At 35.9% G+C, this 144,179-nt stretch overlaps 4 protein-coding genes, 3 long non-coding RNA genes and 1 pseudogene across 22 annotated transcripts; 3 read left to right on the top strand and 5 right to left on the bottom strand.

The window, feature by feature from the left end:
- Window positions 1-38,593: 38,593 nt before the first annotated feature.
- On the bottom strand, window positions 38,594-44,377 carry LOC122198311 (uncharacterized). Of its 3 annotated transcripts, XR_006192824.2 has the most exons (3): window positions 42,969-44,350; window positions 39,977-40,151; window positions 38,594-38,982 (listed from the first exon to the last, which is right to left on the bottom strand). It is a non-coding gene; the product is annotated as an uncharacterized LOC122198311 (long non-coding RNA). The 3 variants fall into 3 exon arrangements; XR_008232495.1 differs by having other exon boundaries at window positions 38,594-40,151; window positions 42,969-44,377; XR_008232496.1 differs by having other exon boundaries at window positions 38,594-40,145; window positions 42,969-44,377.
- Window positions 44,378-46,067: 1,690 nt separating this feature from the next.
- LOC111878395 (uncharacterized) lies at window positions 46,068-47,536 on the top strand. The gene is made up of 2 exons (XR_002845720.3): window positions 46,068-46,315; window positions 46,899-47,536. It is a non-coding gene; the product is annotated as an uncharacterized LOC111878395 (long non-coding RNA).
- Window positions 47,537-60,440: 12,904 nt separating this feature from the next.
- On the top strand, window positions 60,441-64,534 carry LOC111877090 (TIP41-like protein). Its single transcript, XM_023873631.3, has 7 exons — window positions 60,441-60,706; window positions 61,508-61,693; window positions 62,525-62,600; window positions 62,720-62,893; window positions 62,983-63,024; window positions 63,122-63,250; window positions 64,240-64,534. The coding sequence occupies exons 1-7, from the start codon at window positions 60,567-60,569 to the stop codon at window positions 64,342-64,344; spliced, it is 852 nt and encodes a 283-aa protein (XP_023729399.1). The 5' UTR covers window positions 60,441-60,566; the 3' UTR covers window positions 64,345-64,534.
- A 60-nt stretch (window positions 64,535-64,594) lies between these two features.
- LOC111877108 (zinc finger protein 7) lies at window positions 64,595-65,235 on the bottom strand. The gene has a single exon (XM_023873651.3). It carries the CDS (start codon window positions 65,105-65,107, stop codon window positions 64,670-64,672), a length of 438 nt encoding a protein of 145 aa, XP_023729419.1. The 5' UTR covers window positions 65,108-65,235; the 3' UTR covers window positions 64,595-64,669.
- A 13,948-nt stretch (window positions 65,236-79,183) lies between these two features.
- On the bottom strand, window positions 79,184-80,603 carry LOC111878616 (uncharacterized). The gene is made up of 5 exons (XM_023875130.1): window positions 80,586-80,603; window positions 80,240-80,509; window positions 80,041-80,132; window positions 79,548-79,974; window positions 79,184-79,459 (listed from the first exon to the last, which is right to left on the bottom strand). Exons 1-5 carry the CDS (start codon window positions 80,601-80,603, stop codon window positions 79,184-79,186), a joined length of 1,083 nt encoding a protein of 360 aa, XP_023730898.1.
- Window positions 80,604-81,931: 1,328 nt separating this feature from the next.
- Window positions 81,932-88,033, top strand: LOC111877053 (uncharacterized). Of its 14 annotated transcripts, none has more exons than XR_006192822.2 (6): window positions 81,932-82,258; window positions 82,326-82,833; window positions 82,909-83,302; window positions 83,400-84,200; window positions 84,319-84,409; window positions 88,018-88,033. It is a non-coding gene; the product is annotated as an uncharacterized LOC111877053 (long non-coding RNA). The 14 variants fall into 14 exon arrangements; XR_002845273.3 differs by lacking the exon at window positions 88,018-88,033 and adding an exon at window positions 86,389-86,404; XR_002845267.3 differs by lacking the exon at window positions 88,018-88,033 and adding an exon at window positions 84,845-85,146.
- Window positions 88,034-89,508: 1,475 nt separating this feature from the next.
- Window positions 89,509-96,423, bottom strand: LOC111877044 (alpha-L-fucosidase 2). The gene is made up of 9 exons (XM_023873590.3): window positions 96,034-96,423; window positions 92,733-92,878; window positions 91,823-92,631; window positions 91,606-91,738; window positions 91,365-91,523; window positions 91,035-91,259; window positions 90,722-90,959; window positions 90,079-90,274; window positions 89,509-89,960 (listed from the first exon to the last, which is right to left on the bottom strand). Exons 1-9 carry the CDS (start codon window positions 96,197-96,199, stop codon window positions 89,636-89,638), a joined length of 2,397 nt encoding a protein of 798 aa, XP_023729358.1. The 5' UTR covers window positions 96,200-96,423; the 3' UTR covers window positions 89,509-89,635.
- An 18,691-nt stretch (window positions 96,424-115,114) lies between these two features.
- On the bottom strand, window positions 115,115-122,684 carry LOC111878603 (uncharacterized; annotated as a pseudogene).
- Window positions 122,685-144,179: the final 21,495 nt, after the last annotated feature.

Genomic DNA, 144,179 nt, shown 5'->3' with positions numbered 1-144,179 from the left:
GTCTGAAATTCAGCGATCTCATCAGGAGTAGCAGACGACTCATCATGTTCCTTAAGCTCCTTGTCGAGGACATATTCCTTGTCCTCGTAACGAGTGACCATCTTGATGTTCCGGATCCAATCCATAAAGTTGGAACCATCGAAGATGACTCTCCCACAAAGTTTCATGAGAGAGAAGGAGCCAGTAGGGTTTGAGCCAAAAGCAACATTGTTGGAAGACATATGAAAAGAAGGAAGGACAAGTTTAGATTAGATATAAAGATAGTCCTTAATAAGACACCCAAATGTAATATTAAGGCTAGGACCCAACACAATATTTTATAACTTAGAAGGGGGATGCCGTAATCCAAGCTATAAAATATTTGAAGGTAGGTGAATGACGATTCACTAATTTCCACCATGAAAAAAGAAATGTATTATTAGGTTTTAATTGGTTTTGAAACTCCTGGATTCTTTGAGATTCATTGAACTTTTCAATGGCATATTTTAATCTCGAATGTGCTCTTCAGGTTTTGTGACTGGGATGTCGAGGATCACAGAACAAGGTGTGAATTAACCATGCAAATTACTTGGTACTCTTAATGTTTATCACCTAACCGATGTGCCGGTTAACCACACGCGCTCCACCGATCTATGATAAACCTTAAGCCACCATTTGCCTACCTTGTTAAGTCCAGGTTAGTGTGCCGATTAACCACACACGCTCCACTAACGACTTAAGCAAAGTGCAAGTGTAATTTCATGGGTTAGCACCATATTCACATTTTCCTAAAGTAACTAAGATTCGGAGTTTATAAAACATTTTGTTGCTTTATAACCATCATACTTTTAATGAGGATTTAACTCATTGTCATACCCGTTCGGCTAACGACCCTCCACCAGTCAAGGAAGCGGTGGGTGAGAGTGGACACCCATTAAGCTGCCATTTTATAGGCAGCAACCTTATACCCCCCTTATAGACCGACTTCGTGAATGAGGCCTACTAATGGTAAAACGACTTGATCTTACACACACACACATACACATATATATATATATATATATATATATATATTATTAACTTATAATATTATAAAGTATAAGGGTTGAATTTTAACTTTTAAAATTCTAGGGGATGGAACTAAAGTTTTTAAGGTGACTTTACATGTTCCAAAACTTGAGGGCAAGTTTTGTATCTTTTAAAACTTTTCATCTTTCATAACTTATGAGTTAATGGTTTATTAAATTGAAAGACTCTTGATTTTATGTAACCTATGTGTTCATTAATGGACTTTAAAAGGAAGAGTTTTGGTAATCCATAACTTGAGGACAAATTATGGATTCCATTAAAACACATCAATATCAAGAATTAAACTACCAAGCAATTTTGCAAATAATTCCTATGATCTACTAAACTCATAAGTGTATGAATATTCATATCAACAATTTCAAGAATCATAAAAAACACATATAAAACTTGAAATTTTGATAATTACAATTGTAAATGGATTATCATAATCATTACCACATCAAAAAACAGTTTTATAAGTCCAAAACAATTAAGGGTAATGATCCTAGTCCATTTCCAACAGCAAAACTCGAAAAACTGCATTTTGGGCCTCCTACTCGTCGGGTGCAAGAACCTACTCGACGAGTAGGATGAATTTGTGCTTGGACTCATCGATTCCCCCCTTGGACTCGGCGAGTTCACTCAACAGAATGCAGGAAAAATGAGTTTTTCAGCAATTTGCATCAAGTATCAAGAAAACAAGCCTAGGCTCTGATACCACTGAAGGGTTTTGAGCATTCTAACACTCCTAAGGTATACATGCAACCCTAGAAACTTTGGATCTATGTTTAACTAAGATACATGAAAATTTGATTTTTCCAAGGTTCTTAACCTAACTAGCATGGCAGGGGGGACTTTGAAACATAAAAGCTAGTAGAAGAACATACCTTTCTTGTTACTTGGATTCCTTGAGAACCTTGTGAGCCTAGCACCTCAAATGTGATGCCTGAAATGTTTCACACAACACCACAACTCTTGGGATAACTTTGAGAGAAGTACACTATCACTCAAAATCGGTTAGCCCTCTTGTTCTACACATAGTGTCGATTTTGGTAGCCCATGGGGTCCTTTTATAGTTGTGTCACAAGTAGGGTTACATCATGTAAACCCTAATTGACATGACTTTTTATATTCCATGATCCATGGGTTTATAACCTCCATGGACTGTCCATGGAGCACCTTATGGGTTTTAGCCCAATTCAATAAACCATGGATCATTAGCCCACTATCAAAGAATGGCAGATTTACACAATCAACCCCATATATTTAATTAGTCTCCTTTTGATCACCAAATTAATTCTTGATCAATACTAATTAAATAATATTATTAATATATTAGAACTTATAATATATTAATAAACCTTAAGTATCCTTTCTCTCATTTAGTCTATCCAAGTGTTGCAATGCCATGCAACCCAAAATGGATCATGCCAATCGGGTCAAGTACATCCGAGAAATAGGTATGAACTTAGACATCTAATCCAACAAAAACATGATTTTTGGTCCTTAACCCAACTTTGTGACCTTCAAAAACTTGCATGGTTGTGGCTTAACCATCAAGGTCCGATTTTTGTTACTCTAAGTGCTTCTAAAAGCCCAAAAGGAAAGCTCTTATGTTCTGAAACTATCAAGACTCAAGAAACCTCAACAATGGAGTCCAAAAGTGACCTAAAACACCCCAAAATCAAATATAAACTTGCAATGATCAAGTTTGAAGCTTGATACCTCAAATGAGTTAGAAATGGTGCTAATCTCCTAGATTCACAAGCTCCCTTTGAATCCTTGCTCCTTCTTCAAACTCTTTACTCTTCTAAACACCAAAACAACACTAAAAGTCTCTCAAATGCCTTCCAAATCACAAGAACACATAAATACGAATTAGGGTTTTTGTGGTAGCTGTTTAAGGGTGTGAGGGAAGCTGGACCAAAGGAATAAGGTCCTTTATATAGGGATCAAACCCGAAAACTTAGGGTTTTAGAGCCTGTATATGCACATTGCGCATACTCTTGGTATGTTGGGCGTACTTGCATGGCTTTCGCGTTCCAGTCTCTTGAGTACTCTGAGCGTACATGGCAAGGTACGCTTCGCGTACGGTGCTTCCTCGGCCTAATTACAAGGGCCCAAAGGTCTAAGCCCAAACCTTACAAAACTATTAAACTTATATAAATCGAAAAATTAGTAGCTTAAAAATCCTGAATGTTACAAATCTCCCCCACTTGAATTAGACTTCGTCCTTGAAGTCTGCTGCTGCTGCTAGGAATAACTCGAGGTAATGCTCCCTCATCTCGTCTTCTGGCTCCCACATCCATTCTGATCCCTTGCGGTGCTTCCATTGCACCTTCACCAACTCAACATTCTTGTTCCTCAGATCCTTCGTCTTCCTGTCGAGGATGGCTACTGGTTGCTCGATGAAGTTCAAGCTGTCATCAACCTGGATATCCTCTAGAGGCACCCCGAAGAGTCGTCTACCAGGCACTTTCGCAGCTAGGAGACATGAAAGGTATTGTGGATCTGACTAAGCTCGGCTGGCAGATCCAGCCTATACGCCACCTTGCCCACCCGGGCTGCAACCCTGAAAGGACCAATGTATCGGGGCCCAACTTTCCCTGCTTCCTGAACCGGATGACACCTTTCTAAGGTGACACCTTCAGGAGAACCTTATCACCGACCTGAAACTCCAGGTTTCATCGACGTCTGTCGATGTAGCTCTTCTACCGACTCTGAGCAGTATGAAGCCTGCTCCTGACCGGCTGTATCCTCTCCTTCGTCTTGAGCACGGTGCTCCCCATGAACCTCTCCCCAGCATATCGGGGTCCTGCACTTCCTCCCATACAACATCTCGAAGGGAGGACGATCGATACTCACGTGGTAGCTATTATTGTCGGGAAACTTTTCCAAGGGAAGGTATGTATCCCAGCTACCACCGAAGTCTAGGTCATACGCCCACATCATATCCTCCAGAGTCTGGATGGTCCGCTTGCTCTGACCATCCGTCTGCGGGTGAAAAGTAGTGCTAAAGTGCAGACGAGTACCCAACTCATCGTGAAACTTCTTCCATAATCTGGAAGTGAATCATACATCTCTATTTGAAATCACGGATACTGGCACTCCGTGTCGAGCTACTACCTCTATGATGTAGATGTCGGCCAACTTCTCGATTGAGATGCTCTCTTAGATCGAAATGAAGTGGGCAGTCTTGGTCAATCGATCCACGATGACCTAAATCGAATCCAATCCCCGTACGGTCCTGGGAAGCTTCGTGATGAAATCCATAGTAATGTCCTCCCACTTCCACATATGGACATCCAACGAATGCATCTTGATGTGAGGTCTCTGGTGCTCCACTTTGACCTTCCTGCAGGTCAGGCATCTCTCGACGTACCAGGCTACATCCCGGTTCATGCAGGGCCACCAGTAGTTAGGACAAAGATCGTTGCCTCGGGATGAATAGAAAACCTGGATTTATGCGCCTCCTCCATCAAAACCTGGTGCACACCTCCATGAGATGGGTCCCACACTCTACGGTGTAGTGTTAACAACCCATGGCTATCATAGTCGAAGGAGGAAGCCTGACCCACAATACGCTCACTCTTCCGATGTTCCACCTTCATAGCCTCCTGTTGGGCCTCTCGGATCTGCTCTAGAAGCAGAGTCACTATTGTCATTCCTAAGAAAATATCTCTGATTGGGGCTGCCTTGCGGCTAAGAGCATCGGCCACAACATTGTCCTTCCCCGGGTGGTAGAGGATCTCACAGTCGTAATCGTTCACCACATTTAGCCACCGGCGCTGCCTCATGTTCAGGTTCAGTTGATCCATGAGGTACCTCAGACTCTTGTGATCCGTGTAAATGGTACAACGAATCCCATAGAGGTAATGTCACCAAATATTGATAGCGAAGACAACCGCCCCCAACTCCAGATCGTACGTCGGGTAGTTCGCCTCGTGAGGCTTCAGCTGCCTCGAGGTGTAGGTGATGACGTGCCCTCTCTGCATCAATACTACGCCCAATCCTGAAATGGACGCATTGCAATATACTACAAAATCCTCCATGCCCTCATACAGGGCTAAGATCGGCGCCTCGCACTACCTCTGCCTCAAAGTCTCAAACGCTGCCTGCTGCTCAGGCCCACAGCGAAATACGACGACCTTCTTCGTCAGTTGAGTCAAGCGTACTGCTATGTTGGAGAAATCCTGAATCAATCTCCAGTAATAGCCTACTAACCCTAGGATACTTTGAATCTCATATGGAGACTTCGGAACCTCTCATCTTATCACGACCTCCACATTGGCCGGGTCAACTGATATGGGCATATTTAGTTATAAAATTCATGAATTATCTTAATACTTTATGTTTATTTTATCTCATTTAATGAACAAAAGATGCTTAATTATTTTTAAATTTCATTTTAAGCAATAAAGACATGCTCAGAAGGAAAAGGAAGCGGAATTGGCGATTGGAAGCTTGGATCTTAGATTTTGAATAAAGAATGATGTTGCTGGACAGCTTGACCCCTCGTCGGTGTTTTGGACATATCTCATGAACCGTAACTCCGATTGACGTTCTTAGTATGTTCTGAAAACTAGACACAATTTTGGACGACTTTCGTGTTTTGAGAAAATGTTGATTCCAAACGAGTTCGACGAGTGGGCCATCAATTCGACGAGTTGATCAGAAAATTCGCTACACGAGATTTTAATGACCAACTCGATGAGTTGGGTCAAAAAACTCGTCGAGTTGGATCTGTTTTCAGAATCTATATATAGGATCACTTTCATTTGAAACCCTAACTAATTCTAGAAGCTTTGGACGATTTTTGGAGGCCAAAAGGATTCTTAGAGTTGTGTTTTCAAGAATTCAACCTAGAAGTCAATTTTGAAGAGATCCAAGGCAAAGAAACATTACTTTTATCTTAATCTTTGTTGTGAACCATGTTTAAATCATTAGATTTTGTTTTTAGTTAGTTTTTTTTTTGTAGATATGAGCTAAAAACTCATTACTTCTGTTTAGACAAGATAAACTTATGAATATGGTTTGATTTTATGGCTTGGATTAATTTGATTTGGTGAATTGTCTTGTTAAGCTTGTTAAAGACCCTTATGTGTTGACAATAATTATTTTCTGTTAATAATCAAGTTTATTAAGTTGCATGAACATATTTTAATTGCTTGTATCATATGGTTTTTTTGAAAACAATATTGTATGCCTAGTATTAGTGAATATGAACCTAGGATTAACTAGAAAATAAGTAAGTTACTGTGTAAGCTTGTGTGATGAACAACCACACAAGATTTGATTGAATTGATAAATTTAGTTAACTAATATTACAAGTCTTACTTGATCCAAACTGAACACTAGGAAACCTATTAGTTTAATCAACTAATCATTGTTTAAATTAACTTGTTTGCTAAAGGATTAGTAATAGTGAACATGAACCTAATCATATTAGAAATCGGTAACCATTGATATATTAATCCATTGCACTTGCCACGAAATCCACCATAGGAATAAGTGAATCGAATCTAAACAGAAGTCTCTTTAATTTGATTGAATCTAGTTGTCTTTTGTTCCTCTTTTAGTTGTTAATTGATGTTGGGTCAAAAATATGGTTTATACTTTGCTTTTCTAAGAATTTATTATTTTTAGTCTTGGGCCGAAAATATTATTTTGTGTAATTGTAGTTTGAACCGAAAACTCATGGGTTTTCGGTTTGGGCCTTGGGTTTTAGTCCATTAGTATAAATATAGATGTAAAAGTGAGGAGCAGAAGTTGGCTATATCATTAGTAAGGGAGGGGCATTTTCGGTTAGGAGAGTGGAGGAGGGAAGCCTTTGTTTAGTGGAGCATATTCTAGAGAGAGAAAGTGAGAGAACTTGTATATGTGTGTGTGAATCTTGTGTTGGAACATCATTCTAATCATATAAACATTGAAGATTCATCAAGTTCATCATCTTCTTCTTCTCCTTCTTCTTCATTTTGATCTTGCATCATCCAATTGATTGGGATTACGCACCATCAATTGGATCTGATTGATACATCAAACAAAATTAGGGACTTATAGTTGGTATCAGAGCTTGGATTGTATCAATCATTTTTGCAAGATCTGGAGCGTTTTTGCACTTTTTCCTGAAGGATTTTATGTTTTTGGATAGTTTTTGAAGAAATATTGGGGGTTTGTTCTTCGAGTTTTTCATAAAATGAGTTTTTGATCAAGTTTTGGAGCTAAAAAGGTGAGAAAACATTGTTTTTGTTCGTAATCTGCGAAGGGTTTGCGGCCGAAAATGATTAGCGGTTCCGCAGTTTACAGCCGAAATCACGTTTGCGGTCAGGAGGAGCGTTTGAGTTTTCGGCCCGAAGTGTTTACAGCCGATATCCGTTTTCGTCTTCGAAGGTTTTCGGTTCGGATAGTTCTCGGCTGCGCACGTGTTCGGACCTCGTCATTTTCAGCCTCAACTCTTTTCGGTCTCACATACGTTCTCGCCCAGCAGGTTTTCGGCCCAGCTCGAGTTCGGATTCAGCCTTCGCATTCGCGGCCAATATTCAAAAATTTCAGGGAGTGTAAGGTTTCGAACCCGGGTCCCATGCATACTCAGCCAACGCTCTTACCAATCCATCTACCATGCCTGATGCTTAATGCCTTCCCAATTTTGATCAAATAGCCTCACTATTTTGATCCTAGTTTTGCAATTTTGACATTTTTGGCCCAAAATTCAATTTTTTGAATTTTAAAATTCCATTTTCTACCAAAAACTTGGACTTTTAATTTTTTACCTCCTAAATTGACTTTTGACCTTAAAATTTTGACTTTGACTTTAAATTTTGACTTTCTCTTTAACCTTCAAATTTTCACTTTTAGCTTTTCGGTTTGACTTTTAAGTTTGACTTTTCAAATTTGACTTTTAAGTTTGACTTTTAAGCTTGACTTTTAAGGTTGACTTTTGAGGTTGTAAGTCAAAGGGCAATTTTTTTTAAAATCCCGGTCAATGAAGTTTCATGTTCTAAATCTTGTGAAGCTATAATTAAATTTCTTCGTGAACAAAATGATTTACTAAAAAGGGAAAATGAGGACCTTAAATATGAAGGATATACTCTTAGGAAGGCCCAAAAACCCTTAAAAACACAACTAAAGGCCAAAATTAAGGATTTTTGAAAACTTCAAGAGGAATATAGCAACAAATGTGAAAACTATGACTATGTTAAGAGACAACTTGCTGAATTAACTGCCGAACTTGATGCATTGAAAGTTAAATATAATGATGCAGGATTCATGTTTTAAGAAATTTGATGTGTCAAGTGAGGTAGTTGCATCCATGACTGAAAAACAAATAAAGTTCAAAGATAATCAAAGTAAGGGTCTAAGGTATAATAGTGTTCCACCTCCCTTTAATGACAACTATAACCCACCCTTTGAGACCAGTAAGGAAAAACTCCTGCTCAGTATGGCCAAATCCATGTGTCAGCTTCAGTTAAGACTGAAAACTTCAAGAGGAATATAGCAAAAAATGTGGGGGTAGGGGAAGTACAATCCTTGCCAAAGTGCCCAGTCTTATTGCACTTATAGCAACCCGATGACCCTAATTTACAAACGCCCTCATTTGGCTTGCCGCACCTCCCACAGCTGCTCCGGCCCTAATGGCCATTCGACTTAGAGTCAAACCCTTTGGGTTTCTTCCCTGAAACCCCAGTAACCCTCACAGCCTCCGCCTTCCTCTTCCTGATATGCTCTATGTCAATCTCCGTCTCCCTCTCCCTTGCAATCATGTCATCTAATGCTGGGCATGCCGGGTAGCTGACATGTTTCCGAATGTCAGCTCTCAACATGTCATGATAGCGGGTCTTCCGCATCTCCTCATCCCCTGCGTACTGAGGCACCAGTAAGGCCCTCTCCCTAAACTTGGCGGTAATCTCCGCCACCGACTCAGTCGTCTGCCTCATATCCATAAACTCCCTAGCTAGCTGCTGAAGCTCCACAGCCGGTGCAAACTCAACCCTAAACCTAGTCACAAATTCCGACCAATTCATAGCCTTAATGGCTGGGGCTCCCAAGGAATCACTGATCGCCTCCCACCAATCTTGAGCTCGGTCTCTCAAACAACCTGCAGCATACCGGACCTTCGACCCCTCAGGGCAGAAGCTCGTCAGCTTAGCAGACTCCATGTCTGCAATCCACCTCCTGGCCATGATGGGGTCCTTCACCCCGTGGAAGTCTGGTGCACCACATCCGTTGAAGTCCTTGAAAGAGAGTGTGCATGTCCCTGACTGGCTTGACGTCATGTCACTCCTGACGGGTTTTTGTATACTACAACATCCTATGGTGCACATACAACCCTAAATGATTTGGATCTATGTTTTCTCTAATTATACATACAATATTGTTTCCAAAGCATTAAGCCTACAACTAGTATACAAAATGATATAAACAACATGGAATTGAGTTATAGAATTACCTCTTTGTTGCAGCTTGTAGAACTTCTTGAGTTTGGCCTGTAAGAACTTAGTGTCCCAAGTGTTGCACCTCAAATGGAATCACACAGCACCACCAACAATGGATGACTTGAGAGAGAATACTTGTACTCTAAAATCGGCTATAGCTATTCCAAGAGCACTAGGGTGCCAATTTTTGGAGCTAATGGGTTTCTTATATAGTGTGGAAAAACTAGGGTTACAACATGTAAACCTTAACGTGCATGACCTTCCATATTCCTTAGGCTCCATGGGTTTAAACCTCCATGGATCATCCATGGGTTGTCACATGGGTTTAGCCCAACCTAAGGAATCAAAGATCATTGGCCCACACCATAAGAATGAATGATTTTACCAGATCAACCCCATATATTTAATTAGTCGCTTTTGATCACAAAATTAGTTCCAAATTAATTCTTGATCAATACTAATTAAATATGATTTTATATTAATATATTAGAACTTATAATATATTAATAAATCATGAATATCCTCTTCTCAAAAGTTCATCCTTACAAATTGTTCCGGTGTTATGCAACCCAAATGGACCATGCTACTCTCGGGTTAAGTACATACCAATTGTAGTTATGGGCTTAGACACCTAATCCAACAACTTCGAATGGCCTTAAGGCAATCCTCCATCAGCTTAATAATCCCTTCCTTGATCGACCCGAAAATCACCGGGGTCGCCTCAAGGATGCCCCTCGTGATCTCAAACGTGATGAACTCGCGTAGTCTGTTATCAACTGGCTTGGAACCTGCACACGAACCTGAACCTGATCCTGACCCAAACCCCGAACCTCCTGCTCCGTGACGTGTCACCACCATTCTGAAACAAAACACATAATCATCAGGGTCATACATAACCTCGAGAGGTCTCACACATTCTACAAGTTTCCTGGTTCTATCTCGACCCTCCTTGACTCGAGTACAGATCCTCTTCTTTCTATAGTACAGGCCCATACTACCTTCTACATCTATCTGTACTTTCCTCAAGGTTTGCCTCGACCTCACCAAGTCTTTTCTACTACTTCTGCTCACTGCTCTAATCTCATCCTAGGCTTACCATAGGGAAACTCTCCGACCTACTCTCCGCTATCATCTGCATAAGAATTTCATGTTACCTTTACCTAACTAGCTCGCGAATACCATTACATATCACTCAGACCAGATTATTCTTCGAATGAGAAGTCCTAGCCTACAACGGTTGGACTCAAACAAGAGCTGCGAAATAGGGCTACACCTAACCTTCTGAAATTATTTAGTCCTCGCAATATGTAACTCAACGTATTCGTTTAGTGGTTAGTTAAAGATAACTAGAGCTCCTAAAAGCACAAAAAAGCAACATTTGAGCATTGAGTAAAAAAAACCAAGCATTTCCTATTCAGGCCATCTTATCACTGACTAATTAGTTCTAGCATGAAATTCAATAAGCACATATAGCAGGCACATAAGGCATCATCCTTGATCCTTAGCCTAATCTAGCATGCAGTTCTCATACACATATAATAGGCGTATAAGGCATCCTTCCTAGACCCTCAACCCTAATCTAGTATACAGTTCTCATAATCATAACATAACTTGTATGGGCATCTTAAGGAAACTTACTTGAGCTCGGACGATCGCACGCACCACACATACCTTGTTCTTTCTCAAAAATCTTTATTTTAATTTTTAGAAAAACTATTTTCTTTGTAAAAATATTTCAAACTCTTGATTTGAGTCCAGACACCCCCGAAGGTGTGTCTGAATCCCTCAAACCAAGGCTCTAATACCAACTTGTAACATCCCAAAAATACAAACCAAAAATTTCATTTTAATGTAACTATTCGTAAAACAGTTTATAGAAAACATCATCAAGTTACTTCATTTTATAAAATCCATAGGTCACATGTCTCAAACCATCTCAGCAAATAGAAATAGTGTCAGAGTACAGATCCCAAGAATCTCTGGTACGGAGAATCATATGTGTGATGCGCTGCTACCGTGTCGACTCCTTTCCCTTCGAAGAAGAAGGACCTGAAACAGAAACTGAAAACCGTAAGCACAAAGCTTAGTGAGTTCCCCGATCATACCACATACCATACTATAGCATACTGCCAAGCATATTTGGGTGCCCGACCTACCCTGCTGAGCATACTGGGGTGCTCAACCAACCCCTGCTAGGCATACCAGGGTGCCTAACCTATCCCTGTCATACATATCGAGGTGTCCGACCTACCGCTCCAGTTTATCTTAACCAGTTATGGGGACTATTCCGCCCCTACTACTACCACATAACAACATAACATAACCATACTATCAGGCATACTTGATTGATGAGAAGCCTTCCTTATTTGGTAAATTATTGCATTTCCACAAGAATCAACTTCATTTCCAATATTGCTAATAATATATAAACACCAATTTTCACCAATGTCATTGCAAGGATGATATAAAATAAGACAAAATCAAGATTTTTCTTTATCTATAAAAATGCAAAAAACTTGTCCTTACAATGCAGATACATATGAAAACTATGTTTTTAAATATTCATAAGCAATCTATCATAGCTCCTAAGTAGCAGTTCAAAATTTTGATCATCGAACCATGCGATCGAAATCCATCTCTTCGCGACCAGACATAACTCACTCTTCCTTTTAAGCTTCCTTTCTTTTCTTCAATCCTACAAAACATCAAAATGCAATCTTATCACATCATGTATTAAGAATCTATAAATAGGAACTTAATAGAGTTAGATAATAGACTTACCTGGAGTAGAACCATACAATTTGATTTTACCCTCTCTTATATCTTTCAGGTAGTCAGGGCAGCTTCGCTTCCATTGTCCCTTTAAATAGCAGTAGAAACAAGTGGACTATTTGGCATTCGCACATGAAACTATCTCAGAACTGGGTTTTCTCTTATGGTCAAATCTTTTGACCATGACCAATTCGGTTCCCTTAGGAGAAGAAATCATTTATGGGATGTCTATGCCATTGCCTATGTCCATGGCAATTTGGGATGTAGATCTTCCAAACAAATTCACTTGACTAGTGCGCCAAATCATTGTTGATTCAGCAACAATTAGCAAATATGCAAGATCAATTAGGGTCACGTTGTGATCTGTTATATAGTAGTCTTTAACAAACTGACCATACGACTTGGGAAGTGACTAAAGAACGAATTCAACAGCCAACTTCCTCGGGAAAGTGACACCCAACATTCCCAGCCTGTCAATATGCAACTTCATCTCCAAGATGTGAGCACATACAGACTTTCCATCTTCATGTTTACTGGTCAATAGGGCTTGAGTGACCTTGAACTTTTCAAGTCGACGAACATGTGGGTCATGGAGAATTATTTGAGGATGTGGAGGAAGTGAAGAATGATTTCTAGTTCCTCGATTGAAATGTGGAACATCATCTTCATGAGGAAAGCTTTTTCCTAAAGGATAAGGAAGACTATAGTTGTACAAACTAGACATCTACAAGGGGAGAAATTCAAGTAAGTTGATTTAATCCTTAATATAACACCCACATAAAATATTAAGTCTATGACCCAACACAATAATTCATAATTTAGAAGAAGGATGTCGTAATCTAATTGTAAACTATTTGTCGGTTGATAAATGACGATTTACCAATTCCACCACAAAAACGAAATTTTACACGAATTAGGTTTTAAATGAAACTCCTAGATCTTTTGAGATTCATTGAACTTTTCAATGGCATGTTTAATCTTGATTATGCCCTCTCAAGTTTGTGACTGGGATACCGAGGATCACAAACTCTCGAAGTCATTTATCACACATGCTCCATTGATCTATGATAACCTACGAGCTACCCATTGTCATCCTTCATTAGTCTCTTATTAGTGTGCCGGTTAACCACACACGCTCCACTAACGACTAATAAGGTGCAATGTGCAATTTCATGGGTTAACATCAAATTCACATTTTTCCTAAAGTAACTAAAAATGGGAATTTATAAAAGATTTAGTTACTTTATATTCCATTATACTTTTAATGAGGATTTAAATGTCCTATCAAACCCGTTCGGCTAACGATCCTCCACTGGTCAAGGGTGCGGTGGGTAAGAGTGTATACCCAATGGCGGTCATTTATAGGCCACTTCCTTAAACACCCCTTATATACCAGCTTCGTGAATGAGTCATAGTAAAGGTAAGACTGACTTTTAACTTATACATATATAATATATTAGACTTTTAATTTTATATGGTATAAGGGTGTATTTTAAATATTTAAAATACTAAGTGATTAAATTTGTTAATAAATTAGAGTTTTAATTTAATTGAACTTAAACCATATCATTATGGATTTATAAATTGTCTCTTATAATTTAACACTTAATTAATTTAATAAAACCATAAGGTTGTAATTTGAACTATTCAAAATATCAAGGTTCTAAATTTAAGATTTCAAAATTAAGGCCTTTTAATTAAATTTTAAGTTACAAAACCAAGAGGTGCAATTGTTTGAACATTTTCAAATTACTATGGATTTTGGATTTAATGTTTCATAAATGAGACTTTTCAAGTTCCAAAACTTGAGGGCAAGTTTTGAAACTCTTCAAAACATTTTGAAATCCATAACTTAGAATATAAAGTTCCATAAAAGAGACTTATCAAATTCCAAAACTTGAGGGCAAGTTTTGAAACCTTTAAAATCTTTTGAATTCCAAAACTTGAAGGCAAGTTTTAAAACTATTTAAAACCATTTAGATCAAATTTTAAACTAATAAAATAATCATATAATTTTACCTTTTATCAATTTCACCTCTTTCGATTCATATAGCAAGATAATTTCAAATCAAATAATACAAATAATGAGTTTATCATATCAACTAGCAATTATCTTAAAATTTTGACAATTATCTTTGAATTTGGATGAAGATAGTCAGTACTTTATCATAAAAAAAACGATTTTTTTATCAGTCAAAATAGTTTGTGGTAAAGATTCTAATCCAAAACTTGAGAATATGTCCATTGAACCGTCACCACGTCGTGGTCATCAGGCAGATTCCAAAAAAAACGATTTCCTTGCTTTGAACAATTACCAATGCATCAATATAACAGAAAACACCCTAGGCTCTGATACTACTGACGGGTTTTGAGCACTATAACAATCCTATCGTGCACATATAACCCTAATGCTTTGGATCTACGTTTTCTCACGTTATACATGCAATAAAATTATCCAAAGCATGAAACCCACAACTAGCATACAATTTTGATATTTGAAACATAAAAACTAGTTAGATGATTACCTCTTTCTTGTAGCTTGTAGAACTTGGTCTTACAAGAGCTTAGCACCTCAAATGTGATGCCTTTAATGTATCACAAACACCATAAGCAAATAGAGGATAATGAGAAAGAGGCTAGGAGGCACCAAAACGGCTAGGGTTCATCTTGGAACTCTTAGGGGCCCTTTTGGTGATGTTAGTGGTTAGATTTATAGTGTGGAATTCCTAAGGTTTCACTTGTAAACCCTAATTCACTTCCTTGGGCCTTTAGTGCAACAATCCATCTGATAAGCCCTTTGGACTAACTCTTCATGGACTCCCACATAAAATTAATCAATCCTAATCAACATGGATCATTAGCCCAAACTATATGTATTACTGATTTACTTATGCAGTTCCGACTAATTTAATCAGTCTCTTTTGTTCACTAAATTAATTCCAAATTAATTTTTGACCAATACCAATTAAATAATATGATTTCTCAATTAATATATTATTCTTATAATATATTAATAAATCACAAATAACCTCTTTCTCAAATATCCATCCTATCAAATTGCTCCGGTGAAGGCAACCCAAAAGGACCATGCTACTATCGGGTCAAGTACATACCAATTATAGTTATGGGCTTAGACACCTTATCCAACAGATTGGACTCATAGTATGTGGGCATCCCAACTCGATGGTTGTGGACAGAGAGTATTCCATCCTGAGGATGATTGGACTCATAGTATGTGGGCATTCTAACCCGATGGTTGTGGGCCAAGAGTATTCCATCCTGAGGATGATTAGACTAAGAGTATGTGGGCATTCCAACCTAATGGTTGTGGGATAAGGGTATACCATCCCGAGGATGATTAGACCCGTAGTATGTTGGCAGTCCAACCCGATGGTTGAGGGTGTGGGGCATCCCAACCCTATGGTTGATTGGGCCCATAGTATGTTGTTATTATATGTGTGTTATTATTGTGCGAGTATTTTGGGGGACCTCACTAAGCTTTCGTCTTACAGTTGTGGATTTAGTTTTAGGTACATTGGATGATCGCAGGAAGGCAAAGGCTTGATCGTGCACCTCCTCATATTTTATGTTATGATTTCTAGGATTTCTATGATGTTAAACTATTTTGAAAACAATTTATAAACAATGGATGGTTTTGGAATGTTAAAAAATTTAAAACTTTTCATGAATTGTATGGATATTACAAGTTGGTATCAGATCCTTTGTTTTAGTGAATTGGAGGAACACTTGTGTGAATCCAGTCTCAAACTAAGGAAAAGATTTTCAAAATACTAAAGGAGGTTGTAATGTGTACGATCAGCCGGAGCCAGTAAGTAGACCCCAAAATACCATATTGTTATTTGATATTGTGATATGTCAAAATAGTATGCTAGTGATAGTCTAGGGATCTTCAGAAATTGCATGATAGAATTTCCTGATTATATGATGCATGTTAGCTTAGGGTTTTCCTTATATGAAATTGACATCATTACTGTAGTTGCTTAGTGTGTGCATCACGGTTGTATATAACTAAGATCTTATAGCCCGTGAATGTTTGGTTTTTCCTTATTTCATGTTCTTGTTTGATGAAGGGCTTAGGGTAGGATCGGATATTCGAATGTCTATAAAGTCCAATGTTATGTATGGCTAGCATACACTGCAGGGTTGGTGGAAGTTTCATGGATGATTTGTGCGAGGTCAGTCGGCCAGTTGTGAGATGTTTAGCGTTCCTCTAGGAGTGAGGATTGAGCGCTCGCCTATGCTTATGTATATTGCTAGGGGGTGTGATGATCCTTGAGACAAATATGGGTAGGTGTGGAAGGTAGTATAGGCCCGTATTACTAAAAGCACAGGACCCATATGCATAGCAAGGAAGTCACAACCCCTAGGGTTTTATTAGGAGTTGGTTCCCCATTATTACCATGGAATGTCTGATATATTCCTGTTATATTTTCAGTATGGTGACTACGAGGCGATTTGAGACCAGATCCCGGCCAGGATCGGGAGTTGTCACCCAGGATAGGCCAGCATTGACAGAGGATCGCGTCAGAGAGATCATCCGTAAGGAGGTGGTTGAGATTGTTCGGGGACAGATTACAGAGATGTTTGGGTCTATCAAGACCGCAATGATGGAGTACTTTGATGACAGATATGCAGCCATAGCTGAGAATGCTGTTGTTGCAACCTCTACAACTATGGCGGCTGTGATTGTTAGGCCAGGACGGGTGTTTCAGTATCGGGACTTCGATAACATGAAGCCCCCAACTTTCGATGGATTTTAGGACCCGATTGTAGCCATGAGGTGGTTATCTGATGTGGAGGGATGTTTCTTCACTTGTTCCTGCCTTACTGACCAGAAGGTCAGGTGCACTCTGAAACTGCTGAGGTTCGGAGCGAAGGATTGGTGGAGATTGATTACGGGGTCGTATTCTAACGAGTAGAGAGCTGTAGTGTCATGGGATCAGTTTAGGGAGATGTTCCGCACTCGCTATATTCCTAAGGTTGAGCGTGAGAGGATGGCTCAGGAGTTTTTGGATCTGAGACAAGGTACGGAGTCGGTGATGGAGATCGCCTGGATGTTTACTGAGAGGGCGATGTTTTGCCCTGAGTTTGCTTCTGAACATGATCAATTGACCCAATATCTGAGATTGCTCAAGACGGACATCAGACATTTCGTGTCCAATCACAGATGTGATACTTTGATGGAGTTACAGGAGGCCTCCAGGTGGCGTGAGTTATAGATTGAGCTTCAGTTGAGGGAGCGGTGGCAGGCTCCAACGCAGTCTCAGCCTGCGCCGAAACGGTTTACGTCCGTTGACTCCAGGAAGGGGAGTCAGAGGGATCACACTTGTGGGAAGTGCGCCAAGGTGCATGATTGGGTTTTTTTGATCTTCTTTAGGGTGCCACAAGTATGGCAAGCATGGCCACATTGCTAGGGATTGTAGGCAGCAGACTCCAACTTCTAGCGTCAGGATTTGTTACCATTGTAAGCAGGTGGGCCATATGAAGGCCCAATGTCCCCTACTAGCTGCCAAACCGATCCAAGTTCTAACGCCGTCTACTCTGCGGATCACTAACGGGGGTCAGGGTAGAGCGGATCCCCCGAAGGCTAGGGGTCATGTTTTCCAGCTTACTGCCGAGGAGGCCTGGACTACACCAGATGTTGTGGCTGGTACATTTTTAGTGAATTCATTGCCTACTCTTGTATTGTATGAATCGAGGGTGAGTCGGTCATTTGCCTCTTGATCGTTTAGTAGGGAGTTCAGTTTGCCTTTAGGTGAGCTAGAGTGTCCGTTGCGAGTCTCCATTGCCAACGAACATGGAATTTATGCTTGATCAGTTTATCGGGGTCGCGTTCTAGAGATATTCAGGGTGTCTTTTCCAATTGACTTGATTCCGATTCCCATGGGGGATGTTTGCGTTATAGTGGGTATGGACTGGCTGAGTCGTTTCGGTGCTATGATCGACTACGAAGGTCAGCGTGTGGTAGTTTGAACCCCAAGTGGGGGAGAACTGGTAATCTATGGTGAGGGCACCAGGTTGGGTTCAGGGTTTTGCTCAGCCACTACGGCTCGACAATATATTCAGCACGGGTGTGCAGGTTATTTGGCGTATGTGGTGGATACGCGGGTTGGGGATCAAGTCTTGGTTTCATAGGTTCCAGTCATCAAAGAGTTCACCAATGTATTCCTGGAGGAATTACTCGGAATACCTCCTGAGAGGCAGGTCAAGTTCAGGATCGACCTTTTGCCAGATGCGGCCCCTATTGCCAAGGTGTCGTATCGATTGACACCGCCTGAGATGGAGGAGTTCTAGGTAAGTAGTTCATATGTCCGAGCAGTTTTCCATGGGGAGCGCTGATCCTTTTCATCAAGAAGAAGGATGGTTCACACCGGATGTGGATTGACTACCGGAACTGAATAAGTTGATAGTGAAGAACCGTTATCCCCTTCCACGGATAGATGACCTTTTTGATCAATTACATGGAGCATCTTGGTTTTCCAAGATAGATCTGAGGTCCGAGTACCACCAGATCAGGGTAACAGAGGAGGACGTGGAGAAGATTGCGTTCCGGACTTGCTATGGAAATTACGAGTTCGAGGTGATGCCATTTAGGCTCACCAACGTGCTGACAGTATTCATGGACTAGATGAATCAGGTATGCAGGCCGATGCTCGATCACTCAGTTATTGTGTTCATTGACGATATCTTGGTGTATTCCAAGACCAGAGAGCAGCATGAGGAGCATCCCCGCGAGCTTTTGGGAATGTTGAGGTGAGAACGACTTTATGCCGAGTTCTCGAAATATGAGTTTTGGTTGTGAGAGGTTCATTTCCTTGGACATCTCGTTAACCAGGAGGGGATTTTGGTCGATCCGGCCAAGATCGAGGCAGTGATGCTGTGGGAGGTTCCGAAATCTTCCACGTATATCAGGAGTTTTCTGGGATTGGCAGGGTACTACCAGAGAGTTATACAAGATTTCTCCAAGATTGCAGTATACCTCACTCGTCTGACGAGGAAGGGGTGGATTTCCAATATGGACCTGAGCAGCAGACAACATTTGAGACCCTCCGACAACGACTTTGCGAGGATCCATTTTTGACACTCCCTAAGGGAGTTGAGGATTTTGTAGTTTTCTGTTATGCGTCCATCACCGAATTAGGAGCGGTCCTCATGTAGAGAGGACAAGAGATAGCCTATGTGTCACGACAGTTGAAGCCGCATGAGACGAGATATCCTACACATGATCTTGAGTTGGGAGTGTTTGTGTTCTCCCTCGAGATCTGGAGGCATTACCTCTACGGGGTCCGTTGTACCATCTACATGGACCACAAGAGATTGAGACACATTATGGATCATCCAAACCTCAACATGAGGCAGCGCAGATGGCTGGATATAGTTAAGGATTATGACTGCGAGATCCTTTACTATCCGGGTAAAGCGAATGCTGTGGCGAACGCCCTGAGCCGCAAGTCAGCTGGACTTGCTGTTCCGACGACATGTATGAGGATTTCCATGGACTCCACACTAGTGGGATTGACTAGAGAGGCTTAGGACGAGGGAGTACGAGAGGAAAATTGGAAGATTGAGAGGTTCATGAGTGAGATCATCGAATTTTTTCAGGACAGTCGTGGGTTGTTGACCCGTTGCGGTCAGGTGTGGGTTCTGGTGTCTAGCAGGGTTAGACAGATTGTGCTGGAGAAGGCTCACAAGTCTCGCTTCTCTATTCACCCGGGAGCCACCAAGATGTATTGGGATCTAAGGTTGAGTTACTGGTGGATATGCATGAAGAGAGAGATCGCTTGGTACGTCGAGAGGTGCTTGACGTGCAGGATGGTCTAGGTCGAGCATTAGAGGCCGCATAGCAAGATGTAGCCTTTGGAGGTTCCCATATGGAAATGGGAGCAGATCACGATAGACTTTATCACCAAGTTGTCGAGGACGCCGAAGGGATATGATGCTATATGGGTCATCGTTGATAGAATGACCAAGAGCACCATATTTCTGGAAATTCGGGAGAGTTCTTCAGTCGAAGTTGGCTGATGTGTATATCCGCGATATCGTTGCTTTACACGGGGTGTCGGTCTCTATTGTCTCATACCGTGATGTTCGATTCACCTCCTTTTTCTGCCAAAAGTTTCATGAGGAATTGGGCACGAGACTGCATTTTGGCACTGCTTATCATCCGCGGACATACGACCAGAGCGAGCGGACCATCCAGACCCTCAAGGATATGTTGAGGGTCTGCATCATTAATTTTGACGGGACATGGGACTCCTACCTACCCCTTGCATAGTTATCCTACAACAACAACTTTCATTCCAGCATTGGTGGTCCACCTTTCGAGTTGTTGTATGGGCGGGGATGTCGTTCCCCAGTCTGTTGGGGTGAGGTTGGTCACCGGGTCACAGGACAGACCGAGGTGGTTCTGTAGACTACCAAGAAGATTCAGCAGATCAGGCAGAGATTGCAAACTGCTCAGAGTTAGCAGAAAATTTATGCCGATCCGAGTTGGATTTTTAGGTCGGCGATATGGTGTTGCTGAAGGTATCACCCTGGAAGGGTGTGACCCGCTTCAGGAAGAGGGGAAAGTTGGGTCTCCGGTATATTGGACCGTTTCGGATTATTGCCAAGGTTGTCAAGGTGACGTATAGACTGGACATTCCGAAGGAGCTCCGTTAGATTCATAACACTTTCCATGTTTCAATAACATCCCAAAAATCGAGACCAAACATTTTTGTTTCAATTATATTGCTTATAAAAGTTGTTGGAGGAAAACATTACTGATATCATATTAATTCATAAACCATAGTTACATGTCCCGAAAACCATATCGTCAAATAGTAATAATGTCATAGTATAATCCCAGAAATCTCAAATGCGGAATCATGTGTATGCGAAGCGCTGCTACCCTGCCGGATCCTTACCCTTAGACGAAGAGGTACCTGAAACCAAAACTGAAAACCGTAAGCACAAAGCTTATTGATTTCCCTCATCATACCACATACCATACAATCATACATACTGTCGGTCAATTCTGGGGTGCCCGACCTACCTGTGTCAAGCCATTCTGGGGTGTTGTCCAACCCGTGTCAAGCCATTATAGGGTGCTGACCTACCCGTGTCAGGCCATTCTGGGGTGCCTGCCTACCCTCCGATCTATCCCAACCGGCCATGGGGATTGTTTCACCCCTACCACTATCACATAATATCATATCATAATCATGCTGTCAGACATATCTGGGGTGTCCGACCTACCCTTCGGCCTAACGACCGAATTAGGGGACTATTCCCCTCCTACTACCACTATCGCATATAACATATCATACTGGCACATAGAACACATCAGGTAGCAGCAAACCTAGACAACTATCACAAAGACAATCATCTAAATACATTCCCTGCTGGTGGGTCGGCATTGTGGCCGTAGACCCACCTCTACTGGAAGGTAACTCACCTCAATGTCGTGTAGTGTCTGCATTGTCCTTGGTATGGAAATCAACTCTTCTCGACTCCTTAATCCCTACACAACATCCTTTCTACATTACCATTTCATACTCATAACCCCTACAAGGGTCAAGTCAAGTCCAATGCAAATTCAAGGTCGAAACCTTGGTCAGAGTCAACATCTGGTTGACTAGACTCGCCGAGTTGGTCCACCAACTCATCGAGTCCCCACTTCCACAAAATGCTACAACCCCGTCCCTACCCGTCGATTCTAGCAAGAGCTCGACGAGTTCGCCTTCAACAAAACATCGTGACCTTCTTCAACTGACTCGCCGAGTTCATCCTTGAACTCGTTGAGTTCATCTTCATTTCTATGAAGGTGTTTAGTCTATGACTCGCCGAGTTCTCCTTGAACTCATCGAGTCTATCTTCATGTGGTTGGGACATTGCCTTGAACACGCCGAGTTCCTCCTTGAAGTCGTCGAGTCCTTCGATCTTCAAGTCCATAACAAACCCCAACAGACTAAGTTTTCCTTCAACTCAACTAAAGACCATTTCCAGAAGACGTTTGGGGGGAAACTGCGACCCGAATCGCCGAGTTACCTAAGTGACTCGTCGAGTCCCTCTTTGTCCAAAACTATATAGTCAATTTTAATCGGTCTTAATGCATCCAAATCATAGATCTAACCTCCTAGGGTTCATATTATACATAAAGTTCCAATCTTGACGTCCATGCATGAGTTATTTGGCCCAAATGTCTCTAGAATGAAGCCTACAAGATGCATGGGGTGCTTATGGCAATAAAGTTGGCACCTTTATGCCATAAGAACCCCTCATGGTTCTAGATCTGAAGCTATACCCTCAATGAACCAAAAAAATCCGAGTATGGCACCTCTAAGGCTTAGAAAAGGTAGAAATGAACCTTAATTAGAGATCTAAGAGATAGATGGTCAAGGTTTCAGCTTTATACCTCATGTAAGCTGGAAATAGGGCACAACCTCTAGATCTACTAGCTTCCACTCGAACTTCCAAGCTCCTTCTTCCTTCTCAAGCTTCACAATCACCACAAGCACACAAAAATGGCTCAAGAACACTAAAAAAAGGTTAGGGTTTCGATTTAGGGTTTCTATGAGTTGGGAGGGACGATAGAGGCTGGGTTGAGACAAGATAAGTTGTTTAAATACGGTGCAAAACCCTAAATATTAGGGTTTCATCCAGACAACCCTACTCGTCGATTCGGTCTCCTAACTCGTTGAGTAGGTCACTAAACCTCCAAGTCAAGATCGAGTCTACTCGACGAGTTGGGCCTCCAACTCGTCGAGTCCCAGAGCAAAACATGAAATTACTTGAAATTAAATACGTACCAGGAACCGGGTGCTACAAATCTCCCCTACTTATTTTAGACTTCGTCCTTGAAGTCTGCTGCTGAATTCGGAAAAAGCTATGGGTAGTGCTCCCTCATCTCTTCCTCCGACTCCCAAGTCAATTCCGAGCCCTTGTGGTGCTGCCGTTGCACCCTTACCAACTCCACCCTCTTGTTCCTCAGATCCCTCGACTTCCTGACGAGGATAGCTACTGGCCGCTTGATGTAGTTCAGGCTGTCATCCACCTGAATATCCTCGAAAGGCACCATTGTTGAATCGTCTACCAGAAACTTCCGCAACTAGGAGACATGAAAAGTGCTATGAATCTGGCTGAATTCGGATGGCAGGTCTAACCTATAAGCCGCCTTGCCCACTCGGGCTACAACCCTGAAAGGTCCAATGTACCTGGGGCCCAACTTTCCCCAATTCCTGAAGCAAATGACACCTTTCCAAGGTGACACCTTCAGGAGCACCATATCTCCAACCTAGAACTCCAGGTCTGAATGACACTTGTCGGCATAACTCTTCTGCCGACTCTGAGCAGTCTGAAGCCTGCTCTGAACCAGTTGGATCCTCTCTGTAGTCTTGAGTACCACTTCGGTACTCCCCATGACCCTCTGTCTAACCTCACCCCAGCATATCGGGGTCATGCACTTCCTCCTATACAACATCTCAAAGGGAGGACGGTCGATACTCGTGTGATAGTTGTTATTGTAGGAAAACTCTATCAATGGAAGGTAAGTATCCCAACTACCTATGAAGTCTAAAAAGCATGCCCACAGCATATCCTCCAAAGTCTGGATGGTGCGCTCGCTCTGACCATCCGTATGCAGGTGAAAAGCAGTGCTAAAGTGCAGACGAGTACCCAGGGAGTCATGAAACTTCTTCCAGAATCTGGAAGTGAACTACACATATCTGTCAGAAACCACCGAGACTAGTACCCCATGCCGATCCTCTACCTCTCTGATGTAGATGTCGGCCAACCTTTCGGCCGAAATGCTCTTGGTCAATCGATCCACGATGACCCAAATCGAATCCACTCCCCACGCGGTCGTGGGAAGATTTGTGATGAAATCCATAGTGATATCTTCCCATTTCCACATCGGGATATCCAACGAATGGATCTTGCTGTGGGGCCTCTGGTGCTCGGCCTTGAACTTCCTGTAGGTCAGGCATCTCTCAACATACCAAGCTACATCCCGCTTCATGTAGGGCCACCAATAATCAGGACGAAGATCTCTGTACATCTTCGTCGCCCTGGGATGGATGGAAAACCTGGATTTGTGCACCTCCTCCATCAGTACCTGACGCACACCTCCATGATATGCAACCCACACCCTATGGTGTAGTGTCAACAATCCATGGCTATCATAATCGAATGAGGAAACCTGACCCACAATACGCTCACTCTTGCGATGTTCCTCCTTCATAGCCTCCTGATGGGCCTCTCAAATCCGCTCCAACAACGGAGTCACCACGGTCATCCTCAAGCAAATATCTCTGATCGGCGCTACCTTGCGGCTAAGCACATCGGCCACGACATTGGCCTTCCCCGGGTGGTAGAGGATCTCACAATCGTAATCCTTCACCACATCTAGCCATCGACGCTATCTTATTCAGATTTGGCTGATCCATGAGGTCCTTCAAACTTTTATGGTCCGTGTAAATGGTACACCAGACCCCATAGAGGTAATAACGCCAAATCTTGAGGGCGAAAAGAACTGCTCCCAACTCCAAATCATGCGTCGGATAGTTCGCCTCATGAGGCTTCAGCTGGATCGAAGCGTAGGCGATAACATGCCCCTTTTGCATCCATATCGTGCCTAAACCTGAGATGGACACATCTCAATACACTACAAAATCATCCACACCCTCTGGCAGGGATAAGATTGGCGCCTCACATAATCTCTGTCTCAGTGTCTCAAATACGGCCTACTGCTCAGGCCCCCAGCGAAAGACCACGACTTTCCTTGTCAACCGGGTCAAGGGCACTGCTATCTTGGAGAAGTCCTGAATGAATCTCCGATAATAACCTTCCAGTCTCAAGAAGCTCCAAATCTCAGATGGAGACCTCGGAACCTCCCACCTCATCACGGCCTCCACTTTGGCCGGGTCGACCGAAATCCCGTTCTGGTTGACAAGGTGTCCAACAAACTGCACCTCGTGCAACCAGAACTCCCACTTAGAGAACTTGGCATACAAGCTCTCCCTCCTTAGAGTATCCAACACCTCTCGCAAGTGCTCCTCATGTTGCTCCTGCGTCTTAGAATAAACCAAGATGTCATCGATGAAAATTATCACAGACCGATCCAACATCGGTCCGCACACACGGTTCACGAGATCCATGAACACGGCAGGAGCATTGGTGAGCCCGAAAGGCATCACCACGAACTCATAGTGACCATATCGTGTCCGAAAAGCAGTCTTCTGCACATCCTCCTCTCTGGCCTTCATCTAATGATAACCCGAAAGCAGATCAATCTTGGAGAACCAAGATGTTCCCTGAAGTTGGTCAAAGAGAACATCAATCCCCGGGATTGGGTAACGGTTCTTCACCGTTACCTTATTCAGCTCTCGGTAATCTATACACATCCGATGCGACCCGTCCTTCTTCTTCACAAATAGAATCGGGGCTCCCCAGGGTGAACTACTCGTTCTGATGAATCCCTTGTCTAACAGCTCCCGCAGCTGTGTAGACAACTCCTACATCTCAAGAGGAGCTAACCGGTACGGTGCCTTGGCTATCAGGGTCGCACATGGGACTAGGTTAATCCTGAACTCTACATGCCTCTCCGGAGGTATACCAGGTAGCTCCTTTGGGAATACATTTGTGTACTCTCATACCACCGCTACGTCACTCACCATCGCCTTAACTGCCTCCTGGGTATCCAAGACATAGGCGACATAGCCTGCGCACTCCTGCTGGAGATAGTGCCTAGCTCTCGCTGTTGAACATAAAGCTGGTCCATGCTGTGGCCTCTCGCCCTGAATCACCAACTCTCCCCCACTTAGGGTCCTGACCCGGACCAACTATTGCGCGCAGTCGATCACAGCCCCCATTGGGGCTCAACCAATCCATGCCTATAATAGCCTTGTTCCCTTGCAATGGTATGGGAACCAATTCTACCAAGTAGCGCTCCTCAAACAACCTTAAAACACAATCCCTAAAAACCTCTTATGCTCGCACTGATCGGTCGTCCGCAATCTTGACCTCTAAAGGGCAATCTAACATGCCTGAAGACTCAAGGAACCTCTTGCTAAGCGCAAGAGAGATAAATGATCGGGTAGCACCCGAATCAAACAACACATGAATTCACATGGAACGATCCTAAACAAAACATATAACAATGCACATCAATATCACAAGCAACATATAATAAAATTTAGAGAGAGGAAACCATACACGTCACCACATTGGGTGAGGCACGTGCCTCATCGACTTTCAACTAGAAACTTTGGATCCTCACCACTGGAGCCTCTGACTTGACCTTCCGGCCATCCGTAACCTGAGTAGTCACTGGAGTTGGCACCACCATTGGCGCTGCTGCTGCTGCTGTCAACCTAGGGCAGTTGGCCTTTTTTATGGCCCCTCTAAATCCAATGAAAGAAAATCAGGTCTGATGTCTGAATAGTGGGGGCAGAGGGCAGTACAATCCCTGCCAAAGTGCCCCGTCTTGCTATATTTGTAGCAGCCTGATGATCCCGCTCTACGAGCTCCTTCATGCAGCCTGCCGCATTTCATGCAGTGGATCTGGCCCAGCTGGCCCTTCGACCTAGTGTCGGATCCCTTGGGTTTCTTCCCCGAAACCCCAGTAACCTGCTCTGTCTATTCCTTCCTCTTCCTGATGTGCTCTAAATCAATCTCCCTCTCCCTCGCCCTGGCAATCATGGACTCCAGGGTCGGGCAGGCTGAGTAGCTGACATGCTCTCGAATATCAGCCCTCAACATGTAATTATAGCGGGTCTTCTGCATTTCTTCATCCCCTGCATACTGAGGTACCAACAAGGCCCTCTCTCAGAACTTGGCGGTGATCTCCGCCACTGTCTCAGTAGTCTGTCTCATGTCAAGAAACTCCCTAGCCAGTTGTTAAAGCTCCATAGCTGGAGCAAACTCAGACCTAAACTTGGTCACAAAGTCCGACCAAGTCATAGCCTCGATGACTGGGGCTCCCAGTGATTCACCAACTGACTCCCACCAATCCCTAGCTCCGTCTCTCAAATTACCCGCTGCAAAGCGAACCGTCGACCCCTCCGAGCAGAAGCTTGTCAACAGCGCAGACTCGATGTATGTGATCCGTCTCCTGGAAGAAATAAGGTCCTTTCACCACGTAAAAGTCTAGCGCACCACTCCCCCTGAAGTCCTTGAAGGATAGTATGCGCGTCCCTGACTGACTGGATGCCAAGTCACTCCTGAATGTCCAGAGGCTATCCTCAATCAGCTCAATAATCCCCTCCTTGATCGACCCGAAAATGACCAGGGTCACCTCAAGGATATCTCTCATGATCTCAGACGCGACGAATCTGCATATCCCGTCATCAACCTACTTGGATCCCGCACCCGAGCCTGATCCTTATCTTGATCCTGATCCAAACCCGAAATCTCCTGTTCCATGACGCGTAATCACCATTATGAAATAAAACACATAAACATCAGGGTCATCCATACTCTCGAGAGGTCTCACACACTCTCCGAGTTCTTTGGTTCTATCTCGGACCCTCATGACTCGAGTATGGATCCTATGCTTCCAGTAGTACAGGCCAATACTACCATCCACATCTATCCGTACTTTCCTCAAGGATTGCTTTGACTTCACCAAGTCCCTTACACTAATATTGCTTTCCAAGCTAATCTCATCCTAGGCTTGTCCTAGGGTACTCTCTGACTTACTCTCCGCCATCAGCTGCACAAGGAGTCCCTACTACCCTTCCCTAACTAGCTTGCAAATACTATTACATATTCACTTACTAGTTTGTTAAAGCTAACTAGAACCCCTATAAGCACAAAGCAGGCAGCATTCGTGCATCGAGTAACCATAACTAAGCATAACCTAATCAGGCTATCGTACTGCTGACTAACCAGCCCTAGCATATAGCTCAATAAGCTCATACAACAGGCATATAAGGCATTCTTCCTATGTCTTTAGCCCTAATCTACCATTTAGTTCTCATAATCACATAAAAGACATACAAGGCATCCTCCCTAGATCTTTAGCCTTAATCTAACTTGTAGTTCTCATAATCATATCATATAACATATCATTCATGGGTATCTTGGGGAAAACTTACTTGAGATCGGGCGGTCGCACGCATCACACACCTTGTTCTTTCTCAAAAATCCTTATTTTTAAATTTTAGAAAACTATTTTCTTGTAAAATCTTTCAAGCCCTCGATTTGAGTCCAGGCACCCCCGAAGGTGTGCCCGAATCCCTCAAACCAAGGCTCTGATACCAACTTGTAACATCCCAAAAATCGAGACCAAAAATTTTTGTTTCAATTATACTGCTTATAACAATTTGTTGGAGGAAAACATTACTGATATCATATTAATTCATAAACCACAGTTACATGTCCCGAAAACCATATCGTCAAATAGTAATAATATCATAGTACAATCCTAGAAATCTCAAATGTGTAATCATGTGTGTGCGATGCGCTGCTACCCTGCCGGCTTCTTCCCCTTAGACAAAGAGGTACCTAAAACAAAAACTGAAAAATTGTAAGCACAAAGCTTAGTAAGTTCCCCCATCATACCACATACCATACAATCATACATACTGTCGGGCAATTCTGGCGTGCCCGACCTACCCGTGTCAAGCCATTATGGGGTGCTGACCAACCCGTGTCAAACCATTCTAGTGTGCTGACCTACCCGTGTCAGACCATTATGGGGTGCCTGCCTACCCTCTGGTCTATCCCAACCGGCCACGAGGACTGTTTCACCCCTACCACTATCACATAATATCATATCATAATCATGTTGTCATACATATATGGGGTGTCCGACCTACCCTTCGGCCCTAATGACCGAATCGGGGGACTATTCCCCTCCTACCACCACTATCGCATATAACATATCATACTGCCACATAGAAGACATCAGGTAGCAGTAAACCTAGACAACTATCACAAAGACAATCATCTAAAGACATTCCCTGCTAGTGGGCCGACATTGTGGTTGTAGACCCACCACTACTAGAAGGTAACTCACCTCAATGTCATGTAGTGTCTGCACTGTCCTTGGTATGGAAATCAACTCTTCTCGACTCCTTAATCCCTACACAACAACCTTTCTACATTACCATTTCATACTCATAACCCCTACAAGGTTCAACTCAAGTCAAAGGCAAAGTCAAGGTCGAAACCTTGGTCAAAGTCAACATCTGGTTGACTAGACTCGCCGAGTTGGTCCACCAACTCGTCGAGTCCCCACGTCCACAAAATGCTACAACCCCGTCCTTACTTGTCGAGTCTAGCAAGAGCTCGATGAGTTCACCTTCACCAAAACATCAGGACCTTCTTCAACTGACTCGCCGAGTTCATCCTTGAACTCGTCGAGTTCATCTTCATCCGTTTGAAGGTGTTTAGTCTATGAATCGCCGAGTTCTCCTTGACCTCGTCGAGTCCGTCTTCATGTGGTTGGGACATTGCCTTGAACTCATCGAGTTCCTCCTTGAACTCGTCGAGTCCTTCGATCTTCAAGTCCATAACAAACCCCAAAAGACTGAGTTTTCCTCCAACTCAACTAAAGACCATTTCCAGAAGACGTTTGGGGGGAAACTACGACCCGACTCGCCGAGTCACCTAAGTGACTCGTCGAGTCCCTCTTTGTCCAAAACTATATTGTCAATTTTAATCGGTCTTAATGCATCCAAATCATAGATCTAGCCTCCTAAGGTCCATATTATACGTAAAGTTCCAATCTTGACGTCCATGCATGAGGTATTTTGCCCAAATGGCTCTAGAATGAAGCCAACAAGATGCATGGGGTGCTTATGGCAATAAAGTTGGCAACTTTATGCCATAAGAACCCCTAATGGTTCTAGATCTGAAGCTATACCCTCAATGAACCAAAAAAAATCCGAGTATGGCACCTCTAAGGCTTAGAAAAGGTAGAAATGAACCTTAATTAGAGATCTAAGAGATAGATGGTCAAGGTTTCAGATTTATACCTCAAGTGAGCTGGAAATGGGGCACAACCTTTGGATCTACTAGCTTCCACTCGAACTTCCAAGCTCCTTCTTCCTTCTTAAGCTTCACAAGCACACAAAAATGGCTCAAGAACACTCAAAAAAGTTTAGGGTTTCGATTTAGGGTTTCTCTAAGTTGGGAGGGATGATGGAGGCTGGGTTTAGACAAAAATAAGTTGTTTAAATAGGGTGTAAAACACTAAATATTAGGGTTTCATCCAGACAGCACTACTCTTCGAGTGGGTCTCCCAACTCGTCGAGTAGGTCACTAAACCTCCCGATCAAAATCGAGTCTACTCGACGATTTGGACCTCCAACTCGCTGAGTCCCAGAGAAAAACATGAAATTACTTTAAATTAAATACATACCAGGAACCGAGTGTTACAGTTTCGCAATTACGGAAATGCATATTAGACGAGGATGCGGTAGTGGTTAGATGACATTCATGTTGATGAATGCCCGAATGATGTTGAGAAGCTGGTGGCTGTTTTGGAAACGAAGATAAAGGTTCTTCGTAACAAGGAGATACCTTTGGTAAAGTGACAGTGGCAGTATCAGACTTCGTAACAAGGAGATACCTTTGGTAAAGTGACAGTGGCAGTATCGGAATGGATTCGAGTGGACTTGGGAGCCGGAGCCCGAGATACGGGAGCATTATCCAAATTTGTTTGCTACAGCAGACTTCGAGGACGAAGTCTAGTTCAAGTGTGGGAGAGTTGTAACATTCTGGATTTCAGGTATTTTTCGAATCCTTCCTTGGTATGTTAATAATTCAATTTTAGCCCCTGATATTGGTTTGGACCTAGCCCTAGGGGCAGATCAGTAATTTTTGGGAAGTTGAGTAGTACGCTGGGCATACATTTGGGAACGCCATGCGTATTAGAGCACGTCCTAGTACGCTGGGCGTACACTTATGTACGGTGGGCGTACGTGTGTCCGGATAAGACCCTAATTTTTAGGGTTTGTACAGTATTTAAGCATCATTATAGGACATTGTGGCTCACTCTTTCAGCCTCTAAACCTCCCTTAGCCGTCTTGAGAGAAACCTAGCCTCATAGTGAGCATTTTAAGCTTATAAGTGTGTTTTGTTTGCCCTAAACGAGAAGCTTGTGCATTAAGGAGTCAAGGAGGGAAGATTGGCTTGTAAATCTTGGTTCATCATCTGTTTTGGGAGGTCCAAAAGGTACAACATTGCTACCTTTATGTCTATCTCTTCTAGATCTCTCCTTGGCAGCTTATTTGCATTCTTTTGTCCCATAAAGTCCCATTATAATGCATGATTCATTTTGGACGTTTTGAGTTGTCCTTTCAGACCCTAGGAAGGGTTCTAAGTGATAAAAATGAAGTCCCAATGTCTAGAGATGTCCCATGCAATCGGTAGAAAGGTCTTAATGGATTAAGACCATGTATTAAGGACTTTCTGGACATCCAAAGTCCTAAAGTTTGAGACTTTATGGTTCTGAGATACATTTGGTCAATGGATCTGGAATTTGGGCTTAAGTGCTTAAGCCATTAAGCACTTATTGGAGTTTTGAAGACAGCGAGGGTACGCCCCATGTAGAGAGCAGTACGCCCCGTGTACGTAGTTAGCACCCGTTTTCCAATCAACTCAAGGCTCGCGTACGCCCTCTGTTGGGCTTTTGCGATTTGGGCTTCGAATTTGAGCTATCTTTGGGCCAGTTTGGCTTAGTCCCTTGCTATACTTTCTGAATAGAAGTGTATTGGGCCAATTATGGAAATGGGCCTTAGGATGAGTCCCAATTAAAGAGTTGGGCCGAATGTGGAAAATTGGGCCAATTAGGAGCCTTGTATATTTGGACCTTTGGATCAAGGATTTGGAGTTGGTCCTTGTCACAAATTAGGGAAAGGGTAAAACAAACTATTACCCTATGTTTGGGCCCTTAGCCAAGATTGATTTTCCAACTATTGATTAGTGTTCGTTATTGTGATAGTTTGGGATTTCGGTGAGTCAGTAGCCGAAGGTTTCCAGTTCAGTGGACATTCTGAGGTGAGTTTTCCTCACTATACTCAAGGGTCTAAGGCACCAAGGCCTACCCTTTGGATTGTTATCCTACTTTATTAATATGATCTGTTAGATCGATATACTGGTAGATAGGATGTTTCTATATGGTTATGATCTGTTAGATCGGTATCCTAGTAGATAGGATATTGTTATGCTTAGTGATCTGTAGATCGGTTTGACTGTCTATATACTGTTAAGTGATTATTTGATATATTTTCATATGTTTGATTGGTGGTTGAGGCACTTCTGCTTTGTGCATGAACCAACAGACCGGGGCATTCCAACCCGATGGTTGAGGGCCGAGAGTATTCTATCTCGAGGATGATTGGACTCATAGTATGTGGGCATTCCAACCCGATGGTTGAGGGCCGAGAGTATTCCATCCCGTGGATGATTGTGATGGGTTTTAGCCAGAAGAACATCCTATGTGCTCATGCAAACCCTAATGCTTGGATCTAGGTTTCTCTATTGTACATGCATTCCTCCAAGACTTTAAACCCTAGATCTATCATACTATGAACCGAATTAAGGGTTTAGAAATTAACTTTGATTATTATGTAGCAATAACAATCTCAAATCCTCCTCGTAATTGGCTTCTGAAAGCTTAGAGTCACAAGTGTCGCTCCTCTAATGGCTCACAAACACCAAGAGCAACAGGATGAAGAAGGAGAAGAGAGGAGGCACCAAAAAACGTCTAGAAACCCTAAGGAATCAGTTTTTCCCGTTTTTTGGTGCCCTAGGGGTACTTAAATAGTGAGACTATTAGGGTTATCTAACAAGGAAACCCTAATTTGACTGCTTAGGCCCTAAGCAGCCCATGGACTCCCTCTTTAGAGGCCTTGGACGATTTCTAATGGGTTTCCCCATAGAATTCCCATAGAATTCGTCCACTCATCTAATATGGAGTCCATTAGCCCAATATTCAACTATTACACAATTGATAGTTTTAGTCCCCCTAAGTTTAATTAATCTCTTTTAGCCACAAAATTAATTCTTAATTAATTATTGACTAATATTAATTAAACAATATGATTTTTCCTTTAATATATTATTCTCGTAATATATTAATAAATCATAATTAATCCTCTATTTCCATAATTCATCCTATCAAGTTGCTTTGGTGAAGGCAACCCAAAAGGACCATGCATCACTGGGTCAAGTACATACCAAAATAGTTATGGACTTAGACACTAATCCAACAGTCTCCCACTAGGATAAGTCTAATAACTATTATGCGTATGACTTCAGATCCTGATTCGCAATCGTAGCTTTCAAAAGTCGTTGTCAACTCTAATCTTATCAGAAGTGTGTCCTTTAGATAAGGGATCATATATTCCTCCATTCTAGATATCGTATAGACGTGAGACATGGATTTAAATCATTCTCTCAGTCAATGTGTTGTTTCCCGATTTCCGATTTATGACGACTGACAACAGACTACAATTAAACACATCAACTTAGTCCCAGGTTGGCCAAGCACTTTAGGTGTCATCACTAAATCATCGAGGGGCCCACGGATATCGCTTTTATCCCACTTTGGGTAAAAGGAACGGATAAACTTCGACTTAATGCTCGCTTGCACTCACTTACCGAATCACACATACCAATACGTTGTATAACATCAAGTTACTGGTGCGTTTACATATTATCAATGTGCAACCGACTCGCAAGATACAACTCACACATCTCGGTTTCAAGAATATAAGATATTATCGTCTCACCAATCACTCGTGATAAAATCCATGAAGCGATCCAAGCGAGCGTGGGTTTATTCCAATACTCTAATCTTATAGCAGTACTCATGAACCCTGCAACAAACTTTTGCTATGTCTAAAACACTTTAGACAATCTACAGTCAGATTCATGACAGTCTTCTTTCATTCCTACTTCCAAAGAATGAGCGACTGTGGAGGGTTTGAATAATCTTATTATTCGGGAAGTCAAAACATGCAAAGTGAAACACAAGAATAATACTAATCCTATATGGCTTCAAACCTTTGAGTATAAATAAAACATTTTATTTAATCACCATATTGATTACTCATTATTTGTTGTTTCGGGTAATCAACTTCTTACTTGAATTATAACAACAATTGTCCCATGCTCTTAGCATGCACACTATGTTTACCTATGGTCCTTACTTTGTGAAATAGTATAATTGAATAACATTTTCAATCACACTCATTTCACAATTCCTAATCCATTAGTGTAAGAATACAAAATTCTTGCCACTACTAGAATATGTTAGATTCTAACATTTTATGCAACGGTCCTTTTCGTAATGTCATGTCACAAAAGTCACCAAGACTCGGCCAATGAAATTACAAAATACTCTATTGCAGATTGTTACAAGACAATTCCATAGTCATGAAGTCTCATATTCAAAGTACATTCCTTTGAACATTCTTCTTGCAAAAAAGTTTCTAATCTAAACATTTATTCTCGATATCCAACTCCCAATATGGAAACATTTCCATATTTTCCATACGACAACTCATTTTAAATAGAATCTTATCTATTCATAATAATGTCAATATGGTCCTTGGCAGTTGTTTAATTATTTTAGTCAAAACCGGTTCTATTTCCTTTTTCCCTCTAAATGCCCAAGGCATTTGGAGAATTTTAGAATGGTCGAATATTACATCATATGCAATCGATCCTATACCTGAAGCGTATGGGATACAATTCATAATGAAAAACGTGATACTTTACCAGTTTCTTACTATAATATCGTCATAATATTTCTATTTGCCGTGTTCTCAAAATTTGAACTATGAAGAGGGATGTCGTAATCATAATCGAACTTTGAGATTGCAAATAATAAATATACCCTTGACTAAATTCAATTAAAATTTATCGATCTAAGCTTTTAGAATGGAAACGAGGTATAACATTCTCTCCCTTAATTATAGCAAAAACAAGTTTTCTACCCCTGCAACTTTGCAAAGTGAAACTTTTGTTTTTCTATAATTAATATTGCCAACTTGCAATACTCAAATAATAATCATGCTTCCACTAACATGATGATTATTTCCATTCCAGCATAACCTTTACGCTCCTACTAGCTTTTAACTCGGAAGGTCCCTATTATTTGTTTTTATTGTGCGCTTGGTCCATGTCATACCTAAAAAGACTATTTTGCCCTTGATTTTTTTAAATTTATTTAAATAAACACACCTCCAACCACAATTCCATCTCACATTACCTTACCTTTCATACCCCACCTTATTTAAATAAATTAAAATGTTAATGACAAAATAGTCTTTTTAGGTAAGACAGGGACCAAACATGCAACAGAAACAAACTTTAGGGTCTTCCGAGTTAAAAAAAAAAAAAATAAGTTAGGGACCAAACGTGCAAAATTACCCCAAACCATAAGGACCATTCGTTTAATTTACTCCTCATTTTAAGTATTAAAAAACAATATATATATATATATATATATATATATATATATATATATATATATATATATATATATATATATATATATATATATATATATAGGGCTAGGTTATAATGTGGATGGACAACTATTATAAAACAATATATATATATATATATATATATATATATATATATATATATATATATATAGGGCTAGGTTATAATGTGGATGGACAACTATTGTGTGGACGTGTGGACAATTCTATTCTAATAGAATTACTAAGAGAATATGTTGTTTGACAATGTGAATACGTTCAACCTTACACAACTATTGTCATTTTCATGCATTCTCATTAATTATTATTCATTTTTGTTCTAACGCATCATTTTTACTCATTATCATTCTTACAGAATACGACTCAATAAATATTATGACAACATTCTGACAGAATGAGAATAATAAAAAAAAAGTCTATAATAACCGGTGTTGTAAAACTCGCTGAGTTGGTCGATTACTCCTCCGAGTACTTGCTACTCCCCCCCCCCCCCCCCTTGCCGAGGTGAGTTACAAAATCATGTGTACTCCCCGATCGGCCCCTTACAAACTGAGTAGTGTTGTGAAATTTGGTCAACTCAGTGATTAATATGTATAATATACTTAATGATTTATTATTTAATACACACATACTACATATATATATATATATATATATATATATATATATATATATATATATATATATATATATATATCTTAAATTTTCAGTAATTATTCACGAAGTGAGACCATTATGTGTTTTCCATTTTTTGTGTATTCACATGTATCCAATTTTGTTATATATTTTAATCAACTTATGATTTTATCTTATGATTTTGAAATATATAATTTCCCTAAAAATATTTCTACACAAATTTCCAAATCCGAGTACTCCCCGAGTATTCTCGAGTACTCGCTACTCGGTAGTCGGCCGAACAGGTATCGAGCAATAGGGATGAAAGTGGGTCCAAACCCGAACCGGATGGACCCAGACCCAGAAAATCCGGAACCGGTTAACGGGATTTTATAGAACCGGAAACCGGACAAGTATATAGGAACCGGTTCCGGGTATGGTTCCGGATAAAGTGGGTCTAGAACCGGAAAACCCGAAAACATCAAAGTGGGTAGGTTGGAACCGGATAAAGTGGGTTTAGAACCGGAAAAACCGGAATTTTTTGGTAATTACTTGCTACTTAGTGGGCTGAACTTTGAAAATTTTCATATTGATATCCCGACTTTGGGGGACTGTAACTCATTGACTACGAAACCAAAATTAACAAAATTATAGTCTAAAATCATGTACAAACTCTAAAATATACTCTGGAAAAACCCGCATATCAATTCGACTTGAAACGAATGAGATATGCTTGTGTTAATATTTTCACATTATACAAAGTACAAAAACAAATAGCTGAAAAGTTGAAAATTTTCAGTTTTGATATCCCGACTTCGAAGGACTGTAAATCAATGAATGTTAAACCAAAAATGACAAAATTATAGTCTAAACTTATGTACAAACTGTAAACTAGAAGTTGGAAAAAACCACATGCCAATCCGACTTCAAACGAATTAGATATGCATGTTTTAAAACTTTTACCGAATACAAAAAAACTGAAAAACTAAAAACTTCTAGCTTTGATATCTCAACTTTGGAGGACTGTAAGTCAATGAATATAAAACTAAAAATGACAAATTTATAGTCTAAAATCAAGTACAAACTCTAAACTACATGTTGGAAAAAACTGTATGTCAATTGGAATTGAAACAAATAAGATATGCATCTTTTAAACGTTTCATAAAAACCGGTTCCGGCCCTAAAAGTGGTTCCGGTTCCAAAAACCGGTTCCGGTTTTTAGACCCGGTTTACCCAGACCCTATGGACCCAAAACCGAATTACCCAGAACCCGGATAAAGCCAATTTTTAAACCCGGAACCAGACCCAGTTCTACATATTCCGGTTCTAACGGCTCCTGTTCCGGTCCGATTCTGGTTTCGGTCCGGTTTTCCAGTTCTAACTCTCATCCCTATCGAGGGTGGTGGAAAGATGTAGGGACAAAATTATCATAAGTAAACGAGAATTTCCTTGTCTTACTCCTACTTTACTTTATATGGTTCTCTTTATGTGGGTTGCCAAAACTTTATTTAATTGATATTCAACACACAAATGTTTCCAACTAAATTCATATCAAATATGATGAAAGTTATTTGAATTGTTGCCATTATTATTATTTTTACTTGTACTATTGTCTTATTACTCCAACTCAGCTATATTTATGGTATGGTTTTGTTAAAGCATGATTTTATACGTATCTTTTAAATTGTTTTGTGTACTCTTATTATAAATGGAGTAATGTGTGTATCCTCATGATTTGATAAGCTATATGAGTGATATAATAGCACTCATACATAATATTGATGATTATTGAAAGGGTAAGTCTATATACACCTTTTCGTTATTAATTTTACTCTTTTTTTTAATTTTTGTTTTTTTTTTGTTTTTTTTTTTTTTTTTTTTTGTCTTTAGTCTATTTTATCTTTTTTTTTTAATTAATATTATTTAATTTATTTGATTTCATATTATTATTATTAAAAATATTATAAATAATAATATTAAAGCAAAGTTTGTTTTTATTAATGACTGAATATACCGACAGTTTGGGTATTAAATTGTGCGGTGCGTTATATATTATGCGGAACATAAGCATCAAGTCGAGCAATATACAACATTTTGATGTGTAAGGTGTAACCAAAATTGTAATTGTTGTCATTCACTTGGAAGTTAACCTTTGGTGATCTTTCTAACACCTCATGAAAAATAGGAGAATGATCTAACACATTGATATCATTTAATAATACTAACCAAGCGGCGAGGAATAGTCAAGGCACTTCGGAATCATTGGAGCAGACTGAATCATGTTGTTTCTAAATTTATTGTGTGTTATGAACAATTCCAATATAGGCATGAAAGTGGGTTAAATGAAGAATAAAAAAATGTCTCTAGCAATATATATTTCACCATACGATTAATTTTTTTATATGCTTGGATGACATTATGTGATGAAGAGAAGTGGTGTACTAGTATACAAGAAAGACAAAGAGATTCCAACGAAATTGAAGGTATTGAACCAAATAGGACTAAGAATAGTATATCCGGTGAATATACATCATCGTCTTCAAATAGAAACATATCAATTAATGAGCCAATATCAAATATTTGTCTAATCGGAAGAAAATCCTCTAAAGGTAAAGGGATGCAAAAACCTATGTGAAGCACCTCTCTTGAAACTTGAAAGTATAAAAGATACAATGTAAACCCAAATTAATATTGAGATGGAAACAATGAACACAATGAAAGAATACATAAGTTTAAAAAACCACAATATGAAAAAAGATGGGCGGAAAAAAGTAAAGTAACAAGGAAATTATTAGAAATTGATCCATCAACATTGTCAGGACGACAAAGAAAGTCGTATGAAATGCAATTAATAAATGGGAAATGATGTTAGTTATATATATATATAAGGTAAATTACATGAATGGTCCATGTGGTTTAGGATAATCTGCGTGTTTGGTTCCTAAAAAGTTTTTTTTTTTTAACTCGGATAGTCCTTAATTTATATTTTTATTGCACGTTTGGTCCCTGTTCGTTCTAAAAAGACTTATCTACCCTTACTGTCTTCTTTTATCTATTTTAAATCACCAGTTAAATAAAACATATTAATTAAACGTTGAAGAACTATTATATATATATATATATATATATATATATATATATTCTAATAAAAGAGTAGTTTTTAATCTCCTTTTGACATGTGTCACCATATTAATCCTAATAATTAATGCAAATTTTATTTTTCTTTTGTCATGTTTCAACTTATTATGTCTTATAATTAATACATACCATTTGTCAACATATTAATTCTCCATTTCAAATTTCAAATTTTAAATTTCTCATTATAATTACATTAAATTAACAACATTAGTATAAAAATTAAAATAAAATTAATACAAATTACAAAGTGGTATAATTTTATATATTTATTTAAATCAATGATTATAATTTTATATAACTAAAAATACCTCTTAATTAATAATTTGTTTAAAATAAATTATTAATAATTTTAAATTTTAACTATTAAAGTTTAATTAATTGTATAACCGTGGTTATAAACTAAACTAGTATATATATATAGTGTATATATATATATATATATATATATATATATATATATATATATATATATATATCGGTATAATTCAAGAGCCTACACCACCATACCCTCATTGTGTTCAGTCACCGGAAAATCTCACACATTGACTGTGTCTGCTCCTGCTCCACCTCCACCTCCCCCACAACTTTCTTATCCGACTACAGTGAAGCGTATTACTGTAATCACCATAATGAATTGAACTTGAACCTTTAATTGATCCATGATGCAAACCTGAAACTGAAACTAAAATCGAAAGTGAAACACAAATCAAACCCAAAATTCAAAATCAAATATGAATTCAAACCTACAACTGGAATCAAACATGAAATCATACTGAAATTTGAATGTGAAACTTAATTCAAACCTAGAATTCAATCAAACCTAAAATTGAAAACCAAACCTTAAATCAAACCTAACCAGTGTTGTAGGATTGTTTTGGGTGTCGAAACTGCAATCAAACATTAAATCTCACTTCTGGTTCGATAACATGCTCCCCAATCCGAGACAGAGAAAGAGGCCAATGCTTAAATTTGTATTGTCTCAGTGTCTGCTTCACCTCTGCCTTCTCTGGTGGCGTTGGCAATAGATGTTGCTGGCGTATGATAGTAGAGGGGGTCGGAGGCCATGAAGGAAGAAGTTTATGGGAAAACCTTGAAGGAAGAAGACGAGAGATTGGGAATAAACGTGGGCAAGGCAATTGGAGTTTTAGGTGACGTATTCTTTCAAGTGAAATAGAGGGTCAGAGAGGCGGAGTAGAGAGAAAAGTTAGTCCCACCAGTGAAGAACGAAAGGAGATGAAGGTTTTTCTCACCAACCATGTATGATGTTATTGGAGTCGTCAGAGATGAAGTTAGAGAGTGGTGATGCTGGAAGATGAGATTTGTAGGAGGAGCCATGGAGGCTCGGAGGCGTTGCTTAGGATTTTAGGGATTCTTTTTACTTTTTTTTTTAAAATTTTTTTAAATATATTTTTAATATTAAAAGGTAAAAGAATAAGTAATAAATAAATAAATAAGTTATTAAGGGCATGTTTGTTATGCATCTGACTGGACTGGGTCACACAATTTTTGCTGACTCGGTCAGCCAAATTTGTTTGGTAAATCAATCTTGGCCCATCTGACTCGGAAAGAAGGTTCTGGCTCGGTAAGAAGAAAACCAACGACTGACTGAGAAAGAAGGAAGTGTTACCAATTGTGTCCTTCCCTACGTTCCTCTTTCACGCCTCTGCGCCCCTTCCCCCCACCGATCGACTCCTTCTCCCCTTCTCATCAGGTATGTCTTCTCCTCTTACAGGCCTCTATTCTTCTTCTTTAATTGATTCATAAAACCAATTTCATGAAATCGTTTTTGAATTTGATCCATGAATTCGTGAAACCGATTCATGAAACCATCTTGTTCATGAAAATCGTTTTTTAAATTGATTCATGAAACCATCTCCTTCAATCGCATGTTTACCTTTCTATTCAGAAATTGATTCATGAATTAATTTTGTTCACATATTTCTTTATACCCTTTCTGTTCTGAATAATCGGATTTTTGAAATTGATTTCTATTGGTTCATGAAATTGACTCCTTTTAAAATTCTCTAAAATTTTCGATTTTTTGATGTTATGTTCCTGTTTGATCAGGAAGGTTTCTATTCTGAATAGTCTGATTTTTGAAATTGATTTCTATTGATTCATGAAATTGATTCCTTTTAAACTTCTCTAAAATTTTCGATTTTTTGATGTTATGTACCTGCCTCTTGTTCCATAGTAGTGTTTGGAGGATGGAATTGTAGATTCCAGCGAAAGATGATTTGTGTTTGGAGGATGGAATTGTAGATTCCAGCGAAAGATGATGGCTTTTTGTTGTGGGTGTTGAGGGATTGAATTGAAAGTGGAAAAGAATTGAGATGAAATTGGGATTGCAATGGCATCAAATAGGGACCGAAGGCGGAAATGGATTATGTGTTGGAATTGAAGACAACTCCGGAATTGGTGATTCCAGAGTATATTGAGGTGGTGGTTTGTATTTGAAGTGGGAGGGTAAAATGGTCCTTCTTCACCAGTCAGTACATTCAGTCAGATAGACAATCAAACAGCATGATTTCTTACTCGGTCATGATTTCTTCTTACCAAGACAGACTTTTCCCAGTCAGCACTTTCTCAATCAGCAACTATCAAACGGGGCCTAAGGGTAAAATAGTCTTTTTAGAACGGACAGGGACGAAGCGTGCAACAAAAACATAAATTAGGGACGGTCCGAGTTAAACAAAAAAGTTGTTAGGGACTAAACACGCAGATTACCCTAAACCATAGGGACCATTCGTGTAATTTACCCATATATATATATATATATATATATATATATATATATATATATATATATATATATATATATATATATATATATATATATATATATATATATATATTTCTTTTAATGTAATATGTTTATAATCATATATATTTTAAATAAACAATAGTTATTTGTTAATCAAATAATAATTAAAGTTCAAAATTAAAGTTAATATAACGTATAAAAGAACCAAAATGAATGAAAACAATATAAAAAAAAGGCTTATATTGTATATGTTAATATAATAAACAGATGATTAAATAAATAAAACATTGTTTAACAAAAAGTATTATTTACAAGTTTTACAATATTTGAAAAGAGTTGGTTTAGATGACTAATAAAGTAGCACTTATGTGCGTGATCTAAGACATATAGTTTGTCCATTATCATGTGTTTGCAATAATGTTAAGTGTATGCATCTATAAATTGTTTTAAGTATGTGGTGGGGTTTGTAAAAAGATTCTCTAGTAATGTACATAATATTTTGTTACCAAATTGCAAAAATAATATGTCAAAAATTGTTATTTTGATCCAAAAAGGTTTGGAATAACATCAGTTGTCCAAAAATTTTATTTTGTTGCTAACATGTTCCAAACTTTTCAAAACTTTTTTAAAAATGGATTTGGCTTTGATATTTTCCCTTTTTTAATTACTGTCATTTTTCTAACAAAAAAACACCCCACACCTTATACCCTCTTCCACTTGATCTCTTTAGTTCACCTGAGCAAGTCGTCGGAGATCTAGGAACACCCCCGGAGCAGTCACCGTATCACCATTGGAACACCACCAAACTACCATTGGACCACCATCACCACCACCCGTCTAACATCCCCACGAGCTTAGAATAAAAGAGTATAAAAATTTTGATGAATTCAAGCCTAATTTTTCGGACCACCACCTGCATCACCTACCACCAGTTCAACACCACCAACATCGATTTTCTGACACCCGTAATCTTCACCACCTCATGAATGATTATGAGAACCCACCATAACCGATCAGAACACCTCTGATCTGAACGCCATTAGTGTCACCCATTTCGCTGCCTCCTTTAATTGTCACCACCATCGCCTGTCTATACCACATACACATGTAAAAAGTCACCACCACCACAGTTTAAATCCCATGAATAATCTAATTAGGGTTTTCATATTTAGCCCCCATATTCTCCGTCACCACCAACCTTCAATCAGGAAGACAAATCGATATCCGAAGAGACATGGTTTTGTGTTGTCGGTCATCTGCAAACAACAAATAATCCAACTTTGAAACCACCGTCTAAAACCCTCGCTCCTCCGACAAAGATGTTGAGCTACGACCGAAAGAGATCACATTATAGATTCGAAGTTCCTTGTTGGTTTCAAGATCTGGAAGGAAAAAATCACTGACAAAAACCCTATCGCCACTCGCCGCCCTTCGCCTTCTCCTCCGATTCGATCGTTGACGCAAGTGGTAATGAAAATCCTTGGATGTGTTGAGATCGGATACCTCCGATATGTGAAAGGGAGGCCCGACGAGAAGGGAGGTCCTTCGTCATCTTCCTCAACAAACCCTAGCTCGAAGAAAACCCTCCTTTACAGATCGGTTGCCATCGCCAAAGAAGAAACAAAGAGCACTTCCGGTGAGGGTTTTTTCAGTTCGAAGCGTTCTGGAGAGAGAGAGAGAGAGAGAGAGAGAGAGAGAGAGAGAGGATGGTGACTGCTGGTGGTGGTGATGATGTTTACCGGAGGGGGAAAATTGAAGAACCGAGATTACGCCTTGTTCTCGAGTTTTTTTTTTTTTTTTTTTTTTAAAGGCAAGGAAAATATTCATTATTCTGTCTTCCCAAGTTCGAAGGAAATTAACAGAAATGAAAAGAAAATTTTAAGTTTTTGTATTCCCGAGTTAGGAAGAAAAAGAAAATAAAACTTCAAATTTTCCTTCCCCTTACTTTTTTCCCAAATCCATCTAATTTGGGAGGAAAATTTGAAAGGAAAATATGACTCAAAAATCCTTTCCCTCTCCTCACTTTCCTTCCATTAATGAAACTTAAAAACATGATTTTCCTTCGACACACCTCAGTTTCTTTATGTATCCTTCCATTTCCCTCCTCAAGTAGAACTCGGGAACAAGGCGTAAGAGTAGCAGCATGTAAGAGTAGCAGCATAAAAGAGAACGAGGGGGTGAGGGGTGAGGGTATTGATAACATCAGAAATATAACAAAATGAAAAAAATAGAAAATGAAATTAATAAAGGGCAAATTTTTCATTTTAAAAAAATTAAAGTAAATTAGACCAAACTCACTACAAAATCAAAATATTAGATGATGGTGCTAGTGCAAACCTTTTTGGACAAAAGTGACAATTTTCAACATAGGACATAGACCATTTTTGTAGTTTTGTCAAAGGTTACAACTATAATATATAGTAAAATTTCATTATATATTAGAGCATCCACAATGGTGAGTCAATGAGAGAGTTGAATGAGATGCACAGTCTATTTGTCATTTAATGAATTAAACTTTACCATAGTGAGATGTCACATTGGCATTCAATGAATTTAAAGTTCAATGGTCATTGAACTCTTCAATAGAAAAAATGAAAGAATTTACTTCTTAAATATATACTATAAATTAGTTTTTTTAATTTTTTTATTGAACTTTGTATAGTTCAATGCATTATAGGAAAAAAAAATGAATAGAATTATATAGAAAATGATATGACAATCCATTTAACTTTTTGAAGTTCAATGTATCCCTGATACCCTTAATCAACTTGGAAAAACATATCTCAACCAATAAGTGATGCTTCTTTTATCACCGTTCTTACAAAAGCGTTTCCTCGGTTATTTGTAAGGTTGACGGTGGATGTGGATCCATAAAGATCATATAAAGATAGATAGGTATGTGAAAAAGCTACAAGTGATAGTAACTAGTGGGGATACTGATGCGCAGTGGATTTATTAATCCTATCATTTTAACATCATTTATGTAATGCCCTCTTATACAAAGACTATTTATGTAATTTTGCTATTACACCATACCGTTATTGCAAATCTATTTTAGACAACCAAAACTGCTGCACAACAAATGCAACATAAACAGAAAGGCAAAGTCAGGTTCATATTAACTGATACTTATAAGGCCAAAGAAGTAGAGGAAATATATATACCACATGTCCATTTATTGTGGTTCTCTTGCGATGATAAAAAAAATATAAAAAAAAGTTAAAAAAAAAAAAAAGCATGATTCATAAAAAGGGAAGTATGTGATGGTCTGAGAGGAGGAAACCTTATTAACACTCTAAATGTTTTCAGGTGCTAAGGTGTTTAAAATAACTTCTTTAACCAACTATCACAGAGATTATAACTTCTGGATGTTGTTCAAACCAATATCAACTTGTGGCTTATTGTAACTTGTAAGCAAACGAGCATTCACAATGGAGAGTTTAATGGAAGAATTGAATGAGCTCCTACTTGTTATTTAATGGATACAACTCAACCATTGTGAAATGCCACCTTGCAATTCAATGGATTTGGAATTCAATGGTCATCGAACTCTTCAATAGAAAAAGGAAAGTTTTTAAATCTTTAAATAAATATTTTTTTAATATATTCCATTGAACTTGTAGAGTTTAATGTATTGTGAGATAAAAATAAATAGAATTGTATGGAATAATGAATGATGATGTGACATTCTATTGAACTCTATAGAGTTCAATGCTTTGTGCATACCCTAAAAATGGTGATAATCAACCAAAAATAATTATTTCCTAAACTCATTGTTTCTTATTATATGCACGTGAGTTCGCCAAATTCTTACACGCTGTAAGGATGGGATTTTTAGAGATCTTGATCGGATGGCTTGTTGGTAACATGTAAACCAGGCCCGGCCCAAGGCAACAAAAATTTAGGCCCACTTTATAAGCCCAATGATATAGCGTTGCTCTGCTTATAAGACTGAGGAGGGCAGTGTGGGCGCGAACAACTCAAAGTTTTCGACTGCAGATCGTCACTCAGAAACTAGAAACAATCGCATCGATTTCAAATGTCTTTGTTACTTTTAAAGTCGCCGATCTCTTAGATAAGAAGTAAGAACTGATTAGCTCTCTAAATCTGATATTTTGCTTTCAGAATTTCTCATTTATCATTCTATTACATAGCTCTGTAAAGTGTTTAACAGTCGATTTTTGATTTCTTAGTACTCCAACTTCAGTAATTTCAGCTTCTGATTCGTGAATCATGATGCGTAATTCCGGAGTAATTACGCTCATGCCCCGTTTCTTCGTGCAAATCCCAATTGATTGCAAGAATTGTAAAAAAAAAAAAACTATCATTTTGCTTTCAATCTCATATTATAAACCAAAAAATTGCATCTGCTCTCCTTTATTTCTGTTTTGCAATATTAATATCTGACAAAATTTTGCAAATTGCTATCACCCTGATTTTTTATTTCGGCCTTTTTGCTTGGTTATTGGGTTATTGGTAAATTTCAAATTTTAATTATATTGTGATTGCAACATAGTGTTGTGATGTTTTTGATTCCTGGTTGCTTTTTTTTGTTAATTGATTTCCGTCTTCCGAATATTTTGTGCTTAATTTGCAATATCTTAATTCTTCAATCTTTAAAAGCCACCGATAGATATAGTGTTTATGGTTTATTACTTAATATAGGTGTTAAGATGCCTTGTCGTTTTCGAAAAAAAAAAAATCCAAATCAGGAAGGAGACTTGTGGAGGATATGGGCGGTGGAGTAGAGAACAACAAGTCAACAACAAGACTGAGGAACTGCTTAAATGACGTCGTATTGTTTATCTAGTTATCTAGATATTGGGTCGCCAGATGAGCTGGGAACTGGCGTAAACATAGGAGCCCAAAGTACACATCAGCCCAAACGCAATATCCGATCCAGAGTAAAAATAACCCAGACTTTTGTAATCATGCTGAGTTGGCACTTTCAAAATTCACCATAATTTTTCAAAAATCTTATAATGCATGCACTTATTTCTAAACAAAAAAAAAAAAAAAAAAAATCCAAAACTGAATCCCACTTTTGTATCGATGATTCGATGCTATAGTTAAATGACATTTTACCCTTGGTTCTCTTTGAATCAATGGGTCGCTAACCTTGCCTTTTTCTTATTTTGGTACGTTGGATACTTAATTCTTCTCATGTCGTGATAACATCTTTCCTTTTATTGTATCATTTTACCTTTTGGTACGTTGAATCCCACTTATTTTTTGTTTTTTGTTTTTTATTTGTATTTTGATAAGTCTCCATAAATTTTAAAATTCTTCTTTCTTGGATAACATATGACAATATGTTCAAACTCTTAACTACTTGAGCCTTTTGTCTTATTGGTACATGTCATCGGTTCATCTTGTTATTGAATTTCCACCTTCCTTTACTTCTTTATTCCTTGTGTTTTTGTTGACTTGATGTTATAAAAATTATTGTTCTCTATTTCCCATCATCCTTTTTAGAAATTCAGGGTAACAAAAGGTTTGAAAATTCTGAGAATCATGTGTACACTTTCAAATTAAAGTATTTGGGTGGTACTCCCAACCTTTAATCGGATAAGACTCAGAAGAGTTTCAAGAACAGAGAATATGAAAGTTATGATTTTTGTGATTATAGTTGTACCAAGAAAATTATGACCAAAATACTTAAATATTTTTTTTGTCTGAAAACTGTCAAGGCAATTTTATTTGTCCAAAAACTACTCAAACTGTCAAAAGACAGTTTATAACAGTCCTAAACTGTCACTAAAACCGAATTTTGATAAATGTCAAAATGAAGTCAAAAAACCGGGTTCATTTACAAGAATTCGGATTTCTAATACATTTTTTATATAGCAACATAACTCATATAAAAAAAATTGTGCTGACCTGGAAGCTTGACCCCAGCCAGGGGTTGCCCCCCTTTGGACCTCGCTCCCAGGGGCGCTGCCATCGAACCCCCGTTCGTTCAGGGGCTTCCCCCTAAATGACAATGTACTTTAAAACTTAATCAAACTTAAACAAGTGTGTACTCCACACATTCCTTACTAGTTCAATATTTATCAAGATCACTTGTAGTCAACAAATTAATCTCATTACACTTAAATAATATTGATTATAACAAATCACCAACAAGCCTTATACTTGTTAATACAATTCTTTTACTCTTTATATTGTTTTCGGACATGAGGATATCGTACACTATCGTTCGAGTTTCATTCGGTCACTAAATTGTTCTTTGAGTACTTTTTTAAATTCATTCCATGATAATTTGATAACATGTTTGTGAACCATTCCCTTGAGATGATCCATCATTAACATATTTTTGTATTGAGTTTTATCAATGCAAAGTTTACCCTTGAGTTATTCTTACATGAACACATTCAGAAGGTCATCTCCATCTCATATATTCAATCTTGCACACCATCAATTTAAGGTTCTATCATAGGATGTTGATATTTATTAGACTTTTCATGATTACTCTTTCTTTCCAACTCTTCTTTGGTAGTACGTATTCCAACTTTTTAAGCATATAGAGATCTACACCCATAAATCTCTAAGGAGAACTCCAAAATCAACTATGATACCTATGTACATCTTTAGAGCAATCATATTTTAAGCCCAAATACTAATCCTAGCACCTAGTTTACTTAAACCATTGCTCTGATAATAAATTGTAACACTATTCGTTTTGGTCCTATTTAAAATCATACTTAAGAAAAATCATTAACAAAAATATTCCCAAAAATTCAAAGTTGTTGTTTTGCAGAAAAATGATTTGGTCCCAAAATGGTAATCTTAATCAAGTTTGAAAACTAGTAAGGTGGTTAACAATAACCATATCAAAATAAGGTTCAAGCTCACCATACATTTTACGGCCTACTTAAGGTCCAAGACAATCCCTAAGTCAAAGGTCTTCAATCTGAATACATATCACAATAAGTTAGGCAATGGATTTGCCTAGTGAGTTATCAGAGGTTGATTCATTTAGAGTAAAGGACAACAATCCAACTTACTCAAATCAAACCTTTGAAAATGATTAAAAACACACACACACACACAGACACACATGAAGCACTTTGGTTTAATAACCCAATCAAATAAAGGAGCCTTATATGCTTTTAGATTTACTTTATTAGTACTATTTCCAAAAAGGACACATAAGTCCCACAAATTTACGTAAAAGAGGTTTATGAAGGTTATAACATATATAAAATGCAATGCATGCAACTATTTTCACCCCTTGTTAATCTCATAAGTCCAACTCACAAATGATGGAAGAGTTCGTAGAGCTCATAATGGAGAACACCGTCAAGTTTTGCCATATTAATCGTATGTCCATGTCATCTAGGCAGTTAATCGCATGCTATAGCAATCTGTGGACTCGTAAGAAGGAGATTATCAAATAGTGGTGGCCCTATTTACAGTGATTCATGTCAACACTATAACACTGTTACAATCGTTATTACTTGTAAGTCATTGTTGGGCTACTTGATATAATAAAAACAATTGTGGGCTACTCCTTATAATAAATTTGGCTTTATAATGAGGCCAAACCAAAATTTGAATTTCTTTACCGGGTTGATCTAAATATGATATTTTTAATTTACATATTACTATATTAGAATATTAAATATGTTTTATGTTATTGTTTTTATATGACTTTTTTATGATATTAAATCTATATAGTATTAATACTTTGTTATATGAATTCTATATAAATATATAATATAAAAAACCGTCATACCACCGCAATAACTGTGATTTCATACAATCGGGAACGAGTCTAAGCATATAGAAGGTGTGTTACTTGACCTATGCCTACTTCACTTACCTTTTTTTTTTATAAGAGATTATACATACTTATAAATTGTGACATACCTTAATAATTTCGAGTGAAACTGTATATAAATCAAGATTTCAAAAACCCGGATTTTATATTTTAATAGGCACCCGATTCATTTAAGGTATAAACCAATAAAAAATATTCCAATACAACTTAAAGATAATCAAATAAATAAAGGAAAAAAGTCAAAAAAAATCATTTCTCAACACATCGTTCTTCTCCCGCTTCGTAACATATGTTGTTACCGTGATACATAATTGTGCAAATCAAAAATCACCCAATGTCATCCATCGAGTGCCGACTCTCCATCACCGTTGATATCAAGATATAAGACCTCGTCAGGTATAATTGTAATAACTTTATTTATTTATTTATTTATTTATTGCTTATACAACCCAACCCAAACCCGCTAGTTGTATTTTTTTGGTTTCACTTAAATAGTGAAGCACATGGTTTTACGTTCTAGACTCGTTACTGCATACAATATGATGGTCGAATGTGAAGGGTTCATAACAGATGACATTATCAACTTTTGCACTAACATCCACAAACAAGGCACCGTGATCCATCATCTTAGGCCACCTAAGGGGTAGAGGCATTTACTTGTGTATGTGAAGATTATCTAAAAATCTAATCACAAAAAAACCATAAACAATTGTGCATTTGGATACTCAGGACCACATTGTCACACTTATCCTAACATGATATGGACAAGATGCTTAAATCATTTGTCAAAAACATAAGATTTTTTATTTTATAATCAAACCAATTTCCAGAGATTATATGTCATAATGCACACATACATATAATATTTTAAGTAGCAAGGATAACTCAAAAAAGTTCAAAATAAAGTGAAAGATATGTGTTTTTGATAACTTACCTCCATATCAACTATAAAGCCAACATTAGATCATCGTTCAGGAAGTTACTTCTAATCCAACGGTATCCGATGTTGTCCTTCCTCTTTAGGTTGAGAGTTCTAGTTCCATTATGAACATAAGTGGATTTAAAAAATAATTTTGAAATATATTAGATTTACCGTTTCAATATATATATATATATATATATATATATATATATATATATATATATATATATATATATATATATATAAAATAAACTAGACCTTCATTTAATGTCACATTAAATATGTTAGATTTATCGTTTCAAAAAAAAAAAAAAAAACTAAACCCTCATTTAATGTCACGTTAAAAAATGTTAAGATCTTAGACCATCTACATCGGGTCTTTTAAGTATAATTTTCAATGTCACTGAGCAATAATTTAGTGCCACCTAGGACTTCATCTTGTTATATATGAAAGGTTTGCAAATATTTTTATAGTGGCCCTGGTTTCTCTTTCTAAAAATAGTTTAATAATGATGAGTTGTTAATCATTTGCAAGACCTTAACATGGCACAGTGTGGGTGCTCTTAGGCATCTAGGTTGGTCCACACAAATTATCCCATAAAAACAAACATATAAATATAAATATGTAGTCTAACAATATTTTTATTTCACTATCTATTTAACTATAAGTCATAGTAATATAATATATCACATATTTAGATAATTAAGTCAATCCAAACATCTTTCATTTAAATAGTTATATTTAAACATCTTATATTTACAAAATTCTATTTTGTGACTAGAAATTCCATGATATCATACAACATAAAACTTTATTTAATCTAACTTAATTATCTATTTTGAATTTAAGTAAATCTATTATATTTAACAATTATATCTATATATTAATTTGCAACTAGATGAAGGTCGTCTGCGCCATTGGTGTAGGTTTGAATACTGCTATAACTTTTATTCATCAAAATTCATTAATCTAGTAATCTAATAAACCAAATCGAAAACATTTTTATGCAAATTTTACTGCCAAAATGAGATATGCTACAACATCTACTGAAAAAATATATATATATATATATATATATATTCTAGCCTTTATTCCAATCAACAAAACCTCATGGTCATCTAAATCTTGGATGGTAAACCGGTTATCCGGTTATGATGTGTAAGTACATGAGTCCAATGTGTGACCTTTAATGCTCCATATGTAGGATAAAAATTCCAGGAAGCACATTCAAGAAAATAACCTTATTGAATCGAAAAAAATAATAAACATAAATAATAAAACCAAAGCATACTCCAAAATTAGTCGATCTTTTGTCCTATTTGTATTAAATCTCTTCTAAGAAATCTTTCCAAAACCTATTATTTCCCGTCTAAATCTACAAAAAAATGTAAGATCTTAATTGGCAAAAAAAATTACACTTAAGTCATTCAGCCAGCTATACAAAACACGTTTTACCTAGATTTGGGTCCACATCCCCCTTCCAAACTACCTACTTGTCTTGATACATCTTTTCTTTTCTTCTGTTACAAAACCTAAACCTAAATAACATAAAAGTGAAACTAATTAGCAAACCTAAAACCAAGTTTTGTAACGTTTTTTGTCCTAATTCAAGTCATGTGACTATTTTTGGGGCCAAATTTGCAAATTAAGCTACACTCAGAGACCAAAAATGTTACAATAGCCTCAAAGGACCAAAATTGCCATAAAAAATTATTGGGACTAAAATTACAAATATCAGCTAAAATTAGGGACCATAAATGTAATTTACTCTTATAACAAAGAGTAAGGGGGTGTTTGGCTTAGCTTTTGTGAGACCTAAAGTCATTTTAGGAAAAGATCAAAAGTAAAAGATGTTTGACAAAAGACCTTTAAAAACTACTTTTGGATTTTGGATAGAAGGAAAATCAACTTTTTGAAAAAGTCATAAAACTGACTTTTTGCAACTTTTTCAAAAATGACTTTTGGCCTCTAAAAGGCTAAGCCAAACATCCCCTAAATTTACCATAAATCCGCCAATTCTTTAAGATTTATATGTAAATTTGATTACTCGTTATCTTTAATTGCAAGAGTAGACATTGGCCAATTTTTGTGTGAGCTCTGCCACTTTTTTCTAAAGTTTAGAAATTCAAGGTTTTGTTGTCTTGTTTTAAATCTTTCTCAAGCATCCGTACCTAACAAATTATGTAAAACATATTTAATATATATGCAAATGTATAACTGAATATTAATAAATAAAGAAAATAAAACTTAAATTATTACCTTATCAACTTTCTTCTTTTCAAGCCTTGCAATTCTTTCTTCCAATAACATTTTTTCACCCAACAATATCTTGTTGGTTTCTTCAGTTACATGCAAGTCTGAGTTACATGTTCTTAACTCATCTTGGATTCTTTGTAAAACCTGTGAACATATCATCAAGTAATTGATTAAGAAATAAACAAAGTTTAATGATCCAAAGTTAAAATCAAGAATAAATTACATAAATTGTCCTTTAATATTATTCTTTTTTTGCAAGTAACTTGAAAACTCACTCTTAGAACACAATTTGTTGGTAAATATTTTGCCAAACAACAATACACATGTATTTACAAACACAAAACAACCAAACCATTTTAATTTTAAAGTTTTTATATCATTTTTGGTTCATTTTTCAAAATGACTATTTCTTTCCTCTAAAATATAGTGCACTTTCTTAGAAAAGTGAAAAAAAAAACACTGCAATAAGCTCAAATAAGTGATAAAATTTTGAAAAAGAAAACATTTTGAGACTATAATTGAAAAAATGAATTATACTCAAAGACAAACATGTAACTTACTCTCCATCATTTGCCCTGTTTTCTAACTTTCACATAAAACTCCCAACTCATATTTAACTTGGCAGTTGATACAACTGCAACTAACCCATAGGTTAAACTGTCGAAATAAACACCAATTAATTTTTTTAGAAACTAAACTTTGCCATTAGTCATCAACCTTTCAAAATGTTAAATGGTTTGTCTCCTGACCTTCTCGAGCTTGAATAAAACTAATAACGTCCCATTTTTACCCCTCTACTTGGTTATTTTGTTCAATAAGGAATTTATTGACCCACTTAATGTTGCATCAATTAACAAGTAAATCGATTGTGTTATAAAAATCCTAAGAACATAAATCAGGAAATGATTATTCGTGCTAATAGAAAATGGAACTACAACCAATGTTGGAACTCATGATATACTTGGCTTTTTAGATGATTCTACCAAATTATCCTAAAAATATATCACAACCAGAATGTTGATTTCTATAATCGAAAGTAAAACATATTTTTATAAAAGTTATAAAAAAGAAAAAATATCGGTTTCATAAGTATACCTTTTTATCTTTCAACTTTTCCTTTCATATTTAGTCCTTCATGTTACCTTTGTTTTCCTCTACCAAATGTATAATCTTGTTAGAATTTTAAAGTAAAAAAAATGAACTTTCAATCAATGAAAGGCAACATAGATATATCGAAAATGAGTAAAAAAGTCACAACCATCTACCTATATCTTAGGGCAACATCACCAATATTTTTGTGTTTTGTTCTGTCTTGTATGAAATACCTTGAATTTATCTTTAGCCATCTAGGCAGTGTTGATAGTGGGTCTGCAATTGGGTGGTAAGGCCTCATTAGGAGCTTCTGCAAATGCAATATGAGGATAACTAGAGTGGTATGTATATTCAACCTGAAAATGAATGACATCAGAATTCCATTTTTTATAATAATGTAATATAAAAAAGGTTGAAGTAAGAATGACCTCAAATATAGAAGCCCAATAGTAATCATAGCGACATCGGAATTTCTTCTTCTCAAAAGGGTAAAAGACATGCTTTGTTTTATAATTCAGCAGTCCAAGTTCACATAGTTTTGCGTATTGAAAATCTACACCTGCAAGAAAATTAAGAAATTTAAAGAACACTTCAGATTTAGTGCGTAAGGATAAACCCACAAAAAAATAATGACTGAAATCATCCAGAAAAATAACATAGTATTTAATACCACTAATACTCTACATAGGGGAGGTCCAAACATGAGAATGAATGAATTGAAATAGAAATAAAAAATTAAAAGTAGATAAAGAAAAAGGCAGGAAAACATGTTTGCCTAGCTGACATGACTGACATAAGCTACTGTTTTTATGACTCAAAAAATAAATAAAATTAATGGAAACAAGGTGTTTGAAAACTTGATGTTCTGGGTGACCCAATCGTTGAAGCCAAAGCGAATGCAACCTAGAAATGATCTATGTTTTATCTAGGTTTTAGGTCATTTTTGGTCACTTGACTTTTGACTTTGTGCTCATTTGGTCACTTAACTCGTTTTAAGTTTTAAAAGGTCATCGAACTTTTGGCTTTGTGCTCATTTAGTAACTTAATTTTTGGTTTGGTCACTTAACTTTTGGATTTGTGCTCATTTGGTCACCTAACTTTAAAAAATGTGCTCATTTAGTTACTAAACTTTTAATTTTGAAAGTTTAGTGACTAAATGAGCACAATTTTTAAAGTTAGGTGACCAAATGAGCACAAATCCAAAGTTTAAGTGACCAAACTAAAAATTAAGTTACTAAATGAGCACAAAGCCAAAAGTTCGATGTCCTTTTAAAACTTAAAAAGAGTTAAGTAACCAAATGAGCACAAAACCAAAAGTTAAGTGATCAAAAATGACCTAAACACTTTTCTCTATTGATAACAACTAACTATAAATATCAAGAAATCCTAGGAGAGAGGCTATGAAATTGAAATTCATATTAGATTAGGGTTACATACCTTTCGATTATTATTGTAAATAATCAAAGTAGAATCCTTCTTCTAGATCTTTAACACCAAAAGAATGGATGCCTCTAATAGCTTGTACCCAAAACCCTAGTAGCAAGAATACTTGAGGAGAGAGGAGGCTTGAGCAAAATTTTTTCTCTTGTATGGAAGAATAGAGTGGATGAAATAGGGCTCCCAAGGGACCCTATTTATAGGCTATAGGATAACCATAGAAACCCTAATCTTGAATTAAATAATAATATTTCAAATTCAAGATAATTATCTAGTATCATTATCCAATAGGATTATCCTAAAACCCTGAAAGATAAGCCAAAATTTAGCCCTATCTAGAAGGTTCTAGAAACCCTATTTTGTTCAACTATTGAAAAATTGTAGCTTAGTCCATGTACTTCCAATTAATTCTAACCAATATATCCCAAAATTAATTCTGATTAATTCCAAATTAATTATTACTTTTTCCAATTAATATATTAATCATATATTAATAAATTATTTATTCCAATTTCTAATTAATTTATTAAACATATAATAAATTAACAAATCAGTCTCTTCTTCCAAAAGTCATTCTATCCAAATACTAGTTTTGAGGGCAATCCAAAATGGACTTTGTTTCTAATTCAAGAATATATCAATTTAGTTATTAGCTTAGACACCTTAATCCAACAAAGAGTTCTAAACACTTTAAGCACTTTATACCCTAAAGCCTACATGTCTCTCTTGCCTTTTAAGCAATGCTTACTTTCCCTTATTATATTTAAAAGACCATGTCTTGCTTTCTAGAAACTAACTCATATATATATATATATATATATATATATATATATATATATATATATATATATATATATATATATATATATATATATATAGAGAGAGAGAGAGAGAGAGAGAGAAGATAATTTTATAAAATTCTAATAACTCTTTATAAGATACAACTTTAACTTTTAGCTAAAAGACAAAAAAGTCTTTCTAGTCCAAAATAATGTACATGACTTAATAAATCACACCATATGATATTTTACTTGCTAATGAAAATTAATATTTCCATGATATAAATAATTTCCAATTAATTATAAGTTTATTGAATATTTTTTAAAATTAATTTCTAAAAAATAATCAATTGTATCAGTTTGGTTTTAGTATGACCCATTAGTGTCATATATTAATTAGCAATATCACTTTAATATGACTCTTGAGCATACTAAATCTTTCACACCATCCGTGTCTTCTTCTCCAATATTATAACTTATGTATTACCATTTCCTGATTTCAACATCAGATCCAAGAAACGAACCACGAAAGCCTTCATCATGTTTCTGATATCGTCAATGCTAGGATTGATCATAGGAAGCCTTGGACATTGGTTGATGGAGGTTTGCGATGACAACTCTTCGTATCATTTTCTATATTTCTTCTTCCAATGTCACCGACAACCTTCATTAGGTTTTCGACAAGGTTTATATTTTTGGGTTTGCGCATTTTTTTCTAAGATCTGCATCTTGGGGTTTAACCTTGCTTGATGAAGCTCGGAACTTAGAAATCGAAATCAAAATGAACCTAATTTGGGTATGTTCTAACTTGATGATGTTGATGACTCATTTTAGTTTTCTGATTATCTTGGTGGATATCTATAGGAGAAATCAGAAACATAGAAACCAAACCTCAAAGCCCATGTGTTCATCCTGTAATTATTGCATTCTTCATGTTGTGGATTCTTCTGATCATATTAGCTCTTGGTTACTTGTTCATCTTCCAAATTTCTGAAATCTATTGAAGTTGATCAATTTTTTGAAATCCATTGATTTGCATCAAGTGTTGGATCAATTTGTACCTGACTAGTCAATTCTTCCTTTTGCAACCTAAGCAAATATGACTAACAATCTTATAGTTCTTAAACTTATAGGAAATCAATTTGGGTGTATGTATGAACCTATTAATGTTTATAAGAATGGGACATTTAGGATTTACAACGAATAAGAGGAACACTAGAATCATATTTATGTTTAATGGGAAGTGGCGGACGGTAGGTGATAGTGGGAGGCGGCATTGAGCGGCGGCGACAGTGGTAGTAAGGGTTAGGGCATGGGTGAAGTGGGGCCATTTCTAATTTAATAATAAGTAACTTAATAAAATAAAAGTATCAAAAACAAAAACTATAAAAAAGATTAAAAGAAAAGATAAAAAAGTCATTTTATTAGGAATTTAGTAGCTCTCTAATTAGATCTAACGACTTAAGGATGATTTGTATAATATTTACAAAAACACAAGAACCGAGTTTGTTTATTTTTTTGAAGTTGAACTATACATATGCCTATTAGGGAGAAGGGAGTCATTCCCTCCCAACCCACTGAACCCACTGCCACATCACTTTTTCTCTTTTATTTTTCTTCATCTTTCCCAACCCACAACACACGGAAACCCTATCTTTTTGAAACCACTCAACCCATTCAATTAAAAAAAATACAAAAAAATCAAAGGTAAAATCTTAATTAGCAATAGAGTTACCGACGGTACCACTCCCGCTTGAACAGGTTGGTTAATTGATTTCACTAACCCACTTCATCATCTCTATCTCATTTTCTCTTGTACCATGTGTTTTAAAACTTGTACCTTAGTTGTTTTGTATTTTTTTTAATTGATTGGATTGAGTGGGTTGAGAAAGATATGATTTCCATGTGTTGTGGGTTGAGAAAGATGAAGAAAAAGAAAAAACAAAAATTATTATGGCAGTGGGTTCAGTGGGTTGGGAGGGAACGAATCCCTCCTCTCTTATACATACCATAAAGATTTTTTTTTTTTTAATTTTCTCAAGTATTTATAATTACCTTTAGTTAATTTTTTTCTTCCACCAGATATATTTTAAGATATGGAAAGGTTCTTGACTTATTGCAAAAAGATCACCAATATTGGATAGATGATACGATTTCATGATGTCTCCTTTTTTTTTTCTCAAATTCTTAAAATGTTTATCTTTCCAAACTATTATTCCTCTCGAACAGAACACTTGCATGGTTACCTAACTCCCTTTTATACATTTTTATGGTGTGTTTTGTCTTATTATTGCGAATTTCATTAAGGGAGATGTATCACGTGGAAAAAAGACAAAATTGCAAAAATGGTCCCTGTGGTATGTATTTTGTTGGGGTTTTAGTCAAAACCACGACTTTTTTGGATTGATGGTCCTTTTGAGGTAGTTTCGTTGCGTTTTTGGTCCCTCGGTAAACTGAAATGACTGTAATGACCTTGGGGTATTTATTTTTCATTTTTCTTTCATTCTTTTAAAATCTAATTGTTTTCTATTTATTTTAATAATTAAAAAAGTGGGGCCACCTCTCTCTCTCTCTATCTCTCTCTCCGTTATCATCCCACGCTGATGAACCCAAATCTGATGAGGTAGTGTCGAAATCTGATCAAGGAAAAAGCCACGATTCAAAAGACACAAAGATGAACTATTATTCAACATACATACATCGATCACACATACATTGATGAACCCTGAAAAAAAAATCCTAAGTTCTCAGATCCGAAAAACATATTCATCGCACAACACGTTGTTCAACAAACTACACACATTGATTCAACTTGTTATGAGGTTTCACAGACCGGTGAACTTGATTCAACACACACACATACATGCTGATTAAACCAAATATCAAACACCGGACCAACCTGTTGCACCTACAATCAGACACATCACACCATTCTTTCACTTCATCTCCCAACAGTTCCCCACCCCTGTACAAACCACTTTTGGAATTGATTTTTCCAGACACAAAAAGGGGAAACATCACAGGTCTGGCCTCAAATCAAAATCAAACCTATAATAAATTATGTTGTAGGGCCGGTGAGTTCCCCACCCACATTTGTCAGTCTTCGGTCAAAGAAGCACAATGTCCTTGGTCGAGCATCGATTCCCCTTCTCTGTTCAAGTTCTAAAAAACGTAACAAAAAACTTCTCCAATGAACACGAACCGGGTTGCAGTGGATTTGGGGTTTGTTTACAAGAGTTAAGTACACGACGAAATAAAAATTACAATAAAAAGAATGGAAGCGGGCTCTATATTGATGAATTCCAAGCAAAATTAACTGTGCTTTCCAAAGTTTGTCATTGGTGCCTGATGGAGAGAAATCGGTGAGTTCATGTGAGGATTTAGGGAAAAGAAGGGAAGGAGCAGGCCTATTGGCGGCGATGAGAGGGAAAACGGGTTAGGGCAAAGAAGGGAAGGAGCAGGCGGTGACGGTGCAGGAGGAGGAAGTAGACGGCAATTGTGTGGTGAGAGGGGGGGGGGGAGAATCGTCGACGATGATGGATTATTCGAGGGTGCAGATCATCAAAAACATTGCGTCTTCAGTGGTTTATTTGAGAGGGTCGATTATAAGAGAGAGAGAGAGAGAGAGAGAGAGAGGCCCAAATTAATTAATTAATTTCTTTTTCATTTAAATTAGATAAAAAACATAAAAAAATATATCAGAAGGGCATTTCAGTCATTTCAATTTTACGAGGGACCAAATTTACGTACAAACATGGCCAAAATGATCACTAATCCAAAAAAGTTAAGGTTTGGACTAATACCCAAAAAAATTGCATACCACAGGGACATTTTTGCAAAGTTGTATGGAAAAAACAAAAGACTATAGGGACCAAATTTGAAGTTTCAAAAATATAAAAATTCATATGAAAAATAATTTGATCATTCGTACATTACATTAAAACTGAAATAGTAAAATTGGAAGAAGGTATCATTCAAACCTAGATGCTATAGTTGGCGTGGGTCGAGTGCAAATCTCAAATTTTCAGCAAACACCACCTACGACTCCGACTCACATACAAAGATGGAGTGGGAAGCGGACGAGAAAGAGGTTAAAGCCGCCGGGGCTGAGCTTCTACCGGACGGACGTAGAGGACTCCGCATTCATGGCTGGGAGATCGAGTCTAGCAACCGTTCAATCCTCACCTCCCTTAACCTACAATCGTACTCTCTCTCTCTCTCTCTCTCTCTCTCTCTCAATCATACTTCAATTGTAGTCCTATAAGCCAATTTGACTTAGGGTTTTACATCGGATTTGTGTTAAAGTTGTTAAACAATCGATTTTTTTATTTAAAGCACATTGAATAAGAGTTGAATTCTGCGAATTACGTTGTTGTTATAACGTTATAATATGTAATTTGTTCGGCGATGTTCTGGAAGCTCTTAGTATAATCTGTTTAATAAAGCTTGGAATTGTTAGGAATTGGGAGAGTGATCGAGTACTTGTTTTGATCTTACATGAGGTCGTAAGGAACTGTTTGCTGAATTATGATGGAGTTTGGACAAATCAAAATGTTATGAACTTGGATTGACTAGCTATTTTCCTGAGATTTGACAAAGAGGGGCCTTAGGTGCAATATAAACCTGGTTTGGCATACAAAACATGGATACTTATCCAATAATTTGGATTCACGTGTTGGCATTTGGCTGTCATGTTTTTGACTCAGAAGGAAATGTAATCCCCAATACCAGCCCCCTCTCCCCTCCCTCCTTCTCCCAAATAAATGGAAAAACGAAATAAATGAAAACCTAGATTTGCATCTACATATCTTTTTGAATTTAAGTAGGGCGACTGACACAAGTTATAGATATTAAGTTGACACATGAATTGTAATTCTGAATTGGTAGAATTGCATTAAAATAATTTGTGTGTAGCCTCTTGCAAGTTATGAAGAACACTATATTATGAAACTATATTTTCATTCCTGATAAGTTATGGATACTGTTTTCCAAAACCTTTTGCAGGTGGGAAGAAAAGCTTGAGACAACCCACTTGCCAGAGATGATGTTTGGGGACAGTTGTTTGGTTCTTAAGCACATGAGCAGTGGCACCAAAATTCACTTCAATGCTTTTGATGCTTTACTTGGCTGGAAGAAAGAAGCCCTACCCCCAGTTGAAGTCCCTGCAGCTGCACACTGGAAATTCAGAAGGTTATACTTATACACTCTTATCTTCACTCTTCTTCTTAATTTTTAGTTATTTAGTCACTAACATATTGTGTACAAGAGAAGCAGGACAATATATAAAAGTTGAGGAACAAATAAAAAAATGAGAACTCTAGTACCATGTGTGAGCATTCGGGATAAATTTACATGAAAATATATTGGAATTATCAGTTTGTGTTCATTTATAAATTACAATTAGTGCTTGATTAGTTTTTGAAGAAAAACTAAACATACCAATGTACTCTATTGTCATTACTAGCCTACCTAGCAATACTAGGTTCCCTCTTTTCTTTATGTCCAAAGATTTTTTCTTTAACTATTGAGTATATGGAGCTTTTTTTGAATTCTCCCAAATATACCCTTTATTAATTGTGATTTTTGATTGAAATGAAATAAGTATAAAAATTGAAATGATACCATGTTGTAAGTTTTATTGATTATACGTGTTTTAAAAGATTATGCTTGAATTTTGAAAACATGCGGATCAATTTTTTTAAAATATACTATTTACATCATATCACGTATATTTTGTGTAACTTAGACATCCATTTGAACAAATATAAAAAAAAATGATTATACATAAATACCTGTTTGCATATAAATTCATCACTACAACCTATTCTCTTTGTGATATTTTTCTGCCTAGTTAGTTTTGTTTACCCTAACATTTTATGTCATTTTACATTTCTTAGCTAGCTTATGCTTATCAGCTAGTTTTTACCAAAGGTTAATTTTTATCAACTAGCAGCTAGCAATTTACAAGATGTAGAGTTCCATCCAATCTCAAATTTTAATTTTTTCTATTTTGTTTTGCAGCAAACCCTTTCAGCAGGTGATTCTAGACTATGATTACACTTTCACCACACCTTATTCTGGAAGTGAAACTGTCGAGGTAATTAATTATTCAGTTAATTTTTTTTTTTAGATCTTTATAAAGCAGTTGGATGGTGATATACTAAATTACAACGTTTTGCTAAAATATATTGGAAATGTTATCTTGATGATGATCAGAGTGGCAGTGATAGTGAGGAAAACAAGGGTTGTCTAAAATGGGAGGATTGTGATGAAGAAATTAATGTGGTTGCACTTGCATCGAAAAAAGAACCTATTCTCTTTTATGATGAGGTGATTTTGTATGAAGATGAATTGGCTGATAGTGGAGTCTCCTTTTTAACTGTGAAAGTGGTAAAAAAAAATCTTAAATTTTTCTTCAGCGAATCCTTTTAACTTTCATTTACTTTGACGCGTGTTTTTATTTTCCTTGCTTTTTGTAGAGAGTGATGCCTAGCTGTTGGTTTCTTCTCTTACGTTTCTGGGTGAGTTGACTTCCCTTTGAATAATAATAATTTAATATGTTGGTGCATTTTTTTTTTTTTTAATAATAATAATATTCATGTGTATCTGTTGTTACAGCTTAGAGTTGATGGTGCCCTAATGAGATTGAGGGATACTCGTGTCTTTTGCACTTTTAATCAGAATTCAAAGCCACTTATCATTCGAGAGATTTGCTGGAGGGAAACTACATTTAAGGCTCTTGCTTCTGTAGGCCTTTTTTTCACTCTCTCAAACTTAATGGTCAATGTTGTTTTTTAAGAGAATCTTAATAATTTAAAATGCAAAGAAAGCATCACATATTTGCTTATATTTCTAAATAAATGCAAAGCCAGCAATATAATATATCATCTTGTAAATGGCAAGTAAATTGAAATTTTGGTCCCTGTGGATGGTGATTTTTTTTTCTCGTATAGATCCAAAAAGGAACCTTTTTTCAAATTTGGTCCCTAGTTTTAGGTTTCATTTAAAATTTTTTTTTTTAATGTTTTTGGATTGTCAAATTTAACAGCCTAGCTGTTAAATTTGTCAAACTGACCATTTTGCCCTTATCTCTGTCATCTTCTTCATATGTTCTCTACTTCTCTAGAACCCTAAATCAAACAATTTCAACCATAATCCCAAAAATCAAATCTAAACTTAATACAAAATATATTTAGATTCGTAATCAAAACCCAGTTTCATAATCTTTATCCCTGGAATCAAACATTACAAACCCTTAGTGGATGCAATAACTTTGTTAAGCTGGAAGACAAAATTCATAAAACGGAGCCATAGATGTTAAAACTCATATATACAAATCTTCAGAAATAGAAAATCAGAATACAAATTTGATTTCAAATGAGAGAGGAGTTTATTGAATTTCAATTGAAGAACTAAATGAGCTTCAGCTATGGACCAAAAATCACTAACCACAGGGATTGAATTTTCAGTTTACCCTAAATATTAATCCAGTAAATCTCTAGCAACTAATTTCACCATTATTTCTTTTAAAGACAAACATGGGAATTATTGATTGGAAACTTGTAAGAAATTTTTTTGAAGTTTAGTTATGATGTTGTTGTAATGTTGTTTCTATGCATACTTTATATGTTATGTGTATTTTTTTTTTTCTGTTTGTTATTTAAATATAATTATGCAACTTTAAGCTTATGATTTTTTATTGAATTTAGTTCTAAGATAATCAATAAAATGTGCAGAAAGGATATCCTTCTGATTCTGCCTCATACAACGATCCAAACATCATCAGTCAAAGGCTTCCCATTGTCTTCCACAACACCCAAAAGCTTAAAATCCCTTCCTGATACCCTGTTAACTGTAAGCTTTACTTTATTTATTTTCAGTAATCTCAACTTTTATAAAATCAATTGCTGTGTGATAATCATAATATATATATCTATGCTTTCTGGACAACTAAGTGATTATCATAAATCTGTTGATGTATTATGTATATGATATATGATATATGATATATCCACTTCCTTTTTCATTTAACTTCCGCATTACCTATATATATAAACTTAAAAAAACCCTTACACACTTGCAACAAAATCATCACAAGAAGCACATACATAATTTAAATAAACCTAATCAACAAAGTTTATACATACATAAAGTAGATTACCAAAATCACAACTTGAGAGTTAAATCAAGTGAGAGTTGATCCGAAGGCTGAGGAGCCACCATTTGTGAATCCAAATAAAAACTTCCAGGCCACATTAAACCCTCTTCACCATTCACCCATGTAGTTCCATAGTCACCCACTGTTACCATTATTTGCCCTCCTTCATTTGTGGTTGGTTTATATGGAAGCGAGTGGGTATGCACACCAAGTGTTCGATGAGTTGGGAACTTAGTGTCCATGTTAAGAGAGTGGTATCTTCTTGCTGCATCTCTCTCCCTTTTATGAGCATTTTGATGACCCCCAAGTGCTTGTGGGCTGTAGAACTTCCTCTTGCAGAAGTGGCATATCTTCACTGAGATTGGTTTTGATCTTGGATAAGAATCTTCAAAGTTTTGTCCCACGTTAAGATTCAGCCAATTCTTTTCTTCATCTATGGGATTCATATTCCATATTCTAATTTAGGCTTCTTTTTGGGAGATAAGATTTGTGTAGAGTAGTGTAGGCCTTAGATCATGGAGGAAATAAAATACAAGGAAAACAATCTGTTTTAATAGGGGCAACACACCCCCCCCCCCCCCCCCCCCCCCCCCTCTCTCTCTCTCATACACACACTTAGTATTTTTATAACGTTGTAAGTTGGTGTTTGAGATGTGACATTTTTGTGTCATCATCCTATTAAGTTGCTTGCCACTACAAAAAAAAAAAAAAAAAAAAAAAAAAAAAAAAAAAAAAACTGTTATGCGATTATTGTAATCATATCATCTTGTTGACACTTAGGGTCTCCTGCTGAATGGGTAATGATGTTTGAATAAAATATTTATAATAGAACAAATAAAACCATTTGAATTAGACTAAATAACCATTTACTGGTCATTAAGTCTATATTAAGTAATATATATATATATATATATATATATATATATATATATATATATATATAATATGGTTTGTTGAAAGAGTGATGACAAAATTGTCCTAGGCAATAGTTTTGGACATATTGTGCATCTTGTCATACAATGTCGTTGTCATACTTTACTTTAAATGGCTCTCTTTTTGTGGGTTGCCAAAAATGTATATAATTGATGAACAATCCATAGATGTTTCCAATTGAAGTCATGTCAAATATCTTGAAAGTTATTTGGAGTGTCTGCCATTATTATTTTTTTACCCGTACTATTTGTTGTCTTATTACTCCAGCTATACCTATGGTCTTGTTAAATAATATAACATCTTGATTAACAATAAAAAAAACATCGTCGACATTAATATTTATGTATTCTTTATTGAAAGCCTAAGAATAAATATGGAACCCACCAATCAGCATTAGGATCTATTGCTGGGTTCTCAAGATCTTGAGTGTCATCGGATGGACCAAGGTGGGGTAATGATAAGTGTTATTAATAGGCATATAGTTTCTCCACTATCATGTGTTTGCAATAATGTTCAAGTGTATGCGTCTATAAATTGCTTTGAGATATGTGGTGGGGTTTATGAAAAGATTTTCTACAGTAATGTACATAATATTTTGTTTTAAAAGGTAATGACTAGATATAGTAATATTCCATTATATAATATTAGTCAACTTGGAAAAAGCATATCAACCCCATATGTGATATTTCTTTTATTAGTAAAGTCTTTAAAAAGAGAATGCTTTTAACCTTTTTGTTCTCTCGTAAAAGATCAATAATACCCATGTAAAAGGGATTGTTTTTTTTGTTCATTGTTCATACAAAAGCATTTCTTTCGATAACTTTTTGATGAGGTTGATGGTGGAACCATTCACATCACAGAAGGATAGATAGGTATGTGAAAAAGTTACATGTGATAGTAATAGGGTGCTTTGGCCTTTCCAACATCCAAGGGGTTCGTTTGTCACTTCAGTCTTGGTTAAACTAGCACACTAAGAGTAACTAAATATCTAACATTCCCCTCCTTTGAATATTATGTTGAAAAATAAAGATTGTCATGAACAATTTTTATATAATTACATTCTAATTTTAATGAATATATGTTTCTTTAAAATGACCATTCTTGTAATAACTATCATTGGTTAGCAAAAGCATCATATGAAATGGAAATCTCTTCTCTCTTCTCTCTTTTCTAATAAAATAATAGTTTTATTCTTCTATTGATAAATGTCATAGTATTACAACTTCTCATTAATATTAATTGTCAATTATCATGCCACTTGTCAACATATTAATTATGCATTTCAAATTTCAAATTTTTTACTTTAATTAAATTAAATTAATAATTGATTCTCTATTTTAAATTTCAAATTTTCTCAATCTAATTATATTAAATTAATAACATTAGATTAAAAAATAAATTAAAATTAATACAAATTATAAGGTGATATAACTTCACGTATTTATTTAAATCAACGATTATAATTTTATGTAACTAAAAAATATCTCTTAAGTAATAATTATTTAAAATATTGATTAATAATTTTGATTTTTCAATATGAAAGTTTAATTAATTTTACAAGCGTGGTTCTCATGTTTTATAAACTAGTTAGATAATATGATATATAGCTAGAGCGCTAGATTGTTGGTATAAGGATTACATCCACTTAATAAGTTACAAATCCAAATAATTAATATTGAGAGTAAATTAGAGGAATAGTCCTTGGGGGAGCTGGTGGGGTGCAAGAATTTTTTTTTTTTTTTTTTTTTTAATATTTAATTTTAATTTTTAAAAAAACTCAAGGCAATTATATAGTTTGTTTTTGGTTTCAAGCCCAACATAAAAGGAATATTTTTTCGTTAGTGTTTTCCCTTTTTAATTTGTGTATTTTTATAAAAATTCTTTTTCCTTTTTTATATCTAAACTTACTATTGCATTTTTTTATAATAAATAATCTTATTTGTAAACCAATGCTCTTTTTTATAATCTTTTAACATATTATAAAAATGAAAAATCAAATTTTATTGTTAATGAGCTTTTTAAAAGATTTAGAGGCATCCTTGAGATGTGTAGATCTATAGAATTTATAATAATCTAATAACAATTTCATATACCACACCTTTGGTGTATTTAGTCTTCTATTAAGTTCTATTTAGTAATAGTTAGTTATTTTATTCAAGTTGCGATTAGTTCACAAAATGTTAAAATGGTTTTAAAGAATTGAAATCTAAAAGAATATAAATAGTTCACAAAATGTTAAAATGGTTTTAAAGAATTGAAATCTAAAAGAATATAAATATTAATAATTGTTATTACAAAAAAGTTGTTTGATCTGGTGTATCTGATATAGTTTAAGAGCAGACTGGATTTGCTGTTCAAAAATAAAAATCTAATATTTGTATTTAATTAAATAGGTAGCAAATTTTAACCTAACTTGTGAATATTTGGTTGGGTTGGCAAGTTGTATCATCTTTTATCGGGCCTACTCAGGTGTGTCTACAAGAAACTCTCGTATTGTTGTTAAGACCCGGTAAATGGGTTTGTATTTTTTCGAATACAAGAAAGCATTTGTTAATTACCGTTAAAAATACAGTTAAAAAAGACTTAGTACCAACATAATGACATATCATAAATTCATCCATCTAAAAACGTTATCTGTTTTCTAAGACATTTTTTTTTGTTTATTCGTTTGATACTATTTCAATGTAATCTTTGTATTTTCTCATAATAAATGTATTATAATAAGCAAAGTTACATGAAAACAGGAAACGAATCATCCTATCTTTATTGAAATGGTGACATAACACTATTCAATTCACAGATGAATAGTTGATGTCCCCTTTTAACCTCTAGTTCTAATTCAACTCTTTATTTTTTCCTTGTTTTTTACTACAAATTTGGATAGGATGTTAGGGTAGAAAGAGTCCATTTTTTTGTTATTTATAATTCATTTCCCCTCATCATGCTATATTAGTTTTTATGTCTTTTTGTTTTTTAATTTTTATTCTTCGTCCTACCACAAACAAAAACACATTTTTTTCATATTTTTGTATCCTTTCAACCCACTCAATTTTTTTTTTAAATTAAATTTTTATTAATTTTAAACTATAAATATTAAAAATAAAAAGTAAAAAGATAAAATGACAATTAAAATTACGATAATTAAAATCTTAAAATACAATTTTAAAAATCTCAACCATATTTTTTAACAATCTGACGTTTCTTCTCAAACATCAATCACAACCAACCTCCAGTCAAATGGTCATGTAGATTTAGAAAAATTCATATCTTGCGCCTCTATCTCACGCTCCAATATTGGAACTTTCCCTTGCTCGGTTTCTTGCATTATGCACAATTTTTCATCTTGATATTTTTCCTATTCCGTCTCCACTTAGCTTATAGTAGGGATGTCCATGATTTTGTTGACGAGAACAATTATTTTTGATGATTGTGAGGATATTGATGCCAATTTTTTTTCCTTTCTGTTGTCTTCGAGGTGGTAAGTCAACAAAATGAACCACTTCTAGGTCTTGGCTGAATCCGAGTGAGAATTATGGATCTGAAGAGGTGGTGTAGGCGTTGGATGAAGATGTTTTGTTCTTTTGGATGGAGGCGGGGAGTCTTCACCGACTTTTCTAACACATAACCATATGTCGCGACGTTTCAAAATATCCCAAGCTGCTTCATGTGAAAACACTTTTATTTTATAAAGCCTTCGATGCTCGATTTGTCTCGATTTTAAAACATCAACCGTGGATCTCCCGCTAGCCACACTGTTCAATTTTTGGTTGAAGATTTAGTTAACATCGTTACATTTTTTTGGAGATCCTTCCATTTGGAGTTCATTTGGTGCATTGTACGATCCGAACCTTCTAGTTGAACTTTAGTAAAAGCCACCTCTTCGTATCTTCAGAAATGTCGATATACGCCTTAGCCAACTTCACCTTTTGTTTTTTTGGTCCATTTCTTTGACTTTTTCCATATTATATAAGCATGTGTGGTCTCAACGATGGGTTCATGTTCATCGCTTGTTTGTCATGGACATGAGCGCGTTCATTGCTAGATTTTTTAGATTCTAGGTTTTGCATTTCACAAAATTACAGGAAGTGCATAGAATAATATGGTCAAAGATATTACTTTTGCTATAAAAATAACGAATAAAATAACACGGGAAAATAACCCGGAATAATAATACTGAAAAGCACATAGCACATATAACACATAACATACAATTGTTCATATATATTGAACTCACCTTGAATTAACCGGGGGTCAAAATAGTAATTTGGGCAGCACTTCGACTTTAAATATGACTTTTTATGTTGAAAACCGAGAGCTTTATTAAAATCCGGGCTCTACAAAGGTAGAGCTTCAAAACAGAAAAGATAAATTTTTCTGGCTCTCCGGGCACTTCGGGACATATTTCGGGCTTTAAAAATGATACCGGGGCTTCGGGGGAAGTCAAAATACTAAAAATATTAAATTTGGGGTGAAAAAGTGGCAATTTCTCAAAATTACTCGGCAAATCTCACAAGCCTCCTATTTATAAGCGAGGTCCGAAGTCGGCCGAGAGAAGGGAGTTAGCATCGAGGACACGAGGCAACAGGAGGAGCGAAGCACGTGGCGCGGCAACTAGCTCGGATGCGAGGAGGTGGCAGCCAGATGCGAGACGTATTAGGAGGCGTCTTAGACGTCACCTAGGACGCCAAAAGGCGCGTCGGAAGTTTACCAGACTGAAGTTCGGTCCAATCAGAAGGCGACACGCGGCTACTGTTCATGCGAGGTGACGTGGCTGGTTCCGGATAAGGCTTATCCATGCGAATTTCTCGGAAATTGAGCCCAAATCTTCTAAAATCCATAACGTTCGCATACGAGTTCCGTTTTTGACGTTATTTATATGCACGCGTAGCTAAAATTATGCTCTACAACTTTCGTTTAGACTTAGTCGGCTAATTTTGAGTTTAATTTTAATATTATTATTTTTAACAGACCGGGATAGGACAATCCGTTAAAAATTCATGACTTCTTCATCCGACATCCGTTTTCGTCAGACTTTTTACCGTTGTACTACAAATGACGAGACCTTCGATTCTCGTTTAGGTTGTGTCGGCTAAATATCGTTCGATCTAAAATTCGAGTTTTTAGCTGTCTACTGCTATTCCGAAATTTAGAAAAATCATAACTTCCTCATACAAAGTCAGATTTTGGCCTTTTTTTTATCGAACTTCTTGGTTTAACGAATACTACGACTTTCATTTAGATCACTAAGGCTAAAAAGTAGTTTATCAAAAACTCACTTTTTACGTCATTCGGCGTCGTGCCGGTTTTGTCGCGGATCTTCGATTGGTCATAACTTCTTCGTTATAACTCGGATTCCGACGAGGTTTTCGCCTACAAGTTTCTAACGAGATTATCTACAATTTTCAATAATAAAATTTTACTTATTCCAAAATTTATATTTTCGTTAAATTTTACCATTTGACATTTGATTGGGATCTCATAAGACTTCTATTACTTTCTGAATGATTCTAAGCATAGTTTTACTTCATTTCTAGTAAAAACCATCAATTAGAACTCAAAATTCAAAATCACATTGTCACAACTAGAAATTTTGGTGCCTTGTAACTACAACATTTATAACAACTATGAATCAATAACATGAAAGCATGCATGATGCTCATTCTATAACAACAAAACTTCATCAAATACTTCATTCTAGCCCTACAAATGGTCAACAAAGAATTGGAAACCTATGAAATCCCAATTTGAGTTCATTTTGGACTAGGATTTCCTTATTGGGCCTAATGGACTAATAAACTTCCAAATTATCCATCTTGAATCTAGAACTCTCTAATGGGCCCTAAATGGACCCATATACATGAAACATAATATTTTGGGCCTTAATGGGTCACAACCAAATTAATTTAGCCATATTTGGTCATAAAAATTACACTTTGATTTATTTGGGTCAAGCATCATCTAACTTAACTATAATATGGGCTTAAGGGCAAAAAGCCCAAAATCTTCTCTTTTCCCTCTCCATTCTCGGCCAAAGCCTACAAAGAGGAAGAGTTGACTTTGTGTGTGTGCCACCTCATTTTTACATAAAGGTTTTCCATGCAACTCTCATATTTCCATGCAACCATCCTTTCACTCATCTCTCTTCTTCTCTCTTTCTTCCTCTCGGCCGAACCTAAACACACACACACACACACTTCACTCAAACTCTCTCAAAGAAACACTCTCCACTCCTCTCCAAATTTTCGAGATCTAGGAAGCTTTCAAGGAGATTTTTCCTACAAACACATCATCTAAGGTAAGTTGATGTTAAATCCATGATCTAGCTACTTCATTTCATCCAAACATCTCTTCTAAATCCATTCAATATTGTTATCTTGCACCTTAGAAGCATCTAAGTTCGAGATCCTCCAAGAAGACTTGCTAGGATCGAAATTTCTTCATCTTTTCCTTCATAAACCGAAACTACAACTCAAGGTGAGCTTCATACCCCTCTTTTTCGGTTTTCATATGTTTTATGGGGGAGAATACAAGAAAATGTGTAGATCTATGTGTATGTGTATGCTATGTGTGATTTTATGCATGTATGTGTGTGATTTTATGTGTTTTTGTGATAAATATGTAACAAAAAGGGGTGTTAATTCGAGATCTATGACTTGAGAAATGAAACAAACATAATCTAAGTTATTTTACACTAAACAAGCCAAGAAAAATAGCTTATAAGGTTATGAGGGTCATATTCTAACATAAAACCCATTTTAGGGCTTAAATTGTCAAAAATTACAAAACTTGGGTAAAAACTGTCAAGTCACGGTTTCTTGAGGGTCAAAGGAGTCAAAACAGTTTCTATAATCATTTTTCTGAATATTGGAATTTTCAAAGGACTTAAAATGCAAAAATTTAGCTTAATGGGCTAAATTTGGGCTTTTCGGCCCAATAAGCCCAAAATTGCGAAATTTGAAGTTTTAAGGGGCTGAATTGTAACATTCTGAAAAACAGGGGATAAGGAGTGAAATAAATATATTTCAAAGGTCAAAAATGCTTTTCAATTCCAAAAATGATAAAAAAAATGTAAACTTTTTACATTTTGGGCCGAAACTGTAAAAGTTGCAAAATTTGGGGTTCTAACCGAGAAACTCCATTCTGGAAAGGCTAAAGTTGTTTACAAAATATATTTTGGGTTAAAAATCTCTTTTCAACAAGTTTATGATACAAAAGTGTCAAGAAAATGTTTTAAGGACTAAAAATGAAATTCTTTTATATAAAGGACTAAAAGTGTTATTTTTATAAAAGAAAGGTAGTGAAAAGGTCAAAGTCATACTTTTAAACAAATTAATTCATTAAGACAAAATACAAGATACCCGATTAGTAACAAAACGGAAAACGAATACAACTTCAATACCAAATATCGTTATAAACGAATTGATTCGATCTCGAATCAATACAAAACAACAATCGTTAAATCAAAACTCTCCAATAGTTATTTGACGACTAAAATGAATAAACCTACAAACTTTGGGTTTATGAGTTTCAAATCATGTTTGTTGGGCCTTGCAAGCCCACAAACATGATCTTTGGGCCCAAGGGGATAACGCTTATATGTTATTGGGCCTTCAATGACCCAATATTTTATAAAATGACTTTCAATAGCTTTTATGTGCTAGCGGGCCAAAGTGTCTCGTTAGAAAAGCTAGTAAGGTCATAGTAATCGAGTGCGAGTTGGACCATCGTGTCTTTCGCATCCGCGACAGCCTAAGGTACTTACGATAGTGGTGGGACATAATGCTCCCCTTCTCTTCGTACGCTAAGTCTTACGAGAAATCAAAGTAGACAAAACTAGGACGATATACAATGTGGATTAATCAATATTCATTTGTTAAGACAATACAAAAATCAGTAATCACGAATACATTTCAACATCGGAAAACGTCGGGTTTTCCGGGGAATTTAATACTACTCGTTCGAAATTTTATAACTATAATACAAAATGCCCTTCATATATATATATATATATATATATATATATATATATATATATATATATATATATATATATATATATGTTTTTAAAATTATTCATGCATCAACTTATGGATCTTCACACTTTGATAAACAAAAGTTTTTTCAAAAAATATCGGATTTTCTGGGTTTTACAAACTACACAAATCATTTTATCACAACATTGCTTATGAACTCACCAACATTTCATATGTTGACGTTTTTCCAAAATAACTTGTGTTCTCAGAGGTAAGCGGAAGAGTATTATGAAGTAATGTTAGACGTTATGTTGTTAAAAACACTCAAACTATTTATGTTATGAATGTGTAATGCTTAAACAATGTACTTGATGTGAACAATGCAGTTGTAATATATTGATGCATGGTGACGTTTATGTTATAATTCATGTATATTCATTGTGATGATATTCAATTAAAGTCACGCGAGCCCTCGGACGTTTCCGCCGTCTGGTTCGGGGGTGTGACACACATAGTATTTCACAATATTATTCATTATAAAACACAATTTCAAAACGTGTATGTTACAGGGCAGTTTAGATTTAGGTTTCTAACACAAAATGAAAAATATATTGTGAAGTTGTTTCATTTCGTCAGTTATGTCTTTGGCTAAAACAACCTTGTTTGGATTTGCCAAGATAATCCATTTAGAATATAATTGGATAAAATTGGAATTGAATTAGAGAGAAAATGAATGAAACTGAATAAAGATTGAATGAAAATGAAGAAATGCGTGGTTTTTGAAAAACATAGAGGGGAGTATTTATAATTGTAAAAAGATAAAAATAAATAAATAAATAAATAAAAATTTGAAAACATTACAATTTTTAAAGGTGTGTATATATATGTGCGAGTGTGAGTCTGTGTAAGAAAGAGAAATAAAGGAAAGGATAGAGAGAGAAAGCTAACGTGTTAACTAACATATGAATCTTCAAAATGTCGGTACCTTGCCTTTTCTCAAAATTGATATGTCATCGATACCGCTAATAGGTTATGACTAGAGATTCAAAAACCTCCTTGGGACCCCGATATCGTATGTGACTAAATTTTTAAAAAAACCGTGAACAGGAGCTGGGGCAGAAGTTAGAATTAAACCCTATTTATTTTCAGGACCGGGGTCGGGAGTCGGTATTTCCATCCTGCACTCCTGTGGGGGTCCCGATTGTACATTGATGTAAAAAATATATATTTAATATAAAATAAATATACAAAATATATTTTCTAATTTTAGGTTTAGTGTAGGTTTCACTTTCCCATTTCCATTTAGGGAGCTGATTTTGCCACTGAGACTTTTTATCCATCCACAAACAAAATTAAAATATTGACAAAAATGCCCATTATTTTAATTTAGAAAGAGAAATCCTTTGAACTTGTTTCCAAATAACACACCCTACTCCTTCTTCTTCGTTCTTTCTTCTTCCCTCTTCACTTCTTTAAATTTTGCCATTAATTAAATAGATTATTACAATCACAAAGCATCATGCAATTTCACTCTAGCAAAACAAAATCCTCTTCAAACTGATTTCTATAAAAAAGGGATACACTAAATTATATATACTTCATATCTTTTCAATCAATTAAACCAGGGTTTGAATCGATTAATCTGCATCGATAATTTGAAAATCAACTCAAATCCACTGTAACGTTATTTTTTTGTGGTGCGGAATTTCTTCTTCTATTTTTTAGTTGGGTAATTTATGTATGTTTTTTGGGTATATAGTTTCTTCATGTGTTTTTTTATTCATGTGCATTCTCCCGCTATGTATTTGTGTATGTTTTGTTTTTCTCTAGTTTGTGGTTATATTCTTCAAAGGCCTTTTGTTCTAGTGAATTTAACAAAAGGATACAAGAAAACAATTGTTTTTTTTTTTCTATTCGTTTTTGGACGAATCAGTAGGACCCTTAAGAAGCATTATAATCAGATTGGAGAGTACTGATGTAGGATCCTTAAGAAGCATTATAATCAGATTGGAGAGTACTGATGATCAGGTATAGTTTTAGTTATTCAAATGTGTTCCTTAAAAAAATAATTGTTTTCTGTAGAGAGCCTTCAAACACAGGATACAAAGTTGCTTGAAGTTAGTCAAAAGGGGGAAATTTTTTCCCTCAGATTTGTGCATTTTGTGTAATTGTGTAATCAAGTGACGGGAAACCTTTTATGACTTGTTCTTCAGTTGTTCTTTCTCGTTACAAATCTAGTATTTGTTTGTTTATGGTGCAAGCTAATGTTGAAGCTGGATTGCCTTAAATGTTTACAAATTAAAACCAAGGGTATAAAGGTCAATTATATTATTTTTCTGTGGAATAATCAATGGATTCAGTGGAAGAATCAGTCCCCTTCCATTTAATGGATGTTAAAGATGTAGCAAATTGATCATATATTTTTGGACATGTAAGTATTTTATATTTGTAATGTTGGATTTGTCGTACTTTATATTTGTAAGATTGTTGGAATTGTCGTTTTGTAATGTTGGATTTTTAATTTTTTTGTTTCTAAAATATTAGGTTTTAAGCTTTTAAAGTTATTAAAAATAGTTTTTTTTAAACCTAAAACAAAACAGTTTTTTAGCAAAAAAATTAAGCCTATAAACCGGTGGAACGGGGGCGGGATCAGGGGCGATGGAGGTAACCGGGGGCGGGGGCAACAACTGATTTCGCCTTCGGAAGCGGGGGTGGGGGCAGCTATTTTCACTCCCGTTTGTTCCCGTTGACATTCCTAGTTATGACGATAAAACCCAACGCTGTCTGCCTGTCCTTAAAGGATCATTTGTAAAACTTTTACAAATAAAAATAATTTTTCAATTGATATTTTTAAACAAAATGGCTAAACAATTTTTAAACAAATTGTTAATCAACAAAATTTTGTCATCGTTTTTTTTTTTTCCTTCTGATATGTTTTATGGTTTTCAACAAATTGAAAACAAACAACTTATATGAACCCCAACATAAATATAAAAACAAAATAATGAAACTCGTAAACAAACAAATTGAAAAGCTATCCTATTGTTATACTACTATAATTTATTAGCAATTCGAATAATATAGTTTTGTGTTTTTATAATTTCATCATAGTTTGTTATGTAATATTTTTGCTACAAATTGCTTTGTTATTTCATGTTTTGGTATTTTTTTATAGGGTAAATGTCACTGTAGCCCTATGAAGTTTCATGATTTGGTTTAAATGGTCCCTTTTGTTTTGTTTTGTTTTGTTTTTCTTGTTTTTTTTGTTTTTTTTTGGCATTTAAGGGGAACAAAATGTAGTTTTACCGGCTAAAGTAGTCCAATGACATGTTATTACAGGTTTCTTAGCCTAGTCACACTCCAAGTCATGTAATGAGTTCATTCGGAGCCGACTCGCCCTACACATCACCGAGTTGAGTCGAATCGGTTGCTTGGTCCCTAAGGGTCATTGTGGTCCCAAGGGAGGGTTTAATAAAGCAAACCCTAATACATTATACCCATTTTCGGCCAAACAATTACCGACAAGAAGGAGACAATTCCTTTCACGAGAATCACGAGATGGCTACCCCACCACCGTCACCAGATTCGATCTCGTTAAATTCTCGAGACTGGATGAACTTCAGTGACATACACACAATTTTTTGTGATTGTGGGGAGAGAATGGCAGAAACACAGGTGGAGATGGATCGCATTAAGGAGGAAATGGGGCGCGATTCTGTGATATCAAGGGTCGAAATGCTTGTCGTGCATCGCCGATTAGACCGTCAGGATAAGAAGATGCAAGCTATGACAGTTGTGCTGGTGGGACTGGTGGTGGTGACGCTTGGTTTTCTGGTGGACAAAATGCACAATCTAATGTAATCATGCTTCTGATGTTGTTTATTGACTCGCCCTTTGTCTGTGTTTTTTGTGTTAATCTGCAATATTGTCTATTAGGGTTTATGTAGATTAGTGTCTTTTTGGTGTAATCGTTTGAAGTGGAAGATGAAGTCCTGTGTTAGCAGGCATTTTGTAATCAATATGTAATCGTTGACTAAGCAATATATTAGTTTAACATTAAAATAAACTATGTTTATAACAGTAACCCTAGAATTGTCGCCTCAGTTAATGAGATAGTTGGGGGTATTTTTGTCATTTGACATTGTACTCACCAATATATACCACTCACATAGATCCGTTACCATTTACTCTTTGTTATTTCTTGGTTGGCTTTCTCTTGGTACAAATTGAAGGTATGAAGATGGAAGGAAGCTTCAAACCAGTGGCATGCCCCTGTGGGTATGATTCTATAATACGAACGTCAACAACTCGGAGCAACCCAGGTCGAGCCTTTTATGCTTGCCCCAAAAAGGTAAAAAGTGATTTTAATTTTTTTTACTGTTGCTTTAGATTTGAAAACTATTTGATGCGTAAATCATTTGTTTCTCACAAATATCTAATCTCAGGATCCCCGAAATGGGTTTATTTGTTGGGTAGATGAAGTTCATACAACGAGCACAACTAGTGAGGCTATGATGATTGCAACTTTGCTTAGGTCAAATAAGAAGCTTCAGTCCGATGTTTGGAAGCTTAAATTTAGTTTATTTGTTAGTTGGGTTGTTTTCTTTGTCATAATCGTGTACAAGTTGTAATTGGTTAACAATGGAAATTTATTGATGATTTTTAATAATTTCGATAAATGTGGTTCTGTGAACCTAGGGATGTCAACGGGGGTAAATGGGACGGGGAGTGCATTCTCTGCCCCCGCCCCCGAAATTTCCTAGTTCCCCCGTCCCCGCCCCCGCCCCCGAATCCCCTTTATTATCCCCGCCCTCGCCTCCGTTCCCCCGGCCCGATTGATTTTGAGCTTCCTTTTTTGGCTAAAAGAAGTTGTTATGTAGGCTAAAAGAAGTTATTTATTAGGTAACAAATAATAATTTATAGCAGAATTTTACATGTTAAAAATAAAAAATTATGGCATCTTAAAAACATTATACTAACAACTTAAAAACATATTTTTTGATGAATTTTGGAAGATCAAAATCATGTTATTGTTTATTATATTTACATAATTAATATATGTAGATATATGTGTAATTTATTAACGGGGTCACCATGGGGGTTTCAGGACGAGATTGCCTACCCCCAGGCCTGCCCCCGCCCCCGAAATTGAAATGAGGGTTAACCTTGCCCCCACCCCTGTCCCCGCCCCCGATTTTTTTTAAAAATCTCCCCAAACGGGACGGGGCCCCCACGAGAACGGGGTCCCACGGGACTTTTTGACATCCCTATGTGAACCAAAAAAAGTTGTAATGAAAACATAGTTTTTGGCCCACTTTATCTTTAATATGCATGGACATACTATATTCGCATATTAGTTTAGTGGACCACAATTGGGACCACATAAATATACAATAATACAGAAACTTATTAACACAACCATGCACGTTCATTACATAATATGGACATGCATATCAGATCTCAAATAACATAACCACAAACATATAGGTAACAAAATCCAGATATAAAATAAACAAGCATCAAACATCCATACGTAAATCCAAGCACATCCAACAAACATCCATAACTAAATCCAAGAACATCCAACAACTTAAACACAAAACAAACACATTATCCTTATTCAATATCTAGTGGATTAGCACTAGTATTGTCTTCTCCATTCTTTCCTTCAACCCTTTTACCCAACTTCTTTTTTATAATCCTTTCAGAATACTTCATTTTCCTTGTAGTGTCTTTTCCTTTAGGTTGTTTTCCAATACCTCCTTCACATTTGTTACCCCCTTCATTGGTTTTTGTTCCACTTCCTCCTTCACCTCCATTACTGCCTTCATTTGTTTTTGTTCCACTACCTCCTTCGCCTGGATTACTGCCTTCATTTTTTTGTTCCACTACCTACTTCACCTCCATTACTTCCACCATTGTCTTTTTTTTTCCTTTTGACCTTAAGTTTTTTGGGCTTGTCAACTTTAGGACATGTAACCTTGTTATGTCCAACCTCTTTACACATACTACATAAAATTCTCTTTCCAACCTTTGAGACCGTGTGCCTTGTAGCCTTTTCACTTAGGTCCTTTCTTCTATTTACTTTAGGTCTGCCTGACAATTTTTTCCTCAAAGGTGGTAGTGGTGGACTATAGTTAGTACATGGCCACATATTGCTCCCGTTCATCCCTTTCATTGGATATTTGTAAGTGTTCCTGTAAAATGCTCCAAAGTACATTGGATCCACATAACTTCCAACATTCCTATTAAGAAAGAAAATGGTTTCAACCGAATACACACAACCATAGCCATTCAGTTGCCACACTCTACATGACCAGGTCTTCTTGTCTAAATCCACCACGTAAGACTCAGCCAAGTTTCTTGTCTCGAACTGGTTTAAACCTGTTGGTAGAACCTGGTAGTATCTAAACACATTGGATGGAAGTTAGTTTATGTTTATAGTAACCAAACTAAAGATATTCAATATTTACCTTTGAGCTTTTTTAAGTTTATTAAGTAATGTTCTAATTGTAGGACATGGTTTAAACTCAGGCCATGCACTACCTTTCATGCTCAAATTAAACTGCATTTCCATAACATACAATCTAATTTCCTCAAGCATTGTGATAATTGGTTTTTTCCTTGCCTCTCTTATGACATTGTTAAAATTTCAGATAGTCCATTTTCTACTGCATCACACATCGTACCCTCCTGAAAGAAAGCTCTGCACCATGATATAGGGTTCTTCTCCATAAGGTATTCAAAGGCTACAGGGTTCAAAATTTGGATTTCCTTCATTGCTGCATTAAACAAAGGCTCAGTGGATGCCTTGCATGGCCTCCAAAACATCTTCTCATAATGCACACCTGTAAATCTTTTCCTAAAGTTGGCTAAAGTATGCCTTGCACACTGCCTATGTTCTGCAGTAGGCAAAATTTCTTTCACAGCTTCCAACAAACCCTACACCAAAAAGTAAAATTATTAAAACAAACAACAACAATTAGACTAAAATTAAAGGATATGGTAGTTAACATACCTTATGTTGATCTGACATCAAAGTAACACCAAAACGATTTTCCAATCCTAGATCATCCCTTAAATTCTCCAAAAACCATCTGCAGGAGGGATATTTGAATCAACATGTATTTTTTGATGGTTTCAAATTTTGAATTATCCGAAATTCAGAGAAGGAGATAGAATTTGTTGAGAAATATAAGGATTCAAAACACATGTTAAAATTTAATATTATTTTATTGATGACTACTTGTACTATTAACTTAATGATTTGAACGTCTTAAAGAAATAATATTATTATATTCAATCTATTTTTAGAAATAGTGAGATTTTTTTTATAAGATAGTAAAGATATATATATATATATATATATATATATATATATATATATATATATATATATATATATATATATATATATATTAAAATTATCAATCCTTAGCTACAGTAAACTGCTAAGGATTTGACATAAATGATCCCCTGATTATGGCAATTGTCGAAATTGGTCCTTATTTATATATGTATGGTTAATTTTGTGTGTTTTCTGCTTTTCTTTCTAGGAAGTCCTTCTAGACTTTTTTTTTGTATTTTTTTTTTAATTATAGCTATACACGTGTTCTATCTGCCTTTCACTGTCTCTCTAAGCCAATCAAATTAAGATCGGTGTCATTCTTCTTCGCGCGCCTATCTCTCGATTACATTACTATGGTCTCACATTTTACTTTATCCTCCCCAAATCGGGTCTCCTCCCTTCTTCTACCTGCTGCTACCTCCACTGCTTCAGGCAATGTTTTAAAACCCGGTTTTTAGTTGACCCGGTGTGATGACCGGTTCACGGGTCAATCGGTTGAACCGCCGGGTCAACCCGGTTTATGATATTTTTCTATTTTTATATATATTTACTTTCTTGCATAATGTATAAACATATAAAACCAATAATTTAATGTTCATAAAATTTAAACATTGAAGAAACCGCAAACGACTTGTTGTTTTGGCGTTCGCTACTTGTATACAACTATCGAAACCCTATTAAAACGAGTCAATCCGGTTTTAACCGGTTCAACATAAGTGGTCGAACCGCGGTTTAGGAAAAACCCGGCCGGTTCGATCTGGTCTGAAATTTTACAAAAATCCGTTCTCAATTGACTCATCTTCTACCCCGGGTCACGGTCCAACCGGCCGGGTCGACCCGAGTTTTAAAACATTGGCTTCAGGCGATGTACCAACAACCAACCACCGGAGTTCGCCGTTTACCCAGTGCTCCACTACCGTCTCCACCAGAAAAAAATGACGCCCCGATATACCATCGCTTCCTCGCCTTTTTTTTTTTTTTTTTTTTTTTTTTTTTTTTTTTTTTATCTCATTAATTTCCACATTAAATCTGTCGACTCTGCTAACAGAAGCCGCACGTTCTTCTCAACCTAGCGGCTTCTGATTGGAAATCAAGAAGGAATTCAGGTTTCCCCGTCTCCGATGAAGAAGTCATCGTCACTGTTCGTCGCGAGAATCAACGGAGATTCGGTCGATGGGTTTGCAGATTCTAGGGTTTATCATGGTTGTGTTGATTGATTAGATTTTGATGACCCCACGACCCAATTTATGATCAAAGATGAGGTTGATAAATGGAAAAATGAAGGTACGAACCGCAGGGGTTCTCGATTCCTCTATGATGACCACCGGAGAGCGCCTCATCAGGTTAGTTTGTCTACCATGATTAGTTTAATCCTTCGCCTACCTAACGTTCGTTCTTTCACCGCTTCAGATACATTTGCTTTTTCATTATTTTTAGTCGGCAACGCTTAATCCCACCACCAATCCCTCCACCGATCGCTCAAAACCTTCAATCGCTTTGAATGTCGACAACCTCCACACCAGAACCTCACGGTAGCGCTTCCCTTTATGGCCCCTTTGTTCTCAACCTTCATTTTTCTTGATGCAGACGAAATCGCCTGCACCGACATGTTCGACCCTAAATCACCGCCTCCGGTTTCCTTTTCTTGCATCGTCTATCTTGCTGAATAATTTGACCCACTGCACGCCGCCATCGTATTTCCCCATCTGTTAACAACATCAGTAATGGAGCTGACGAACAACCATACTCAAACCATCAGCCGATGTCTGTACCTGTTCTCAATCCATGAATACCGTATGTCGAGCCAACTTCCATGAACAAGGTGCTTCAAAGCTCAAATTTCAACTTACTTTATGGTTTTTGATAATTCATCAATTCTATCTGACGGTGCTTCTCTTCCTCAGTCCATGTATCCACGGTAACTACTCTCTTTATTATACTCTTCATATTCGTTCTCAACTCTTGATTAATTCAACTTGATTTCGGGCTGCAGTGTTCAAATATGTGATAAATTGTCATGTCCGCCAACCGTTTGATGTAAGTTTTCTCCACCTGCTCACCGATGTCCTTTTCCTGTTCAATTCAAATCGACCCATTTCAAGGCTTGCTGTGTCGCGTCATCGACTGGAATAGAGCATCGTTCCGTCTTCCAATCAATCGTCTCCACAATCTGAATCTATGTATTGTATGTAATGAGTGAAGTTCGTTTACTTAGTTTCATGCTTTCATTTTATGAATTTATAAGAATCCCAAATTTCTTTGTCTCCTGTACGCCAATGGGTTTTACTTTTCCTTCTATATTTATTGAGGTTATAATCTAATAATGTTACCTGAAGACCCAACCAAAAACCATGCTCAAAGCCCCAAAATAAGAAAAGCCTCCGGAGGTAAATTAAGTTTTTATTTTGTTATGTATTCAAGTTTATGAATTATACATGGTCATTTAGGCATTTATCTACTTTTTTTAATCATTTTTGGCTTTAGGTCGAAGGAAAGAAGAGCAACAACAGAAGCTTACTCTGACAAAATTTATCAATAATGTGAGTTGGTTTTATTTTCATTATTTTTCAAACAATATATGAAATGAAGTTTGTTTCTCACATCTATTAATTGCCTCCTCCTATCTGCATCAAAGGTTGTGGGGAACAATGTAAACATAAATAAATATCCTTTGAGTATTAATATGGGGATGCATAACTTGAAGATTTCGACATCTGATGAGTTATGGAGAGCCATCCGGAATTTCCGGCCATCAGCCATGGTTGGAGTTTCGGATGGTAAATAAACGGTGGGTGGACAGGACATCCATTAAAATCTGGAGTAAGGATAACTGTCGCGATCAAGATTTTAAACACAAATAATGTTCAGAGTCTCAGTGCCACTGAGATTTTGTTTCCTTTGGTTTGAATTTTCACCTCAAGGCTAGGTCTAACTTTGAAATTTGTTAAAACTTTTGAGTTTAGTTATAGTCCTTTATAAAAAAACACCTGCTATTTTGCTTTATAGAAAGAGAGACATATCCTGTTATAACATTTTATCATTAACGTATTAAACGATGTGTTGTGTTTCAGTGTGTCACGGGAAGAAGTGAATCAGTGAAGGTTTAGTCATTCCAATTTTGTTAATACCTTTTTTGTGAACTTTGTTTTTTTTTTTTTTTTGGGATTTTTATTTGGATTTGCTTTCTTGAATGTGATCATGGTGCTCCAGCCAAGTATACGATTCTTGAACACTCAGTTGTCATTCATTACATCAATCTATATATCTCATTAAATCATGAAACGGGTATATCTATTTTACGTGTGTTTGATCACAAACTTATTTTTTCCTTAACTATCATCTTATACACTTTCTATTGTATCGTCGCTGTCATCTTCATCGGTGTGGAATCGGGTTCATACAGCTAATTTCGGAAGCTTACGGTTGCATATGAGGTTGGCATTGCAACGGTTTTGAAGAATCATTGTTCAAATGCAGAAACTGCAGATAAAAAGGTACAAGATTTAAACTTTAGATGTTGGTGATGAATCTTAAAAAAAGGGTATGATTTTTGTTCTTTGATGCAACAATTTTCGTATTTTTTTTTTTGTTGTGTTTAACTATTTTTTGATGTTAGATTTTTGACGTGGGGTTTTGAACGAAAGAACAATTTGGTGGCTAACTTGGTGGCTAAGTGTTTTGATTTTGATTTTTTTAACTTTTTCTTTGGATCACAAGTTTATAGGTGATGCTGATTGTTTTTAACCTATAGCTTTTAGTGACAATATACTAGGTTTCACACTTTGCATTTGGGTTCTTCAGATTTACACTTTACATCTTGAGTTTATGTTGGAATAAAATGATATCATCCTTGTGCAATTTAATGATTCGCATGTTTATTAATTTATTTAAAATATTTAAGCCACTCCCACCTATGTTAAAATTTGAAGGTGAGCTATTTGATAAAGTTGTAAGTCTCAGCTCTCCAAGCAAGGTCAAATGGATGTATTTTGGTCATTTGGTTTCCATGGACTCATAAATCTAATGCATATTCACCGGGTCTATGATGAACGCCTTAGTGAAGAGAAGCTAGAAGATTCTTTCAGCAGCTCATTGATGGTGTTGAGCATAACCATAGTAAAAGTGACCCGTGCAAAACTTCACTAGTTACTCATCAACTTTTTTCCTTTTTAAATTTATTTTACCAAATTCATCCCCATTAATTACCCAAACACCTCTTATTTTAGATTTAGATTATTTTTGCCTTTTTGTTTTTCCTTTTTCCTTTTGCTTTTATGTTTTTGCTTTATTTTTTTATTTGATTGTTTTTTTTTTTCCTTTGTATAATTTAGATAATAGAAATGATTTAGCGGGTGTTTAGTAACACACTTATTTTCTAGGTAAGATTTGCATGTTGGGAATCATTTGGTAGGTGTTCATTACTCCTCAAAATTTATATATATATATATATATATATATATATATATATATATATATATATACACACACACACACACACACCGTTGTAAAAGTCCCGACTAGGTCCCGATTAATCTTCGATTAATACATAGGCGCTACTCAACCGATTAGATAGCGCCTAACGATTAATCATTGCATACATAATGAGTGAAACATTATAAAACAATGAAATTTTAACATTTTGAAGAAGTTTTATTTCAATGAAAATTATTTGAGGCATGATGAGTGTTGTATTATTCATATTATGCTATTTATTTATCATATTAGTGGTATTTACGAAGTTTGATATGATATTATTTTTAAAATTCAACAATTTAGCAATTAATGGTACCCGATTAATCTCCGCCTAGCTAATTAATCATTTGATCTCAGTCCGCCGACTACGTACCTGTCATATATATATATATATATATATATATATATATATATATATATATATATATATATATATATATATATATATATATATATATATATATATATATATATATATATATATATATATATATATCAAATGAAAACACCTAAAATATATAGAACGCGATAACAATTCTGCACCAACCAATTTATAAATTTAATATTTGAATTACATTGCAACTTCTAAAATCTAGGGACAATGATTTTAGTTACTTAAAAATTAATAATATTTGTAGTTAATAGAACAAAAAAAATATTTTTTTTATCACTTTCACGTTTTTTTTCTTTTTATACAACTTCAATCACAAATAAATATATTTGTATTTACAAATAAAGTTTTTGTTCAAAAACTAATATAACAAATAGATTCCTGCTCCATCACAAATGATTAAATTTTTATTCGCAATCACAAATAAATATATACTTCTATTTACAAATAATACGCATCAAACATGAATTCAATGTTTTTTTCATCAATTTAAAATAAAAAATTTCAAAAATTTTATCATTTTTTCACAAATGAATAAATGTAATCACAAATGAATATTCTTATTTACAAATGAATATACATTAAATCACTGTTTTTTGACGAATGCAGGGTTGCTTGATCAGTGAAGAAGACGTATCAATTAGGGTTCTCTTCAAAAATTCATGAGCGTAGGTATAGAGACGTGAGAGATGATGATGGCTGATATTAAGGATCAAGCTGATAAAATTACCTAAGTATCTTTTTGGTATATTTTAAAATACCGAAAATATTTAAATTAAATGAAAGTTTTAAGTAACTAAAATCATTATCCCTACATTTTAGGAGTTGCAATTTAATTTAAATATTAAATTAGTAACTTAACCTTATAAATTGGTTGGTCGAGAATTGTTCTCGTGTTCTCAACGTTTTTGGTGTTCTCATTTGATCCTATATATATATATATATATATATATATATATATATATATATATATATATATATATATATATATATATATATATATATATAAAAGATTGGGTTGGAAATGCATTAAAAAATGAATGAGAAAGTTGATTCCAACTCCACCATGGTGCGGTGAGAGGCTTACCGTAGTGTGGTGGTTGAGGTGGTGGTTTAGACAAGATTTCGTTGTAGTTTGTAGGCAACATTACCACGATGTTGTATATGTGTATCGCGATGTAGTCACAACGTAGTTTAGAGACATGTTAATAGATATTTTAGGGCTCATTTTCTCTCAAACACACCCCCAACACTCTAGAGCGAGGCTCCAACAATTTTGAGCTTGAAGAAAGTTCTTAGGGAGATAAAGGGTGATTGTGGCAAGGTTTGAGTATTAGAAGCTCCTTGAGGTACAATCTTCTCAATTTTCAAGCTTTTAGGGCTTTAATGGTGTTTTGGTGATTTGAGCTAGTTATGCAAGATTAGTCATGAATAACTTGTTAGTAATTTTTAATAATATGTTGAGAAGCTTAATACAAGATTTCTATGGAAGTTCTATGTCTAAATTCATGTTTTGATTATTAGGGTTAGAAACCGTAGCTTTGGAAAATCATGAAATGGTTAATGTGTGTTACGAACTTGTTATATTAAGTATTGAAAATCTTGATTAGAGTAGTTTAACAGGTTCATTGAAAAAAGATTGTCAATAAGGAGTTCCACCCAAAATATGAGATTTTGGGTAGAAATGTTATTGAGCTCTTAATAGGTTAAGTTTTGTTTAAAAGGGAGCTTAATTTATATGGATTGTAAGGGTGGTGGCAAAAGTGGAGTTGGAGTTCTCCACAAGAAGGTTTGAAGAAGCTTGGAAGTTGGTTGTCATTGTCTTCAAAGAGGTGGGTCATACTTCCCTTTAGAATATGATGTTATGGGATAGATTGATGTTAAAGTATGTGGAAATGAATATGTGAATATAAATTACATCATTGTTAGATAGAGACATGTTGGATAAAATGTGTTATGTGAATGTTATGTTTATTATGATGTTATGTGCATATGTATGTATTGAGTAAAAAATAGGTATTGCAATAAAAGAGAATGTCTAGAGTTTTGTATGGGAACTTTAGAGATGATAAAGACCTGTTAATTGTCTACCGTTAAGAGTAAAGATGCATTGTCACTTATTTGACTAGTTACGTTATGAAGTACATTAACTAATGAATGATTTTATATATATTATGTTAAATTATAACTCACCAGACTTGTTGTCATCTGATGTATATTGTTTCCATGTGTTTACAGGTTTAGATAGCAAATCATAGAGAGAGTGGACCTAGATGCATCAAGAACTTGGAATGAACTTTTGTTTCATGTATTATTCTTATTGCTTGAATTGTGGTTAGGATATGATTGGTACACCCGTATTTTTTTTATTGAAATACTTTTGGAAATATTTTTGAAATTCTGGTTTTGTAAACAATGAGAATTACTCTTATATTTTCCAGAATTTAATGTGAAATATTTTATGAAAAATACGGGTTGTTATAGCCAACTTGGGAGGTTTCAATTCATTTAAGTAACGAATAAGTGTATTTATAAAATGATCATTTATAAGCAAGTTCCTATGAAATTTCTCATTCCTATGAAATTCGTGACAAATACCAAGGGAATGTCGAGGAAAATGAAGTATTTATAAATTCCTAGGAAAAGCAGGGATAACTGAATGTATTTATAAAGTCATTTTTTTTTTATCTTTCTGCTTAAAAACGATATGATTTATTTTGTCATAACAAAATTGTTAAAAAAATATTAATGAGGAAATATCTGGGAAAGTTAAGTATTCATAAAGATTTTAGAAAATGTCTTTTCTAGGAACTTTGAGAAAATCAAGTTTCTAGTTTTTTCTAGGAATATCCTCATTAATGTGTTGGAATCCTGATAAATTCTTTTTCCTCGAAAATATGAGTAGAAAATCCATCTTTTTTTTCTAGTAGCGGTCACAAAAGATTTATTCGAAAACAAGCAAACTGAACCCTAGTTTTAAGTTGGTGGATGAAACTGTGGAAGTTATGCGAGCAGTCAGATTGGTTGTATACGTTCCTTTGAAACGATCAAATTGCTTTCATTCAATTTCTACGAGTTAAAAGATAAGAATAGATTAATTGAAAATTTTGGGTGTCATCTATTCGATTTGAGAGGTCGAAGATTGTGCAAAAGTCGGTATGGGTGGGTAACAAAGGCAAGAACGGTCCTAATGCTGTTAAGTTCACATAAAATATTGAGAAGCAAGGGAATGAATCCTATGCGGGCACGATATTAGGGAGTAACTCCAAAATATGAAAAGAGAAGGTAGTCTAACGATGATTATATTGCTCTAGATGAAAAAGACCTCGATCCTGAAGTCCTATTGGTCGTGGACGCTGCCGCCTGTATTTTATGCTGCGTAAGGGACATGAACCATATTGCTAACTTGCCTAAAGTCTTGAGGGACATGAACCATATTGCTAACTTGCCTAAAGTCTTGAGGAAGGAAGATTTCGAGGAGGTGAAGTGTCTCTTACATTGGTGGAATGTCGCCTACTAAGTTCATAAGTTCATATCATAAAATGAACACATAAACATCTGATAAAAGACACATGTATTAAAAACATAAGTAACTAAAAGTCTAAAACAATGTCGTGCACCTTATCCCATTTCCATGGTTTAAGAAGCATAATAGCATTTACTCAAATATGTGAGACTTATAGCCATTCTCATGTATGTGTTAACCATCCAAATACATGTGCAAAATGATTTATAAAACTTTTAAAAGCCATAAACCATATAACATATAGACACAAATACATATTATTGAATCCTTGTCAAATTGAACATATATACTATTTATTTATAGAAAATACTTGTGAATTTAACAAAGAATTCAATCCGTCTTTATGAATTGTAGTTCCTTATCAAAAGTATATACTGTTCCTTTCAACATTTTTGCCACGACACTCATTTCATCGTAATGTATAGTTCTTGTGACACTTTCACTTTCCACCGCCTCTAAATTGTTGTCATTTGGGGACCAAAGTTTGAACTCATTCAGACCTCCATCATTCCATGAAACACTCACAGTTACATTCCCACGTGCCTTCAGACCTTTCACCGATCCACTCCCCCATTTATCTCTAGGAAGTGCCGGAAGCAAGTAAATATCATTCACGGTGCTTTGGATCACCATCTCTGCTATAGCTGCACTGAAACTGTACATCAACAAGTACAATTTCAGTATCTCCAAACATACATCATTTATCCATTCAACATTTTATTAATTATAGATTATTCGGCAAACATATGTAAAATATGGTAATTTGTAATTACCCGAAATTGCCATCGATTTGGAAAGGCGGATGTGCGGTGAATAAATTACTATAAAGTCCACCTTCATAGTTGGCTTCGTTTTCAGGGTCAACCAAGTCAAACAAATGTTTGACCATTCGGTATGCATGGTCACTGTTGTGAAGTCGGGCCCATGAAGCCGCTTTCCATGTAGTTGACCACCCGGGACCCTCCTCTCCTTTTTAAATAAAAATGTTGAATCACGTAAATAATGTTTGATATATATCAATCTATAATACTATAAGATCATATTTTCAATTTTTACAAACATAACATGATTTATATTTTCAACCATACATGTAGTTTCTTTAAGCATTGTTTCTTTTTCAATTAAAAAGACTTAACCCCACAATCTTTCTAGGGGAAACCAAATACATTCTCAAGTTTTCCTATGTTAGCCAATTTCACGAGTTTTTTTTTTTTTTTTGAAGAACTAGAATTATATCTTTGCAAAAATTTATGTCAATTTGCAATAAATATTACTAAAAAAACTTTTTTTTTCCCGCTAAATAAGTTGGTATTTTGTAACAATTGTTGAAAAGATGATGATTTTATTATTGATATTATGATATGACCTTCCATTTTTTTTTGGGTTAGTTTATCATAAAATGTGATATAGTAGCACCTCTTTTATTAAGAGTGACATCAGCAGCTGTACATAGATCCGGTGTTTTATCAACCGTTATTGTATGCCCGGGAAACAATCCAAATAGGTGTGAAATATGGCGATGATGCACATCTGGATCCTCAAAATCCTCCGCCCATTCCATAATCGAACCATCTTTACCAATTTTTGTTGGCTCAAGTCTCCCTTGAGCTTCAACAACTTTCTTGATCAAATCATCTTCACCTTTTCCCAAAACCTGTTTGTTTCCAACCATTCAGTTGTCATTCAGTACAATCCATGACATGACAGAACAAGTTGTACTGTGTTATACCTGAGCAGCAGATACAACTGCAAAAAAGACTTCTTGAATGATCAACACATCCATGGTGGTTGAATAGCTGACACTAGCTGGTTTACCATCAGGTGTAGTGAACATGTGTTCGGGTGAAGTTGATGGGTTAGTTTGAAGAAATCCTTCTTTTCCTTCAATCAACCAGTCCAAAAGAAAAGAAACACATCCTTCTAGCAACGGGTATGCTTTTGTTGCTAAAAAATCCTTTTTTTCAACCAAAGTCAGCATATATATTAATATATGTGAAGATAACAAAAAAAAAAAAAAAAAAAAAAAAAAAAAAAAAAAAAAAAAACCCGAGGGTCTTACTTTGTTCATTGTATAAGTATAATGTTCCCATAAATGGGTACAAAGCCATGCTCCACCCATGGGCCATAAAGCCCATACAGCTTCACCACGATCAGGTGATGTTTTGGCCCATATATCCGATACTTGGTGTGCAACCCACCCGTTTGTCTCGTAGTTTACCTTTAGCATAGGGGTAAATTAGTCATTTACTATTTTGGCGCTTTTTCATAATAAGAAAATAGAAAGTTCAAAGTCGTCTTACTGTTGCGGTTTTGGTTCCGTTTACAGAAAGTGATTCAATGTAATCGAACAAAGGCTCTTGGCATTCATGGAGGTTGCAGGAAAGTGAAGGCCAGTAATTCATTTGAAGATTGATGTTCAAGTGAGGTGCACCACTGAAAATATATATAAGACAATATAAATGGTTTTAATTTCCATTTTGTAAACAAAAAGGTCGGATTCGGAATGGAATAGCTTACTCCCATGGTGGTGTGACTTTATCATTCCATATACCCTGAAGGTTTGCAGGCTGAGTTCCAGGTCTTGAACATGAAATAAGAAGATAACGACCGTATTGGAATAGCAGCTCGATCAACGAAGGATCTTCATCTGTTTTGAAAGATTTCACCCTCTCTGATGTTGCCACCATGTTCTCTGTCACATCTTCTGAATCGGTTTTCGAAAGATCAATCGAGACACGATGAAAAAGTTTCTGATAATCATCCAAGTGACGAGTGTAAAGTTGTTCATATGAAAAATCCTTGACCGAATTTAAAGTATTCAAAGCCTCAGATGTAGGGTTTTTCGTTGAATCAGAAGGCTTAGCGAAAGGGCTTTCAAATGAAGATGATGCAGCTAAAAGTATGACACCCCAATCACATCCTACGACCTTAATTTTGTTGTCTTCTGTAACAGTTATGGTGCCGATTCCATCGCTAATTCGCAAATCAAGGATAGCAGAAAACTTAATTGACTCAGAGTTATCGTCATTTTCGGCTCTTTCCATAACGATCTGATTTTGAGCATTCACAGATGAACGATGAGGTAGCTGGCTATTAAGAGATACAGTGAAAGACAAAGAACCTGATTTGTTTGCAGAAACTTTGGAGACGATGAGTTGATCAGGGAATGAGGCGAAATATTCCCTCGTGAATTCAACTTCTCCAATGGAGTACCCTACTTTTACTGTAGCGGTGTTTAGGTCAAGCTCTCGTTGATACGTTGTCGCGTCGTAGGCAGCAGCAGTGTTGTCGAATTCGAGATTGATATCGCCCACAAGCTGGTACGCCTGAGAGAGAAAGAGAAGAGAGATTAGATTGTATTTACATTCAAGTTATAAAAGGAAGGAAAGTTTGTGCATCAATTAAAAAAGTAAATGAAGAAGCATACGGCGGAGGGTTCGCCGGATAATTTGACGGCAGCAGTAGTAGCTTCGGCATAGTTTCCGTCGTCCACAAGTTTTCGGACCTCGGATAGTGCTTTTGGGGCATCTGGATTTGTGTAGTTACCTGGACTTCCTGTCCACAATGTATCATCTGCACAAACAAATTTACAGTTAGGTAGTGGCCTTGAGTTCATCGACCTCCATTTCAACCAAACAAACGACTATTTGCCTTTATTATTTCTGTTTTACATTCTTTTATTTGTTTTAGTATTTAAATAATCATAAAAAAATAAAAAATAAACTATCATCCTTTTTAATAATTATGAAAAAAGAAAAAATAAAATCAACTGCTCTCTCTCTCTCTCTCTCTCTCTCTCTCTCTCTCTCTCTCTCTCTCTCTCTCTCTCTCTCTCTCTCTCTCTCTCTCTCTCTCTCTCTCTCTCTCTCTCTCTCTCTCATCTTCATTTTTTCCTGCAGCCTACCCCCAACGTCAGCATTGCTGCCTACTCCGTCCTTCCTATCGACCCATTGTCGGCCATAGCTTCAGATTAATGAGCATGAACTTTATATGGGTTCTCTAAGTTAATCTTCTTCCTTTAGCTGCAACTTCTTCTTCGGGGTGTTTGGCTTAGCTTTTCAAACCCCAAAAGTCATTTTTGGAAAAGTTACAAAAAGTCAGGATTTCCTGACTTTTCAACTAGTTAAACTGGTTTAGCCCCTCGACCCTTGTTTCTTTTGGTTAGCTGCAGTTAGTTTGGAACACAAAAGAGTAAAGAAAAATATAAACCTCTCGGTTAAACATGTTTATTCGAAAATGAATAAATACCCCGAATATTTCATTATTTGTTTATAATAAGTTTGAAGTCGAATTCAAAAGTAGATATATTGATAATTAGTCGTTATTGAAATAAGTAATAGATAAATAATGATAGTAATAAAACAATATAAAAAAAATATAATAATAATAATAATAAGATATAATAATAATAATAATAATAATAATAATAATAGAAGTATGCTTAATGTCACTAATTCAGTTTAATTAGTAATATTTAAAAAAAAATCTGTTATAAATAAGTTTAAAGATTTTGATTTGGTTTTCAAAAAGAATAATATAGATATTATAAATATATATATATATATATATATATATATATATATATATATATATATATATATATATATATAATTTTGGACATATTTATTATATTTTGAAAAACAATGTAATTTATACCCTAAAAATAGGTTTATTTAGCATAACCATTATAGTAATTAGAAAGAAAAATCATTATTTTGCAGACAAATTATAAAAAACAGGCATTACTTTTTCTTTTTCTTATATTTTATTGTTAGATAATTTCCAGTAAAAAAATATATGCAATCCGACGGTATCGATTGTGTAAAAAAGCTGTTATTAATAATTTCTATTTTAATAAAGTTAAAAATAAACTAAAATTTAATATAAGTTTAGCAATCATTATGCTTAATTAATCTAAAATTAACTTAATTTGCAATATTTCATTCTCGGTCACTATTATTATTTCAAAATGAAAGCACATCTTTGAACAAGTATTTTCTTTACATGCACTTCTATTACAAAATAAATATGATGATTCCATTTGTAACTATCAAAAAAGAAAAATAAAATGTAAAATGGTATTGATTATTAACTGAAATTATCACTTTGATCTAAAAATGTTTGGACTAGCTAGTATTAGTGGTCTAAAACTTTTATTTTGTTGAGGTTTTGGTTTAATTTTTTTTGAAAATATTTAAGTTGACAGATTAATTTGGACTAAATTTGTATTAAAGTCTCAGGAAAAATATAACACATATAAATAACATAATAAACTTATAGTAGCATGTAAAAATATATAAGTTTGTTACTGGATTTTATTGGAAACTTCAAAAAAATTTAAATAATTCATTTTATAAAATCACTAGTAAACCCTACATAAAACAATCTTAGGACAAAAAACGCCTAATCAACCCCATCTGATTTCAAATCTAAATTAAATTCTCTATTGGTAATGAAAAAACATTGCTAACACAAGACAAACGTTTATGATATATATGTATTCGTTGTCTAATTGTCTTTTAGATACCAATGATTAAATTTAAAGCTACTCGACTAAAAGAAAATTTTATTTGAGTTATATATTATATTATTAAATAAAAGATCATTTTATTGTAGGGTCATAAGTTTGTAATTCCCCCACCGAAACACGTCTAATGTAGGGGGTGTTTGGTTTATCTCGCCAAAAGTTTTTTGTGAAAAAGATAGAATGCAAAAGATGTTTGGTAACACCATTTTAAAAACTATTTTTTTATTTTTTATATAAGGAAAAGTGATTTTTTGGAAAAGTCAGGAAATACTGTCTTTTTGTAATTTTTGCCAAAAGAACTTTTGGCTCCCAAAAAGATAAGCCAAACACCCCCTAGGTTTATCAAAAATTATCTAAAGGTATATTTAGAAAGACAATTTGTATACATACCGCAATGTTGTATAACCCTCATGTGATTATTTATGTGAGTGAAATGGTTACTTGTAGTATAACCTTTTAGAAATTTATGAAAAAAACTTTATGATGTTATCAATGAACCATGTCAATTAGCTTTAAAAAAAAACCTAATTTACCGATCAAATCCTGTATAATATGTTATACTTTATACTCATTAAAAACAGTTGAATCATTGAATCAAAAGTTATCTATATCCGAAATTTCATTACGAGCATTAGCAGTGTAAATTAGTCGAGTCGAGTTTGATCTCAACTCGTTTAAAATTCATGGTGTTCGAGCTTGAACTTGGTTCGTTTCGAGTTTTGTTCAAAGCTCGAGGTGGACTCGTGGAGGATTTAAAATGTTTGAGCTTGGCTCGGTTAATAATGAAATATCAAGCTCATTTGTGTGTTTTAAACTCCTTTTATCATTATTTGATATTTAATATTTAATATTTACTTATTTAATTATAATTTTAGTATATAAATTTAAAAATAAAAATATGTTATATAAGTATGCATAGGCTCGAGGTCGGCAGATGAACTCTAGCTCGAGCTCTTTTGATAAATGAGCATGAAACTAAGTACAAGCTCAAATCGAGCTCGCTTAACTGAGTTTGAGATGAGTGGCTAGCGCTCATGTGAACCCTAATTATGATACAACTTTGGAGAAAATCAAGATCAGTATCCAAAATTTCATCATAACAGATATTTGACCAAACCATAATAGATTTGAAGACGTTTAAATGTATGATATCAATAAGAATAAGAAACAAGTCATAAAGTTGAGAGTGTAGTGTTCGTACCATTGAGATTGATAGTTTCAGAATAAACACCAGCCCAAATCATTCCACCAAGACGCCCATTGCCAATCGGAAAAGCATCTGTCCAATACTTAGCTTCTTCCTTGGATATAACCTTCAATACTTTCTTCTCATCTTCAACCACTCCACCGACACCTTCATCTTCCATTTTCACACACCTGCACACACACTAATGTTGTATGGTTGATCTATTAATGGAAAATGTGGTGAAAAGGGGCAAGAAAGTCAGCAGAGGGCGGCCGAGGATGGGGAATCGGAGGGCCAAACTATTTAATGATTACAGGCTCTAACAACAATGGCGTTTATCGCGTGTGTGTGTGTGTGTCATGTGTGTGGGACCTGTGTGTACTGATTTCTTTCAGCATGCGCCATCAATTATGGGTTTCGCGTTTACTCATAAGATTGGTATCTTATATCCTTCCTTCACGTTTAATCCTAAACACTCTATCGTTTTATTCCATACTTAATAATGCTTTGGACGAAATTACCCTCAGGGTTAGGGATAGCTCTCTGGAGTTTTTCTACTTGATGTTGAAGGCCCGTATTTCATTTCCCATTTTACAATCCTATTTTAGTTGGCCTTGTAGTGTTGGCTTCATTTTGTATTTTGATTTTGCTCATTTCTGTACTGTTTCCAGCCTGGTTTTGATTTTCTCTAATGCATTTTGCTGTTAAAAAAATAATAGAAAAATGAGGTTAAAATTCCCTAATTATTTCTACCAAGTAATTTATAAGTAAATTAGTTTTAAGAGAATTATATATTTAATAAATACCATAAGTTTATTAAAATTTATAACAACAAAACAAATGATTTATAAATAAGTAAATATATGATCTATGTTAAATTAATTTGTCAATAATTATAGTTTATTTGAAAAAAGTTAGAAATCCTGAGCTTGACTTAGTTTTTCCAAGTTCGACAGAGTTCATTGAATTGGATTGATTTGCTCCGAGTTGGACCGAGTTTGATATATTCTGATTTTTACAACACTTATTTTTACCAAAACAAAATGAACACGATCAATGCAAAAATACTAACCATGAATTTGTGGTTGTGGTTCCCAAAACACTTCATTTAAATACAATATCTAATACCTATATTCTTATTCAACCGTAAGAAGAAAATAAAACAAATAGAGTGTGAACAATCAACAATCATTTCTTGTTGAAAGGAGTGACATTAGAAGTGAGTGTTATATTATAGACTAAAATGATCGTAATGTCTTTGTTCAAAACGAAGAAGGGGGACATACTAAACGTAACCACTCCCTTGGTTGGGGTTGTGCCGCCCCGCCTCTCGATCTATACACAGTTGAGGAGGCCGATCACGAACGTTATAGGTGTGGGAGCGACCCTGGTCAGGGAAGGCTAAGACGACGCCTCACATATGGGTAGCAAGAGGGCGCTTATGCCCCGACGGTGGGGCCTTATGGGGAAGGGCCCAACTCACTAGGGACAACACACCCCCCACTTCAAGCGCACCTATGTATCGACTGAATCACTCCCATGCGTTGTTCAAATGAAGCTCATGAGTTTATTAATCAACCAAGAACAATTATTATTTTCGTATTGTGTCTTGATCTAAGCAAGGAACCATTGTTGATATTTTTCTTTGTTCTACACCAAGCTCGCAAATGATTAAAATGTTTGTATTTAGTCATATTATTCAGATACTTGATCTCGATCCCAAGAATAAAAAGTATCGGCGTTGGTGATGAGTGTTAGGACAACATCACCCAAAAGTGCACAAAAGAACAAACAGAAAGAAAATTGGTTGAGGCCTGTGTTAAATACAGTTTCCTTAAAACAAATTCACTCTATATGGATGTTTGTTTCCTACGATACAAGAGCGGAAAGCGATCAAGATCACACGAACCCTGAAAAAGGCCGGAAAATACCTTGGTTGCAGAAGTAGAAAGAAGCAGAAGTAGAACTGGAAGAGAGAAAGAGACGATTCGATCATCTGGTGTTACCCAATCAGTGAGAGAAATGCAATATTTATACTGCAAAATGTAACTGATATGATTAATTTGAAATCGTAACTGTAAGGAATTAAATGGCCCAATTACTTTTAATTTCAGGTTTATAACTGTTAAATGAAAAGAAATTAATTACAAAAAAGGTCCTTGAACTTTTCTGGTCGATTGGTGGTGCATTCGTGTAACGCCCGTGTTTCGAGGCTAAGCATTGATGCGATGATGTAATAATCTAGGTCAACTGTTGTAACCTATTTTAAAGTAATAAAGATGAATTACTTGAATATTATGTGAATTATGTGCTTTTATGTGATTATATAATTGTTTGTAAAGATATAATAAAAATATGCGTAAAAAAAATGTTAGACAAGCCCATTATCTATGAAGAAATTTATAGTGGTTGTGACAAAGATTATGTGGATATAAAGAACGCCGAAATCCGAGTTATAACAAAGAAGTTATGGCATGTCGAAGTTTCGCGACAGAACCGGCACGACACTACGTGATGTAAAAAAGTGAGTTTACGATGAAGTGCTTTTTAGCCTTAGCAATCTAAACGAAAGTCGTAGTATTCGCTAAACTGAGAGCGTGCATAAAAAGAACGCACAAATCTGACTTCGTATGAGAAAGTTGTGATTTTTCTAAGTTTCAGTTTAACAGTGTGCAGCCCGGAGTTCGAATATTAGATCGAACGGTTTTTGGCCGACGCAACCTAAACGAGAATTGAAGGACTCGTTAATAGTAGCTCAACAGTAAAAAGACAGATGAAAACGGACGTCGGATGAAGAAGTTAAGAATTTTTAACAGATTTTCATGTCTCGGCCCGTTAAAAATATAACTTTAAAAATAAAGTTAAAATTAGTTGACGGAGTCTAAACAAAAGTTGTAGAGTACGTCTCTACCTACGCGTGGATATAAAGAACGTCAAAAATTGAGCTCATATGCGAAAGTTGTGAAAATTTGAAGTCGGGATGACAATTTGCGAGCTGTTCGAGGAACGCCCCGCGTTCTCGCATCACTTGGTCTCGGATCGGCCACAATGACCCAACGGACTTCAGATATCTGTTAGTATGAACGTGCAGCATAGGCCGGAGCGCCTTGCGTCCGAGGTATGCCCTGCGTACCCTCACAGGAACGCCCCGCGTAGCCAGCAGCCTCACGGCTATAAATAGGATGCGAGCCATCCCGTATTTGGAGTTGGCAGCGGTAGTATTCGCCCTAAAGATGCCCATGAGTGAAGGAGAAAGAGTATTGTCAACAACAAGAAGACTTGATGCCAATATTCTTCTAAAAAATAAGTACATTCAAAACATTTTGGATGAATCCAGACCTTTCTAACTCTGAAAGAAGAAGTGTAAATAAATCTTAGATAGGCCTGAAAGATAGATAAATAGAGAGAAAAGAGAATACTTGTAAACATTAGAAGCAAAACTTAAGCAAACTCTATAAAGTTCTAAAAGCAAAATAAAAGCAACATTTGTCTTTGTGTTTTAAGAAAGAAAGTAAAAGAGATTTAGAGAACAATTAAGTCATTGAAAGTATGCCAAGATCTGCAATCAATTTGTTTAGTGTCTTCTCGTCCAATGCCTTAGTGAAAATGTCAGGCAGTTGATTAGTGGATGGGATGTAGAACAACTCACTTTTCCTTTTTGAATAATGTCCTTGATGAAGTGATGACGGATATCGATGTGCTTGGTTTTGGAATGCTGCATTGGGTTCTGTGTCATCTGAATGGCACTGGTGTTATCACAACAAATAGAAGTTTTTGAAAAGTTTAGAACATAATCTAAAAGCTGATTTTGAATCCATAGAATCTGAGCACAATACCTTCCGGCGACTACATATTCAACTTCAGTGGTAGAGCAAGCCATATATGTCTACTTCTTCCTGCACCAGCTCACCAATCTATATCTAAGCATTTGATCCCCTCCTAAAGTACCTTTGCGATCAACGCCACATCCACCATGATCGGAATCAGTGTATCCCACCATAGTAAACTCAGAATCACGAGGATACCATAACCCAATATTGGGTGTATTCTTTAAGTAACGGAAACTCGTTTTTATAGCGAGAAGATGTGATTCCTTAGGACAGGCTTGATAACATGCACATAATATGGTAGCAAACATAATTTTAGGATGACTGGTAGTAAGATAGACTAGTGAACCTATCATTCCTCAATACAAGGTTGTATTCAAATTAGCGCTAGTTGGATCGGCGCCGATAAACACCTATGAGGGCATTGGAGTCTTTGTTGGCTTGCAATCAGAAAACCAAACTTCTTCAGCACGTCTGTAATGTATTTAGCTTGACAAACAAAAATTCCATTAGTTAGTTGTTTAACCCACAAACCAAAAAAGAAAGTTAGTTCACCCATCATACTCATCTCAAACTTCTTAGCCATGATTTCAGAGAATTCTGAACTTAGCTTCTCATCAGTGGATCCGAAAATGATATCATCAACGTACACTTAAGCAAGAATGATGTGAGATCCTGAATGCTTGATGAACAAAGTGTTGTCAATCTTTCCTCGTTTGTAATCACTTTCAAGAAGATAACTTGCCAACATGTCATACCACGCTCTAGGTGCATGCTTCAAACCATAAACAACTTTATTAAGATGATATACATGACTTGGAAACTCTTCACTTTCAAACCCTGGAGGTTGCTTTAGAAAGAATTCGTCTTGAAGATCTCCATGCAAGAAGGAAGTCTTAACGTCCATTTGATAGAATTTAAAGTTTTTGAATGAAGCAAAAGCAAGAAATAGAAGAATTGCTTCAATTCTAGCAATGGGGGGAAAATGTTTCATCATAGTCTAATCCTTCTAATTGAGAAAAAAATTTAATTCACAAGTCTTGCTTTGTTTCCTATGACGATCCCATATTCATCCATCTTGTTGCTTTAGAAAGAATTCTTCTTGAAGATCTCCATGTAAGAAAGTAGTCTTAATGTCCATTGGATAGAATTTGAAGTTTTTGAATGAGGAAAAAGCAAGAAACAAACGAATCTCTTCAAGTCTAGCAATGGGGGAAAATGTTTCGTCATAGTCTAATCCTCCCAGTCGACAAAAACCTTGAGCCACAAGTCTTTCTTTGTTTCTCATGACGATCCCATCTTCATCCATCTTGTTTTTGAATACCCAGTGAGTGCCAATGAGAGTTTTTCCTTGAGGCATAGGAACAAGATTCCACACACGATGTCGCTCAAATTCATCTAGGTCATCCTACATATCCTTGATCCAGTCAGCTTCTTTCAAGGCATCGGTGACATTCTTTGGTTCAATCATTGAGACAAAATTCACAAACATGCAGAAGTTGCTGCTGACTCTGCTACGAGTGAGAATCCTAGAATTTACATCTCCAATGATTTGAAATTCCAGATGACCACGAAGAGTTATAGGATTAAAACATTCATTCGTATTATTTGGAACAAAATCTTCCTGATTAGATGCCTCAGCTTCTTCAGAGATGACATGCTGATCTTTAAAGATAGGTTGAGAGCTTATAATTTAGTCAACATTGGGAACAACAGGCTCAGTATCATTTGGCAAGAAATCAGGAACAGGGTCTGAAGGACTGTAATTAAGTTCGTTCAAAATGGATGAAGGATGATCAATCCGATCATGAATTAATGAGTCTTCATCGAATGTGACATGTGCAGTCTCCTTAACATTTTTCCTTGAAAGATTAAATACCCAGAAGGATTTGGATACACTAGAATAACCTAGGAACACTCCTTCATCATCCTTAGCTTTGAACTTAGAGCCATAATATCTTTGAGTCAAAATATAGAGAACACATCCAAACACATGAAAGTAAGAGATGTTTGTTTTCCTACCTTTAAGTAGCTCATAGGCAGTTTTCCTATGACACTTAACAATGATGGAACGATTTTGGTTATAACATGTTGTGTTAACAGCTTCATCCCAAAAAAGACCAGCTTCAACTACCATAGTTCTCCTAGATTCAATTAGAGTTCTATTTCTTCTTTCAGCAATGCCATTTTGTTGGGGGGTTCTAATAATGGAGAAGTTCTGAGAGATTCCTGATATTGAGCAAAATTCTTCTAGGGAAGAATTTCTAAATTTAGTTTAATGATCACTACGTAATTGCCTGACTTTATGATCATAAAGAACTTTCCATTACATAACAAGTGAAATGATTTCACAAGCATCATGACTCTTCTTCCTTAAAAAGACTACTCAAGTAAATCTTGAGAATACATCCATAAAAACAAGATAATAATTCTTTCCAACCCTTGACTTAATCAGGACCAATCCAAAAAGATCCATATAGAGAAGATGAAGAGGTTGGAGAATGCAAGAACAAGACTTTTGCTTGAAGGAAGACATGGTTTTCTTTCCCTTTTCACACGTGAGCATAGTTTGTCTTTGACAAATTGTTGATGGGTTTTGAGCAAAAGAACATCCTATGTGCACATGCAAAACCCTAAAGCTTTGGATCTAGATTTCTTTATTGTACATGCAAATTTATCCAAAGCTTGCAAACCCTATCTAGCATACTATGAAACGAGATCTATAATAAAACAAGTTTAGATGATACCTTTCAATAGTTGCAAGAATCTTCAATCTTCAAGAGCTTATTATCACAAGTGTAATACCTCTAATAGCTTACAAACACCAATGCAAGAAGATGATTTAGAAGAGAGAAGGAGAGAGCCACAATTTTGGCTCTTAGGAACTCTAGGGTTTCTTGGGTAGCCGAAATCTGTAGCCCTGGGGTCCCTTAAATAGCTGAGTTGCTAGGGTTTCAGTCAAAACCCTAATTGGATGACTTAGACCCTAAGCAGCTTCAAGAACCTTCTGGAATAAGGCCCCTTGGACGAAATTAGAGTGGGCTTCCACTCTAAATTTCGTCCCCCCTTATATCCATAAGGATTCATAGCCGAAACTCAATTATCTTATAATTGACAGTTCCAGTTCCCCTTATTTAATTAATTTCTTTTAGCCACATAATTAATTCTTAACCAATATAATTAAACTATATGATTTCTCTTTTAATATATTATTCATATAATATATTAATAAACCATAATAACCTCTCTCTCTCTCTCTCTCTCCATAAATTGCCCTGTCCCATTGCTTTGGTGAAGGCAACCCAAAAGGACCGTACACAATCGGATCAAGTACATACCAAATATAGTTATGGGCTTAGACACTAATCCAATAGTCTACCACTTGGATAAGTCTAGTAACTATAAATGCAAGTATGGCTTTAGGATTCGATTAGAAATCTTAGCTCTCAAAGACGTTGTCAAACTATGATCTTATCAGTAATATGTCCTTTAGATAAGGGATCGTATAGTCCTCCGTTCTAGATATCTTGCAGACAATTACATGGAACATAGTCATACTTATTGTCCTGCAGTTTGTTTCTCGATCTCTGACATGGAACTTAATTGAACACATCAATTCAGTCCTGACTGAGCCCGACACATAAGTCAAACCAAATCATCGAGGGGCCTAGATATCACTTTTACCCTCTTAGGATAAAAGGAACAGATAAACTTTTGACTTATATGCATTTACCATTTACTCATCAAATCATGCACAACAATGCGTTTTATAACATCAAGTTACTGATGCGTTTACGCATTATCAATGCACAACCAACTTGCAAACAATAAACCATATATCTAGGTTTAAAGACTATATGATATTATCCTCTTGCAATCACTCGTGATAAATTCCATGAAGTGATACCAGCAAGTGTGAGTTTAATCCAATGCTCAAATCTTATTCATAAGCACTCATGAACGTTACAACAAACTTTTGCTATGTCTAATACACTTTAGACAGTCTACAAACCAATTCATGATAGTCTTCTTTCATACCTACTTCCAAAGTATGAGCGACTGTGGACTGTTCGAATAATCTTATTATTCAGGAAGTTAAAACATGCAAAGTGAAACAATAGGTAAATAATTAACACAAGACAGTAACTTTACTCATAAGTAATACTCATTTATTTAATCATCAAATGTTAATTACAATTTATCTATTACACGTTTCGAAGCTATCCAATATACACTAATATCGTCCTTCAGCCCAATGCTCCTAGCGTGCTGCAAGTGCTAAACCCTACTAAGTCCCTTCGTAAGGAGATCGGTTGGGTTCTCTTCTAACGATACCTTATTCACTACGAGGATTCTCTCTTCTACCCGATGTCTAATGAAGCGATATTTCCTGTCGATATGCCAGGATCTGCCATGATCCCTCGATTCCTTGGTCAAGGCAACCGCTCCTTCATTATCATAGAAAATCTCCATGGGCTCCTTTATGGCTGGCACAACTCCAAGGTCTCCAATGAAGTTCTTCAACAATATCACCTCCTTTGACGCTTCGCTCGCCGCTATATACTCTGATTCACATTTTGAATCAGCTACAGTCTCCTGCTTGGAACTTTTCCAAGTCACTGCTCCTCCATTCAGGGTAAAGACCCAGCCCAACTGAGAACGTTAGTTGTCTCGGTCGGTTTGAAAACTGGCATCACTATACCCTCACACCGTTAATTCATCACTCCCACCGAGGACTAGAAACCATTCCTTGGTCCTCCAAAGGTACTTAAGAATATTCTTGACTTCAGTCCAATGTGCTCTTCCAGGGTTCCCTTGATATCTGCTGACCATGCTCAAAACGAATGCCATATTAGGGCGAGTACAAGTCGTAGCATACATGATCGAGCCATGATTTTATTGACGAGAACAATTATTTCTGGTGATTGTGAGGATATTGATGCCAATTTTTTTTCCTTTCTGTTGTCTTCGAGGTGGTAAGTCAACAAAATGAACCACTTCTGGGTCATGGTTGAATCCGGGTGAGAATTATGGATCTGAAGAGGTGGTGTAGGCGTTGGATGAAGATGTTTTGTTCTTTTGGATGGAGGCGGGGAGTCTTCACCGACTTTTCTAACACATAACCATATGTCGCGACATTTCAAAATATCTTAAACTACTTCATGTGAAAACACTTTTATTTTATAAAGCCCTCGATGCTCGATTTGTCTCGATTTTAAAACATCAACCGTGGATCTCCCGCTTGCCACACTGTTCAATTTTTGGTTGAAGATTTAGTTAACATCGTTACATTTTTTGGAGATCCTTCATTTGGAGTTCATTTGGTGCATTGTACGATCCGAACCTTCTAGTTGAGCTTTAGCAAAAGCCACCTCTTCGTATCTTCAGAAACGTCGATATACGCCTTAGCCAACCTCACCTTTTGTTTTTTTGGTCCATTTCTTTGACTTTTTCCATATTATATAAGCATGTGTGGTCTCAACGATGGGTTCAGGTTCATCGCTTGTTTGTTCATCATGGACATGAGCGCGTTCATCGCTAGATTTTTTAGATTCTAGGTTTTGCATTTCTAAATATTACAGGAAGTGTATAGAATAATATTGGTATTGGGTTTCTCGAACTGATTGATTATATTGCGTATAACCGATATTTTCTGGCAAAAGACGAAATTGGTTGTAAGATTGTTGAATCGAGAGTGAATTATATTGTTGTTGATAGTGTATGTATTGTGGGCACTTTAGATTTAGGTTTCTAAAACAAAATGAAAAATATATTGTGAAGTTGTTTCCTTTCGTCATTATGTCTTTGGCTAAAACAACCTTGTTTGGATTTTCCAAGATAATCCATTTATAATATAATTTGGATAAATTGGAATTGAATTATAGAGAAAATGAATGAAACTGAACAAAGATTGAATGAAAATGAAGAAATGCATGGTTTTTGAAAAAATAGAGGGGAGTATTTGTAATTGTAAAAAGACAAAAATAAATAAATAAATAAAATTTCGAAAATATTACAATTTTTAAAGGTGTGTATATGTATTTGTGAGTGTGAGTGTGTCTAAGAAAGAGAAAAAAAAAAAGAAAGGATAAAGAGAGAGAAAGCTAACGTGTAAACTAACCTATGAATCTTCAAAATGTCGGTACCTTGCCTTTTCTTAAAATTGATATGCCATCGATACCACAAATAGGTTATGACTAGAGATGTCAAAAACCCTCGTGAGACCCCGATACCGTATGTGACTAAATTTAAAAAAAAAAAAAAAAAAAAAAAAAAAAAAAAAAAAAAACTGGGAGCAGGAGGTGGGCCGGGGGTAGAATTAAACCCTATTTGTTTTTGGGATCGGGGTCGGGAGTCGGTGTTTCCGTCCCATACTCCCGTGGAGGTCCCGATTGTATATTTATGTAAAAAATATATATTTAATATAAAATACGTATACAAAATATATTTTCTGATTATAGGTTTAGTGTAGCTTTGACTTTTTCATTTCCATTTAATGGATGTTAAAGATGTAGCAAATTGATCATATATTTTTCGACATGTAAGTATTTTATATTTGTAATGTTGAATTTGTTGTATTTTATATTTGTAAGATTATTGGAATTGTCGTTTTGTAATGTTGGATTTTTAATTTTTTTTGTTTCTAAAAGATTAGGTTTGTTTTAAAGTTATTAAAAATAATTTTTTTAGCCTAAAACAAAATAATTTTTTAGCAAAAAAAATTGAATTTTAAACATATAAACCGAGGGAACGTGGGCAGGACCGGGGGCGATCGAGGTAACCGGGGGCGGGGGCAACAACTGATTTCGAAAGCGGGGGTGAGGACAACTATTTCCGCTCCCGTTTGATCCCGTTGACATACCTAGTTATGACGATAAAACCCAACTCTGTCTGCCTGTCCTTAAAGGATCATTTGTAAAGCTTTTACAAATAAAAATAAATTTTCAATTGATATTTTTAAACAAAATGGCTAAACAATTTTTAAACAAATTGTTAATCAACAAAATTTTGTCATCGGTTTTTTTTCTTTATGTTTTATGGTTTTCAACAAATTGAAAATAAACAACTTATATAAACCACAACATAAATATAAAAACAAAATAACGAAACTCATAAACAAACAAATTGAAAAGCTATCCTATTGTTATACTACTATAATTTATTAACAATTCGAATAATATAGTTTTGTGTTTTTATAATTTCATCATAGTTTGTTATGTAATATTTTGGCTACAAATTGCTTTGTTATTTCATGTTTTGGTATTTTTTTATATTAGCCTATTTGGTCTATAAACTTTTTGAATTTGTAATTTGTAGCCCTTTACTTTGTAGAATGATACTTTTCATCCCTTACATTGTAGAATGACATTTTTATCCCTTTATTTTGTAAAAATATCAGTTTTACCCTTTTAAATTTGAACAACAACAATTTCCATCCCTTTAACTTTTATATATTGGGAAAAATGATTGGTAAGGGTAACGAAGTATTAGACTTGTACAAAAAATACCATTGAACTTTTTTTTTGTACACATATCACCAATCAACTATAGCTTTTGTACACATATGACCATTAAACTTCACTTTTGTTCAAAAAATACCATTATATTACCGGTAATAGTAGGTCACCAGCCACGTAACATACCACGTGGCATGCCATGTGGCTGCTGACGTGAATTTTATTGTATATTATGTACACATTATACCATTAAACATTTTTTGTGTACATTTTACCATTAAACTTTTTGTACACATTTTACCATTAATCTTATATAATTTATTCAAAAAATATCATTTCAAAAAATACATATTTTTACATAAAATGGGTTTTCCATCACCTATTGTGACTCCCTGATTTTGTAAGGTTTGGGAGAAACGGTTTGTTTTTTACAATGATACTAATGACTTTCTTTTACAACTACATTGTGAATTTATGTTGGTCATACATCAATTGAAACCCACAAGGTTTGAACTTGAGACTTTTATCTGGAGCGGCGAAGAAATACTCAATTGTTCATTATTTTAGTTAATGTCTAGTAAATTAACATATTCTTATAAGTCATTTTCTTAGGAAACTATGTTTGAGGCACACTTATAAACTCATGAAACATTTTGTACATGTTACCTTATTATAATCCCATCTCTTCTTGATTATGGTTGATGATTAAAAAAGTGCATTGAAATTATGTCATTGTTTACCGGTAGGAAAATGACTTATAATGATAAGTTTACTAAATTTTAGAAAATCAGTAAAATCCGCATCAGGTGATGGGAAACCTACTTTTATGTAATGATATGTACTTTTTGAAATGATATTTTTTTCAATAAATTATATAACATTAATGGTAAAATGTGTACAAAAAAAGTTTAATGGTAAAATATGTACAAAAAAAAGTTTAATGGTATAATGTGTACAAAAAATAGTTTAATGGTATAATGTGTACATAATAAACAGTAAAATCCACGTCAGCAGCCACATGGCATGCCACGTGGCATGCTACGTGGCTAATGACCTATTATTATCGGTATTATAATGATATTTTTTGAACAAAGGTGAAGTTTAATAGTCATATGTGTACAAAAGCTATAGTTGATTGGTGATATGTGTACAAAAAAAGTTCAATGGTATTTTTTATACAAGTCTAATACTTTGTTACCATTACAAGTCAAGTTTTCCCTTATATATTGTGATGTTCTTAGGTTTGGTCCCGTCGTATGTCAGCAAGTTTTCCCACTAGATTCTGTGCACATAAAACGATAAAACTTTGTCCGCGTCTCCTACGAAACCGAAAGGAAGCAATTTCTATACGATAAACTAAGCTTTTTTATTTGAAACTTTTTATAAAAAAAGTCCTAAGTTACCATATACACCATACCTAATGTAAATCAAATAAAATTTTGTTTCAACTTTAACCGATGGACATTTTCTTTTAAATTTATTTTACCAAATTCATTCTCATCATTTACTCATCAACCTTTTTCCCTTTTAAAATTATTTTACCAAATTCATCCCCATTAATTACCCAAACACCTCTTATTTTAGATTTAGATTATTTTTGCCTTTTTGTTTTTCCTTTTGGTTTTATGTTTTTGCTTTATTTTTTTATTTGATTGCTTTTTCATTTTGTATAATTTAGATAATAAGAATGATTTAGCGGGTGTTTAGTAACACACTTATTTTCTAGGTAAGATTTGCATGTTGGGAATCATTTGGTAGGTGTTCATTACTCCTCAAAATTTAATAGAGTTAATATATATATACTAGGTGTGAGGCACGTGTATTACACGAGTTTATTAAAAACCAAATTTAATTTAAAGTTATAAGAATTACATATTTTTTAAAGTAATAATTTTACGTAAATATAAAAGATATAATAAATAAAGTAAGTAATTTAATATATAATATAGGAGATTTGAAAAATTATAGAACATTTATTACTAAATTAAATAGAATGACCTACCTTATATATATAAATCTTACTGAAATGTGGATTTTAAATTTATGAAAATGAAAATTATAAGAAATTGACAATTACACCATTGAACTTTTTTTGTACACATATCACCAATCAAATATAGCTTTTGTACACATATGACCATTAAACTTCACATTTGTTCAAAAAATACCATTATACTACCGATAATAATAGGTCATTAGCCACGTAGCATGCCACGTGGCATGCCATGTGGCTGCTGACGTGGATTTTACTGTTTATTATGTACACATTATACCATTAAACTATTTTTTGTACACATTATACCATTAAACTTTTTTTTTTTGTACACATTTCACCATTAAACTTTTTTTTATACACATTTTACCATTAATGTTATATAATTTATTGAAAAAATATCATTTCAAAAAATACATATCATTACATAAAAGTAGGTTTCCCATCACCTGATACGGATTTTACTGATTTTCTAAAATTTAGTAAACTTATCATTATAAGTCATTTTCCTATCGGTAAACAACGACATAATTTCAATGCACTTTTTTAATCATCAACCATAATCAAGAAGAGGGGAGATTATAATAAGGTAACATGTACAAAATGTTTCATGAGTTTATAAGTGTGCCTCAAACATAGTATCCTAAGAAAATGACTTATAAGAATATGTTTACTAGACATTAGCTAAAATAATGAACAATTGAGTATTTCTTCGCCGTTCCAGATAAAAGTCTCAAGTTCAAACCTTGTGGGTTTCAATTGATGTATGACCAACATAAATTCACAATGTAGTTGTAAAAGAAAGTCATTAGTATCATTGTAAAAAACAAATCGTTTCCCCAAAACCTTACAAAATCAGGGAGTCACAATAGGTGATGGAAAACCCATTTTATGTAAAAATATGTATTTGTTGAAATGATATTTTTTGAATAAATTATATAAGATTAATGGTAAAATGTGTACAAAAAGTTTAATGGTAAAATGTACAAAAAAAAATGTTTAATGGTATAATGTGTACAAAAAATAGTTTAATGGTATAATGTTTACATAATATACAATAAAATCCACGTCAGCAGCCACATGGCATGCCACGTGGCATGTTACGTGGCTGGTGAGCTACTATTACCGGTAACATAATGGTATTTTTTTGAACAAAGGTGAAGTTTAATGGTCATATGTGTACAAAAGTTATAGTTGATTGGTGATATGTGTACAAAAAAAAGTTCAATGGTATTTTTTGTACAAGTATAATACTTCATTACCCTTACCAGTCATTTTCCCAAAAGAAAAAAAATGTTGCCCTACATGATATTATGTTGATGTCATTGGCATACATATTTGTAATATTAGCATAACTATAGAGCACAACATTCAGCTCGATTAAAAAACATGTAGTTTTTCGTGATAACAACATAAAATACCTTATCGGGATTTGTGTTTTTGAGAGACAAATTTCTATAGAGTAATGATGTAGTTTTTCGTGATGTATATCTTTTGTCTGTAAGATTGGAGGGAGTGGTGTCACACTCTTTCATTTTGTCACACTGCCACGTAGGCACCACTTTACCATTAAAGTGTGGTTTGTTGTCACACCCAAACAACGGTGCCGCACTTAGGTTGTGTGTGTGTGTGTGTGTGTGTTTTTCTTTTAATAAATAAAAACTTTATTGTTTTAAATAAAGATAATATTTCATTAATTGAAAATAAAAGTACCATCACATTGCATAACTTAAAAATAAACCTAAAAATTTAGAAAAACAAATTAGAAATATTAAACCTACAACTTAAAAAAAACACACATCAAACGATTAAAAACTTAAAAAAACTAGAAATTAAAAATGATTAGCGTAACGTTTTTTGACGTTCTCCTTCATCATCCAAATAATTTGAAGCTCGTTCCCGGTCATATTCGACGTGTCTATCGCTAACACTCTCATGTCGCTACTCAACCAATTAAATAGCGCCTAGTGATTAATCATTGCATACATAATGAGTGAAACATTATAAAACGATGAAATTTTTACATTTTGAAGAAGTTTTATCTCAATGAAAATTATTTGAGGCATGATTAGTGTTGTATTATTCATATTATGCTATTTTGTTATCATATTAGTGGTATTTACGAACTTTGATATGATATTATTTTTAAAATTCAACAATTTAGTAATTAATGGTACCCGGTTAATCTCCGCATAGCCGATTAATCATTTGATCCTAGTCCGCCGACTAGCTTATATATATATATACATATATATATATATATATATATATATATATATATATATATATATATATATATATATATATATATATATATATACAGAGAGAGAGAGAGAGAGAGAGAGAGAAATGATCAAATGAAAACACCTAAAATATTATTGAGAACGCGAGAACAGTTCTGGACCAACCAATTTATAAATTTAATATTTGAATTAAATTGCAACTTCTAAATCTAGGGATAATGATTTTAGTTACTTAAAAAATTAATAATATTTTTAGTTAATAGATGAAAAAAAATATTTTTTTATCACTTTCCCTAAAATTAATAACTTACGTTTTTTTTTCTTTTCAAAAAGAAGTGAATACAACTTCAATCACAAATAAATATATTTGTATTCACAAATAATGTTTTTGTTCAAAAACTAATATAAGAAATAGATTCGTGCTCCGTCACAAATGATTAAATTTTATTTACAATCACCAATAAATATATACTTCTATTTACAAATAGTACACATCAAACATGAATTCAATGTTTTTTTCATCAATTTAAGATAAAAAAATTTCTAAAATTTTATCATTTTTTCACAAATGAATACATGTAATCACAAATAAATATTCTTATTTACAAATGAATATACATTAAATCACTATTTTTTTTGACGAATGCAGGGTTGCTTGATCAGTGCAGAAGACATATGAATTAGGGTTCTCTTCAAAAAGTCATGAGCATAGCTATAGAGACGTGAGAGATGATGGTGGTTGATTTTAAGGATCAAGCTGATAAAATTACCTAAGTATCTTTTTGGTATATTTTAAAATACCGAAAATATTTAAATTAAATGAAAGTTTTAAGTAACTAAAATCATTATCCCTACATTTTAGGAGTTGCAATTTAATTTAAATATTAAATTAGTAACTTAACCTTATAAATTGGTTGGTCTAGAACTGTTGTCGCGTTCTCAACCTTTTTGGTGTTCTCATTTGATCATATATATATATATATATATATATATATATATATATATATATATATATATATATATATATATATATATAAGGTTAGGTTGGAAATGCATTAAAAAATGAATGGAAAAGTTGATTCCAACTCCACCATGGTGGGGTGAGAGGCTTACCGCAGTGTGGTGGTTGAGGTGGTGATTTAGGCAAGATTTCGTTGTAATTTGTAGGCAACATTACCACGATGTGGTATATGTGTATCACGATGTAGTCACAACGTAGTTTAGAGATATATTAATAGATATTTTAGGGCTCATTTTCTCTCAAACACACCCCAACACTCTAGAGCGAGGCTCCAACAATTTTGAGCTTGAAGAAAGTTCTTAGGGAGATGAAGGGTGATTGTAGCAAGGTTTGAGTATTAGAAGCTCTTTGAGTTACAATCTTCTCAATTTTCAAGCTTTTTAGGGCTTTAATGGTGTTTTGGTGATTTGAGCTAGTTATGCAAGATTAGTCATGAATAACTTGTTAGTAACGTTTAATCATATGTTGAGAAGCTTAATACATGATTTCTATGGAAGTTCTAAGGCTAAATTCATGTTTTGATTATTATGGTTAGAAACCTTAACTTTGGAAAATCATGAAATGGTTAATGTGTGTTACGAACTTGTTATATTAAGTGTTGAAAAGCTTGATTAGAGTAGTTTAACAGGTTCATTGAAAAAAGATTGTCAATAAGGAGTTCCACCCAAAATATGAGATTTTGGCTAGAAATGTTATTGAGATCTTAATAGGTTAAGTTTTGTTTAAAAAGGAGCTTAATATATATGGATTGTAAGGGTGGTGGCAAAAGTGGAGTTGGAGTTCTCCATAAGAAGGTTTGAAGAAGCTTGGAAGTTGGCTGTCATTGTCTTCAAAGAGGTGGGTCATACTTGATTGATGTTATAGTATGTGGAAATGAATATGTGAATGTAAATTACATCATCGTTAGATAGAGACATGTTGGATAAAATGTGTTATGTGAATGTTATGTGTATATGTATGTATTGAGTGAAAATTAGGTATTGCAATAAAGGAGAATGTCTAGAGTTTTGTATGGAAACTTTAGAGATGATAAAGACCGATTAATTGTCTACCGTTAAGAGTAAAGATGCATGGTCACTTATTTGACTGGTTACGTTGTGAAGTACATTAACAAATGAATGATTTTATATATGTTATGTTAAATTATAACTCACCAGACTTGTTGTCGTCTGATATATATTGTTTCCATTTGTTTACAGGTTTCAATAGCAAATCATAGAGATAGTGGACCTAGATGCATCAAGAACTTGGACTGAACTTTTGTTTCATGTATTATTCTTATTTCTTGAATTGTCGTTAGGATATGATTGGTACACCCATATTTGTTTATTGAAATACTTTTGGAAATATTTTTTAAATTCTGGTTTTGTAAACAATGTGAATTACTCTTATATTTTCCAGAATTTAATGTGAAATATTTTATGAAAAATACGGGTTGTTATAGCCAACTTGTGAGGTTTCAATTCATTTAAGTAACGAGCAAGTGTATTTATAAAATGATCATTTATAAGCAAGTTCCTATGAAATTTCTCATTCCGATGAAATTCCTCACAAATACCAAGGGAATGTCGAAGAAAATGAAGTATTTATAAATTCCTAGGAAAAGTAAGGATAAATGAATGTATTTATAAAGTCATTTTTTTATCTTTCTGCTTAAAAACGATATGATTTATTTTTTCATAACAAAATTGTTAAAAAATATTAATGAGGAAATATCCAGGAAAGTTAAGTATTTATAAAGATTTTAGAAAATGTCTTTTCTAGAAACTTTGAGGAAATCAACTTTCTAGTTTTTTCTAGGAATATCCTCGTTAATGTGTGGGAAATCCCGATAAATTCTTTTTCCTCGAAAATATAAGTAGAAAATCCATCTTTTTTTCTAATAGTGGTCATAGAAGATTTATTCGAAAATAAGCAAACCGAACCCTAGTTTTAAGTTGGTGGATGAAACTATGGAAGTTATGCGAGCAGTCAGATTGGTTGTATATGTTCCTTTGAAACGATCAAATTGCTTTCATTCAATTTCTACGAGTAAAGATAAGAATAGATTGATTGACAATTTTAGGTGTCATCTGTTCAATTTGAGAGATCGAAGATAGTGCAAAAGCCGGTATGGGTGGGTAACAAAGGCAAGAACGGTCTTAATGTTGTTAAGTTCACACAAAATGTTGAGAAGCAGGGGAATGAATCCTATGCGGGCACGGTTTTAGGGAGTAACTCCAAAACATGAAAATAGAAGGTAGTCTAACGATGATTATATTGCTCTAGATGAAAAAGACCTCGATCCTGAAGTCCTATTGGTCGTGGACGTTGCCACATGTATTTATGCTGCGTAAGGGACATGAACCATATTGCTAACTTGCCTAAAGTCTTGAGGGACATGAACCATATTGCTAACTTGCCTAAAGTATTGAGGAAGGAAGATTTCAAGGAGGTGAAGTGTCTGTTACATTGGTGGAATGTCGCCTACTAAGTTCATAATTTCATATCATAAAATGAACACATAAACATTTGTTAAAAGACACACGTATTAAAAACATAAGTAACTAAAAGTCTAAGACAATGCCGTGCACCTTATCCCATTTCCATTGTTTAAGAAGCATAATAGCATTTACTCAAATATGTGAGACTTATAGCCATTCTCATGTATGTGTTAACCATCCAAATACATGTGCAATATGATTTATAAAACTTTTAAAAGCCATCAACCATATAACATATAAACACAAATACACATTATTGAATACTTGTCAAATTGAACAAATATACTATTTATTTATAGAAAATACTTGATGAATTTAACAAAGAATTCAATCTGCCTTTATGAATTGTAGTTCCTTATCAAAAGTATATACTTTTCCTTTCAACATTTTCGCCATGACACTCATTTCATTGTAATGTATAGTTCTTGTGACACTTTCACTTTCCATCGCCTTTAAATTGTTGTCATTTGGGGACCAAAGTTTGAACCCATTCAGACCTCCATCATTCCATGAAACACTCACAGTTACATTCCCACGTGCCTTTAGACCTTTCACCGATCCACTCCCCCATTTATCTTTAGGAAGTGCCGGAAGCAAGTAAATATCATTCACGGTGCTTTGGATCACCATCTCTGCTATAGCTGCACTGAAACTGTACATCAACAAGTACAATTTCATTATCTCCAGACATACATCATTTATCCATTCAATAGTTTATTAATTATAGATTATTCGGCAAACATATGTAAAATATGGTAATCTGTAATTACCCGAAGTTGCCATCGATTTGGAAAGGCGGATATGCGGTGAATAAATTACTATAAAGTCCACCTTCATAGTTGGCTTCGTTTTCAGGGTCAACCAAGTCAAACAAATGTTTGACCATTCAGTACGCATGGTCACTGTTGTGAAGTCGGGCCCACGAAGCCGCTTTCCATGTAGTTGACCACCCAGGACCCTCCTCTCATTTTTAAGTAAAAATGTTGAATCACGTAAATAATGTTTGATATTTATCAATTTATAATACTATAAGATTATATTTTCAATTTTTACAAACATAACATGATTATATTTTCAATCATACATGTAGTTTCTTTAAACATTGTTTCTTTTTCAATTAAAAAGACTTAAACCCACAATCTTTCTAGGAGAAACCAAATACCTTATCAAGTTTTCCTAAGTTAGTCAATTTCACGAGTTTTTTATTTTTATTTTTAATTTTTTAATTTTTTTATTTTTTAATTTGAAGAACTAAAATTATATCTTTGCAAAAATTTATGTCAATTTGCAATAAATATTACTAAAAAACCTTTTTTCCCGCTAAATAAGTTCGTATTTTGTAACGATTGTTGAAAAGATGGTCATTTTATTATTGATATTATGATATGACCTTCCTTTTTTTTCGTTACTTTATCATAAAATGCGATATAGTAGCACCTCTTTTATTATGAATGACATCAGCAGCTGTACATAGATCCGGTGTTTTCTCAACCGTTATTGTATGCCCGGGAAACAGCCCAAATAGGTGTGAAATATGGCGGTGATGCACATCTGGATCTTCAAAATCCTCCGTGCATTCCATAATGGAACCATCTTTACCAATTTTTGTTGGCTCAAGTCTCCCTTGAGCTTCAACAACTTTCTTGATCAAATCATCTTCACCTTTTCCCAAAACTTGTTTGTTTCCAACCATTCATTTGTCACACAGAGCAATTCATGTCAACAATTCATGACAAGACAGAACAAGTTGTACTGTGTTATGTGTTATACCTTAGCAGCAAATACAATTGCAGAAAAGACTTCTTGAATGATCGACACGTCCATGGTGGTTGAATGGCTGACACCAGCTGGTTTACGATCAGGTGTAGTGAACATATGTTCGGGTGAAGTTGATGGGTTAGTTTGAAGAATTTCTTCTTTCCCTTCAATCAACCAGTCCAAAAGAAAAGAAACACATCCTTCTAGCAACGGGTATGCTTTTGTTGCTAAAAAATCCTTTTTTTCAACCAAAGTCAGCATATATATTAATATATGTGAAGATAACAAAAAAAAAAAAAAAAAAAAAAAAAAAAAAAAAAAAAAAAAAACCGAGGGTCTTACTTTGTTCATTGTATAAGTATATAATGTTCCCATAAATGGGTACAAAGCCATGCTCCACCCATGGGCCATAAAGCCCATACAGCTTCACCACGATCAGGTGATGTTTTGGCCCATATATCCGATACTTGGTGTGCAACCCACCCGTTTGTCTCGTAGTTTACCTTTAGCATAGGGGTAAATTAGTCATTTACTATTTTGGCGCTTTTTCATAATAAGAAAATAGAAAGTTCAAAGTCGTCTTACTGTTGCGGTTTTGGTTCCGTTTACAGAAAGTGATTCAATGTAATCGAACAAAGGCTCTTGGCATTCATGGAGGTTGCAGGAAAGTGAAGGCCAGTAATTCATTTGAAGATTGATGTTCAAGTGAGGTGCACCACTGAAAATATATATAAGACAATATAAATGGTTTTAATTTCCATTTTGTAAACAAAAAGGTCGGATTCGGAATGGAATAGCTTACTCCCATGGTGGTGTGACTTTATCATTCCATATACCCTGAAGGTTTGCAGGCTGAGTTCCAGGTCTTGAACATGAAATAAGAAGATAACGACCGTATTGGAATAGCAGCTCGATCAACGAAGGATCTTCATCTGTTTTGAAAGATTTCACCCTCTCTGATGTTGCCACCATGTTCTCTGTCACATCTTCTGAATCGGTTTTCGAAAGATCAATCGAGACACGATGAAAAAGTTTCTGATAATCATCCAAGTGACGAGTGTAAAGTTGTTCATATGAAAAATCCTTGACCGAATTTAAAGTATTCAAAGCCTCAGATGTAGGGTTTTTCGTTGAATCAGAAGGCTTAGCGAAAGGGCTTTCAAATGAAGATGATGCAGCTAAAAGTATGACACCCCAATCACATCCTACGACCTTAATTTTGTTGTCTTCTGTAACAGTTATGGTGCCGATTCCATCGCTAATTCGCAAATCAAGGATAGCAGAAAACTTAATTGACTCAGAGTTATCGTCATTTTCGGCTCTTTCCATAACGATCTGATTTTGAGCATTCACAGATGAACGATGAGGTAGCTGGCTATTAAGAGATACAGTGAAAGACAAAGAACCTGATTTGTTTGCAGAAACTTTGGAGACGATGAGTTGATCAGGGAATGAGGCGAAATATTCCCTCGTGAATTCAACTTCTCCAATGGAGTACCCTACTTTTACTGTAGCGGTGTTTAGGTCAAGCTCTCGTTGATACGTTGTCGCGTCGTAGGCAGCAGCAGTGTTGTCGAATTCGAGATTGATATCGCCCACAAGCTGGTACGCCTGAGAGAGAAAGAGAAGAGAGATTAGATTGTATTTACATTCAAGTTATAAAAGGAAGGAAAGTTTGTGCATCAATTAAAAAAGTAAATGAAGAAGCATACGGCGGAGGGTTCGCCGGATAATTTGACGGCAGCAGTAGTAGCTTCGGCATAGTTTCCGTCGTCCACAAGTTTTCGGACCTCGGATAGTGCTTTTGGGGCATCTGGATTTGTGTAGTTACCTGGACTTCCTGTCCACAGTGTATCATCTGCACAAACAAATTTACAATTAGAGTAAGGCTCTTGGGAGTGGCATTGAGCTCCATTTCAATCGAACCACCCTCAGTTTCAACTTTCAAGGATTTGCCTGAGTTGAGAAGAGAAGGAGTGCGGTACCAAAAAGAGGAAGAGAAGAGAGACTCTCTATCCTCTACCACCACAACTAGTGATGGCAAGCCCAACTCGACATCCGAGCTCTAGGGCTGGTGTATGTCGAGTTGCGCTGATCACCTTCTGCCTTTGCCTGCCCTTGCCCTGTGATCTAATGTTGTATTGCGTGTCTTTTTCTCTATTCACATTGAGATTCTTAAATTTGATGCAGATTTTTTTTCCGTAGAAATCTAGTGCAGAATTTTTGTTTGAAAGATAAATATGGTGCAGAATTTGCATTCTGATATTTGTTAAGGGAATTGATTTGTTATCTTGCTTATTGACTTTTTTGATTTGCTAGTTAGTTGATTGATTTGCTTTCATACTTTAATTTGTTGGATTCAAACTTTAGCTTTTGCAAAGATGTTTTTGCTGTTGAATTCATAGATACATCATACATATTTGTTAAATGCTGATTTTGCTGTTAAATGTTCATTTTTGTTGATTTTTGTTGTTGAATGTTGATTTTGAAGTTCATTTTTTATGGAATGGTTTCTAATTGATGTTAAGATCTTTTATGTCCATAAACAAACGATTTCTGATTGATGTTAAGATACATATTTTTTTTTTTTTTTTCTGTTGAATATTGATTTTGCTCATAAACAAATGATTGCTTTATGATTGATGTTAAGATCTTCTATGTCCTTTTGAATTCAGTTGATTTTTGATAGTTGATATGGAGATAAGGGTGGAATGGTGTAGGTAAGGGGTTTTATGGATGGATGGGGTTACAGAGGGGGTTCAAGATGTGTGATAATAGAGGTTAAAGTACGGTGAAGAAGATGATGATGCAGTGATAATGGTGTGAAGAAGATGAGGGTAAAATGGTCATTTTTCATAAGTCAACACATTCAGTTAGATGTACAATCAAACAACCTGGTTTCTTAGGGGTCGTTTGATAGTTGCTGACAGGGTTAGAGCTGACTGGGTTAGAAATGCTGACTGAGTTCATATCTGACTGAGGAGCCGTTTGATAGTTGCTGATTGAGAAAGTGCTGACTGGGAAATATCTGTATGGGTAAGAAATCGTGACTGAGTAAGAAACCATATTGTTTGATTGTACATCTGACTGATTGTGCTGACTGATAAAAAATGACCATTTTACCATGCTGATAGTGATGGGTGAAATTGCTGAAAAATAAATCCAAAAATTAAAAAAAAAAAGTAATTACTAGCATACAAGATGTACATGAAACTTAAATAAAAAAACTATAAAACATTTTCTAGTTTATTTATCCATTCACAAACACCCTTTTTCTTTTTGGTGTTTTTAATAATGAACAATTTTTATTTGATATAAATTAGTATTATGGTAGGTTATGTCAACATGAAGAGCTTCAGGGACCAGCTTTGCCATTTTCAGAAACATGGATCTGTTTCTTCTCTTCAGCGACACAACAATAATGGAGGATGCGTTGTTTTCTGTTGTTGAACCTGCAATTAAAAGTTCCAGGGAAACTTATTTTATCCTTAACCTAAAATACTCTCATCGATCGTTTTAAAGGAGGCATCATTCAAAATGGTTGAAACCAGGAGTGAAAGAAAGGGAGAGAAGGAACGGTAAGACAAGGGCAAATTAGGAAAAGATTCACAGTCAGCGATCGATTCTCAGCTTTCTCGCCCAGACTTCTCTTACCGAGTCAGCCAGCCTAATTTGGTTTAACAAACAACCTCAGCTGACCGAGTCAGCCAAATACGTCTGACCCGACTCGGTCAGACGTATATCAAACAGCCCCTGAGTTTATGCTGTTTGATTATTTATCTGAATGGTTGTACTGAATGAAAAAATGACCATATTACCCTTGTGTCGTCTCTTGTGCTGGATAAAAAAAATTATAAAACCACAAATTAACATATGAAATCCAAATTAAACATACATCAATTAAAATCAAAATACAAAGTGTAATACAAAATCCAAATACAAATTGTCATACATAATAAAAAAAGTACACCGTTTAACGTGAACCATTTGAAAGTAACTGATTAGCAATCTGGTCACGCAAATTAGTCATATAGTTAACGGCTTCGGAACCCCATTCTATGCCTTCTATGTTTTGACCCTCATTTCCTCCACCACCCACATTATGAGTAACCATAGTGTTTTGTTCAAAGTTCGTAAATAATTCATCTTCAATATCGTATTTTCTTATAAAATTATGGACCGCAACACAAGAAATGACTATGTCTCTTTGCACTGGAAAAGGATAAGGAGTCATTTGTTTTAAAATTGGAAATCTCGCCTTCAATACACCATAAGCACGTTCAATGTAATTTCTAAGTTGTGCATGAGCATGATTGAACATTTCTTCCTTAGTCAAAGCTCTGTTTCTTCGAAAATCGGCTAACAAATACCTAGTATTGTGGTAGGGAGCCATAAATCCACGGGTGTTGGTGTATGCGGCATCACAAAGGTAATATTTATCTGTAGATGTATGAAAAATTTATCATATAAATAATATAGATAATAAAACGCATAGTAACGTTACAAACCTGGTGGAGGGAATGGAAATCCGGAATTTGGGTTAAATGCAACTTCTTTCAAAACTTTAGAATCATGTGCTATGCCCTCCCATCCAGCCCATACAAAGGTGAATATCATATCAAAATTACAAATTCCAATCACATTTTGATAACATTCACCTTTTCCTCTTCCCCTATAACGAGTTTGTTGATCAACAGGCACAACTGCATGTACAAGTGTTCCATCTAGTGCACCTATTGCTCCGGGCTGCATTAGCCGTCTATGTCGTTCTGAGGTATTTCTTGTTGAATTAGACGAGGTTGGTACTATAATTTCTCGTGCAAAACACATCATTGCACGTAAGACCTCATGAAAACATTGATGAATCGTTTGTGTGGAGTGATGAAATCTTTCTTTAACGGCTCGAAAACGTTCATTATGTCCTATAACATGTAAAAACATAGCCATCTTCTCTTCAACGCTTATCGTCCTACTAGATTGCAACCAATTTCTTTGTGTAAAGTGATTGCATAATAGTACAAATGTATCTTGTGAAAGACGTATCATATCGTAACATTGTATAGGACACCCATGTATCAAATCTTGCGTATACACATATCCCTTTGCTACCTGTTCGCTAGCTCTTATTCTTTTAATTATTCTTTGCCTTTGTCGGACCAACATCAACCAATACCACAAGAATATAAGAAAATATAAAAAGTCACCTTCTTTATCCATGTGTCCTGTTAGATGTCAAATACAAATTACATTTTAATCAATAACATAACAATCAATAACATAACAATCCATAACATAACAAACCGTAACATGTAAATACGAAAAACATAACATTCCATAACATATAAATTCATATAACATAACCGCAGCTAAGAAAAACAATCCATAACATAACTAAACCATGGAATACTAATGTCTAACAATGAACCAAAACATACTAAAGTCAAACAATGAACCATAACATACTAAAGTCAAACGTAACATGTCAATACTAAAGTCAACCAACTAATCCAAACTTTTTTCCCGCATTTGTTACCCACGACTCACAAGTTGACAAGTTAAGGCGCAACCAAATTTTCCTATTACCAGCACTTTCAGCAAATAACATAAGAGCAGTGGTGTATTTCGGATCATATTCTCCCCACTCCAAGCTTGTCAATTTCGCCATACAAGCATCCATCTCCTTGTCAAGATTATTTGCTTCGGTGAATGCTTGTACAGCCTTGATAATCTCTTTTCCAACTTCTTTCAAATCATCATCAAGTGTGGTTTCTTTAGGACCATTTCGTTTGCCCCCCTTGTTTTTTGTCCGCCCAGATGATTCCTCACTAGTAGGTTGAGGTACTGTTAAGCTTGGGGTATCTGCATGAGGTGCTGGCTCATCCATCTCTGTATCCTCAAAATCATGTGTACTGAAGGTTTCATTGGGATGAGGTAATGTCGAAGATGGCCCCCAACTGTGAGCACCGGTCGAGGTCGCCCCGTCAAATAGTTGGGTACAAAGCTCAGGGCAAGGGAGGGGTGCATTTCTCAGCTTATGTACATACTTGTTCAACTGTTTGACAAATTTAATAAATATTACTCCCTCCGTCCCATATTAATAGTCCATGTTTCCTTTTTGGTTTGTCCCAAAATAATTGTCTACTTCTAAAAATAAATATGTCTTTTACCATAATACCCCTCATTATTAGTTAAATTACCATAAAATTAAATGCAACTACCATAGAATTAAATGCAACCAAGGGTAAGACTGTCATTTCCTTTAATAAAGTTAATGGTAATTAATGTTTTCTTAAACCGTGTGTTTTTTGTCTGTGGACTATTATTTTGGGACGGAGGGAGTATTAAAGTAGTAAAAAAATAATCTACTTTAAAAAATATGTATATATGTACCTTCGCTTCCGCTTCCCATTCTTCATTAGTCATGTTAAAAGAATTCGTAACGGGATTATAAATATTTCTTGTTTTGTTTTTAAGTTTTAACCACACTGCATACTTTGCTTTTAAATAGTCGTATCGGTTTTTCATTTGTTTTTAGTCGACAATAAAATTATGATTTGTTTTCAATTTCTCCGCGACCACAGCCCATGAGCTTGCTTTTAGTCCGCTACCCTCCCGGCCATTGCTTGTTAATTCTTGTATACATGCTTCCAAAAAAGTTTTGTCAACCAATTCCGACTTCCAACTAACCCTAATTCTTTTAACTGTCATGTCTATTGTAAAAAGAAAAAAAAAATCTAATCATCCACATAACACACATTTACAAATAGCTAACACTATTTGCTTGATGTCAATAAGATAAAACATATATTTTTTTGTTTAACCTAAAGATAATACAACTTGAAGACAATACTTTGGAGATATCATATACACACAGTACATAACTTGAAGACAAGATCTCATATATCAGTTTGGTAATACACATATACCTAAAGATAATACAACTTGAAGACAATACTTGGGAGATATCATATACACACAATACATAACTTGAAGACAAGATCTCAAATTCTAATCATTGTCTTGAGCATTTTGATCTTACACACATATGCACATAAACATATCATATACATACAGTACACAATTCATTCAATTTAACAATTATATAAGGGGCTATGATTTCACACATTAGTTGCTAAAGATTTCATACACAAGCAATTCATTCCTTCATATAGATAAAATCAGATTTCATCAAAAGCACATTATAAATTGATTTCATGCTAACCCTTTGTTCTAACTGAATCCAAGAATAATGAAAGAAGTAATTTCAAACCCTAATTTCAGAATGAAATCATCAATTTGACAGCAAACATTGAAGGGTTTTGTGATTTCAGAAAAAAAAAAAAACGAAGAAACGTATCTGCAGTCGAGCAGTCGATATGTGGCTTCGTCGGGGCTGTGGCTTCGTCGCCGGAGCTGAGTCCTAGTCGGCGCAGGAGGTGAAGTGGCCGGAAGCTGCAACTTTCAATTCTTGTGTCGTCGCGCTGAATATCGAAGGAAGAAGAAGAATGAGCGGCGATTTGTGTTAGGGTAATTAGTCACCTCTTTTTTTTTGGGACCGAGTCAGCCCCTTGGTCAGTGATTGCTTACCGAGTCAGCCACAATGGAGGCCCATCAAATAGTCTGACTACTGACCGGGTCAGCAGTCAGCTCTGACCAGACTGGGTAAGTGCAAATCAAACGACCCCTTACTCAGTCAGGATTTCTTACCCAGACAGGCATTTCCCAGTCAGCACTTTCTCAACCAACAACTATCAAACGCGACCTTAGAGTAATCTTGAATACACTTATCTTTTTATATTTTACTACTTTATAACCCATAAACTAACCCATTAGAACCACAGTTACAAATTTAATTAAACTTTAATAGTAAAAATATTCAAAATTATTAATCACTTATTTTAAATAAACTATTAATTAAGAGATTTTTTTTAGTTATATAAAATTATAATCATTGATTTAAATAAATATGAAAAATTATATCACTTTATAATTTGTACTAATATTATTTTAATTTTTATTCTAATATTATTAATTTAATGTAATTAGAGTGGAAAATTTAAAATTTGAAATTTGATAATCAATAGGTTGACAAGTGTCACGCATTAGTTAGGAGACATAATAGAGTGACACATTGCAACAGAAAAATAAAATATGCATTAATTATAAGGCCTAATATGATGACACATGTCAAAAGGAGAATAAAACTATTCTTTTATTAGAATAAGGATTTTTTTTGTAGCGAAAACAGTACAAAAATCATTAATTTTACATTAAAATTCTAATTTAATATTTTTATTTTTGTCTTAAATTTGACATTATGTTTTCCAGTCTGTTACAATTCCGACAACTTGAATGGTCAAACCGGTTGTCCGCTGATGCGACATGATGACATAGTATGTTAACATTTTGACGTGTTAAAATTGAAAAAAAAATGTTACAAAATGCACTAATTTTTTTTTTCAATTTTTACACTCAGTTTGCATTTTATTTTCATTTTCAACATTCAATTTTTTTGTTCAATTTGTAATATATATATATATATATATATATATATATATATATATATATATATATATATATATATATATATCTGAAATCGTATAAATACATTATTTTTTATTTAAAAACCATTGTCTCCATCTTATCAGCTTATTTAATGACTAGGAGTATATGTCAATAAGACCAATAAAATATTATTAAATGGAGAAACATGTCAAATCATTATTTAATTTTAGTTTGAAACTTATTTATAAGTTATAGTAAAATAATAAGACTTAAATTAAACCGAATAAGTAATAAAACAAGAAAACTGGAAAAAAGATGTCAGATTGTCATTTTTACCGGTAATTAATGCTAATTTGTAAATAAATTTTAGTTTTAGATTTTTTTGTAAGTTATAATAAATATTAGGTTATTATTGATTTTATGACACAAATTATTTAAATTGCCAAGAAACCTAATTTATGGTTGTTGGGTCGTGTTTTGTATAAAGTGTTGCGTCTATTGGGCTCGTAGGCTAGTCCATTTTGTATCTCCGGTATGGGCATGTCCATCCGTGAGTTTAGTAGGGTTTAGTATAAATAAAGGTGCTTGCATGCATCTTAAAAGTTAACGATAGAATAGAACGATCAGAGATTTATTTCAGCAAGTTTATTGTTATCGTTCTTGTAACCCTAAATCCTCTACAGCGGAAGTTCTTAGTCGAACTCTGGTGAGGATTGTTTGATCTAATCATTCGACATATTTTGATCCATACTTGTGTTATTTATTGTTTTTGTGTTCATCGCAATACCTGTTACAAAGATCTAATCGATCTTCAAGTTTGTTTTATAACTTATCAATTGGTATCAGAGCAGGAGGCTGTGTAATTCATACACATCTTTTTTGTGAAAAAGGTTGCGATTAGGGTTATTCCGCATTAACTAATATTTATTGAGCCGTCATCCCATAAATGACGTAACTCAGCATTTATTTGTTTTGCCCTAATTTAATATATTACAAGTCTGATCTTTCAAACAGGTTATTCGATCAAGCATGGACGAGTCACAATCAAATCCCATTAACATCTCAAACAGCATTGGATCAACGACAAAGATTCCCATCCTTTACACCTAGGATTACGAATTCTGGGCACATCACTTTGAAGATTATGTCATTGGATCTGAAGACAATGGATATCTTATTTGGGAAGCAATCGTGTCTGGACCATTCGCTCATTCAGCAACGTCAAGAATCATTAAAACTCAGAAAGAGTATAATGATCTGTTGAAAGACGTAAAAGATATTGCCCAAGACGAAAAGGATAAATTTCAGTGCAATATTAAAGCATTGAGACTAATCAGATTCGCTCTTCAATCTGATACTTTCAGGCTAGTGAGTTCGTGCAACACTGCTAAAGAAATATGGGATAGGCTGCGAGAGCTATATTCCACAAACGAAGATCTCGAGCATTCCATTCAAACCTTACTTTTGTCTGAGTTTGGTGAATTTAAGCAGAATCCTGAAGAAACTGTTACTCAGACGTTCGATCGCTTCAATCATCTTCTTAGTAAGATGATTAAACACGATATTGAAAGGAAGTTGATTGAACAAAAGGTTACGTTTTTAAACGGTCTTAGATCTGAGTGGAGAGCGGTTGTGTCCACTGTTAAAGCACATGAGCAATTCAAATCTTACTCATTGGCAAAGCTGGTAGGGATTTTGAAATCCCAAGAAAAAATTGTCTTGCAGGAGAAAAATGTGGTTTCAAGCTTGGGATCATTGGCCCTTCTGTCCAAAAGCAAAGGTGTGGTGGAAGATGAAGACCTTAACTTAGAAGACTATGACCTTACCTCAGAAGACTATGCAATGATGGTGTCAAACCCGAAGAGGTTCATCAAGAAAAGGTTTCCTACCAATAAGAACCGAAATTGGTAGGGAAGTTATAGTTTTGAAAAGGTCAGGGAAGAACCGAAGGCAGAAGAACCAAAGAAAGAACCGAAAGCTGAAGGAGATTCGGGTTTGAACTGCTACTATTGTGGAGGAAAGAACCACTATGCCAAAGACTGTGTCCTAAAGAAAATGGCAGAAAAGGATGAGGAGAAAGATGAAGAAGCTGTGTTAATGAAAAAGCTGGAAGAGATCAAGAGAAAGAAAATTGTCACTAACCCTTCAATAAATGCTTTAATTGTGCAGGGTTCGGTAGCGGATGATGAGTTCGGTGGCGTGGAGGTCTAGTCAACCGACTCTGAGGATGATGAAGTCAGGAAGCCATCTTATGGAAAGGCTTATGTTGCGAAAGATGAAGGAAGCGGTGGAAAGTGCTTGATGGTGTCAGATGTATCTCAAATGAGGGGATACAACACAGACGGTGGGAATGAAGACACGAAGGAGCGAGAGGACTTGTGCTTCACAGCAAAACCTCTCAGCGTGCAGTTTAATAAGCTTGATGAATTAATCAAGAAGGTACAATCTATTTTTGTTTCATTCAAAGTCCCACAAAATTCATATGAAAAAGAATTAAAAAATGTATATTCAAGAATCTCTCATCTAGAAAGTAGTTTAACTCAAACACGGGTCACCAATTCTAACCTAACTGACCAAATAAGCAGGGTGTCTTCAAAGAGTGAGGAACGGAGGATGTGGATAGAGCTGAAGGAGTCGGAGTTAATCAAATCCAAGGACGAAAATATTTATTTACAAAGAGACAATTTGAAACAGAGAAATGTCTTTTGTTTAATTGTTAAGCGTCTTTACACTAATATCACTCAACTTCATTTGAACTGTGAAATAGGGCAGAAAATTCATCGCATGATTTTGCCCTTCCTTGAGTTTAAGGAGGATGAAATTGATGCTGAAGCATATAATTGCGAAAGTGTAGTTTCGTCTGAGGATGTAAATCCGACATATATGTATGGTCTAGACAAAATCGAATCTTTCATAAAGTCCAAGGACCATAAGGACATGCTAAAAAATCTTTTGGATGAAAATGATAAACTGAAACTAAGGACCGAAACCATACAAAAGTTTGACTCATTGAATGCCAACTTGAGCTTAGAAAATAAAACTGATGTTGAAAATGCATCTGAGCTTAATGAGGATGATGATATGAGTGAAATTTCTTTAGAGGATGAAGTTGACTGTTCTGAGTTTGTCAAGAGTGAACCCGAAAACCACAAAAATCTTATTTCAGAAAATTCTGTGGAGTTTGCTCGTCTGTCCCAACAAAAGTCCCCGATCCTTGAAGAAAAGGTTGTTGTATACCAAAAGGTAAGGACGACTCCAAATCAGGTGTATAAGGTCATAGGTGTAACCGAACATCAGACAGCTGAACTCACAGCGATTGTAAACGAAGATAATGCTGATGGTTGTGATGAGTTCTTCTGGTCCGCCCCTATCGACAATGCTGACGAAACCGTTGGTCTGTCAGAAAGGACGTCCTGGAAAACCAAAGGCAGATATATGCCAGAGCCTTTGAACAAGCCTGATAACTTCGACGTGCCAAGTACTAGTGGTACAAAAGATGTTCCTGAAGAAAAAGGAGTTTTTGCAAAAGAAGTCACTCCTTCAGGCGAAACATCATCAGTTCAACGTGAACCAGCTGACAAAAAGCAAAAGCAAAAAGCGAATATCCATCGACAGCCGAAGCAAGTGAAGAATCAAAAACAACAAAGGAATCAGAGATACAAGAAGAATCTCTCTAAACAAAAACAGTTTTGGCAATCTCAAAACGCCCATTTCTCTTATCATGACAGAAATTCGAAGTCAGAGAAAAGTACTGTTAGATCGCAAGAAAGTAATAACAACCAAAAGGAGAGGTTCGGTTCTGAGGATTATAACAACCGAAAGGACAAGTTCGGTTATGAAAAATATGACAACCGAAGGCAAAGGTTCGGTTCAGAGAACATAAGCTACCGAAAGCATAGGTTCGGTTCCGAGAGCAAAAGCGACCAAAGTTCTAGGTTCGGTCCCACTAATGATCAAAAACAAAAGGGTCACTTAGAACCTTAAGTCAAGAAAACATCTCAGTCTAAATTCTCTCGTTCTACTTCTTCTAATTCTTCTAATTCCTCTCAACCTCATTCTAAATTCAATTCTGTTCACACTCAAAAACCAAAATCTTCAACAGATCTGAAAGGAAAATCGAAGGTTTCATCAGTCAAGACAGATCAAAATAATCCCAAAGTCCAAATACCTAAACCAGAATCCAAACCAACAACAACAAATCCCAATAAAATTAAGGTTTTCACCATTAAAAAGAAAGATGAAACAACGTTAATAAAAAGAACATATCTTGTTGACATCTCTCTTACTATTCCTGTACCTGTGAAAGGCTAACGTGGACCCAAGAAACTTTGGGTTCCTAAATCTGCTTGATTTTTGCAGGTTATCAGTGACGAGCAGTTCGACGAAGAATGGTATATTGACAGTGGCTGCTCACGTCACATGACAGGAAGGAAGGAAGAGCTGAGGGAATTTCGGTCTCTTTCAAACGGTGGAAATGTCAAGTTCGGGAACAACTCATTCGGCACAATAAAAGGCTATGGAATGATAACAAATGGAGATTTTACGATTAGAAAGGTCGCATACGTTGAAGGACTACAGCACAACCTCATCAGTGTATCTCAGCTTGTTGGAGGTACCGGTCTCAAGGTCTCATTCGACGATGAGGGTTCGGAAATAATAGAAAAGAAAACGAAAAGAGTTATTCTCAAATCAGAGCGCAAAGGCAAAATGTTTCCCCTGAATCTCAAACCCATCAAAGGAAATCCAGCTGTCTGTCTCTTATCCAAAGCACAATCTGACGAAAGCTGGCTGTGGCACCGAAGGCTCTCTCATCTCAACTTCAAGGATATCAACAAACTTGTCACCGGAGGTCATGTTCGAGGTCTTCCATTGCTCAAGTACGATCGAGAACATTTATGTGCTGCGTGTGAAATGGGGAAGCAGAGTCGTCGAAGTCACCCATCAATTGTAAACACTAAAGTTGTTGAACCACTAGAGTTAATTCACATTGATTTGTGTGGTCCATCATCTATCGAAAGCATCGGCGGTAGCAAGTATATTCTTGTCATTGTTGATGACTTTTCACATTTTACATGGGTGTTCTTTCTGAAGCACAAATCTGAAGCAACTCTCAAGCTAAAGATGTTTATCAAGCAAGTTGAAGTGCAGCTGAGGAAAGTCGTTCGCAACATCAGGAGCGACAATGGGCTGGAGTTCAAAAATAAAGAATTCGAAGATTTGTTGGCCGAAAAAGGAACCAGTCACAACTTCTCAGCTCCCTACACCCCTCAACAAAATGGGACTGTCGAAAGACGAAACCGATCTTTGTGTAAGGCGGCCCGAACCATGCTAAGTTTTGCTTCTTTACCTTTATATTTTTGGGCTGATGCTATTGTTGCAACATGTTTTATGCAGAACAGGTCATATCTCAATAAGCGCTTCACTCTCACTCCTTATGAGATCATCAACAACAGGAAGCCAAATGTCAAATTCTTCCATGTATTCGGCTCACGGTGCTTCATCTTCAATTCTAAAGAACATCGTAACAAGTTCGACGTCAAAGCCGATGAAGGGATTTTCCTGGGATATTCTCTCACTTCGAAAGCCTACCGGGTATTAAACAAGCGCTCGAGGAAGATAGAAGAAACTTATTATGTGACTTTTGATGATAGCTATGTCAAAAAGCTGAAGGCCACCGTAGACACAGTTGGAGAAATTTTTTCTCAAACAGGCCAAGTCACAACCTCGATCGCAAATCTATTAGAGAAGTTTGTTGAGTTATTCGATGAACCAGAGAAGGCTACTCTCTCGGAAGCTAGTGCAGCAGACAACAAAGTAGATCATCTGAAGAAACTCATCGAAGATGCTGCCAAGAAAATGAATGAAGGAGGATCAAGTCCAAACGAACCTCCACAGCATGATGCTTCAGTTGAGGGGGAGGATCTATCTTCTTCATCACAGCCGAGCTCACATGTTGAAGGGGAGAACTGTTCTCCAGTTGCTCCCGAAAGCCCAGCTGTACCCGAAAGTCCTATAGTACCCGAAGGTGCTACAACACCCGAAAGCTCGACACCTCCCGAAACTCCTGTAGCTCCGACAACTCAAGACACACCTGAAAGCTTATCTGTCGAGGGGGAGAATGCCGATATGCTTTATGACGATGATAGTCAATCTGAACTAGAAGAGATGGTAAATGCTGAATTGGATCCATCTTATGATCCAAATTACCCTCCTCTTGTCAAATGGACCAGAGATCATCCTGTTTCACAGGTTGTCGGTAATGTCTCTGAAAAGGTCCTGACCCGATCACAACTAAAGGCAAAGCAAACTTCCTTATTTTCAAAAGTAGCGTTCTGTATGTTTAACTCCTTCGTCTCAAAAGTTGAACCAAAGACAGTTAACACTACTCTTGATCACTCCGATTGGGTTCAAGCGATGCAAGACGAACTTAATGAATTCGAAAGGAATAAAGTTTGGCGCCTCATTCCAACTCCTCAAAATGCCTCGGTTGTTGGTCTCAAATGGGTCTTCAGAAATAAGATGGACAAGGAAGGCAATGTGATATGAAACAAAGCTCGTCTAGTGGTGAAAGGATACTGCCAGGAGGAAGGAATCGACTATGAAGAAACTTTTGCTCCTGTAGCTAGGCTGGAATCCGTTAGAATATTTCTTGCCTATGCTGCACACAAGAACTTTGAGGTCTACCAAATGGATGTCAAGTGCGCATTTCTAAATAGAGAACTTGAAGAAACGGTGTACGTGGAGCAACCTCCTGGATTCGTCAATGAAAGGTACCCCAATCACTGTTATATTTTGGACAAAGCGGTATATGGATTGAAACAAGCTCTGAGGGCCTGGTATGAAACGCTAACCAAGTTTTTAAAGATATCCAAATTCAAACAAGGTTCGGTTGACCCGACCTTCTTTCGTAAGAAGGAAGGTAACCACCTTATGATTGTTCAAATCTATGTCGATGACATCATCTTTGGCTCAACGAATCCTAGCTTAACGGCTGAATTCAGAAAGCTGATGGAGACTAAATTTGAAATGAGCTCAATGGGTCCGATTAATTTTTTTCTTGGTTTAAATATTAGACAGGGACCCGAAGGCATCTTTATTAACCAGGAAGCCTACACCAAGACTCTCCTTGCGAAGTTCGGAATGATGGGAGACTCAAAGGTTAAAGTTCCAATGGCGTTCGACACCAAGCTCAGTCCATCCTTGGATAAGCCAGCAGTTGATATTACGCTATATCGCCAGATGATCGGCTCTCTGATGTACCTTACTGCTAACAGGCCTGATATAATGTTCTCTGTTTGTTACTGTGCTAGATTTCAGGCGAATCCTCGTGAACCTCATACGCTTACAGTGAAGAACATACTCCGGTATCTCAAGCGAACTACCTCTCTAGGCTTATGGTATCCATCCAACTCAGGATTCTTTGTTCAAGCCTACTCCGACGCAGACCTTGGAGGTTGTGGACTAGACAGGAAAAGCACCACGGGAGGCTGCCAATTCCTTGACGGGAAGTTGGTTAGCTGGCAATCAAAGAAACAGACTTGTGTGTCTTTGTCTACCGCTGAAGCAGAATACATCGCAGCTGCCTCCTGTACATCTCAAGTGATTTGGATCCAAAGCCAGCTCCGGGACTATGGACTCAATATGAAAAAGATCCCACTATATTGTGACTATGAAAGTGCAATTAGGATCTGTCATAACCCAGTGCAACACTCCAAGACTAAGCACATAGCACTGAGGTATCACTTCATTAAGGAGCATGTGGAAGATGGGAATGTCGAAATTCATTTTATTCGAACCACTGATCAACTGGCTGACATCTTCACCAAAGCTCTTCCTGAAGCATCGTTCAACAAAATTCTACAAGGGCTAGGTATGATGGAATCAGAGTCAGTACCAAAAATTACCTCTCAAGATCAAAAGTAAGAAGCGAAATAGACCGAACGTTCGGGTTCGGGTCTTGTACTAATGTACCGAAATGAACCGAACGATCGGGTTCGGTTGCATAATCCGCTTTTCGCTCATCACTCAAAGGTAGTTTCCTTGGTTGTAGATCTTATTTATAATTTTTCCAAATGCATTTATCTTATTGTCAAAGTTATTCTCTTGTTCAAACCTATTTTCTTTGGCAACCGAAATAAACCAAACGTTCGGGTTCGGTTCCAAAATTTTTTCTCACCCGAAATAGACCGAACGCTCGGGTTCGGTTCCAAAGTTTTTCACAACCGAAATAAACCGAACGCTCGGGTTCGGTTCCAACATTTTTTTTTGTATTCATTTTTTATGTCTTAATTTTTTTTATTTTTATTTTTCATTATTATCAAAAATTCCAAAAATATTTTTTTATCATAAATTCAAAAACTCCAAAAATATTTTGTTATTTGTTTTCTTTTTGGCTCTATTTTTTTGTGTGGTCGTTTATGGGGAAAGCGTTTAATTAGCTAAGTGTCCCTAGAAGCATGTTGCTGTATGTGTCCAAAGCCTCACCTGATTCTGAATAATAGCCTTAATGACTTGGTATAAACAAACCTTGTCTTCCAAATTAGGCTCTCATATTTATTCTAATCATGAGCTACCTAACTCTCTTCTCACATGAGATAAGAGTTTTCTGCTTGGTCCTTCTCTTAACAGCAGAGGTACTTTGGTTTCTTTACAACATCTACATTACATTTCTCCATCTTCTTCGTTTCACCAACGTAACCCTTGAGACTCTCAGAAATTACCACTGAGGTTTATGGTTACACAATTTCTGTGTTTATGATCTTAGTTTCGTGCCACTACGAGCTAAGTGAAACCCAAAATTCAATACCCAATACGAATTGACGGTGAACAATTAATTTGCTCTAGTTTTCACTAATGAATTGACGGACGTACCTCCATGAAATCTCAAAATTTTCTTTTGTGTGCTTCCTATGAAATTGTTAAAACCAATACCTTTTCTTCCCTTGGGATTCAGTTTTAATTTTTGTTGAGATTATATATATATATATATATATATATATATATATATATATATATATATATATATATATATATATATATATATATATATATATATATATATATATATATATATATATTCCTAGCCAAATTAAATTATCTCAAACCTGTTTGTTCAACAGACTACACCAGTCTCACAAGTACTTCGTTCGATTTCTGTCTTATTTCAAGATTAGGAATTCTGAATCGAAGCGAAAGCCACCCCCATAAGCCTAATTAAAAGAAGCGTTTCAACACTTCTTAATAAGTGTCTGATCGTTATTTAACGGGAAACCACACAAACACTTTAAGGTCTCTCTTGACTTTGAAGGAAGAAATTCGTGTCCATGATCCATTGTTTCGTGTCTTTATTGACATCACATAATCCCACAAAAAGTGTTGTTTTATTTCTTCTTATTTTTTACACACTCCGCACGAAAATCTTTTTAATTTTCCAAAATTCTGGTTTCATTAATTTCAAGGGGTTTTAATTGGCTTGGTTATTATAAAAGATTGTGGTGGATTTTAATCGACGTGGACGAATTTTTAAAAGATGCCGTTACAATTTAAAGGGATAAGATGATGACATGATGACTCAGGCGGGAGTCCAATTGATTTGATTTCAAACGGCGCAAAAGGGAAAGCGTGCGAATCGGAACCGTTTAATCTCCAAACGGCGCCTGATGGGAAGGCATGTAATTAGGGCCTGACACTCTCTCTCATGCGTGATCATCGCCAGCGCCAACTGTCACGCGTCAGTCAACTCCGAAAAACCCTTCGTTTTTCGATCGAAGATTTGGAAAGATTTTTCTCTCTCCTTTACCCTCACTATAAAAGGCAGTGTAAACCACCATTTACCTCTTTACCGTGCCTATATTTCCAGAGAGCCAGAAATTCTTCTCCCTTCACTGTTCATCATCTTCAAAGTAATGGCAGATTCTTCCTCAGTTCACGCAACATCCCACATTTTGCCCATGCGCCCACAGTAAAGCTTGATCATCGATTTAACCCCACATTCGTATGATGCGTTCATGTTCCCCATCATGGAGTGCCTGAAGTTTTCTCCAATCGCTCCTGCTCTTTCCAGGGTTGAGACTGTTCCAATGGAGTTCTTGTCACAGATCTTTGCCACCGCTCACTACGACAAGGTCGTCGACAGAATCTTCTTCGATGTCTTTCAGCACAAGGCGTCTATTTCAAAGCAGCAGTTTTGCTCGCTGTTAGGGTTTGACGTGGATTCTTCCAGGGTCAATCCGGAATCAATCCCCATGGGTCATCTGTTCAACATGTTCTACAACATGGGCTACACGGAGGTGCTTACTACGGTGACGAAATTCAAGAAGTCGTGCCTACCTCCAGAGTGGAATGGGATGTTCACTGTTTTGTTCAAGGGTTTATCTGAACGAAGTGCCGGGTCTGATGGAGCTAGTCGTTTATTTCTCTCCATCATGTATGGGATCTACAATGGCATCAACATGGACTACGGGTCCGTTCTGTGGCAACAACTCATTCAGAGTCTCTCTTCAACTTCTTGACACTCGGAGATCTCTTATGCCAGGTTTTGGACTATTATCACGAAATGGGTGATGGACAACTACCACGTCCCCATTGTCACTGGTGCTCCAATGTCTTCGATTGGTACCTTCCATACCACGAAGATCATTGTGTCGGATGCTTCCAAGTTTCCCTTCAACGGGTCTATCCCGGAAACCATGTATGGGGATGATCCTGCTGATAGCCGGATTATCAAGATGTACAAGGGGTTCAAGCGTTTTGGTCCGAGAGAGCTTACTCCGGAGATGCTGAAATCAATTCATGACGCCGACAAGCCTGCTCCAAGAGGCAAGAAGGCTGATAAGGGAAAACAGGTGGTCAAAGGGGAAAAAGGTGTTGGATATAGTGTCTAAGTCCATAACTATATTTGGTATATACTTGACCCGACCCGGCATGGTCCATTTGGGTTGCACTTCACCCGAACAATTTATGGATAATATTTGAGAATAGTACAAGTTATGATTTATTAATATATTATAAGTTCTAATATATTAATATAAGATCATATTATTTAATTAGTAGTGATCTATAATTAATCTAGGATTAATTTAGTGATCAAAGATATTACTAATTAAATATGGGCTTCTATATTTATATAGTGTGGGCTTATGCTTATTTGGAATGGGCTAGGCTTGGATGGAGAAGTCCATGGATACTCCATGGAGCTTTAACCCATGGATCTCATGGAAATGAAGAGACATGGGTATTAGGGTTTACATGGATGTAACCCTAATCCACCACACTATATAAAGGAGGCTTTGGCTCTTGAAATCACTACTAGTTGACACATGTTGAGGTGAGGGCCGATTTCAAGAGAAGTGTGACTATTCTCTCAAAGTTCCAAGTTTGTGGTGATTTGTGACTTTCATTTGAGGCATCCACATTATTGGTGCTAGGCTCTAAAACTCCAAGGAATCAACTACAACTACAAGGTAAGTGTTTCTACTAGCTTTATTTGATTCAAGTTCCCCATGCCATGCTAGTTAGGATATAAGCCTTGGAAAAATAATTATTTGCATGTATCTTAGACAAACATAGATCCAAGGTTTATTAGGGTTGCATGTACACTTAGGAAGTGTTAGAATGCTCAAAACCGATCAGTGGTATCAGAGCCTAGGCTTGTTTGTTTGATACTTGTTGCAATATGCTTGAAAAAGTCGAAATCTTGCTGTCTGACTGATGGACTCGCCGAGTCCATGGGGGGACTCGCCGAGTCCACTTGTATCTTCAACCTACTCGCCGAGTAGGTTCATGCACTCGGCGAGTAGGGTCGACAGAGTGCAGTTTTTCGACTTTAGTTGCTGGAAATGGATTAGAAACATTACCCTAAACTGTTTTGGTACTTGAAAACTTGTTTTAGAAGGTGTAATGTCTTTTCTAACTCATTTACAACAACTACTTATCAAAATTACAAAGATTAAGTGTGATTTTGATATATGAAAGTGTTCATGTTCATGATCTTGTTCTTATGATGTTTAGATGATCATAGGAATTATTTGTAACCTATGTGGTAGATTAATTCTTGGTCATAATGTTATTTAATGGAGTCCATAACTTGTCCTCAAGTTATGGAAAACCAAAAGTCTCTTGGATTGAAAACCATTAAAAGAACACAAGAGTTAGAAAAATGAAGAGTCTTCATTTTATTACTCTATTAAACTCATAAGTTACAAGATATGAAAAGTTTTGAAAGTTTACAAAACTTGCCCTCAAGTTTTGGAACAAGTAAAGTCAAGTTAAAACTTTAGTTCCAACCCTTAGAATTTTAAAAGTTAAAATTCAACCCTTATACTTATATTATTATGATTTAATAATTATATATATATATATATATATATATATATATATATATATATATATATATATATATATATATATATATATGTATGTATAAGAACAAAGTCGTCTTACCGCTAGTACGCCTCATTCACGAAGCCGGTCTATAAGGTGGGTATAAGGTTGTTGCCTATAAAATGGTGACTTAATGGGTGTCCACTCTCACCCACCGCTTGCTTGACTGGTGGAGGGTCGTTAGCCGAACGGGTAAGACAAGGACTTATAAATTCTCATTCAAAGTATGATGAATATTATAAAGTAACTAAATGTTTTATTAAATTCCCAATCTTAGTTACTTTAGGAAAAATGTGAATAAGGTGCTAATCCATGAAATCACACTTTACACTTTGATTAAGTCGTTGGTGGAGCGTGTGTGGTTAACCGGCACACTAACTTGGACTTAACAAGGTAGGTAAAGGGTGACTTAGGGTTTATTATAGTATCGATGGAGCGTGTGTGGTTTACCGGCACATCGATTGAGTGATAAACCTTAAGGGTACCAAGTGATTTGCATGGTTACTTCACACCTCCTTTTGTGATCCTCGGCATCCCAGTCACAAAACTTGGAGGGCACACTCGAGATTGAAACATGCCTTTGAAAAGTTCATTGAATCTCAAGGAATCTAGGAATTTCTAAGAACCAATCAAAAACCTAATACTTAAATATTTCGGTTTTCGTGGTGGAAATTGGTGAATCGTCATTCACCTACCTTTCAAATATAGTATAGCTTAGATTACGGCATACCTCTTCTAAGTTATATTATATTGTGATTGGATCCTAGCCTTAATATTACATTTGGGTGTTTTATTAAGGACTCTCTTACATCTAAACTAATCTTGTTCTCTTCTTTTCAGATGTCTTCAAACAATACTGCTTCTGGCTCTAATCCTAATGGCTCCTTTACCCTTATGAACTTGTGTGGGAAAGTCACCTTTGATGGATCCAACTTCAATGAGTGGATCAGAAACATCAGGATGATTACCCGCTACGAGGACAAAGAATATGTCCTTGAGAAGGAGCTTAAGGAGATTGATGAGATCACTGCAACTCCTCAGGAGATCGCTGAATGTCGGGCACATGAAAGGGATGCTACGAAAGTGGCTTGCATCATGATGGCCATGATGACAGCGGAACTCCAAAAGTCTTATGAGGATTTCTACCCTTATGAAATGCACCAAGATTTGATGGAAAGATACCATCAAAGTGCACGACAAGAGAGGTATGAAATCATCTGCTCCATGATAACAACCATGATGAAGGACGGGGAATCCGTCACCAGCCACATGCAGAAAATGCAAAGGTATGTGGATCGTTTGCTGAAGCTTAATGTGAACTTCCTTGAGGATCTTGCAATAGATATCATTTTGCACTCCTTACCATCGTGCTATGATCAATTCCGCATGACATATGACATGAATAAGGAAGAGGTCACACTCAGCAAACTTCAGGGACTTCTCAAGACCGGAGAATCAGGTCTTAAGGGGAAGTCGGTTGCTATCACTCCTACTCCAAACTCAACTCCGGTTTTGGCAATTGGGAAAAGTCGATGGAGGAAGAGAAAGAGATCCTCGAAGGGTACCAAGGCTCGGACCCTTGATGGCTCTTCTTCAAGTGGAACCAATAAAGGTTTCGTCACTCCTTCTTCTGACCCAAAAGAGACTGAATGCTTCTATTGCCATGAAAAATCTCATTGGAAGCGGAACTGCCCAAAGTACCAGCAGGATGTGAAGGATGGGAAAGTCAAACCCAACCATGCAGGTACTTACACTATCATTTCTAATAACTCACCCCATTCTAAATCTTGGGTCCTTGATACCGGTTGTGGTATTCATATTTGTTGTGACTTGCAGGGACTAAGAAGAAGTGAGAATGTGGAGCAAGGAAGAATAAACTTGATCATGGGGAATAGGAAAGCTTCACCTGTTACCAAGATTGGAGTTTATACTTTATCGCTAAGTAGTGGGTTTAATTTAGATTTGAATAAATGTTGTTACTCGCCAGGAATGGCAAGAAATATTATTTCCTTTCATGCTTTGTACAAACAAGGGTTTACCTTTTCATTTAATAACGAAGTTGGTTCTATAGATGTTTTCTATAATAATGTTTTTTATTTTAAAGCATTACCTTGTGATGGTGTGTATGAAGCTGCATCTGTTGTAGATAACTTAGGAAATAATGTTTTGTGTATTGATTCTACTAATCATAATAACTTGGATAAAGCATCATTATGGCATTGTCGTCTTGGACATATAAGCAAGAAACGCATAGGCCAACTCCAAAAGGATGGAGTCTTGGAGTCGTTTGACCTAAAGTCAGATGATAGTTGCGAATCATGCTTACTTGGAAAAATGACAAAGTCACCCTTCACAGGCTCGTGTGAGAGGGGTGAAGGTTTGTTGGACCTTGTACACACGGATGTGTGTGGACCATTCAAACATGCCACAAGAGATGCTAATCGTTATTATTTGACTTTTACTGATGATTACAGTAGATATGGATATGTCTACTTAATCAAGCATAAGTCAGAGACTTTCGAGAGGTTTAAGGAATTTAAACAGGAAGTCGAGAATCAATTGGGCAGGAACATTAAGATGCTTCAATCCGATCGAGGAGGTGAGTATCTTAGTTCAGAGTTCCTCGACTATCTTAGGGAATGTGGGATCGTCTCACAATTGACACCTCCCAGGACACCACAGTTGAATGGTGTGGATGAGAGGCGTAATCGAACCTTGTTGGATATGGTTCGTTCCATGATGAGTCGAGCTACGCTACCAATCTCATTCTGGGGGTATGCCTTAGAGACTGCCGCCCATATTCTTAATCTTGTCCCTACAAAGAAAGTTGCCAAAACTCCTCACGAGATGTGGACTGGCAAAGTACCTAAGCTAGACCACATCAAGATTTGGGGTTGTGAGGCTTTCGTGAGACGCGAGACTCATGATAAGCTCGAACCTCGAAGCGAGAGGTGTATTTTCATCGGCTACCCACAACAATCCTTTGGTTACCTCTTCTACAGACCTAGTGACAATGTGGTCTTTGTAGCAAGAAGAGGAGTCTTTCGAGAGAGAGAATTTATAAGCCAAGGAGACAGTGGGAGGCAAATTGATCTTGAAGAAATTCAAGAATCAAGCGGTGAAGGAACTTCAAACACTAGCCCTCAACTTGAGGAGGAAACTCCTGTTGAGCCAGTTGATGAGCCTGTACCTCTGAGGCGTTCCATGAGAGTTAGGAATGCACCTGAGCATTACTATGGTTTCCATATTACCGCGGAAGGTGAGACACTTATTAGTGATGAGACACTAGTAGGTCTGGATGAACCTAACAGCTACATGGAAGCCATGGCAGGCCCTGAGGCTGCTAAATGGAAAGAGGCCATGGATAGCGAGATACAATCCATGTATGATAATCAAGTTTGGAACTTGGTTGAGAATGTACCAGGTCGTAAGACTGTAGGGTGCAAATGGGTCTTCAAGAAGAAGACCGACATGGATGGTAAAGTACACACTTATAAGGCGAGACTGGTTGCAAAGGGCTTCTCTCAAATTCCTGGAGTGGACTATGATGAGACCTTTTCTCCAGTAGCCAAGATTAAGTCTATTCGGGTTCTGTTAGCCATAGCTGCATTTCATGACTATGAAATATGGCAAATGGATGTCAAAACCGCTTTCCTTAATGGAAAGTTGGCTGAAGATGTTTACATGAATCAGCCAGAGGGTTTTGTCAGCAACGAGTACCCTAATAGAGTGTGTAAACTCGAGAAATCCATTTATGGATTGAAACAGGCACCTCGCAGGTGGAATCTTTGCTTTGATGAGAAAGTCAAGGAATTTGGTTTTTCAAGGAGTGAAGATGAATCTTGCGTCTATATCAAGGCTAGTGGGAGCATAGTCAGGTTTTTGGTACTGTATGTGGATGACATACTACTCATAGGAAATGACATCCCAACCCTGCAGAAAGTAAAGTCCTGGCTTGGGAAGTGTTTCGCTATGAATGACCTTGGTGAAGCTGCCTATATCCTAGGGATAAAGATTTTGAGAAACAGGAGTAAAAGACTAATTGGACTTAGTCAAAGTACCTACTTGGACAAAGTGTTGAAAAGATTCAACATGCATAACTCCAAGAAAGGTGAGTTACCCATTCAGTGTAACGCCAGATTGAGTAAGACACAAAGCCCTAGTAGTGAGGCTGAGATAGCAGAAATGAGTCGTTTTCCTTATGCTTCAGCTGTAGGATCGATCATGTATGCCATGACGTGTACTCGACCTGATGTAGCTTTTGCTTTGAGCATGGTTAGCAGGTATCAGGCGAACCCTGGCAAGGAACACTGGACTGTGGTAAAGAATATCCTCAAGTACCTGCGAAGGACTAAGGACTGGGTCCTTACCTTCGATGGGAGTGATGACTTGAGACTTGTAGGGTATAGTGATGCTAGCTTCCAGACTGATAGGGATAATTTCCGCTCTCAGTCAGGCTGGGTATTTACCCTAAACGGAGGAGCAATTTCTTAGAAGAGTTCCAAGCAGGAGACAGTGGCTGATTCCACTTGTGAATCAGAGTATATAGCAGCAAGCGAGGCAGCAAAGGAGGCGATATGGCTAAAGAACTTCATCGGAGACCTTGGAGTTGTACCAGCTATAAAAGAGCCAATGGAGATTTTCTGTGACAGCAATAGTGCGGTTGCCTTAGCCAAGGAACCAAGGGATCACGGGAGATCCAGACACATCGACAGAAAATACCATTTTATCAGACATCGAATTGAAGAAGGACTCCTCATGGCGAAGAGGGTATCATCGGATGAGAACCCGGCAGATCCCCTCACGAAGGGACTGAGTAGGGTTAAGCATCTCCAGCATGCTCGGAGCATAGGGCTGAAGGATGATATAAGTTTTAGTAGTTAGATAACCCAGAAATTTGTAAAGTGTAATTGACATTTGATGATGAATAAAAGGTGTTTTATTTATGAGTAAAGTGTTGCTATCTCTTGTCGATCTTTTACTATATTTCTTTTGCATGTTTTGACTTCCAGAATAATTATGTTTGGTATATCATATTATTCAAACCTCCACAGTCGGTCATATGTCGGAAGTAGGTATGAATCAAGACTGTCATGATTGGTTGCAGAGGTCTAAGGTGTTGGACATGGCTACAACAAGCATGAGTGCTCATAAGTTCTGAGCATTGGACTCAACCCACGCTCACTGGAATCACTTCATGGAATTTTATCTCGAGTGATCGTGAGACGGTAATATCATATAATTCTTCAAACCTAGAGATATGATTTGTTACTTACGAGTTGGTTATGCATTGATTGTATGTAAACGCATTGGTAACTCGATGTTATAAAACGTGCTTTTGTGTGTAATTCAATGAGTGGTAGAACAAACATATGAGTCAAAGTTTATCTGTTCCTTCTTGGATCAGAAGCTGATATCTGGGCCCCTCGATGATTTTGTTTTGACCTATGTACCGGGCCCGGTCAGAACTAAATTGATGTGTTCAGTTGAGTTCTATGTCAAACAAATCGGAAATCGGGAAACAAATGCTGGACAATAAGCAAGACAATGTTCCATGTATTTGTCCGGCTGATATCTAGAACAGAGGATTATATGATCTCTTATCTAAATGGCGCGTTCTAGTTCAACAGAGTTTAAAGAGCTACGATTGCTGATCGGTTCCTGAAGTTATACTTGCAAATATAGTTACTAGACTTATCCAAGTGGGAGACTATTGGATATAGTGTCTAAGTCCATAACTATATTTGGTATATACTTGACCCGACCCGGCATGGTCCATTTGGGTTGCACTTCACCCGAACAATTTATGGATAATATTTGAGAATAGTACAAGTTATGATTTATTAATATATTATAAGTTCTAATATATTAATATAAGATCATATTATTTAATTAGTAGTGATCTATAATTAATCTAGGATTAATTTAGTGATCAAAGATATTACTAATTAAATATGGGCTTCTATATTTATATAGTGTGGGCTTATGCTTATTTGGAATGGGCTAGGCTTGGATGGAGAAGTCCATGGATACTCCATGGAGCTTTAACCCATGGATCTCATGGAAATGAAGAGACACGGGTATTAGGGTTTACATGGATGTAACCCTAATCCACCACACTATATAAAGGAGGCTTTGGCTCTTGAAATCACTACTAGTTGACACATGTTGAGGTGAGGGCCGATTTCAAGAGAAGTGTGACTATTCTCTCAAAGTTCCAAGTTTGTGGTGATTTGTGACTTTCATTTGAGGCATCCACATTATTGGTTCTAGGCTCTAAAACTCCAAGGAATCAACTACAACTACAAGGTAAGTGTTTCTACTAGCTTTATTTGATTCAAGTTCCCCATGCCATGCTACTTAGGATATAAGCCTTGGAAAAATAATTATTTGCATGTATCTTAGACAAACATAGATCCAAGGTTTATTAGGGTTGCATGTACACTTAGGAAGTGTTAGAATGCTCAAAACCCATCAAAAGGCCCGTCTCCAA

This window comes from Lactuca sativa, chromosome 5 (assembly GCF_002870075.4).
Source record: "Lactuca sativa cultivar Salinas chromosome 5, Lsat_Salinas_v11, whole genome shotgun sequence".
Classification (NCBI taxonomy): Eukaryota; Viridiplantae; Streptophyta; class Magnoliopsida; order Asterales; family Asteraceae; genus Lactuca; species Lactuca sativa.
This window is presented reverse-complemented; position numbering and strand designations above follow the sequence as displayed.

Bases quoted from the DNA above. Each gene is read 5' to 3' on its own strand.
- LOC111877090 (XM_023873631.3), top strand. From the start codon at position 60,567: ATGGAGTGGGAAGCGGACGAGAAAGAGGTTAAAGCCGCCGGGGCTGAG. The intron at 60,707-61,507 runs GTACTCTCTCTC...AACCTTTTGCAG, and splicing joins ACCTCCCTTAACCTACAATC to GTGGGAAGAAAAGCTTGAGA. The intron at 61,694-62,524 runs GTTATACTTATA...TTTGTTTTGCAG, and splicing joins GCACACTGGAAATTCAGAAG to CAAACCCTTTCAGCAGGTGA.
- LOC111877108 (XM_023873651.3), bottom strand. From the start codon at position 65,107: ATGAATCCCATAGATGAAGAAAAGAATTGGCTGAATCTTAACGTGGGA.
- LOC111878616 (XM_023875130.1), bottom strand. The intron at 80,133-80,239 runs GTAGAAAATGGA...ATGGAAATGCAG, and splicing joins AGGGTACGATGTGTGATGCA to TTTAATTTGAGCATGAAAGG. The intron at 79,460-79,547 runs GTTACATGTCCT...GAGGTGAAGTAG, and splicing joins AAGAGGTTGGACATAACAAG to GTAGTGGAACAAAAAAATGA.
- LOC111877044 (XM_023873590.3), bottom strand. From the start codon at position 96,199: ATGGAAGATGAAGGTGTCGGTGGAGTGGTTGAAGATGAGAAGAAAGTA. The intron at 90,960-91,034 runs GTATAACACAGT...GGAAACAAACAG, and splicing joins CAGTTGTATCTGCTGCTCAG to GTTTTGGGAAAAGGTGAAGA. The intron at 90,275-90,721 runs GTGCTACTATAT...TTATTTAAAAAG, and splicing joins TGTCACTCTTAATAAAAGAG to GAGAGGAGGGTCCCGGGTGG.